The 121111-nt window shown below is 47.3% G+C and overlaps 2 protein-coding genes across 7 annotated transcripts; one reads left to right on the top strand and one right to left on the bottom strand.

The window, feature by feature from the left end:
* Positions 1–58617: 58617 nt before the first annotated feature.
* On the bottom strand, positions 58618–94209 carry LOC144114231 (palmitoyltransferase ZDHHC3). Of its 4 annotated transcripts, XR_013310986.1 has the most exons (7): positions 94036–94197; positions 87879–88191; positions 83601–83822; positions 82484–82565; positions 75540–75697; positions 70744–71008; positions 58618–60586 (listed from the first exon to the last, which is right to left on the bottom strand). XR_013310986.1 is itself a non-coding variant. In XM_077647830.1 (6 exons), the coding sequence occupies exons 1-6, from the start codon at positions 94053–94055 to the stop codon at positions 70850–70852; spliced, it is 927 nt and encodes a 308-aa protein (XP_077503956.1). In that variant the 5' UTR covers positions 94056–94209; the 3' UTR covers positions 60807–70849. The 4 variants fall into 4 exon arrangements, 3 of the variants coding, with proteins under 3 accessions (XP_077503956.1, XP_077503955.1, XP_077503957.1); XM_077647830.1 differs by lacking the exon at positions 58618–60586 and having other exon boundaries at positions 60807–71008; positions 75540–75670; positions 94036–94209; XM_077647829.1 differs by lacking the exon at positions 58618–60586 and having other exon boundaries at positions 60807–71008; positions 94036–94176.
* A 1761-nt stretch (positions 94210–95970) lies between these two features.
* LOC144114230 (snRNA-activating protein complex subunit 3-like) lies at positions 95971–113206 on the top strand. 3 transcript variants are annotated; one of them, XM_077647825.1, is made up of 10 exons: positions 95971–96101; positions 96181–96380; positions 101339–101416; positions 101587–101683; positions 102100–102252; positions 103115–103249; positions 106778–106860; positions 109229–109393; positions 111686–111796; positions 112929–113206. In XM_077647825.1, the coding sequence occupies exons 2-10, from the start codon at positions 96184–96186 to the stop codon at positions 113074–113076; spliced, it is 1167 nt and encodes a 388-aa protein (XP_077503951.1). In that variant the 5' UTR covers positions 95971–96101; positions 96181–96183; the 3' UTR covers positions 113077–113206. The 3 variants fall into 3 exon arrangements, with proteins under 3 accessions (XP_077503951.1, XP_077503953.1, XP_077503954.1); XM_077647827.1 differs by having other exon boundaries at positions 95981–96089; XM_077647828.1 differs by lacking the exon at positions 102100–102252 and having other exon boundaries at positions 95992–96101.
* The last annotated feature ends 7905 nt before the right edge of the window (positions 113207–121111 follow it).

The raw sequence follows: 121111 nt of genomic DNA, 5'->3' as shown, positions 1-121111 counted from the left end.
CCTGCATCTCACCGCAAGAATCAACGTGCTCAGATTATTTAACCCTCTCCGACACCCTTTAATTCCAGAAAAGAGTCCATGAGCCTTTTTTTTTTCTTGAGAAGATTTTATCACTTAATAAATTTTATAAACGCACATTGTTGTCTGCTAAAAAACAGCAGTTGTCGGTGCTCGCTCAAAGTGGCTTTCATTTCTTCCCTTGTAACTGCCGTCTCGTAACTGTAGTGCGGAAAATCGAAACAAAATGCATCCAGCTAGCCCAAATTGCTGCTTAAGCTTGTATTGCCATCATCATCAGCGCGCCCTGTATGAAGGTCCACTGCTAATAGTAGGTGACTTCAATGCCGTAAGCTATCTATGACTCCTATGAGATTGCGAAGGTTTAACACTTAGCAGATGCAATCACAAGTGAAGAGGTAATGATCTTAACGGACCCAAGCGAGCCTACTAGAGTGGACAATAGTGTCTGTAAGGACACTTGTCCAGATTTGACCCTAGGTTGAAATCTAAGACATGCAGCCTGAGAGAGTTCGAAGGAGAGCTTGGGAAGCAACCACTTTATCCTTCAGACCACGGTGGTGTGCAGCATGAAGAGGGGGGCAGCGAGAATTACAAATTGGGATTAAGACGGGGAACGCAAAAATGTATTTCCACTCCAGACGTCCAGATGTAGTGCTCGACCATCTGCACTTTGTTCAAAAAAATTCATGGAAACTTTTTCTAAGAAAATGTGCATAATGAAAGCCTGAAATATTTTTTCCGAAAAAAAATTATTCTTGAGGTGAGAGCAGTCCTAATATTTAGAAAAGGCGAGAAACCAGGCACTGCTCAATAAATACATTCAAATTTTGAGGAAATTTTTTTCATTCACATTAGCACAGATTACGGCTTTCGTTATATTTCGAAACATGGAGCTTTATACGGCGCAAATAATTTTTAAAAATTGAAAAAAGTATGAAAATGTACTATTTTTGTCGTTTTTTGTTTTAAATATCAAGTTTCTCCCGGAAATTCGGAAATAGCTGTCTTGTTTTTCTAGAAGTCTAGTACCTATAACATATGTTACAGGTGGTGAAACTGCGTACATCGAAGTAAAAAAAATTAACTAAAGTTGCAAAAAGTGCATATTGAAGCAAAAACACTCATTAATTTCACCCTGAGGTGGCCCAAGCAAAAATAAGCAATAGCGGGTTACCCAGAACAGTTCATTGCCTTTCCATTTCTGGAATTTTTATCGAGGTAATTTTTGTTTTAAGCAAGGAAAAGAAATTTTGAAGTTGAGCTCTTGCGCCTCAAGTTGATTAATGGCATCCTATGTCGCCAGAGGCACACACTTCCCACTAAAGTGAAAATATTAATTTACAATGCATTTATATTGCCACATATAACTTATTGTCTCGTGGTCTGGGGGAAAACCACCAAGCAAAATCAAATGAAAATTCTAATTGCTCAAAAACGAGCAATTAGATTAATAGCTAATGTACCGTGGTGTACTCATACGGGTACCTACTTTGCAAGGTTTAATATCGTGACAATCTCAGAGTTATTCCCATTCAAGTTAATCTCTATGTACAAAAACGCTGTTTCCACTAATAATGAGTTCCTTTTATCAAGTCTCAACCTGACTCGTTCGATTCTATCCTACAATACACGGAACAAAATGTCATGGTGCATACCTTTCTACCGCAGCACATACGGTAAGCAGTCAACTGATATATAGTTTATCTCAATATTCTGCAAAAGAACAACATAATACTTGAGACTTCACGGTGTAAATTAGTCACACTTATTCCCATGTTTGAATGTACTTAGCTCGTGATCAGAACATATGTATAGTTTCGTGTACCTTCATTTTACTTGCATTGTATCTCGGGTGATTGTAAATGTTCCCTGTACATAGAAATGTGTACTGTGTAGTGTTGAAATGTGTAGTGTAGTGTTGAAATGTGTAGTTTTTGTGAAATAACATCCAATGATATTAGAGGCGTAACTTCATGCAAATGTCAGATGTAGATATTTTGTGGCTGTATTTCTTTGGTGTTTGTGAGTGCGCTCTTCCACTGTTGTGGTTAGCTGCTGGGCTATACATCCCGGCAGAGGGCGCAGGGTGGCTCTCGAGCTGCAACAACGCATCTTCTTGCCTTGCGTCCTCTCTCCTTTGTTGCTGATGTAACCTTGAGAGAGTTAATAAAATATAAGTTGCGTCGTCTCTTAACATCTCTTCACCGCAGAGCGCGACGCTGCCGACACTGTGGCCAGACGAAATGTAGAGTTCTTGTTCTTAATTACACTGTAGGCAAGCATGGAAACGTTCAGTAGTCGAACAGGTATTCGTGGGAAAAAGATTTTCTTAACGCTGGCCGGGCGGCGCATGCCCAAGTGAGCTAGTTGTTCGGTGTGGTTGTGTCGCACTCGGTCATTCTTGAGCTTGTGAGACGCCGATCTGGAAATTACCAGGACGATCCGGTGTTGAAACTATCCGCGACGGAGCAGCACCACGTGGTACCTGACCCTTGTGGCCGTCAGAGGCTCATGCCCGGTTGTTTCTGATGTAATATCTTGGTTGCATTTGATTTAATCAGTGCAATTTCTGCACTAATACTCCAGCGACAACTGTAGACGAGCCACTATGCTGGCGAAGCACCCTCATGCGAGCGATGCACCTGCGCGCGAGCCGGCCGCGTTCTCCGCCAGCGCGCCTCGCGTTCGGTGTGCACTTCACACCTTCACGTGCGCTCCAAGGCGCGCACTCTCCGTGATCTTATTCGGATATAAATAAAGGACTTGTGATAGGCCTGCCAAGCCAGGTGGTTGTCTCTTCGTGGTTCATGCGAGACAGCACGCTGAAAACCCTTGTTTTTGAAGCGAAAAACTTCACCACGCTAGGTAAAGCAGTCTTCGGGTAGGCGGCACGACCCAACCAAGGATAGCCGTGTATGACCATACGTGGTACAGTTATGATGTCGAGCTAGCCCTTGACGTTTAGTTCACCTTTGACATTGGGAGACCTTCGGGTCCCCCAATGTCAAAGCGTCAGCATACCTTCAATAGCGCTTCGTGACAGAGAAATTGATTATCTGCGTGCAATGTCTTAGTATTTTACCACGTGTACATCTTACGTGTTTTTCATGCTTTCCTTTCCTTCTTGCACGAGCGAGATGTATATATTCGACGAACGTGCTATAAAAATCTGGTAGTCAGTGTCATGTCCCGTCTTTCTCTTCTTTGTTTCGTGCTGCGCTGCTCCCGCCATAAGATCATGCACCAACCAGCCCAACTTTTCACCTTGTTAAAGCACATTTCATGTAAACAGGTAAGTCCGGATGGCCGAGCCAGCATGCATTCACGCGAGTGGACAGATGTATTACACCATCTGAAACGTACGCATGTGCCTGAAATTTGGCACATATGTGCTCTTAGATGCCTGAAGTCTGCATGAAAAAGGAGAAATAATTTTATTGAGCCAAAGCCGAGAAATCGAGCATTAACCTTTTGGGGCTTTACCTGGGACGCAACTTTTTGGACACGGCTAGTTGTGGGGACGTTGTTTTGGATGTGTTCGGGAAAAATGAGCACCTCCTGGGGAGATTCCAAATGTCCTGATGGGCTATTTTATGGGAGATTTTGAGGAGGTTTTGTTCTTGTTGGGTACCCACACGACCACGAGGCTATGACGTGGTACCACATGGTTTTACGACACCCCCATCATCACGTGGCTTCGTATCACCCCATCAGATGTTCTTAAGATCAAAGGTCAACCCTAAGAGAAGTTCTTTTTGGGCTAGTTGGTAATTGATTGTACTTTAAAGGCGCCAAAACCACACACACACGAGAGAAGAGAACGGTACAGAGCTGTAGCTCTGTCCCGTTCTCTTCTCTCGTGGGTCCCCCATTTGATGATCTTGGAGTGCGCAGATGTGTAGGGGAGCAGTCCCTTCTTGCTTCGTTGTCCGTACCGCCAGCATATGTGAGCGCCTAGAAAGGTTAGCGTCAAGTCAAGAAATCGCAGAACGTTGTTTTCTGGGAGTTCACTCGTTATTTGTAGTCCTTTCCTAGTCCTAATTCTTCTAGTCCTTAGCAAAAGCAGCAATGAGAGCCGCATTGACGAGCTCCTGTCATCATGAAGTTCAAGGCAGTTTTGACGCCCAGAACAGCCGGCTGAAAGCAGCAGGTTACCCGACGAGACTGCTATCCAGTGTCGCAGAAGGGATTCTGCAAGCACTTGGAGGCAGAAAATAAGTCACAACCACATCATAAGAACGGAGGCCGTACGCGGTCATTCCTTACATTTATGGCATTTCTCACAGTCTCATAAAGGCAAGAAAAAGCACCGGACAAAACATGTGAATTGTGTGAAAAGCGTGGTTTATGAAATACCTCTGTGATGCGGACGCACCCACATTGGTCAAACAGGGCGCTGTTTGAATGAACGGCTTCAAGAGCACAAAAGATCCCTAAAGGGCGCTATCAGCAGTGAATTAGCAAAACAGAGCATGAATGTGATCCGCAGCTTAGCAACACAATGGTCATCACGTCATATTTTGATCAACGGACCAGGGAGATTGAAGAAGCCTTCAACATCCGACAAAACAGCCACGTATGCGTCAGCATACTTTCGATAGCGCTTCGTGACAGCGAAATTGATTATCTGCGTGCGATGTCTTAATCTGTTACCACGTGTACATCTTATGCGTTTTTCATGTTTTTATGTTTTTACGCGAAATTTCGTGAAAGGCAGAGGCCACGCTGCCACCATGTCTATTCTTGAGCGACAGTCCAATCTAGCACCTAGCCGCCAGGTTCAAATTACCTGGGTGCCTGCGCACTCGTCCCACCCGGGGAACGAAGCAGCCCACGATTTTGCCCGAGGATTCTTCAACCGGACTGTGGCCTGCCCAAACCTGAGGTTGGCCAGGGAGCGCATGGTCACATATAACGACACAACGATGCACTATCGTAGTAATAGACTTAAATACCCCTCCCCCCCTCATAATTCCTTGACCAAACCTCAGCAGGTGACCTGGAGACAACTACAGACAAGCACTTTCCCCATATGTGTCCGGGAGTATTTTCGCCCATGTGTATGCTATGTGTTCAAGATAGGGCCGACTAGAGTCGCTAAATAAAATTTATATATTTAGTGACTCTAGGGCCGACTTAGCTCATATACTGCATGAATGTCCACGGGACACACCACCGATGGACCTGCAGCTCTCGAACCGCGAAGAGTGGGAGGTTGCGGTGCTAAGCTCCGACCCGAGGATTCAATTCCGGACCGTGTACCGAGCTTTGGAAGTCGACGAGAGCCAAGGGCTCCTGGCCACATCACGCGACCAGCAGTGAAGCAGGGAAAGAAGAAAAGCGCAATGGAGACCCCGCTGGATCTACGAAAGAGCACCTTTGAATGAATTTTGACGAAAATAAAGCTTTTACCACCACCACCTTCATGCTTCTGTCCTTTCTTCTTGCACGAGCGAGATGTATACATTCGACGAACGTGCATTAAACGTTTGGTTGTTAGTCAGCGTCGTGTACCGCCTCTCTCTTCTTTGTTTCGTGCTGCGCTGTTCCCGCCACAAGAACATGAAATGTGCTAGAATTTTACACACAAAGAAAATATGAATTCAAGAAGTCGCCCGATCCCGCCCATGTAACATGAAACAGCAGCGCAATACCGATGTAATTTCAGTTTATTAGATGTGCTCTTTGCATTTAAATGAACACAAACAGGAGATTCATATGTATGCACTATTTAACACACAGTGTACGTAGCACTACGGCACCAGCATATAATAATGGCCAAATTTTTCTCTAGCTCAGAGAGATCTGAAAAAAATGAAGCAACAAAAACATAATACAGGCTGAAAGTTGATGCACCGTAAGCAAAACACTCTAAAGGGTACAAAAGCATATATGCACGCGCAAAAGCAAAATCATGCAAAGAGCAACCTGGGTGCCGAAAGAAAGGACGAGATGGGCGTACGATACAGGTAGGCGGTTTCAGGTCACGGATTTTCTGCAGGTTGATACCTCCTTATAGCTTTGCCTCTCGCACGAGCCTCGGAGTAAGCTTGAGCGACATGTTATAAAAACAGGAAACTTTTAGTAACATTATACTAGGCGAAAATAAAAAAATGAGCATAAACAAACATACCTTGACGACGTTGCCAACGGAAACCCGCCGGGGATGAAATAAAAGGCTGCAACAGCTGCAACTATATGTTAACTTTGTTTAGGTATACACAGACTACCAGTATTGGTTTCGGAACTATTGCGATGCAACTTCTGCCATGATGCCTATTGCGAGATTAATTTGCCTTGTTTCGATATGGTTATGATACAGTTCGTTGTATTGTTATCCTGCGTTGTTGTATTTTTGGTTGTATTTCCATAGTTAATTCCAGTGCCTTTGCTTTACCCTTACTATTAGTTGTTTATATTACGATCTTCACCAAAATGATGTATTTTTGAACTGTTATTACTAACCCTATTTTGCCCTCCTGCAACAATCCCAAATGGGATTAGCAGTATGTATAAATAAATATATGAATTCAACGCAGCCTTCTGTCCTGCGCCTTCTCACGGCACAGCGAACGCTCAGACATACGCGTTACATCCTCGTTACACCCCCGTTTTATTTTCTTGTGACTAAGTGTGGAGATAAGACTGCTTGGAGCCAGATGGGAAAGGGGGGCGTCTTGAGGTAGGAGCCCTGGCGCGCCGCACCCACTGTACAGCAGACCGCGCGTGCGGCACAGTACGGCGTGGGAGGCGAGATCAAGGTGATCAAGGCACAAGTAATCCGGTGGGGGTGGGTTGGGAGTCAGCGACGCGAACACAACACAAACTATACCGCTGCGACAAGACGGCAATGTAGGTTGAGCAGATTAATCCATGGGCACTCGCAGCAAGAGTGTGGTGGGCCTCCGAAGATCTCTCCCGCCTATGACCGCATTGGACGGCCACGCTGCCACCAACAACACACCGAAGTCGTCGGAGGCGCTGAGGGATGCAGAGTGCGTGCTAGGAGTCCCCCATTGCCTTGAAATCCGCTGCCGCGTACGACGCCTGGAAGAGCAGCCATTATGGTGTAGGGCAGTGAAGCTGCGCAAAGGAATTGCGATGCGCCGCGCGCCGCTGCATCAGTTACAAAAGGAATTATGTGGGCACGCCAAGGTGCGCGGGAAAGCTGCCACGAACCCGTAGCTACGAAGTCCACGACTGCCCAGCGATGAGAGCAAGAGCTGCCGCGCGCTGAGGCTTGCGCGCGAGCGGCTAGGGGCTGAGCGAATACGTGTGCGCAAGGTGGCTTCCGTCCAGCGAGGAAGCCGGGCGAGCGACGGGCGGCCCATTACTGCTCCTCTGCTAGGCAGCGGCGCAACGAGGACTGCTGCTAGTTGGAGATGCCTGCAGGGACCGCCGCACCGTGCTGAAGTTGGAAACACTATTGAAGACTGTCACGTTGGTGACCGCCGCTCCCGGCGGTGCGATGAAAAGGCAGACCGCCGTCGCCTGCCTGCAGCATGCAGCTGCCTGCAGCTGCATGCAGCCAACGGCCTGCAGCCAACGGCCCACGAGATAGATGCGGGGTGAACTGCGCTTCCTTCGGCTGTTCGAACAAAACTGTCTGATCTCTCAAAACGGCGAGTGCAAGCGCAAAACGTTCTCTCCCCGTAGCTTTTGGCTCGAGGGAGAGAGAAAAGGGAGCGAGGAGTCAATTTGTATTTTTTGTTGAAAAACATTGGTCCCAAAAACGTTGTACCCAGTTACCTTCCTGAGACCAAAATGCTATGATTCGCTTTTGTTTCTGCTTAACACCCTCGAAAAAACGATTCTAGACCCTTAGTGAGCGCACTGCCCTTTTGCTTGTGTTTCTGTGTCCTGCCTCTACGGTCTGGAAATGTTTGATAAATGTTGTACTGGGACTGGGACATTCCATCCTTTCTGGGCGCATATGAGAAGGTGCCTTGTTTTCTGGATATGTATAGAATGGTTGCCGCGAGCGTGTAGCGGAGCTGCCACTGACGATCCACAGACGCTCAGCAAGAGTGCTTGCTTTTCACTGAATTCCAGCGTTAGCCAAGTTAAGCCACTGCCAATTTTTTCGTCTCTTGGCTGCCCCGCACCAAAGCGCTTCTGTTCGAACCTTGAAAGCGAAAACAATCCCGTTTATTGCATACCATCCGCCGAATGTCACGCGATATCTTCTTTAGCTCCAGTCCTAAAAATGCACGACAGCGAGTGACGGCAAACTGCAGTGGTTATCTGGCCATAAGTGTCGTGCTACGCCAGGTGTCGTGTTCTGCGGTTAAGATAGAGGCGTTAAGAGACGACGCAACCTGCGGCACGAGAGCTCAACTTCAAAAATGCTTTTCTCGCTTTAAACAAAAATTACCCCAACGAAAATTCAGAAATGAAAGGAAATAAACAGTTCTACGTAACCCGCTATCGTTTGCATTTTTACTTGTAGCACCTCAGGGTGAAATTAACGAGTGTTTTTGGCTCAACGCACTTTTTTGCAACTTTAGTATTTTTTTAGTTAGATGTACGCAATTTCATCACCTGTAACATTTGTTATAGGTACATATAGAGAGAGAAAACGGCTATTTCCAAATTTCTGAGAGCAAGTTGACATTTAAAACAAAAGAACGACAGAAATGGCACATTTTCATGCTTCTTTTTAGATTTTTTAAAATATTTGTGCCGTATAAAGCAGCATGCTCCGAATTATATCGAAAGCCAGAATCTGTGTAAATGTCAATGAAAAAAATTGTGAAGTGTTTTCTAAACATTTAAATTTTTTATTAATTCTTGAGCAGTGCCTGGTTTCTCACCTTTTCTAAATATTCAAACTGCCCTCACCTCACGAATAATTTTTTTCAGCAAAAATATTTCAGGCTCTGATTACGCAAATTAGGATAAGTTTCCATGAATTTTTTTGAAGAAATTGGAGATGGTCGATCGCAACGTCTGGGTCGTTTGGCGTGGAATGTTACCAAGAACCGAAAAGAAGGAGCACAGCACTGAAGATTATGAGGCATGTGTGAAAACGATTTTAGAGGATGTGAAAACTCAAACCAAAAAGATTAAGGCATCGGAAGACATTCCAGCCATTGAACCGCATTTATTGCATCTATGTGAAGTGAGAAGAGGTCTCATAAAGAGGCGGATGAGGTAGAAGCTAAACAGGAAACTAAGGAAAAGAATAACAAAGCTTACGGAGCACACGATCTTGAACTGCTTAACGACTAATTCTCTGAATGTTGTAGGTGGTAGAAGTAATGACAGATTAACATTAATTTTTCTAAAACTGCTCCTGTGTCCATTTTAAACGCACATCTCCCTCCTTTTTCACATATACTCATTTCGCAGTTACAAAGTGTATCTGAATATTAATATTTCGGTCCTCACTTTTCTCATGATATGTCATGGTCGAGACAATCAACATGACATGTAAGGAAGTTTTCAGAGATCTCGGGTACTTGCACTGCCCATTGCTTAAGGCCCCAAAGGAAACTCAGCCGTTAACGTACAAAACGCTTGTCCGCCCTATCTTTAATTATGACTGCGTTATGTGGAACGCTCATAAGAAATCGCATATTGAAAAGTACGATCAGTTCAGAATAAATCAGAGCGCTTCATCTTCCACAACTATAATGAAGAATTTTCTCCTTACCCTAGAGGTTCATGTCTTACAACACTATCATCTCACCGTAGCATATATAGAACGCTTGAAATCACTACGCACGCTGATTCACTCTGAAACTTTGCATCACTAAAGAGACACTTGAAATTTAACGAGCGTTCCATCTCTATTACGACAAACAACGAAAAAAAAACAAGGACGGAAAGAAAGGACAACGGATTAGCGACGACTTTGTCTTATCGGAAAAATATTGCTTTTCACCTGTTCGCGCAAAGCAAATAAAAAGAGCAAAACAAATGACGAGAGCGGAAGAAGCCGCCCGCAGAGCATCCCCTGCAGCCTCCTCGACAACGGGGCGCCATCTTCACGTTCCCTTCTTCCCAGTCAACGCGTCTCCCGCCGTCGCGTTCCCGGAAAGCGAACCGCGGGGTATCCTCCGCCCATCCCCGCCCACCGCGACAGACCCTCGCTGGCTGTTTCAACGAGTTCGTGCCGAACAATGGCGTCTTTTCATGCAGAGGGGTTGCCCGTCTCGCGTAATTTTTTTTCGCACTCGTGCCGCCATTCCTTTCTTCCCTTTGTTCGTGCTCGATGAGTCAGAGCGTGCCTTGCCCGCAGCGTGCTGTCTGGCACGTGGCTACTCTGATGCAGTTCATTCGCTGTCCAACTGAAAAAAAAAAAGCTTCTTGCGGGAGGTCTGCCACACTGACACGACTGGTTCCTGAAGGACTGGACACGCGCTCCGTGGCCTGAAGGATGTCTGCTGAGGGCCTTCCTTTTTCGAGCACTCGGTGACCGATTGGCCGCAGGTTCCCGCAGTGCAGCTGACAGGCTTGGAGACAGTTATCTTCCCACATGACGGACATTTGGCGACACCGGGTCGCTGCGGTCTCCGGCAGCCTTTCTTCGATGCAGCCATGAAACTGGCTCACCGGGGGGCCTTCAGGAACTAAAGAAGATAGACTTCGCACGATGCGATTTGGACAAAACTCCTGCTGGCTGGGTGATAGGGGAACGACGTTGGATAAATGGACGGCTTCACCGACGTCAGCCCTTTAGTTTAGGTACAGAGTGGGGGCCACTTCAAGACATAGAAGGATGCGAAGGAACTCCGTACCTGACACCATGTTTGTTTCTTTTTCATCCGCTGCACCACCCACGAGAGTGAGTTATTTACCTACTGACCAATAGAAGACAACTCGTCGCTGGTCACATGGCCTAACGCTGTGCTTTTGACACGGAGGTGCAAAGGTGTTGCACTCGGTTTCAGCGCCTTCCGCTGGCTTTATGCTGCCCTGTGCAACCTCCATCCGTGCATCGGGCGTGCAGAGAGTGTCAAGACGCTTCCCCATAACAGGTCGCTGAGGGCAGCTCGGAAACGACCCCGTGACGTGCTCCTTATTTTTGTATTTTCCAGCAAGGTGAGTCCCTGTGTTGTTGACTATTCGTGGAACAGTGATGGACGTTTGTCCTGAATTTTGATCGGTTAGGATAACATGACGTTTGGATCATGTGCGTATCGTTAGATGGTGATTAGTGATCTGCTGGGCTGCAGCGCTGTTTCTAAGCTTCGGATACCTTTGTCGGCTTACTTGCGGGTAAAAAAAAAGGTGGGGTGAGGGAGGGAATTAGCGCCCGCTCGACTAGTGCGTAGCAAGGAACGTTCAGAAACGGTAGCTGTTGGATACTTGCGTGTCAGTGCGACAGAGGTTGTGAGGACTTCTGCAGGTGACCCGCTCAAATGCGCCTCGTCAGTTCACTGCACATTAAAGTTGCGCAGAGCGAGCGGAAGGCGTGCAGCAGCTTCCCCTTTCATTTCTTGGCTGAACAGAAGAGGCGAATATCTTCGAATACCTGCAACATTAGGCTGACGTTCCTCGAAGCTGTGTCGCGATTACAGTATTTTAAGCAACGTACGAATAATAGGTAGGGGAAGCAGCATTTGAAGATCGTCACATCTCTATTGGATTGCGAGAAAAATGTTTTTATTGAAACCTGACGCATGAAGATTGCAAGGTAAAAGAAGTATCTCGAATCTCGAGCTTGCTGTCTTATTGCTATATGGTTTCCAACATTCGATCTACCTGAATCTAAAATGCAGGCTCCTTCGTTTACTCTACCATAGGTGCTTTATATAAACCTACTCTTACGCCGGAAGATCTCTGGTGTGCAGATCTCCTCTGCTTACAGATCCCTAGCTGTCTAGCGGCTTCTCCACAGCCTGCGCACTACTGCCGAAATCCACCTGCACAGCTGCCGACACTGCCGCGTCATGCGTTGGACACTGGCCTGCTGTCTGCTGTGCGCCGCGCTAGCGCTTCCTGGCGCTGACGCCGGCAAGGAGACAACTTCTTCCGGCGACGTTGCTGCACAAGACGCAGTGAACGAGGTGGGTACTCGCGCGCTAAAATGGAAGGGTGGGATGTGAAGGGGCTTTTGGCGTGAAAAGGCAGAAGCAGGGCATTTCTAGTCGCATACTTGTGATGATATTGATGATGAATTTTTATGGCGCAAGGGCATCTGGGGCCAAAGAGCGCCATGGCACAAGATATTTTTGTCTACTGAATGCGGGGCCAAAGACCCATTTTCCAAGCAATTCACCCATAAAGAGGGCGAGCACCAGGCTGGGGGAGAGCTAGCTGCCCATTGGGTACCCGGCGGCACTTGAGATCAAACACCGCACCTCCCACATGCAAGGCGGATGCTGAAACCGCATATGCCACCGCTGTGGTAGTCGCATATATCCGACGACAATGACGTGTGTATAGCTGAGGTCAAACGCAACGGAGATCATTATTGTCTTGGAGTCGCTTATTGAAGAATACGGAGAGAAACGAGGCCAGACGTCTGGCCTTTGCCAATCCTGGAATCCAACTAGCTCGAACCCGTGCGCGCCAGGCAAGGCGGCACTTCGTGTTTATTTTCAACATCCTCCCGCGCCTGCAAGAAGCTAGTCGATCACTGGCGTAGAACGCTGCCTAGAGAATTTTGCTGGCATCCGTGACCTTATGCCTGCCCTGGTCACATGTCCACTATGGTTAATGGTAGATATAAAAGAACACAATGCCGGAGGGTCGTGGTCTTGCTACGCCATGACTCGGTAACGGCAGCTATTGCCGAAGCCGCGGAGCAGCTCATCAAGTTGTCCCACTGTGAGTGTTCTCTATAGGTAGGCGTATAGAAAGCTGCTAACCGCGCCTCGCCGCCAGCTGCGAACCATCCAAGGCATGTGTACTGACCGTCGTTCTGATGGTCCTTGATGCGTTTCATGCTTTTTTGGTGCTCCTCCACTTTCGGAGCATGTGCGCGATGATCTCCTTGCAGCAGGGTGGATGGTCCTGATCTGTATTCTTGCTAGATACCTTCGTCAATGTGCACCCAAATGGAACTCTAGTGCCCTCGGCCCAAGGGCTCTGGTGTGGTACCAGGAGCACATGTGTGCGAAGCTTTCCTTGTTCAGTAAATCATTCTTTATTGACAGATAGTAAATACATGCAAGTTTTTGCACAGGCGGAACACGACAACTCGAACGGTAGTTGTGGAAGGAGTCCTTTAATTAGACTTGTTATTTTATAGAGCTAGCCTTTTTGTAGAACCGCCCGGGAATTTTGTAGAGCGTACAGCTGGTCTCGTTTCTCTCCGTGTTCTTGAATATCGCTTAAATATTCCTCTACCTCTCTCAGCCGCTTTCAAACCTGTGCTCACATGCTATACCACACTCCACATGCAGCTTTCCCAGTGGCGCTCTATTGCACCAAGAATCTGTAAAGCATTCCGTTCACAACTGCGTCCTGTGGCAATGGCACAGTGACGTCTACAGCGCGAGCCTAACTTTCGCTGGAGTCGCATTCCACACCAGAATGGATTGAAGGAGAGGATTGATTACCGCTGCTGTAATAGAAAGTAGCATTGGGACCAAGCATGCTAAAGTTGAACACTTAAACACACTTCACTAAGGACCGTAAGCGACTGCACGAAAATGGACGGAGGTTGGTTAGATACATTGTGCCCATTGCGCTTTTCACCACCCAAAATATATTTCTAAAAGGGACGCAAATTTGCCGAGTTACAGAAAAGATGACAATGCAGGAAGGTCGTTACCGGTAATTTTTGCGTGTATAAGGCACGTTTGTCGCGCGTCGGTTACTCTACAACTTCGCCGCGCAGCATGCCAATTATAGGGTGCTTCGATGCCTACGGAACCACTTGAGTGCATTCAGCCTTTGTTCGATAGACGCCATTTTCGGGCACAAATGCATACTGCGCATTTCTGACACAAGGTTTATGTGCATCAACATGGAATGGGAATTAACTATCTGGCGAGGGAATATACGCAGTCCTGACCACGGTGATTGCTATGCTGCATTTCACATTGTGGTGCCTTTCAGCTGCGTCTGTCAAGCCAAATCACATCCGTGTCCTCACCCTGAACGGATCGAGGAGTCCTGAGCAAGTTCCCGTCCACGCAGGTTCGCCAGGCACTGCCGGTGTTCGGCCGCATGCTTCGGCCGGCGCTGCAGTCGGCGCTGGCTCTGCTGCGTAAGCACCTCAGCTACAACATGGTGGGCGCCCTGGCTGTGCTTTTCAGCAGCGTGGCAGCGCTCATCTTCTGGTTCCCAGGAACGCTGAGCTACGTGGGATTCACGCCAGGTTTGTGCATCGATCCCTCAACCTCCCGTGTGCGCAGCGCTCTACAATACAGTCGAGCGGCGAGGGACCTCGGCTCTGATGCGCAAATAGAGTGGCGCATAGTGCGACCAGTTCTTTATAGAAGGACTCTGGTGCGAGACTCCGCGAGAGGAGACATGACAGCGACATTTATGCATGAAACGCTTGCCTCGGGTCTCTTCTAAAACGATCTATGGGGCGCTGCGACAGGTGTGGCTATCACTGAGCAGTCGTCACTGGAAGGTGATCGGGCAGTGAGGGTGGGTAAATGAGGTAAGGCGGACGCTTTCCGACGTTCAGCGCTGCTCCGAAACAGGCGGTGCTTTAATCAATTGCGCGGAATTTTAGCTGTACGGCCTATCGATGACAGCGTGAGCGCGGACGTTTTGCCCGTTTATATGCTGTCTCTGGTCCTTTGTGCGTTGCAGTGCTGCATGAAGGATACGCCAGGCAGTCCACACCTTTGTTTAGTTCCATTGGAGGCTTGCTTTTCTTATCTTTTCTACGACCCGCGGTCGTTCCGTGCATGCTTGTGGCGTTCAGCTCTAGAACCCGAGGTCACGGGATCGAAACCAGGTCTCGGCAACCGCATTTTAGTTTAGAAGAAATGTAAAGGCATGCCCATGTGCTGTGCGATGTCGGTGCATGTTGAAGCATCCCAGGTGGTAGAAATTAGGTCTCCACTCCTGCGTCCCTTGTAGTCCGCGTGCAGCTTACAGGATGTTAAATTCCACATACCCATATCTACCTATATACCTGCTTGTTTATCCTCCTCTATTATGAGTTCTTGACTGTCAGCCGTTATGAAACCTTCCTTAATATCGCTTCCCCTTTCTCTCCAATACAACGCGGAGCGGTGGCAAACTACCTAGTATGGCTCATGCGCCACGATAGACATCCGTATCAGAAAAAAAAATCGGGTCGAGATACAAGAGTGGCTGCTTAAACAGCTTTGTGGAAGCGTTTCACGAATGTTAGTGACAGTCCGTGCTCCGTGAGCCCAGGAGTACTAGGTCACTACCAGCCGCCTTTCAGTGCTAAAAATAAAGGGTACCCTAACACGCCCTAAACTGCCCACACTGCTCGTTGGACCGTGCTGTCATCGTGCACCGTTCAGCTCAGGGCTCAAAACCGCGTTATGTCCTCAAAGGTATTAAAGCGTTGCGATGAAAACCCCTCGTTTTCTTCTGATAGTTTTTCCTCCGCGGTTACAGACAACACTGTCCAGAGCCCGTTTGGAGAAACAATTTTGCGTTGATAATGTCGGACAAGGATGATACTGAAAATATATATAATAGGGAGTGCAAGGTCGCGGCTTTGTGCAGTTCCCGAAAATCAAAACGAAAAGTTTAATTTTCTTTCCTTCTTGTTTTGCACCTCGCCCATAGAATCAACGGTTCTCGTTTGCTTTAACGATTCTTTGAACATTATGTTTTGTTTTCACTGAAAACATGCGCAAGGTGTTCGGTGCCAACGAGCCGGGCCGACTGCAGATCTGTGAACTGCTGCACTCGGCATTTGCTTGCTCTTGTAGCTATTGCTCGTGCAATGGCATGCTTTAGTCGAAGTCAAAATAACCGATGGTCGGTGGGTTCAGAGGGCTGAACGGACTGGATCGCGGACGATCAGCGCGGACCGCTACCGCGTGAAGCAATCGTCACTCCTCTGCGCGAGCGCCCTGCGCACAGCTCGATTGGGCGCAGCGCGCTCAGTGTCGCTCAGAGGATTGATGTTTGTGTCACGTGGTAGTCGCTGATCGTCCGCGATCCGGTCCGTTCGCTCCTCTGAACCCACGGGCTGGATTCCAAGAGAAGGCAAGCGTAGCAGGGGCGGCAGAGAGGCCGAATCAGAGTAGGAAGTGAGTGGGGGTATGTTGGCCGCTTCTGACGCGGGACAGGGTTACTTGGACATAGTGCGAGATGTCTGCACTGCAGTGTACGTGTTTTCGGTGATGGTGACTCGTAGAACGAAAGCGGGACAAGTCTTCGACGCGACTACGCGCGTTCTGAACGACTTGGTAGGCCTGGCTATCTACAACCTTATCCGCTGCGTCAAAGTGGCCGTAGTACAGCGTGACTGCGCAACATAGTCCGATGCATCCCGCCCCTCACAGCGGCGGCCTTCCTCCCTTGTCTCTGCCTGTGCGTAGCGGGCGTCGTGTGGCCGGCGGTGATGCTGAGTAGCTCGTTCCGGCCGCTGCCGTACGTGCGACTGGCGGTCAACGTCAGCCTCCTGACCTCGCCCCCGGCCATCGCCGCCATGGAAACCCCCGCCGAAACGGCGCTTCTTGATCCCCCGGCCGCCACGCGCCGCCACGGTCAGACACGCTCTTCAACGTTTTTGACGCAGTTCTCCTGTCACCACCGCACTGCTGTTCGCTGAGATTGAGATCAGTTCAAAAATTTGAAGGTCGCTTAATGATCACCACGTTATGACAATGCGGTAGCATTACTCGTATTTCGGCGTAATTCTGATTATATTCTACCAATCGCTATTTGGTCTTGTTCGAATTCTGGTCTAATTGTGATTGTATTGCGATTGTATTACAATTTTGCTTCTATACTAATTCTTATTATATTCCATCAGCCGCTATGCTACTCTCGCTCAGATTCTGGTGTAATTCTCACTGCATATAAATTCTTATTCCATTATAATTCTACTCCATCGGTCGCTATTCTGCTCCTATTCTGACTCTGTTTTTATAGTCAGACACTCGGCCACCCGCATGCGCCGGAAAGCGACTTTTCTTCGCGATGAGGCTTCTGTAATGGCAACGCATTAATAAAAGACCTGCTGAAAAAAGTCGTATGATGCAATAAACTCATACAGTTTGTTATACAAATGTCACAAAATTATACAAATGTCATTCATTTTGGCAAAATCATACATTTGTCATACAATGTGACAGAAACTGTATGACATTTGTATGATCGAAGCCTCTATGAGGTTATTGCATCATACAACTTTTTTCAGCATGCTTTCGTCTCTTAAGAAACGAAAGCACGCAGAAAAATTCTGAAGTGCATCACGCTGAATTAAAGACTATCTTCCTTCTTGGCAGAGGGAGAGGGTTACGAACGCAGCAGCAGTACAGTGTCCCTCGGTGGCCCCGTAAAGGTCTTGTTCCTCGAAGGTCGTGACGTGAAAGAAATCCAAAAGCAGGTTTCTGATATGAGACACCGGTTCGGCTACACTGTATACTTGAGCAACGTCGCGATAACGTGATGCTGGGATGCTCGGGGAGCTTAGCTGTTAGCCAAGGTGAGGCCAGCGGTAAAGAAGATGGCGGCCATAAGTTTGTGCATGCTGTGCAGCACCTTTTCGCCCTTCTTAATTCCTGCTACGTCCGCCTATGCCACTCAGTCAGCAAAGGTGCATATGCACCTTACGCATGTCAGTACCAGTGTAAGCGCTAAAGACGTGAACTATGGGGAAGGTGGCCCTGCCAGATTGGCGCTAAAGAAATCAAGCTCGAACGGCGGCATGTCTGACATGTCCTTTCTTTGGCAGTGCTCCGTATAACTATAGCTCCGATGTGAAGGGGAGCACACTGTCCGTATTCGACTATTATGGGGCTTTAGAAACGGGTATAAGTGCATAACAGCTGTATTTTTCCGGTCCTCACCTATAGGGGCAGAAACGTGGAGGCTAACGACAAGGGTTCAGCTCAAGTTAAAGACAACGCAGTGAGGTATGGAAAGAAAAATGATAAGTTTAACCTTAGGGAGACAGGAAGAGTGCGCCAGGGAACAAACGCGGGTTACTGACACACTAGTTGAAATCAGAAAGAAATGGGCTTGGGCCGGGCATGCAATGTGAGCATTATAGGGGAACAATGCAACACCGGCGGGACATACACAAGACAAGCACTGCTTACTTAAATTACTGAAGGACGGATAGGTAGCACGCGAGTATTCGTGGGGGGGGGGGGGGGAGGTGCACCCCTTCGAATTCATGCTCAACACCGCCCCCCCCCCCCAGTCATTTGGCAGCAGTGCTCTTGTTAGGCATGTACCCCCTCCCCTCACCCCCGGCTTCGCCCGATACACGTGCTCCCCCCCCCCCCCCCGCCTCCCCAGAGAATAATTTCTGGCTATACGTTCCTGAAAGGTAGACATATACAACGGAAGCCAACAATCAAACATGTATTAGAAATAGATTGCGCTGTTCCCTTACAATGAATGCATATCAGCTTGCCAGCTTTACTCCATATCATGAGAAGGCAAGATAACCGGCTGTCGTTAAGGCTAACGTTCTGGATCACAAGAGGCGGTAAGCATAGCAATGGGCAGTAGAATGTTAAATGGGCGGATGAGATTAAGCTTGCAGGGATAAGGTGGACGCAGCTGGCACATGAGAGGGTTAATTGGAGATATGTGGGAGAGGTCTTTTCCCTCCAGTGGGCATAGTCAGGCTGATGATGATGAAGACGATGATGATGACGCTGTCTGTTAGAGGATAGAGTAATAGCGGGGCATCAGTGCACATGCGCGGAACGCTAACGCCCCTTGGGTTAGCGTTCTGCGCGTGCGCACTGGCGCCCCGCTATTACTTTATCCTCCTAACCGATAGGGTCACACTATTCTAAAGCTCCCTAAAGTATCAGCGAAAAGCAAGCTTTCTTTGTTCCAAATATTTTTTTCCCTGGAAGGATAATGCCCATTAGGCATTTTCAACCTGTGTGCAGAAGTTACAAGATAATTCATTCGTCTCTGCATGCAAACCGGCTCTTCCCTTTCATATTGGAGTGACCTGTGCGTCGTGCTGCCCCCCCCCCCTCTCTCTCCCTCGGCAGGCTGGGCTGGCAACCACAGCGAGGACAGCGTGGCGACCCGCTTCGAGTCCGTCCTGCGGCGATACAACATCGACCCGGACGCATGCCTCAAGGTGGCCATGTGCTCGGTGGGGCGCCTGGGGGCCTCCGCAGACGCCGGACAGCAGGGCAAGCAACGCCGCCAGGCGGGGCCCGTCGAAGTCCTCGACTCCATGCTCAGGTGATTGCGCGGGACCGACAAAGCCGCACGTGCCAATATATATATATATATATATATATATATATATATATATATATATATATAATATAATATATATATATATATATATATATATATATATATATATATATATAGAGCTGATTTGGTCAATATAATCTAAAATCACCAAAAATTAAAGAAACATAACATGATTTAATTCACGACGTTTCGGCTGGAGGACCAGCCTTTTTCGAGTGTATATATATATATATATATATATATATATATATATATATATCGTCACGAAGTTCTGACTGCAGTCCGGAGAGCAGAAAGGCTGCGAAAATGGTTTCTAAACAAAACTTTATTTGGGCTGACTTGCGCCCGTAATGGACTGAATCGCTCGTCGGCGGCGTAGCAACAAGCCTGCTCGGCGGACGTCGAACAGAACGTCCGCCGCTGTCGGCTGTGCTCAATTTAAAGCTGATAGCGAAATTTCGAGATGAAGCGTGCAAAGTTACTAGAACATTCCGGAACAACGTAGAATCAGCTCTGCCTTGTTGCGATCAATCGAGGTAACTCTGGTCGCGTCTTGCATCGCAAACAAAGCGATAATAAAGCGGCGTGCAGGCAGCTTTAAAGAATGAACAAACAAACACTGCAAAGATTCGCGGCATTAGTCTCCTGTCAAAGGAGCATCGACCCTATGCATTAAAGCAAATAAGGCGACTAGCAACAAATAAAACGGATCGTGCGAAAATAAACACAGAGTGTGGAAACATAGCGTCCTTTAGCGCTCATAATATGGCTCTAAATGGAGTCCTGTCTTTCTTCTTCGTGAACATCTTTATGGTGGGCTAATTTCTACCCAAGTATCTAAAGAAGCCTCCAGGGGCTATGTTTCCTGCGTCCGACGTTGCCAAGCCACTTGTTTTCTACTCGCATAGACTCGGTGAATGGAGAGAGTTGTGTTGAGCCGTGCATTCGTCCGATCGCAGCCTGACCTTGATGGACGAAGTGCTACTGAGCCGTGGCCTGCGCAGTGCTCGCCAGGTGGGCGAGGCCGGCGGCGACTGCGACGCCTTCAACCGCGGCGGAAAGTGCCCCTTCAACACGGCCGCCTGGAAAGTGCTGCTGTCCCACCATCAACCGGTCGCTGGCGTAGCCCTTGTCCCGAGCCGGCTCTGTTCTCCTCCTCGGCACACTGACCAAGGCCCGATACCGTGCCCGATGACGTCTTCTCGTGACGCTCCTTCGCTGCAGTGCAGAGGCGTCCAGCCTCACGGAGATAACAGGGCTACGGAGTCACTGGAACATTTTCAGAGTACCGCATTCCTTTTCCTGGCGCCGGCGGACGTGGAAGAAATATGGTCGCTGTGGCCCAATCTAACCAAAACAGCGATCACAAAAATTTTGCAGGAATTACATAGAGCGCCGGCCTTCGAAAGTATCTTGGCTCTCCTCTAGGATCTTCTTATACCCCTGTCACACGGGCACTTGTAAGGCCTTAGAAATTAAGGTTCTTTGCCCAAAGGCGCGTGACGCGCATCTACACGGCAAAGCGTCGAGACCTTTGCGATAAAGTTCCGTAACAATAAAGGCGGCCGTCAGCGGCCTTAAAGTTGCTTAAAGGAGCAACCCAGACGGCAGCGCCAGCTAGCGAGCTCAAAGAATAAAAAATGACGCAATTTTTAGTTTTGAAACCGTAAAAAAATATCTAATTTATCTTATTCAATGGTTAATTTTGTGTTACAGTGCACTTAACCGTAGAGGAGGCTATGACTAAAGACATCCACACTGCTAAGAAAGGACTTGAACGCTTTTCAGCAGCCGCATCGACACACACGTGCTTGCGCATCTCGCTTTGCTGTTTTTTCTTCGTTTGCTCTTTGTTGTGTGCATGTTTTGAGTTTGCTTGTGTGCACAAAGACACAAGCAACAAAGCACGCTTCTCGAACACAACGAGGAGCCGAACGGAAAAGTGCGCCTACCGTGGTCGGACCGAGAACGATGAAAAAAAAAAAGAAACTTTGTTTCAAAATATACGTTTCTCACCGTCAGAACGCTTGTTTATTATCGTGATAGCTACTTTTTCCAACATAAACGAATGCACTCTTAGCTGCAGTGCTACCGTCTGCTTTAATTTCATAATGTTACTAGCGCCGCTTCACACACAGCGGTGACTTTTGGCATTCACGGAGGCCGCGTTCTAGCTCCTTTGGATTTGCCGTGTAGCAGCGTCGCTGCTCCTTTTCGGTTTTCCTCCTTTAGTGCAATAAGACAACTTTACGGCAAAGGCCGAGAAGAAGTCCCGTGTGACAGGGGTATTAGACGCGCAAGGTGCTAGCTGCTTAAATGAGTTACAGAAAACATTGCTTTCAATGTATTCTGGGTGTTCGTTCATGATTTCACTGAAGCTTGCTTTGCCAACTACGCGAAACTTTATTTTGTCATTCATGATAACGAACTTTCCGAAGGCAGATACACAGGACACCACAGACGTGATCATCAGGTATGAGGTGTCAGGCAGCGACAGCTTATCCTTTCTAAATCCGTTGGCGGGGAGACGTGCACTGCTGTATCATGGAAGACTTTCCAGTGACTCTAGACCACGGAAGAGTTGTGCTGAAGTTGTTGCAACTCAAGCTACAAGTGAGATTAGCCTTGCGTTTTCTGCCGGCAACTGTTCCACCGTAGCGACACACTAATACCACGCTGGTCTACATCGCTATATACACAATCGCCCATAGTAGTAAATAGTCAACTCCTGCTGTCACCATCTCCATGGAGTTCAGATACGTGTCCCGGGGGAACTTTGAAAGAAGGCGTGCAGCCTCCTTTCTACAAGACTGTTTTCCGCGCGGGTAGACAACGTCCAGAAGGGAACTGTGAGAGGGTCCTGTCCGGAGCGCTTCAAGCGGTAGTTAACCTGCGGATAGCAACGGCGGTCTCAGAGGATTGGTGGTCGATAAATGAATCATGTATTAGACGAGGGAATCGGTTATTTATCTCAGCGGCAGAGAACATAGCGAGGAAGTGATCATACAGCAACAGGGCCACACATGTCGCCACCAGGAGGAGCTTTATCCACTAAAATGTGGCCACACATTTATTCTCTGAAACGAAGATGAGACAGCAGCTGTAGCATGGATCCATGTGTGCCCTGGATGACGAAACAGGTTTCACACTTTCGCAAGTTTGCACTACCAATGTCGGCCTAATAGTGTGCTTCGGTTTTTTCGCCACAGTTTATTCATGCGTGCCTTCGTATGTGCACACCTGGTTCCTTTTCGTTGTCTGCCTCGCACTTTGTGTTCTGACAAAGAGTAACGCGATTTGCGTGCCACCGTGTGCTTACCGGCGCCTGCATTCTTCGGTCTCCCTTCCATCTCCCGTCGCGATGACAGCGCTTCGTATACCTGTGAATTGTCAGATGTGGAGGAACCCAGGTTTTTTGCGTTTCTAGACGATGTTGTGCTGGGTTTAACGGCAGATATGCAATTAAGGCCATCATGCAATGCACCAGACGCAAGGTTAATGTGTCTGCATTGTGGCAAAGAATTACAATGATTTAGCATATCACAATTTTTCAGAACCTTTAATTGCTTCTTTTGAAAACGTAACAACACATGAAATATCCACGAGTGCTTGTCTCCCAGTAGGAACACGAATATGATATCGGAGTATAAACGGAGTAAGCTGTCCTCTAGCACACCCCCTTTTATAAAGGACTACTTACCCCCTTTTTATTCCTTTCTGTTTAGAGCGTAGGGTGCAGCGAGATGTGTTCGTCATAAAACTGTGGGGTATGCTCTTTCTTAGTTTTTCGACTTTAGTGCACGAACACAAAAATTTGATTTCTGGTGATCACATCTCTGCAGAGATCACAAATGGGTTTCTCTTGAGGACGGTGTGTGTGTGTGTGTGTGTGTGTGTGTGTGTGTGTGTGTGTGTGTGTGTGTGTGTGTGTGTGTGTGTGTGTGTGTGTGTGTGTGTGCGTGTGTGTGTGTGTGTGTGTGTGTGTGTGTGTGTGCGTGTGTGTGTGTGTGTGCGCGTGCGCGTGTGTGTGTGTGTGTGTGTGTGTGTGTGTGTGTGCGCGCGCGCGTGTGCGTGTGTGTGTGTCCAATGCGAAGGCTGCATAATATTCCAAAGAAATGTTTTAGCAGGTGTAGCTTTCTTTTAATGCGAAAACATTAGACGACTCATCGAGACAAAATTGCGAATATGTGTTTGGCTGATCCTTGTAGTGCGTACCAGGTTTAATGAGCCCCTGATCAAGCTTAAATGGACGCATACCCAGCAATAATGTACAAAAGCATTTTTGAATGCGATAGTTTATGAACGCATTTTTTATATATTTTTAAGACGTCAGTATAACAATCAATATATCCGCAGATATTCCGTAGGCAGGATTGCATCTTTTTGCTTTTTGCGTGCCACGCCGCGGTGGCTCAGTGGTTAGGGCGCTCGACTACTGATCCGGAGTTCCCGGGCTCGAACCCGACCGCGGCGGCTGCGTTTTTATGGAGGAAAAACGCTAAGGCGCCCGTGTGCTGTGCGATGTCAGTGCACGTTAAAGATCCCCAGGTGGTCGAAATTATTCCGGAGCCCTCCACTACGGCACCTCTTCTTCCTTTCTTCTTTCACTCTCTCCTTTATCCCTTCCCTTACGGCGCGGTTCAGGTGTCCAACGATATATGAGACATACTGCGCCATTTCCTTTCCCCAAAAACCAATTATTATTATTATTATTATTGCTTTTTGTGCTATCTTCTAATGCATTCGCCATTGGTTTTATATGGCAGTCTTAACTGCTCGATGCGAGTGATGGAAAAACTCTTTAAAGATGTTTCTACACATCGGAAGTATGCAGCATTAACTTCAAGTAGCTTACAATTTTCCAATATTCAACATTTTTTAATACATGTGTGAATGAGTCTACTGCCAGCGACTTGTCCACCAGACTTGGAAATTGTTTGCTGTCTTCTGCTTTTTGCCCGTGCCGTGACGGCACGAGGTCGCATTTCCTTTCGTATCCTATATTCCGTCTATTCAGTGTCCGCGTCTCTTAAGCACATGTTATACATTAGCAGGCAGGGAGCTCATGGCCACAATTGACATGAAACACGAACTTGGGTGGGGGAGGGGGTTGTCTTGAAATATTTGTCACAACATCCTTCTGTGCAAGGCGTTTGGGCTCGGGCCTTTACGCGCAAGGCCTTGTCAGAACTCCCGGCGCGGCAAACCAGCTAGGCGGGGTCAGCGACTGGCTAACTTGGCGGTCATTGAATCAGAGCTGAGGCCTATACCATTCGAGGCGCATTCATTCCCGCCATCTAGAATTCTGGCCTACTCGGCGGCCACGCGGACAGCCCTACTAGAGGCGACGCAAGGACACGACGTTACGAGAGTATTATGCGCCGGCCGGAGCGGGAAGACTAATTTATACCATATAATTTTTATGCTGAAATAATGGTAGTATGCCTAGCTACCATATGCGAGCATATCTATGCCCGCGCGAAGCAAGAAAACGCACACAGCACACGCAACAGTAATCACCGCCAGAACTCACACGAAAAACGTTTACTTTAACAATATTCACTTATCATGCGACAAGCTGAATACAAGGTTTAAATCATTATTTGTCCACGTCGCCAGGCTGTAGCCGCAGCAGGTTCCGACCCACTTGTCGCTAAGAAGAATGCGTTACGCCACTCGCCACGGCTGGTGCAGGCTACTCAAGGTCGGCAAGCGACGCTCCGAGCCCGACGTGCGCAGCCTGCGGTCACGCATGCGCGTCAGCTAGGCGCCAAGGCAGGCGTTGGCGCAGTCGTCGTACGTGTCGAACCGGTTTCGGCCGGCCAGGCACAGCTGCTCGAATTTCTCGCACGCCCTGGTGAACGCGATGAAGAACCAGCGCACTGCGCGAGACAGGTTGCCGCAGGACGCCGACACCGGGGGAGGGACGCACCGGTTCTGCGCGTAGTTCACTGCGACGCGCATGCATTGCGTCAGTAGAGAGGGACGGCCGAGCACTTCTCTTAGCCTGGCAAGTTGCCGACGTGGATATAGAGGTCATTCATCAAGACCAGCAACACCAGTGCAGGCCGAATGTTAAGTGTGGTGCCTAATTAACTGAGACGCCGCCTTGGTGGCCCAGTGGTTTATGCTGCCCGGCTGCTAACCCAAAGGACGCGGGTTCGAACCCGGTCACGGCAGTCGCATTTCGATGGAGGCGAAATGCTAGAGGCCCGTGTACAGTGCGATGTCAGTGCACGTTCAAGAACCCTGAGTGGTCGGAATTTCCTGAGCCCTCGACTAGGCGTCCCTCATAGCCTGGGTAGCTTTGGGACGTTAAACCCCGTTAACGTAAACGTAATTAACTGAGCGACGAGGGCAGCTGTCATCCGTCATCCTTTTATGAGTGTTCATACGCGTACGTATGAACTCACAACTTAAACGAGAGAGTCAGTCTCCGCCCCTTGCCATATATGACCATACTGTCAGACCGCAGGTGTCAGTTGTGGAACGTGGCCAAAGTAGGATCTGGCTGACAGTTGCAGCGTCGTATATGGTACAGATATTTCCATCAAGACCCAGCTGTGTACTTTAAACACGAATACACCTATATGGCTGTAAAAAGTGGGTAAGCTGCCATCTAGCGGAATACGCACGATTGGTAACAGAAACAAATTCTATCTTCACAACATGAGAAGTTCTAGCAGTGACAAAAATGTTAACCACGTTTCAATGCCTTCTAATTGTTAACAGCCAGATCTAAGGTGACGCATTTAAAAGCCTCCTCTCTGTATCAAGTTACTAAGCCTTGCAGTGTGAACATACCTCCTTTGCCACGAGTAAGCATGCCGTAATACTTAGTGATCAAAATCTACTCCGGAACTTGGGCAGCATACCCTGTCCCTAAAAGGGAGCGCGCTAGAGTAAAGAGCGCTTACTCCCCTTTTTGCTAAAATATAGGCTGATTCGCCTTAGATTGCCATTCGTCAGCGAGAGAGCTCTGCCTTCAGCACTTCTGTCAATTGTAAACTTCCCGCAGTAGACTTCGATGGCCTTTTTTATTACTATATTGGCAACCTTCATTCTCACCCCCGTTCTTTCTGAACACACACACACACACACACACACACACACACACACACACACACACACACACACACACACACACACACACACACACACACACACACACACACACACACACACACACACACACACACACATATATATATATATATATATATATATATATATATATATATATATATATGACCTGCAACACGCTGTAGGTGGCCTTACCGCGGTTTCCGGTTGACAGCTAACGAATGTACCATGGTGCCATGGTGCACAGCATATATTGGGGGCCAGCGGAGGGCACAGGTTTTCAGTAGCCCCGGCGAACTCGTACTGCTTCATCAAATCACGATCTGGTGTTTATTGCAAATCATACAGGCACGATAGTAGATGCAAACTGCTATACAAAGGCGGTATTAAAGTTTTCCGGTCCGGACAGTGTGCGGCAATATGCAACCCACAAGTAACCTGTATGAAGAACACGAGAGGACAAAAGCCGCCTTCAAGTCATCTGCCGCATAGCACACAAAATGCAACCTCTGCAGATTTGAATGAACCCTATACAAAACGAACATACACAAAAAGCTATATGCGCAGGAACCGATATCGTATACCGATGGCTACAGCGAAACACAAAGAAAATATATCCGCATTGCATTGCTGCGACCCCAGATATACATTCGTCAATGAGTTGGAAAGCTGGCTATACACTGAATACGCAACCGCTGCAACGAAGTTCAGGAGCAGTGCTTCACTTGTGGCTTGCCAGTAATGAAGGCGTGTGCTGCAGCGTCCTTAAACCGTACGGCGGGGACATACATGTGCAGATAAGGTGAAGCGGTAATCGTGTATACGTGTACGCTCACTGCCTTCGAGACTTCGCAGAACACAGAGCTTGTGACCGAAGCAGCCGCTTGGCACGGAGGCTCCTAAACGCTTGGGCGCTGAAAAGGGCAGCCATAAAACTTGCAGTAGTTTGCAATTACTTGCAATCAAATTTACTATAGCCAAAACACACTGCTCGATGAACGCGAAAATTTGGATTGCAAAATATGTAAGGCAATTACACGCCAGCGCGGTTTGTTTTACCGCGTCTGCATTCTTCATGAATCGTAAGAAAACCGCAATACTGCAATGATTAAAAAAAATCACAGACAATCAATGCGATTCATGCGGCAACTGTATGTGTTAGCTTTAGTGACCCTGCTAGTGAGCGACCAATTTGTGCGCATGGAATGAATTCGGTCACACGAAGTTATTAAACTTTCGGTTTTCTGGTTTAAACTGGCATCGTTCAGAGGACAAGTGCAACCGTTTCAGAGCAGGGAGAACACTCGGCACGTGTTCGACCACTTCAAAGAGTGAACGATAACTGAAGGCCGCCGTGCTCCGACTGGAAGAAAACGAAACTATAGAACTTTCTACAAACGCACGGTGTCGGCTCCGTCGTTTTTCGGCTGGAGCCATGGCTAAATCTTCTTCACCCCTACAAGACCGACGCCTTTCAACGCAGCAAGCAATCTGGATTACGTGGACACCAAATCTCGCCAGGTGGGCCCAAGTTTGCTAATTCTACGGCCGATTTACACCCGGGCGACGCAGTTTGGCCTAACGGCGTCGGCGACGCCGACGCGCGGCGACGTGGAACCGGCCTCCCGAGGTAAAATGGCTGACCCTGCATCATTCGCGAGGGGTTACGATCCCGACGGCATGATCTGGACGAGAGTTTCAACATCGGAAGGGGACAACTCCGCTTCTGTTCCGAAATTTCGGCACCAATCTCTCAACGAAGCGGTCGCGCGCCGCTCGATCGTTCAAGCCAAGCTTGCGGCGTCCATCGCCGCCCCGGCCTGCTGGCAAGACGCAGCCTCCTGCCTCGCGCGCTGCAGGAAGCAAAGGCAAGGCCCGTCCTAACTGGAAGCCTCGCCAACTCCCAAGACCGGGACCAGACGACTTCGTGGTGGTGCCCAAGCCATGCAAACATATGTCGCTGCACCAAGCCTTTTCAGAGAATCGCTATGGCGCCGCCATTACGGCCTACCTCGGGCCCGAGGTAGCAACCTCTGTTACGGTTCTGCCATCCCGTGAACAAAACCTCATTGTGATTTACACCCCGAACCCGGCGGCGGCTGATCGGCTCCTCGGGGACATCTCCACTAACACCGAGCATGGGAATATTCCACTCCACGGATACCTTCGACAAAACGGGAGCGATGTCTGCCACGGCGTAATCACCGTCAGCAACTCGGACACTACTGAATCGCTTCGGAAGCAGGTGCAGTGGAGGGCAGGCACCATCGCCGAGGTTAGGAAATTCGGCTCCTCTAACAAAGCTCGCATCACCTTCGCAGGGAGGGAAAAGCCGCGTTTTGTGCACTACGAGAACATGCTCATCCTTGTGCAAAACTACTACCGTACGATCCCGGCCTGCGGCCTGTGTGGGGCCGTTGGCCACCGAGTGGATGCTTGTCCCAACACGCAGCCGAATGCGCGCGGTCTATGTGGGCAACAGGCCCCGCTTCAGGGTGGGGGGGGGGGGGGGGGAGGGGGTGCGGGCCCCTCACGAATGTGCGCCGAGGTGCTCGGTTTGTGCCGGTGCACACGCCACTAGCTCGCGAGAGTGTGCGGCGAAATTCCGCAAGCACAAGATGACCCCCACAAAGAAAATTGCTGCCAAGAAGAAGAGCCGTCATCTTGGCAGCCCCGGTGAGTTACCAAGCCGGGACAACACCGAGAAGCCGGGGACACCCACCGGAGGAGCCGGCAAGCGCCCGTCGACGCAGCCGCCACCACACGGCGACACTGGAAAGCAGTCGACAGCGCCACCACACGACAAGACCAGGGCCCGGGTCAACGCCGTGAAACATGGAACGCAGGTGAGCGGTACGGACAGGGCTGCCTCCTCCTCCCCTCCCTCCTGCCCCCTGCGGCACGCAGTGCCGAGCAAATCAAAATAGCAGCTCTTGAGGGCAAAATTGAGATGCGGCTCGAGAAAATTGCGCTCCTAGAATCGCAGTCAAAACAGCCTATATCACTCACCTCTCTCGCCCCGCTACCGAGGCAATGGAGAGTGAGCTCGCGGCACCGAACGCAGCACTGAACGCGGATGCTGCACTTGAGGCCCGTCTAGAGGCCCGCATGGACGCCCGTTTCAGTGCCCTAGAAAGTGAAATTTCCGCGGCAGTCACCTCCGCGATCGCAAAAATGACCGAAATTGTACCCACAATAGTCGCACAGCACATCGCACAATCTTCGCGTGGCGTCCGACGAGTCGGCGGTCTAATCAAAGGCGTACGTGTCTGGCCGCTATCCCAAAATGCGTCGCGCCATGGAAACTTTAGCAGAAGACGACGACAGGTGCTCGCTCTCCGGAATAGAGGATGGCACCCTCACCGCGAGTGCTGGCTCCGGAGCAGCGTCCCTACAATCGACCTCTCACCTAACTGACCATGGCGGACAGGCCTCATATTAGGCGCTCTCCTCATACCAGTTCGGCCACCCCCATCCTAATCACCCAGTGGAACTGCCGCGGATTCCGCTCCCACGCCAAGCGGGCGAACCCCCGGCTTTTCCTGTCAACATTCGATTCACTTCCTGCGGTGGTTGCCCTCCAGGAGCCAGATAGCGGCGCAACCCTTACAAATTATGTTACGTTCCAGCAGGACCCCTCTTCCTGCATCTGCGTGCACAAAAATTTTACAGCCAACTAGGTTGATTTGGACCTCAATGCTGCATATTCCTATGTGATGGTCACTCTTCTTCCGCTTAAGAAAAAAACGTACAATTACATATACTTAACATCTATGTTTTCCCAAGATGAAAAATGTAACTTTCACAGCCCTCTTCAGTCGCGCCCTGAAGGCTGCGGGCAGTGACCCCCTGATGATTGTGGGCGACTTCAACGCTCAAAGCACACTCTGGGGGGTATGTGCGTGAAGAGAAGCGCGGCCGCAAGCTAGCGGAACTCGCGTCCACGCTTGGCCTCACCCTTCACACCGACCCTGCACATCCAACGCGGGTGGGTAACTCCGTGACTCGGGACACGTGTCTGGACCTTACCTTCACCAAAAACATAAGGCACGCAGAGTGGGCCAACACCAAGGAAACCCTTGGCAGTGACCCCTGCCTACTCAACACCAGCGTCAGAACCAAACCACTGGCAAGATCCCACGCCCAAGCACGCCTACCCGACTGGACAAAGTTCCGGCAAACCTGCGCTAATTCGGCCTTTATTCACGAACAAGGCTACCACGCGTGGTCCCAATTATTGGTTACACACCTTCGTTCGGTAGAAACTCAAGTTCAACTATCGGAGGCCACGCCGGAGGTGGACAACCACCTCCTGCACATCTGGCAGGCGCGGCACAGCCTCGTCCGTAGATGGCGCCGCCAAAAACATAATCGGAAGCTCAAAATTCGCATCGCCGAGCTCACCCGGCGAGCGGCTGATTACGCGGCACAGCTCGCCGACTCGAATTGGGTGTACCGGTGCAACACGGCCGCTAGACATATGTCTAGCCGGAGCCCTTGGCGTCTCTTTCGCGCATTGATCGATCCGACTAAAACCAGAGCCGACACACAAAAGCATCTCCAACGGGCTATCCATAGCTTCGACGGAGATACCTCTAAATTAGCATGGAAACTACGCGATCAATACCTCTGCATCCAAAAGGACCCCCGAGGGCCAGCGTGCTCGTATGCAGGTTCCGACAACGCGGAGCTGGATCAACCGTTCCGGCTCCACGACCTGAAGGCGGCCTTGAGTAAAATGAAACGAGGAACGGTGCCGGGAAGAGACAAAATAACTGTGAAATTACCTGCCAACCTTCCCGACCCGGCCTACGAGACACTCCTCGCATATATAAACTCAATCTGGCAAGGTGAGGCACCCCTCCCAATCGAATGGAAGACCGCCCTGGTCACCAAAACCATAAACACGGACAACCTCCGCCCCATCTCCCTCACGTCTTGTGCGGGAAAGCTGATGGAGACTATGGTGCGAGACAGGCTGTCCGAATTTTTGGAAAACCAAAATGTATTCGCAGACACCATGTTCGGGTTCCGCCCGCACCGGTCCACGCAGGATGTCCTGCTTCAACTAGACCGCGAAATTCTGAATCTCGTCGAATACCCCCTTAATGACAAGGTAGTACTCGCCCTCGATTTGAAGTGGGCTTTCGACAATGTAACACACGACATAATTCTGACGCACCTCTCCCAAACCAACTGTGGACACAACACGTTTCAGTACATTAGGCAATTTCTCTCCGACCGGCAATCGTATATCCGGATACAAGATGAAGAACACGGCCCCTACCAATTAGGTAGGAGAGGTACCCCGCAGGGCGTGGTCCTCTCACCTCTACTATTCAATTTGGCAATGATGAAACTGCCGGCGCCGTTGGAAAGTGTCGAGGGCATACAGCACGCGCTATATGCCGACGACATCACCATCTGGGCTAAGCACAGATCGGTAGGAGACATTGAAGCCAACCTGCAGCAAGCGGCGGAGATTGTGGACGCTTACGCCCGCCGCTGCGGCCTTGAATGCTCCCCGGCCAAATCGGAATTTGTGCACATTCGACCCTCGCCGAAGTGCACTACCAAAATCGAACTGTCCCTAGCGAGCGGACCCATCCCAGAACACGCTGAGATCAGAGTACTGGGTCTCTTTATAAATAAGCACCGCCGTGTCGACACAACACTGGCCAAATTGCGCAAGGTGGGCACCAGGTGGGCCGTATGATCCGCCGGGTTTCCAATAACCGCGGGGGGTTACGGTGCAAAGATGCCTTGCGGCTGGCGCACGCATTCGTAACCAGTCGAATCTTGTACTCGACTCCTTACCTCCACCTTCGCAAATGTGACGAGAAAGCCCTTGAGGTGGTTCTCCGTAGGACTTACAAGCGGGCTCTCGACCTCCCGGTCACCACGTCCAACCAGCGCCTCCTGGGCCTGGGGATGGTCAACACCTTCGTGGAGCTCCGAGAAGCACACTTGACAAACCACTACACAAGACTCTCAAAGACGGCGTCGGGTCGCCGCCTGCTTGCCCGACTTCACATCCACCATCCAACACTAACTGAAGAGCGCGTGCGCATCCCCGAAATCTGGAGATACGCCCTGCACGTACGCCGCCCTCTTCCGGCCAACATGTCACGAGACGACCATAGTGGCCGGCGCTTCGCGCGGGCGGAAGCCTTGGCACGCTACTGTGGAAACAAACACGGAGTATTTTACGTGGACGCCACCGGCCCACATCATGGGGGTTGGTACACAGCTGCAGTCGTCCACCAAAACACCGCAGTGAACAGCCTTACGTTCAAAGCTCAAGACATTACTCATGCGGAAGAGGTGACAACTGCCCTCGCCGCCGCCGATCAGGACTCGCGGGTCATCGTTACCGACTCGCGGGGGGCCTGCAGGAACATCGAAAGGGGCTTTATTCCCTATTTGGCATACCGAACTCTTCAACATAGTAATTATCTCGGGGCTCCCGCGTTCCCGCACAATAGTATGGACTCCCACGCACACGGGTCTCGAGGGCAACGAAGCGGCCGACGCCGCTGCCCGCGCGCTCGCTCTCCGGGAGAGTGACCTCACTCTCCGACCTTAATCGGGATTTTACCTTCAAGGAAATCATCCAGTATTACCAATTCGGCCACGCAATCTTTCCTAAGCCCTGCAAGGGTCTCACGAAGGCGGAGGAACACTTACTCCTTAGCCTTTATACTAAAACACTTCTGTGCCCGGCATTCATCAAACATTTCTACCCTGCGTGCACAGGGGAGTGCCCGCACTGCAGGGAAAAGTCTTCGGACATTTACCACACGGTGTGGGCACGCCAATCAACTCCGCATCTTCCCCCTATCCCCAACCCTGCCCGGGAGGACTGGGAGGCGGCCCTGCTCGGCTGCTCTGACCTGGCGAGCCAAAAGGCCCTGGTCGGGCGCGCCCGAGCAGCAGCAGCTACCGCCAATGGGCTGCTGTAATGAGCAGCCCACCTAGCATTTATAAGGAACGGACCCTTAAGGACCGCTCCACTAGCTCCCTGTATATGTTTTGAAAATAAAATTTTTCAAGTCAGTCAGTCAGTGCTCCGACTGCGCTTTTCACCTCTCCGTCATCCCTTCCCCTCCACACCACACTCTTTTCTCCTCCTCCTCCTCCTCCTCTTGCCACCAAACTCCGACTGCGCTTTCCCCTCTCCAACATCCCTCCCATCTATACAACCTCCTCTCCCTTTCTTCGATTGGCCGCCGCGCCTAACCTCTCCCCGTGACTCATCCCACCGATTCCTCTCATCCGAAGTTTCAGGCGAATCACATCCCCGGGCGTTCTTGCTAAGACGGGGGTTCTAATGCTGTCGCATTAAAAAAATATTGATGTACTGAGGTGAAGCTTTCAAGCGCTTCCATCTCTGGTAGTCCAGAAAAGGACTATGCTGCCGTGAGAGAGAGGACGCACTCACTGACACAGGCTAGCTCGCAGTCAGCTAGCGTCTGGAAAACGTATTGGGAGCCCCAGCACTCGCGCGTCTCGCCGCACCGACTGGGATCCAGCCGCACGTACGTGGCCAGGGTGTCGTTGACGGTGCAGGGGGCCAGTCGGAGCTTGCGGCAGCCCGCCGGCAGGATCCCTGCGCCACACAGCCGCCGCTCTGTACAGTGTGAGGAGCATTTCACCTGCAGTTCGTACACAAAAGCAGCAAGAGGAGAAAGCTTTAAGGGCACCTCGCACCTGTCAACCATCGCTGTGACCTCGCACCGCGTGCGATATAACAGCCGCAAAGTATTGTTAGCCGAAACTTCTGTTGTCTTTACCTGCTGTGACCAGAGAGTTCGTGAGATAGCAGACGACTGTAATACTTTCAAGTCAAGAGCCAACTGTGCAAACCAAGCGTTCATGCTTTCGGAGAAAGACGTTCGCTTTCAGGATGGTGCCTGCTAATGCTAGGTATTTATGGCTTCCTTGTGGTACCTAAATGCATGTCAAGAAAAAAAAAGAGCATTAGGAATATTTTTTGTTTTCCACTACCGGTATTTATTCTGAGCGTTGAAACGATTTAGTTGCCAATAAGCGCGCGCATAGTTTTCTCTTCCCTCTCGTTATTTCGCACTGCTGTGCCCATAATGATCTACTCTGACTCGCGTTTATTTAAGACAGTCGCGTAACGACGTGGCTCGTTACGTAAACTCAGATTAGTAATGTTTCTACGCCAGATGAAGCGAGGCAGTGAAGCAATAATTACCCTTCACAGAAAGAAGGTGGCAGAACACGCTCTTTCCCCCACCGCCCGCGCCGTGTCTCGGCGGCTACGGTGATTTGCACATGGTCGCGGATTCGTTCCCCGGCAGCGGTGTCAACATTTGGATGGAGGCGAACCGAAAGAGCCTCTGCCCCGACGCTTTGGCGTACGCCAGGGAACCTCCTGCTGCTACCACTACGGCATATACCGCTAGCCAAGGCGTAGCTTTGGTGCGTACAAATAATCGTTATTGCCGTCAGACCTGCGTCCACTGCGTGAGAAAGTGCGCTCCCAACAATCTCCAATTAGGCGTGTACTGTGCCAGCTGCAAACACTCGATCTAAGCATTGTAATAGCAGGCACATAGCCATGATTTTTTTTTCTGGAGCGGCCGAGAAAATTACTTACCAAAAAGAACGGGGGGAGGGGGGGGGGGCGTTGAGAGAAGAAAGCCTGTGGAGGTCGCCGCCACGGCCACATTTATTGAGGGCAGCCGGACAGGATGTTGCTGTGGAGCGGCGGCGACGGCCCTGGCCAAGGTCCCGAGCTTTCTCCCCAGCGCGTGCTGGGGACACAAGCCCACCAAGAGCATTGTTAGGGGAATTGGAGAAGGAGGAGGGGGTTCAGTTTAGGGGGTTTTCCCGCCCCCCACATTCTTTGGTACTTGCTTGATGGCTATAGTTTTAAATGCTGCCAATAAATTTGTGAATAAAAATTTGGCAGAGGCACTTAAGACTGCTTACGTGTGGGAATGTGAAAGCATTACTGTCCCTGGGTGCATTGACACCCACCTACACACACGCGCGCGCGATGACACCACATGGGACACTGTAGGACGAACGGTTGCACCACAATTTTGATAAGAAAATTAGCTTTGGAGGAAAGGAAATTGCGCAGTAACTGTCTCAGATATCTCGCTGGACACATCAGCCGCGCCTTAAGGGAAGAGGTAGAGAGTCTGGGAAGGCATACACTTGAAAGTGCATATCGTCGGTTCGAATCCCTGTCTCAATCTGGCCTCCAATTTGAGCACATGTAAGCTATATGTAACGAGAAATCGTATGACACCACCCGGAACGCTGTACGACGTTGCGTCACAGTTTTGGTACCAATGTTGTCGGGAAAGCTGCCTCCACATTGAGGTCTCGCAAGAGAACAGCAGTTCACAATTGGCAGCGAGGTGCTGGAAGTGGTGAAGGAATACGTCTACTTAAGGAAGGTAATGGCCTCTGATCCGGGTCATGAGGGGGAAGTGACTAGAAGAATAAGGATGCGATGGAGCGCATATGGCAAGTTCTCTCAGGTCATGAATAGGAGTTTATCAACATCCTGCAACAGAAAAGAATACAAGAGCTGTATCTTACCGGTACTCACATACGGGGCAGAAACGTGGAGGCTAACGAAAAGGGTTCAGCTTAAGTTAAGTACAACGCAGCGAGCTATGGCAAGAAAAATGATAGGTGTAACGTTAAGAGACTGGAAGCGGGCAGAGTGGGTGAGGGAACAAACGCGGGTTAATGACATCCTAGTCGAAATCAAGAGGAAGAAATGGGCTTGGGCAGGGCATGTAATGCGAAGGCAAGATAATAACGGAGTGAATCCCAAGAGAAGGAAAGCGTAGCAGGGGGCGGCAGAAAGTTAGGCGGGCGGGTGAGATTAAGAAGTTTGCGGGGATACGGTGGCCGCAGCTGGCAAAACACAGGGTTAGTTGCAGAGACGTGGGAGAGGCCTTTGCTCTGCAGTGGGCGTAGTAAGGATGATGAAGGTTATGATGATGATGGTGATGATGAATGCTTACATACATTACATTACCGCAGTGGTGGCCCAGCGACCCAGGGCCGCTGGGTACGCGCTGGTGCCGTAGTGGGTACGAGCATTCCCCATGTCTGTGCTCGGCTTCTCTGGTTGGGAATGCTCGTAATAATGGGAAACTGGCCCCACCTTGAGTAGACCGAACATTTCAGCCATTGCGCTGTTCGGCCAAGAAAATTAAAATCAGATTGCCATGCTCATCCAATCCGCTGCCGAGTATACGCACAATGGGGATTACTCGGGAATCTGGCGCATTCGCCGAAGCAGTCCGCGTGTGTGGCGAACAAGGCGGCTGTCTGGTGCAGGCACGGAGTGGGCAGCGACTCCCGGGGTGAGCACGACTGCAGCTGCCGGTCGAAGTAGAAGGGTGTGTGCGCGACAGAGGGCGCCGCGGAGGGAAGGCATGGCGCCCACCGGGGCTGCTCCAGGCACCACAGGGACGCTGCGGCGCAGGTGGATAAACCGTCGGTGTGAATTTGGAGGTCTCACTCCAAGTCCCAGTAGACTGCCTCACAAACCGGCACATTAGAAATGCTCAAGTGGCTGCTTTGCTGTCGCCCAGGAAGACGACAAGACGATCCACACATTGCTGCCAGTAATACTTTATAAAGCACTGCCCCATCTGTATATTTATATACCTCGAGCGTATTGTGTTTTCTACATGTTTTCAATTTCTACAGGAACAGCCGTGCGTTGCGCCAGTAACAAAGATATACTCAAACGCTTTTAAGCTTGGCTGCCTCAAAATTCATTTTTATATTTTTTTCTTCGTGTGATATTGCCGCTGACGGAACGCTGATGCACGCGCCACGACTGCCGCGAAAAGCACTTATGACAGAGCCCTTGCGAGTTTGTCTCTGCTTAAGGTGCGTTTGTCTTAACGGTGGCTTTACGATTTCATTGTCGGCAGTGATGGAATATATGGCCCACTGACACGGTTTTCACGTTTTAACTGGTCGTCCAAGTACCTGCCAGTTTGCCCAAACGTAGTAGCTAACACGTAACACGAATACGCCTATATGGGAGTAAGGAGGAAGTAAGCTGTCCTCTAGCGCCCTCCTTTCTAGGGGCAGGGTATGCTGCCCAAGTTCATCACTAGATGTTTTGACCATTAAACTCATACGGAATGCTTACTCTCGGCAACGGAGGTATATTGGCACTTCAGAGCATAGTAACTTGATGGTATAATTAGCAATGGCCCATGGGAAGAGGCTTTTAAACACGGTAACATATGTTTTGAGGTTACTGAGTAGATGAGACTGAAACCTCAGTTAAAACCTCCGTAACTGATAGAACTTCACATGAATTTGACGGGAGAATTAGTTTTCGTTGCCAACCCTAAGAATTTCGTATTTCGATACGATGGAAATATATATACCAGGGCTTGGGAACCATACCCTCCCCTTAAAGGGGAGTGCTCCAGAGGGCAACTTACTCCCTGTTTACTCATTTCATGTTTAGAGTGCATAGTTGGGAACTTAATTGGTATGAAACCTAAGTTACTTTTCCCCTCAATGGAGCAGCACGAACAGAGAAAGAGTACTAGCTCCTCATTCCATTCTTAACTGGTCATCATCATCATCAGCTCGACTACGCCCACTGCAGGCCAAATGCCTCTACCGTGTCTACCCTGTCATGTGCCAGCTGCGACCACCCTATGCCTGCAAAATTCTTAATCTCATCCGCCCACGTAACTTTCTGTCACCCCCTGCTCCGCTTGCCTTCTCTTGGAATCCGCTCCGTTACCCTTAAGGAGCAGCGGTTATTTTGCCTTGGCATTATATGCCCTGCACAAGGCCATTTCTGTATCTGCACTGGCACCGACCGACAAAGACGGCGCGGCCTCCGTGGCACGTACGCCCAGTGCTTCTCGGCACACTCGCCACCATAGCCTGAGTCGAGTTTACTACAAGACAAAGGCCATAACAGGGCAGACGCGACCCAGCGATGTCACACAGGCCCGACAGCGGAGCCGAAAGAAGTCTTCGTTATGATGCTGGACACCGCCGCGACCAGTCTCCCAGCTGTTGGGTCACCAAATCTGCACACACGGTTGTCACGAACGAAAAACAACTTAGTCCCAGAATCTAGCGCTTACCTTCCGTGGCTATCTGGACTGAAAAAAAGAGAAAAAATATCTGTGATAAAAGCACGCTCACTATAGAAGTTCAACTTATCCCAGAGACTGAATATGTGCCGTGCCGAAAACGCATAAAGGGAACGGGTGTTATCTGTGGCAAAGAATGTGGCAAAACCTGAGTGCCCGCTACAACGCATTTGTTTAGTTCTGTCCTAACAGCTGGTCGACACACTTACATCCTCACTGTATTGTCTGAAGTAGTGGTTCCTTAGCCATCATCATTCGCAGTGGATGATGGCTCCTGCTGGCTACCAGCATGTACAGAAGTCAACCGGCAAAAGCGACAGCTTGAGTTAGCTATCTATGCCTCACTCATACCGATTGGTGCAGCGGGCGAGTTCGTCGAGAGAGAGAGAGGGAACAACTTTAATTTCCTCCAGAAAAGACGTTTCTCCCCGCCCCCGGCACGCAGGTCTGGGAGGCCGGGAGTTGCGTGTCCGCGGTTAGAGGCTGGCTTGCAGTCCTTGACTGGTAGGGGCCTCTTCCGCCAGGTGAATGGTGTTGCGCTGGAGCTCAGGGTCCGGGCTTCTTACCAGGGTCTCCCAGGCTTCTCTACCATCAATATTTTTGGCCGCCCCGGGAGAATTTGGGCACTCCCAAATCATGTGGTCGAGGGTCCTTCTCGCCCCAGTGTGTGCATCGATCACGCGACCTCAGCTATGGGTACACGTGGTACGCCCATACCGGGTTAATAAATGTATTGGTTTGTAGCTTCCTCCACGCGACAGCTGCTCTATTGTTTAATTTTGGGTCTGGTAGGGGTTCTGGGGTGGAGTAACAGAACTGGCGTACGTGCCCATCAAGGGGATTTTCCTAAGGCAGGTAATATTTCCAACTAGGGTACACAGCGCGTTACTTCGCAGAGCCAATATGAAAAAAAGCAATGCAAAACAAGAACTAGAAAGGGGCAGTGAGTTAGTAGTCCTTTTTTGAGGAAAGGAAATGGTGCAGCAATTCTCATTTCTTGGTGGTGGACACTTCAACAGCGCCGTGAGCGAAATGGAAGAGGGTGGGAGTGAAAGAACAGGCACCGTAGTGGAGGGCTCCGGAGTATAATTTTGGACCTACTGAGGATCTTTGAAGGGACCCTGAAATGGTTTTGAGGGGCATATTGTAGTGCAACAGATCAGTAGACGTGGTCTTTGTGGGTATTCAGGTAAAATTTGAAAGCTCTGCGTGGACTCTATATAATTTAGAATGAATTTTTTAACATCGCTGCTCGTAGTAGCTCGCTACCGATTAGGATGACACACCTTACCGCTGGTCCTCTACTCCGATGATATCAGTGAGATGAGCCAGCCTTCAAGCTCGCTCCGTCTGCCCACTGACGCCCCCCCCCCCCCCCCCAGTGAAGTGCGTCATCCTAATCTGTAGCGAGCTACTATTAGCAGCGTTTTAAAAAAATTGGCAGTGGTTTAGCTCTGGTTAAACCTAGAGTGACGCGATCCCTACAGCTCACCGAGTGGAACTTGCTCAGTTGAATTGCAAAGTCAGTCTTTCGCCGCTCCGTTTCGCAGGATGTTCCTTCATCTTCAGCCCAATTGACACGGCGCATGCACACAGCTGTGGAAGCTGGATTTCGCCGGCGCGCCGCGCCGCCGGCAGCAGCAGCTGCTCCGCTCCACGTGGCTGGTCACGTGACCAACCAGGTGACAAACCACGTGATCATCCACGGCACCGCTATAGTGTTCTAGAAGGTGGCACCGCGCCGCCGGCAGCTGCTCCGCACCACGTGACCAACCACGTGACAGCGTGGCGGCGCAGCCATGGGGTGGCGGCGCCGCCACCACGGCGCCGCCACGCTGAAGGCTGGAAATGCTACCGTAATGTCGCTACAAAATTCATTATAAATTATAGGGTACACGCAGAGCTTTCAAACTTGACTCCAGTATCCACAAAGACTACCTCTACTGACCTGATGTACTAGAATATGCCCATCGAAATCATTTCGGGGTTCCTTTAACGAGCGCTGACATCGCACATCACACGGCCGGGCGCCTTTTTGCGTTTTGTCTCAATCTAAAGGTGGCCGGTGATGAGAGGCAGACGTTGCAAACAGTAACAGGCGCTGTGAGACGAGACGAAGGCAGCAATGAGGTGACGAGTGACTTGGAAAGCAATATATACTCACCCGTTGCCGTTTTGCCTGAAACGCGCAGCGGAAAGCGGTGAACGGCTGAGAAATCCGCCCATTAGCGCGACGGACGCAAGCTGCGTGAAGAGCATGCACTTGCGGTCCTTGAAAGGCGTGAAGAGGTGCATCTCTTCTGCAACGAAGGGGAACAGCACTTAACGTTTTAATACTGGCTAGTTAAGCATGTAAATGAGAAAGACAGTAATCAAAATGCCTTCTTTTGTTTACTATTTCACACTTCGGACTTAAACAGGAAGCATCACAATTAGAATGAAAGCTGTAACTGCAAATATGCTAGTAATTCATTAGTGATGCAACGCTGCAGTTAAAGAATGAAATCGATAACAGTCCGCGAATTAAACTACTAAAATTAACCACCTCACGTGAATTATTAGTTTATGAGTTTAGTCGACGTGGTCTAATACGTGGACAAATACGTCTCATTGCGTATTACGAATTTGCAATGTGTAGGGCTAACAAGAAAACGGGGCTTTTTGGGGTATAAATATGGTAAACGTAAGTACTTGTCACCAGCCCGCAGGTATTTTTCCTCGGTGCGGATGATGTAGGAAGAGCAACTTCATCGGCAGCCTCTCCTAATAACACTGAAGCCGTGATAACACTATATGTGTGTCTTATGGTCTGGCCGTCTCAGTAAAGTTTATATATATATATACACACTTATGAAGGGAACCAACAGTCACCGAAACCAAGGTGCATAGGGGAATGTTAAATTTTTTATGTGTTGTGCTTAACAGCGGGATAATTATACTTAGATTATTCTATCGCTTAAAGAAAATTATAAAGCAGCAGAAAAAACAACCATGCTGCCGGTGGGATCCGAACCCACGACCTCCGAATATCGCGTACGGTGTTTACGGTGACGGCTGTCCAATCTGCTGCTTTCGTGGTATTTATGTTTGTTGTGTGTAAGCGAACCTTGAGAGTGTTCACCAGCGCCACCCTCGTCCATAGCGGCGGACGTAGCACGTCCTGTATTACCGCGAGTGTGCGAGGAACGTCATCTAACGGCGAGGGCGGAAACTGTGTGAGAGCCCTCTTATGCTACCTGTGCATCAAGACTGCCAGAACCGAGACCCTCGTTAAGCTATTAGCAGACAAGGTAAAGGAAATGCTCGTTTGACAAACTTATGAAGGGAGCTAACAGTCGCGATCGATATTCAGAGGTCGTGGGTTCGGGCCCCACCAGCGGCATGGTTGTTTTTTCTGCCGCTTTATAAGTAATTTTCTTTAAGCGATAAATTAATCTAAATATAATTATCCCACTGTTAAGCACAACACAGAAAAAAAATTAAACATTCCCCTATGCACCTTGGTTTCGGTGACTGTTAGCTCCCTTCGTAAGTTTGTCAAACGAGCCCCTCATTTCCTTTACCTTGTCTGCTAATATATATATATATATATATATATATATATATATATATATATATATATATATATATATATATATATATATATATATATATATATATATATATATATATATATATATATATATGACGACGTTACGCGCGGTCGGCCCAGTCTTGACGTACAGTTTTGTGACCTGACGCTTGATGTCAAGAGTTCCACCGCAAAGGAGGGCAGCACAAATTCGTTCATGCAATCGCCAGTTTTTCCGCTAAAAATGGCTCCTTCGGTTGAGCAGAGCAGTGAATAATAACCACTGGCCGCATTGTTCAGCTGCACTAAACAAGTAAAGCATTCGAAGTTGAATACCCTATAATTCCTTTAAATGGCATGAGGATTTGGGCGTCCTAGCTTATTACCGAGTGTATAGAGAGAAATCGAAGCCTTGGTTGTCTTCTTTATTCGAGTAAAGATGGCGCAGTCAAACATTTTAGATGATGGTATGCGATCAGCAGTACACGAGAATTCGGTGTTAAAAAAAATATGGCGAAGGAACAGATATATTTCGAGAAATGAAAACAAATAGCTGGAGCCACCACGTTTCGACCTCAAGCCTCAATGTCCGCACGAGCTCCGTGCGTTGGCTATAGAGAGATTTAGCATAGCGCAATTCGCTTCCCTGGGCAGCCAGTGCACATGCTCTGAGTGGTCCTGACGCGTTGGGCGCGCGCACAGTTGACCGGAACTTAGCGCCATCTGGCGCCCTAAGGAAGATCTGCGCATGAGCGGTGGCTCCGCCGCGGATCGCGCTATGCTAAATGTCCTATAATTGGGCTGCCCATTTACGGCTGCATGGCGAATGCGCGTTCTTGAAGAGCGGAGTCTTGGGCGATGAGGGCTCACCGATGAAGACGTATATGATGAGCACGGCGGCGCCCAGGGCGGCCACGGGCAGGCAGTAGGTGAAGGCGCACAGGGCCATGTACTCGCGCGTAGATGACACCCTCTGGGTTTAGCTGCGCCAGCAGGGGAGATTTCCTTAGTTGGTTTCGTACATGCAAAAGAACCTTGTCATGCGCCGCCGCGTGACAGAGATGCAAACAACTTTGTCATGTCTCACCTGATGAGGGACCACTTTATTCATTTCGAAGCTTCGAATAGTACTTGCTGAATTGGAAGAAGACAATTCGTCATTTAACTATGGTGCAGATGGACGTCATCGTCGATGAAATCGGTTTTGTCTTCGTACGTGTCACAAACTCAGTGAAAGACGGTTTATCTTAGGCGTGATTTGAAATAAGTATGTGTACGAAATTAGAACGGGAGGAGTTTGCTGTAACGGAGCGAACAGGAGACGGGACAGAGGGCGATAAAGAAGCCAAGTAAAACAGCGCTAGGTTCTTCCTTTTCCGTTTCGACTCTGTATTCGAGTTGTGCGTAAGACAGAAGCAAATAAAAAAGGCGCCTGCTTCGCGCCAATTCCAGATTGCATCAGAATTTTATGGCATCGACAGTTTATAAGTTGAAATCCTGCTTTCATTCCTTTGGCTTTAAAAGATGACACTCCTTCCACTGCACCACACCTGTGCTTACACCTAAAGGTGACATATGTGCTGCAGGGTCTCGTTTGATATGCGTCATCATCACCACCAGCCCATAATAGGTCCACTAATGAGCAAAGACATCTCCCATTATCTCTGATTAGCCGTGTCCAGCTAATCAGAGGTCACGGGAGGAGCTCTCTGTCCTAGCAAAATACCTTAACTTCATATCCTCCCTTGACGCTCTGCCACCCTCTGCAACCTCTTTTAATGCGAGAGCATTAAAATCTTCATCAGTAAAAAAAGTGTCCCGTCGGTCATAAAATTCATCCATTGGCTGGATTGGATTGGAAAACGTTTATTTCGGCTTGAGTTATAAATGGGTTTGTGATCTTGTTAGGTGGCCGTCAGTGGAGACTGGCGGCGACCTCTTCGGCTCTCGTCACCACCTGTACTTGGGTTTCCAGGTCGGAGCTGAGCAACAAGGTCTCCCACGGGCCCGGGAGCGCGAGCCTCTTGAGCGATATTGGTGGGGGATCTCTCGGAAAGTCCCAGAAGATGTGGTTACGGTGGCTTTGCCGCCGCATTTGCTGCACTCCGGCTTAAATCTATCCGGGTACACATGACTTAGGACAGCCTGATTAGAGAGAGTTTTTGTTTGAATTTGTCTCCACAGTACCTCCTGTTCTTTGTTTAGGCTTTTATGGGGAACAGGGAAGGTTAGCCTTTCTAGCCTGTAATGCTGAGTAATCTCATGGTAGGTATTAAGGCCGTCTCTCGTCATTTCGACGTCCGAGTTAGCGTCCACAGCTCGGCCGATAGATCCTCGAGCTTTATCGTGGGCTGCCTCGTTCCCCGGGTTTGACGAGTGAGCGGGTACCCAAACCAATCCACGTCTGTCCTGTCTTTCGGGTAATTCCTGAAAATTCCCAAGGAGATGGGAGATATTCTGCCCTTGGCGAAATTGCCAATGGCTGCTTTTGAATCGCTGACAATCACTTCTCCGGGTTTTTCAACGCCAAGGCGATTGCCGCTTCTTCGGCTATTTCTGAAGAGTTGGTGCGTACTGTCGCGTTCGCTATATATGAGTTGGCCTTCCTCGGGTCACCGCGGCTATCTTGAATGCTTTCTCGGGTGTTGGTAAGCTGCCGCGTCTACGTATAGACTACGTCCTGTCGGCCCTCAAATTTCTTAGCTAGGGCTTTTGCTCTGGCCTTGCGTCTTCCTTCGTGATGGACGGGGCGCATATTTTTCGGTAATGGTTTTACCCGTGATTGTCCTCGGAGGTTGGACGGGATTTTTCGAGTATCCGCGTTTATTCTGAGCCTTTCTAGGATTGCTCTACCCGCATTGGTTCTAGTGAGCCTGAGCTCTTGCATTCTACGATGGGGCCTCAGTCAATTCGTCTAGCGTGTTGTGTAGGCCGAGTTGCAGTAACTTCTCAGTGGAGGTGTTGACTGGTAGACCTAGGGCTGCCTTGTAAGCCTGCCTGATGAGTCCTTCAATTTTGAGTTTCTCAGCGTTGTATAATTGTAGATAGGGGAGGGCGTAATTCATCCTGCTGATGACAAAGGCTTGCACAACCGACATAGATCTTTTTCCTTAACTCCTGTTCGCTATGCGTCGGATCAGTCTAATGGTTTGGTGAACTGAGGCGTTTAATTTTCGATTATTTCGGTATTTTGGCGGTCCTCTTGGATTATCATCCCAAGGATTCGGATGGAACTCACTTGTCTAATTACTTTGCCTTGCACTTGTATGCTTATGTTGGCTGGCGGGAGGCTGGATTTCTGTCCTCATCGGAATGTCTCTTTTAATTAGGAGCTCCAATTTGGGATGAGAACATTCTAGTCCTGCCGTTTTAACGTAGGCTTCTATGGTATCGACGGCCCTTTGTAGGGTCTCTTCTATCTCCCCACCCATTTCCCTACGTAATCCAGATGGTAGTATCGTCGGCATAGAAAGTGTGTCTGAGATTAGGATGGCCTCGAGGTGTTTCGGTAGTTCTACGAGGGTCAGGTTAAATAAGAACGGCGAGAGTACCGAGCCCTGCGGGGTCCCCCTACAGCCCATGCGTATAGGATCCGAGATCACCCCACCGAGCGATATCTCTGCCGTCCTTTGGTCCAGAAACGATATTATATAATTGAAGGTTCTGAATCATGGATTTAGCCTCGATAGGTTAGTGAGGATGGCCTCGTGTGACACGTTGTCAAAGGCCTTGTTTAAGTCTAATCCGAGGATAGCTCTCGTGTTCTTGCTTTTGGGGATTACATCTTCACTAAGTTGAATCATGACGCCCTGCGTGGACAGTTGGGCTCTAAAGCCTAGCATGGAGGGGGGTAGGAAGTCGTTATCCTCCGCGTATCCCTGGAGTCTGTTTAGAACCACGTGTTCCATCAGTTTCCGTAAACAAGATGTAAGGGAGATGGGTCTTAGGTTTTCGGCTGTTAGCTTCTTGCCTGTTTTAGGTATAAAGATGATTCTGGCGTGTTTCCATTCTTGAGGGATTTCACCCTCCTGCCAGAGTTTGTTGATTAGGTCAGTCACTGACGTAAGGTTTAGATTTGTCAACATTTTGTTGACGCCGTCGGGTCCTGCGGCTGATGTCGTTGTTAGTTGGCTCATGGCTTGCCATACTTCCGCCGTGCTGAATATTCCTGGTCTAATTCTGGGTTCGGTTCGCTCTTATACCAGGGAAGGAGGTTGGTGGATTGCGTGGTGTTTAGGTATCTATTCTTGAGTTCTTTTATCAATTCTTCTGTGTTGCCTGCATATTTGTGTCCTACTTGAGCAAGTCTATTGCGTTGAGCCGATTTGGTCTGTGTGGGGTCGAGTAAGTGTCGCAGCAGAATTAAGCCACGTGTTTTTCTTACCCAGGTGCCCGTTCATGTTGTTGCATACCTGTCCCCACTGCTGTCTTTCCAGCTCGAACGCGTACGCTTCTATCTTCCTTTGCAGCTGTGTTATCCGCTTTCTGAGGGCGCGATTGTGTTTTTGTTTTTGCCACCTCAGCTGTAAGCTCAGGTGGGCTTCCCACATGTGTTTCAATTTGGGGTCAGTCGTGTGTTGCGAGGTTATCGCCTCTGTGGTGGCTCTTACATCTTCCTTCAAGGCGCGGGTCCACTCGTTCAGGTTGCCGATTTCTTTCGGAGCGGTTTTGTCCCTAATTTTTCGGAAGCGGTCCCAATCTGTGAGTCTTGTTTTTAACGGAGGAGGTTTGTATGGGGCCGTCTCGAAGGTTGTTTCCACTATGTAGTGGTCGCTTCCTAACGTGAGGCCTGTATTTGTCCATATGGCTGAGCTAATGTTTTTACTAAGGGCAAGATCGGGTGTTGTGCCCATGCTGACGCTATTGCCTATCCGAGTAGGAGCTTTGACGTCGTTAAGTATGGACTGCCATAGTGTGCTATCGGGTATCCCCAGGCCGGGTGTTGCGCGTTGAAATCGCCTACCACTACAAGTTGGGATTTCCCTGCTAGTTTTACGGGCCTTACGGATAATGTCGGAGGTTGCTTTAGTTCTGTCCTTGGGTGAACTATAGATGTTAAGAATGTAGACGTTTCTATCCCCTTTTCTGCGCGGCGGGATTTCCACTAGCATGTGCTGGACCTTTGTGTCTTCGATTTCGTGTTGTATGGTTGCGATGTTGCGTTGAACGAAAGTCGCGGTGACCGAGATACGTTTTTTTTTCGGATCCGCGTTTGGGGGAATGTAAGGCGTGTAACCCGTTAATTTGATCGGGTAACTGGCTTCTTGTAGCGCTATGACATCCGGTTTTTCGGATAGCTGCTGAATATGGAGCTGAAGGTTGCCGCGTTTGTTTTTGTAGCCCCTGCAGTTCCACTGCCAGATCTTAATTTTCTGAGGTCGAGGGACCATATTGAGTTGTTTGAGGGGGGCTTCGTGAGCTTCTAGAGCCGCGAGGCGGTCTAGTGCTGTTAGGCGTTGTAGGATTTGTTGGAGGGTCTGTCCGACTAGTGAGATATTGTCTTTGGTTTCCTGGTTGTCTTTTTCAAGTTTGTCTAACCTCTCGTTTATGCGCGCACTGCCTTTAGAGGTGACGGTGGCTTTTGGTTTGGGCTGCGGCTCACCCTCGGGAGATGCCTCAGCTACTCTCTTCGCGTTAGCATCTACGTCTGTCGACGCCTGTCTGTTTAGCGTTTCGCGGTTAGCGTCCGTATCCATCGCACCCTCGGTTACGATTTGGGTCGGAGTAGGTTGAGCCGGTCGCGCGGCTACCGGTTTGTTGAGGGGGATATAACTGGGACCTGTTTTGACGAGTTGAAATTTCAAGTTCATCTAGACGCCTACGGAGTGCAGCATTCTCTTCTTTTAGCTTTCTATTTTGCTCTAGAGACGCGCGCGCTCCCTAGTGTCCGCTTGGGAGACAATGTCCGCCCAGCTCACCTGTTTGTCGGCGTTATGGGTGGTGCTGCTGCTTCCTGAGAGGGGAGGTTTCTTGCGCTCGTTGCTCTTGCTTCTCGGGATGCTTGATCCGCGGTCGTCCAAGGGCGGGCAGGAGGTAGACCTGTCCCTCGACTGACTTTTGCTGCGGCGTCGGCTCGACGACCGTTGTCTGGATCTCGAGCGTCGTCCGGGGGTTGTCGTCGTCTTCCGACGAGAGCAGGGGGTACCGATTTCCGGTCGGTGGCTTCTTGGCCTGGAGTTTCTTCGGTTTCTCGACGAAACGGCGCTTGCAGTTGCGGCTTCCCGTAGCGTGCGCACCCTCGCAAATGATGCATTTGGCCTCGCAGCTGGGGGGCTCGCCTTCCTCTGGCGGCGGGTGCTCCTCCCCGCAGCGACGGCAACGTTGGCTTTTCGGTCTGTAGCACACATCGGCTCGGTGCCCGACCCTGCGACAGTTGAGACATGTTTCTGCCCATTCTTTATACGGATAGCAGATGAAAATGCCTGCTTGGGAAATCATTTCCTTCGGCGGTTTGGTGCCTTCGAAGGTGATGACGGCCGCTCTGGAGCGTCCCATGCGGCGTGCGTTGACGATGGGGAGTTGTGGGTTTTCATTAATGCAGTAATGAAGAATTTCATCCGGCGTCTCGTTGCCGAGGGCTCCGTAATCACTGCTCTTACGGATCGCTCTGTCGTGGGGAAGTACGCCATTACTGGGTAGTCTTCGTTGTTCATTGTGAATCCTGGCATGCTCCGGTAGGCATCTGCTCGTTCTTTCACGGGGGTGCTGATCGTGAAGGTGTTGTTGTATGGGTTGATCCGCGACCTGTCGCTCGTGAAGATTTCTTGATGCGGGAGGTTGAGCTGCTGGCAGATCGCTTTGAGCAACTGTCCCGGGGTAGCTGTGCGAAGGTTTAAGTTCCTAGGCCTGACTACGACCTTGCGGTCATATTCCGGTAGGCGTGGGAGTGGTGGCCTCCTACGTCGCGTTGACGATTTTTTATGATCGGTCACTACTGAGGACTTGCCTGTTTTTCGGGCGCGTCCGGCGTTGGTCGATCCGGCGTGCTGCTGCGTTAGACCAAGCTGCTCCGATCTTTCCCGGATCCTGGTTTGGCGTGCTCCTTCATATTTTCCGCTGATGGTACTCCATCCTTCCTCGGAGGGCTGCGGGGGTGATCGTCTCGCCTTCCACGGCGTATACCTCCATGGCAGCAGTTGTGGGGGCCCGCGAGCACGACGGCGGGCCTCCGGCGTCCGATGTCGGGGTTACGCCTAACCCGTTCTCGCACGCGTTGAAGTCAGAACTGCCCGAAATTCGGCCGGATGGTGGCCCACCCGGGCAAATTTCGCGTCGGTCGATGCGGCTCACCTTGTTGAATCTGGGGCAAGTGCCGTGAAGAGATCGGAAGTCAGATCCCTTCGTTACGGCCATAAACAGCTTCTAGCGCCGTCGCATTGAGAATTGGACGAGACAAAGTTCCGCCTTAGAGGACCACAGAAAGGGGCGTTCGAGCTTGGCTTTAAAATGCTTGCACTATTTAGAGTACAGGCCACCGAGCGTCCATGCCGCGTACGAGACCTCAAAAGCGAGCGGGAAATTTAATATATATATATTTTTAAATTCCCACTTTCGCACCTCGCCGTGACGCGCGGTGCCGGGCTTCCGCGCGAAAACCTGGCAGACGACGTCACGTCTTGCAAATGACGTCAGCAGCCGGGGGTTATCATTGGTTCACAGCGCCAATTTCTTTCAGACGCCACGCGTTACCGCGGTGGTGGTTGTTGCTATGAAGGGGGGCGGGGGATACTGGTCCCGACGTATGTTGGCCCTTTGGGCATTACTCTTGGGGACCACAAGAGGGGGGTAGGGGATGTAGGGGGGAGGGGGAGATCGCCGCCGTCGTATCCACTGGTTGATACTTGCCGCAGCCGGCGGAGGTAGGGGAGGGGCCGAGTGAGTGGGGCCGGCGGAGGAGCGCTGCCGTTTTGGCGTGCGAGGGGAGGGAAAGGCGCGAAGACGCGGAAGTTGAAATTTTGTCTGCGTATAATTCAGCTTCCACAAAACGCATGAAAATAATTCTTGCTGGAGGATAATTATGAACCGTCGTCTTTTAACATCCAATACATATCGCACCTTTATTGAGACCCCCTTTTCTGGGTCCCTTTAAGGGTATGACGCGATAGCGTATTGGTATAATTCCCCATATATGTTCCTCGTACCTCTCCTGGCTCAGTGGTTAAGTGATGCGCCACAGCCCTGCGACGGCAGGTGCTCAGCGGTGGCCTTGTGCGGCCGAAGTTGCTCTTCCCGGGCTGGCAATTATTAATATAACTGCCACCCGCCACGCTTGAAAGTTTTCCTCACTATCCGATGGGCAGGCTGTGATGACGCTGCAAGGCCACGGGACCTAAGTGGCCCACCTGCCTCCTAGGTCGCTCTCTGGGCACCACCTGCCACAGTCACGCTCGTGATTTTTCGTTCACAAATGGCCGATTCACACGATGGTCCGTTCGCCCGCGGCCCGCGCATCACGTGTTCATGCGTCACCAAGTCGAGAGGCGTGCTGTCGGCCCGCGGACTGGACAACCAAGGAAGTTCAAGTGCCTCTCCCCTCACGGGAATTAGCGGCGGCCCGCGAAGATGCACCCGCCAGCTCTGGCAACCACCTCTTTTGCCAGTATTTCGGCTGCCACATTTCGCTGAGTGGCTTTGAGCTGGCGCGCTGCTTTGACAAGCTGCACTGCGTACGCTACCATGACAAATTGATCGACTCGGCTAGCAAGACAGCCCAGGCCATTGAGGAATTGGACAAAGGGCCGCACCTGTGCCATTCAATCGCAGTCATGGGTCGGGAGGAAAAACCAGTTTGATCAGCGTTGCTAAACGTTTTAAAATAATCTGGCAGCAGTGGTACACCCAGCGCGTCGTCTGCTCTTTTGGTCCGTCGCATCCGCTTGACATCGGATCGCAGGCGTTTTTAGTGGCGCATGAACGCGTGATGCGCGGGCCACGGGCGAACGGACCGTCGTGTGAATCGGCCGTTATCTTCGGCGCACATTCCCGCGCAGGTTCCTGGCGTCGACCAACGGGCAGCGGCTTCCTCCCTCGCCGTTTGCTCCCTTTCCCAAACAAGCACTCTCACTTTCTCTCTCACTCATCTGCGGACAAAACCGTCGATGCCGAGATCTAAGGAAACTGGGCATAAACAACTGTCGTTATGAAAAAAAGAAATTAAATTTTTACAGCCAAAATACGGGGTGCGATTATTGCACTAATGCGCCCATTGTGCGAGGTTTCCGACAACGCGACGCTTTCACGAAGTCCCCAGAAACTCGTACAATCCAAGCTCTGTCGTTGACCATTAATCCACACTTTTATAATGAAGTAGGGTATGGCATATGGGATTTAAAGTCTCAGTGCTGCACGTGGGCTGCAAGGGACGTCGTGCTAGAGGGCTCTGGATTGGTTTCGGACACCTGGGGTTCTTTAAAGGGACACTGATAACTCCATCCAGCTCTTGTTCATAGTAAAAATAGATTCCGTGGCTCTTTATAGCTACGTTGATGCTTGTCCAGAAGCAAAAGACGCAATTTTTTTTGCGAGAAACACATTTCAAAATTTTCCCGCCACTCGACGTCACGACCGAAAGGGCTCCCGTGATCACCACGTGCAAGTGAATGGCAGTGCATCTGCGCATAAAAACACTGTCAACTGTTTTAACGCACTGCACTTGCAAAAACTGCCGGTGGTGGCAAAACCTGTATTGTTTCATTTTATAGAGCCTAGCCAGCCTTGCTTAAAGAGGCCGTTCTTGGATTGAGCGGCGTCGACATCGGCGTAAACGGCAGAGTGAACGAGCAGCACAGCTGAGGATGAAACAAAGCGAAGTAGAAGATAGTGGTTTTTGAGGAAAGTATATGGAACAGTAACTGTCCCACTTCTCGGTGAACACCTCAATCACGCCGTGAGGGGAGGAAAAGGTGCCGTAGCAGAGGTGCGCTGTCAGTGTACGTTAAATATCCCCAGGTGGCCTAACGCGGCGGATGAAAACACAGCCATATCCGAGAGCGCGTGTAGGAAAGCAGAGGAGGGTGCGGCGACCCAATGGCGCCACAGTAGCATGCGCCACCTTCTGAACCGCGCCGTGAGGGGAGGAAAAGAGGTGTCGTAGGGGAGATGGGATGTCAGTGTACGTTAAATATCCTCGGGTGGCCTAACGCGGAGGATGAAAGCACAGCCATATCCGAGAGCGCGTGTAGGAAAGCGGAGGGTGCGGCGACCCAATGGCGCCACAGTAGCATGCGCCACCTTCTGAACCGCGCCGTGAGGGGAGGGAGGAAAAGAGGTGCCGTAGGGGAGATGGGATGTCAGCGTACGTTAAATATCCTCGGGTGGTCTAACGCAGAGAATGAAAGCACAGCCATATCTGAGAGCGCGTGTAGGAAAGCGGAGGAGGGTGCGGCGACCCAATGGCGCCAGAGTAGCATGCGCCACCTTCTGAACCGCGCCGTGAGGGGAGGGAGGAAAAGAGGTGCCGTAGGGGAGATGGGATGTCAGTGTACGTTAAATATCCTCGGGTGGTCTAACGCAGAGAATGAAAGCACAGCCATATCTGAGAGCGCGTGTAGGAAAGCGGAGGAGGGTGCGGCGACCCAATGGCGCCAGAGTAGCATGCGCCACCTTCTGAACCGCGCCGTGAGGGGAGGGAGGAAAAGAGGTGCCGTAGGGGAGATGGGATGTCAGTGTACGTTAAATATCCTCGGGTGGTCTAACGCAGAGAATGAAAGCACAGCCATATCTGAGAGCGCGTGTAGGAAAGCGGAGGAGGGTGCGGCGACCCAATGGCGCCAGAGTAGCATGCGCCACCTTCTGAACCGCGCCGTGAGGGGAGGGAGGAAAAGAGGTGCCGTAGGGGAGATGGGATGTCAGCGTACGTTAAATATCCTCGGGTGGTCTAACGCAGAGAATGAAAGCACAGCCATATCTGAGAGCGCGTGTAGGAAAGCGGAGGAGGGTGCGGCGACCCAATGGCGCCAGAGTAGCATGCGCCACCTTCTGAACCGCGCCGTGAGGGGAGGGAGGAAAAGAGGTGCCGTAGGGGAGATGGGATGTCAGCGTACGTTAAATATCCTCGGGTGGTCTAACGCAGAGAATGAAAGCACAGCCATATCTGAGAGCGCGTGTAGGAAAGCGGAGGAGGGTGCGGCGACCCAATGGCGCCAGAGTAGCATGCGCCACCTTCTGAACCGCGCCGTGAGGGGAGGGAGGAAAAGAGGTGCCGTAGGGGAGATGGGATGTCAGTGTACGTTAAATATCCTCGGGTGGTCTAACGCAGAGAATGAAAGCACAGCCATATCTGAGAGCGCGTGTAGGAAAGCGGAGGAGGGTGCGGCGACCCAATGGCGCCACAGTAGCATGCGCCACCTTCTGAACCGCGCCGTGAGGGAGGAAAAGAGGTGCCGTAGGGGAGATGGGATGTCAGCGTACGTTAAATATCCTCGGGTGGTCTAACGCAGAGAATGAAAGCACAGCCATATCTGAGAGCGCGTGTAGGAAAGCGGAGGAGGGTGCGGCGACCCAATGGCGCCAGAGTAGCATGCGCCACCTTCTGAACCGCGCCGTGAGGGGAGGGAGGAAAAGAGGTGCCGTAGGGGAGATGGGATGTCAGTGTACGTTAAATATCCTCGGGTGGTCTAACGCAGAGAATGAAAGCACAGCCATATCTGAGAGCGCGTGTAGGAAAGCGGAGGAGGGTGCGGCGACCCAATGGCGCCAGAGTAGCATGCGCCACCTTCTGAACCGCGCCGTGAGGGGAGGGAGGAAAAGAGGTGCCGTAGGGGAGATGGGATGTCAGTGTACGTTAAATATCCTCGGGTGGTCTAACGCAGAGAATGAAAGCACAGCCATATCTGAGAGCGCGTGTAGGAAAGCGGAGGAGGGTGCGGCGACCCAATGGCGCCACAGTAGCATGCGCCACCTTCTGAACCGCGCCGTGAGGGAGGAAAAGAGGTGCCGTAGGGGAGATGGGATGTCAGTGTACGTTAAATATCCTCGGGTGGTCTAACGCAGAGAATGAAAGCACAGCCATATCTGAGAGCGCGTGTAGGAAAGCGGAGGAGGGTGCGGCGACCCAATGGCGCCACAGTAGCATGCGCCACCTTCTGAACCGCGCCGTGAGGGAGGAAAAGAGGTGCCGTAGGGGAGATGGGATGTCAGTGTACGTTAAATATCCTCGGGTGGTCTAACGCAGAGAATGAAAGCACAGCCATATCTGAGAGCGCGTGTAGGAAAGCGGAGGAGGGTGCGGCGACCCAATGGCGCCACAGTAGCATGCGCCACCTTCTGAACCGCGCCGTGAGGGAGGAAAAGAGGTGCCGTAGGGGAGATGGGATGTCAGTGTACGTTAAATATCCTCGGGTGGTCTAACGCGGAGGATGAAAGCACAGCCATATCTGAGAGCGCGTGTAGGAAAGCGGAGGAGGGTGCGGCGACCCAATGGCGCCAGAGTAGCATGCGCCACCTTCTGAACCGCGCCGTGAGGGGAGGGAGGAAAAGAGGTGCCGTAGGGGAGATGGGATGTCAGTGTACGTTAAATATCCTCGGGTGGTCTAACGCAGAGAATGAAAGCACAGCCATATCTGAGAGCGCGTGTAGGAAAGCGGAGGAGGGTGCGGCGACCCAATGGCGCCAGAGTAGCATGCGCCACCTTCTGAACCGCGCCGTGAGGGGAGGGAGGAAAAGAGGTGCCGTAGGGGAGATGGGATGTCAGTGTACGTTAAATATCCTCGGGTGGTCTAACGCAGAGAATGAAAGCACAGCCATATCTGAGAGCGCGTGTAGGAAAGCGGAGGAGGGTGCGGCGACCCAATGGCGCCACAGTAGCATGCGCCACCTTCTGAACCGCGCCGTGAGGGGAGGGAGGAAAAGAGGTGCCGTAGGGGAGATGGGATGTCAGTGTACGTTAAATATCCTCGGGTGGTCTAACGCAGAGAATGAAAGCACAGCCATATCTGAGAGCGCGTGTAGGAAAGCGGAGGAGGGTGCGGCGACCCAATGGCGCCACAGTAGCATGCGCCACCTTCTGAACCGCGCCGTGAGGGAGGAAAAGAGGTGCCGTAGGGGAGATGGGATGTCAGTGTACGTTAAATATCCTCGGGTGGTCTAACGCGGAGGATGAAAGCACAGCCATATCCGAGAGCGCGTGTAGGAAAGCGGGGGAGGGTGCGGCGACCCAATGGTGCCACAGTAGCATGCGCCACCTTCTGAACCGCGCCGTGAGGGGAGGGAGGAAAAGAGGTGCCGTAGGGGAGATGGGATGTCAGTGTACGTTAAATATCCTCGGGTGGTCTAATGCGGAGGATGAAAGCACAGCCATATCCGAGAGCGCGTGTAGGAAAGCAGAGGTGCGGCGACCCAATGGAACCACAGTAGCATGCGCCACCTTCTGAACCGCGCCGTGGGGGGAGGGAGGAAAATAGGTGCCGTAGGAGAGATGGGATGTCAGTGTACGTTAAATATCCTTGTGTAGTCTAATGCGGAGGATGAAAACACTGCCACATCGAAGAGAGCGCGTGTAGGAAAGCTAAGGAGGAGGGTGCGGCAGCAGACGGGCTCCGCAGCGGCGACCCAATGGCGCCACAGTAAAGGCGGAACCGCATGGCGCGATTTCAGGCGCGATTGACGCGCGGATGGTGGGACGCGCGCGTCATTTTGACGCGTGCCCAGTATGATCCGTCACGAAATCGCGCCGCCGCGTGCTCCTACTCGGAGGAGAAAAAAACGCCTCGCGGGGCGCGTCCGAGGCGCGTCCGCCAATCAGATTTCAAGTAAGTCACGTGGTATTTGGTCACGTGGCATTTTTGGTTTTGCCACTAGATGGCCCTACTCTCTGCGCATCTCGACGGAACCTCTTCGGCGCATTTTTTTTTCGCTCTGCAGAACCGGCGCGCACGTGAAAAACACGTGCTACTGTTTCGTGCGCGCATCGTGTTCATCGAAAATGGAGAAAGCAGTCTTCAACGAGGCCCTTATCACGGAAGTGGAGAGGCGCCGCGTCCTGTGGGATATACGCGACCGCCTCTTCTGCTCTGTAATAAGCGCCCGACACTCCATTTTCTATGTCGAGTTGTAAACAAGCAGCGGCCTCTTGGCATGCAGAAAGTACATAGTCGCAGTTTCGCACACACTCTTCCTGCTTGAAATTAAGCTTGATAAATATACTTCGGAAAAAAAAGGTCGTGTAATTACACTTAGATTATTTCTATTGCAGTGTTGTGTAAGTTTAAGGGCATAATACATATGCGGTAGCAGGGACAATTCATGTCGTTGGGAGTTACGTTGTCTGGCAACCCGGAAAACGCGCCGCGAAGGCGCCGCTCCCCTCGGGTGCTCGCGCGTTGACGGCAACGCGGGCGTCCACCGCGCGTTGCGTTTTTCGCTCGCGGAAAACGCGCCATGCGGTTCCGCCTTAACACGCGCCACCTTCTCAACCGCGCCGTAACAGGAGGGAGGAAAATAAAAAGGTGCCGTAGCGCAGGTGCGACGTCAGTGTACGTTTCATATCCTCGGCTGGTCTAAAGGCGGAACCGCATGGCGCGATTCAGGCGCGATTGACGCGCGGATACTGGGACGCGCGCGTCGTTTTGACGCGTGCCCAGCACGAAATCGCGCCGCCGCGTGCTGCTGCTCGGAGTAGAAAAAAAACGCCTCGCGCGGCGCGTCCGGGGCGCGTCCGCCAATCAGATTTCAAGTAAGTCACGTGGTATTTGGTCACGTGGCATTTTTGGTTTTGCCACTAGAAGGCCCTACTCTCTGCGCATCTCGACGGAGCCTCTTCGGCGCATTTTTTTTTCGCTCTGCAGAACCGGCGCGCACTAGAAAAACACGTGCTACTGTTTCGTGCGCGCATCGTGTTCATCGCAAATGGATAAAGCAGTCTTGCTTCAGAATCAGCATCCCTCTTAACAGTAGCAATCGCCTCTTCTGCTCTGTAGTAAGCGCCCGACACTCCATTTTTCATGTCGAGTTGTAAACAAGCAGCGGCCTCTTGGCATACAGAAAGTACATAGTCGCAGTTTCGCACACACTCTTCCTGCTTGAAATTAAGCTTCATAAATATACTTCGGAAAAAAATGTCGTTATGTAATTACACTAAGATTATTTCTATTGCAGTGTTGCGTAAGTTTAAGTGCATATTACATATGCGGTAGCAGGGACAATTCATGTCGTTGGGAGTTACGTTGTCTGGCAACCCGGAAAACGCGCCGCGAAGGCGCCAGGCGCCGCTTCCCTTTTTTCGTGCGGGTGCTCGCGCGTTGACGGCAACGCGGGCGTCCACCGCGCGTCACGCGCCATGCGGTTCCAGCTTAACACGGGGGACGAAAGCACAGCCATATCGGGGAGAGTGCGTGTAGGAAAGCGGAGGAGGTTGCAACGCAGGCGGGCTCCGCAGCGGCGACCCAATCCCACAGTAGCACGCGCCCTCTTCAACAGCACCGTGAGGGGAGAGGGGAAAAGAAAGAGGTGCCGTAGCGGAGGTGCGATGTCAGTGTACGTTAAATATCGCCGGTTGGTCTAACGCGGAGGATTAAAGCACAGCCATGTCGAAGAGAGCGCGTGTATGAAAGCGGAGGAGGAGGATGCGGCGGCAGACGGGCTGCGCCATTACTGTTCAGGGGGTAATGGCTGCGCAGCGGCGAACCGATGGCGCCACTGCAGCCACAGTAGCAGCAGCCGCCTTCCGTTGGCCCGAGGCAAGGCTCGATCAGCGGCAACGTATTGCTATGCGCGCTGCTTAAGCCGAAACCAGAGCCGCCTCCGCTCGGCACTGCGTGTTCCGCACGCGGCCGCCTACGGTTTGCGTACCACAGAAGCGTAACCGAGGGCTAATTTTAAATTTCCAGTGAAAGTAGCCTGTCATTAGAACGTGGTAATCTATCTGTACAGGCCAGCTTGAATTTGTCACCACTGTTCCTTTTAATGTGCATTATCATCGCACAACACACGGCCTTTTTTTAACTTTCGCCTCCACCTAAATGCGGCCGCCTTGGCCTAAACTCCATCGCGTGGCCTTGGGCTCAGCAGCCGATCGCAAGACAGCCTCCGCGGCGGTGGGTTTACATATCGGTTGTTTCAGCACTTTCAAAATATCAGTTTGTAGGCACGTGCAAAGCGGCGTCATACCAATTCTTGAAACACAGAAAAAGTCCTATATAAATATATATATATTGTTGTCGCACCAGGCACCAGGAAATCTGGTGCTTTTTTGCGCACAAAAAAAAGACCGATCGTTCGAGGTGCACAGGAAGTTGCCCAAATGCTACGTTCGCTGTCTGCTGGCGCCCAGTTCGAACTGCCTGCGCTACTGTGCCGCGGCGTGCACTTTTTTGCTTCATAGTTTTCAAAAATGACAGCGACGTAGTTGACACTCCCTTTTCCTGCACCAAGCAACGAAGAAAAGTGCATGCCTCAGTACAATAGCACAGACAGTTTGAATTGAGCACCATAAGCCGCCAGCGGGCATATTGAACTTTCTGCGCACCTCACGCACTCAGTTTTGGTTTTGTACGGGAAAAAGCACAACTTCCTCACGCTGCAGGGCTTTTGTGAATGTTTCCTTTGTTTAAAAAACTGAAATGGTACCATTTTGTTCGTGTCTGCTAGCCCACCAGACTGCGCTAACTTCAGTTAGACAATTCCAGTTAATTAGCCAACAAAATAACATTATTTTCAAAATAACTGACGTCCCCCACAGACAACTGTTTCTTCCTGAGAAGGACTGAAACGTTTATATATGTAATAAGTTCATGTGAAGGCGGCAGGGAGCAATGTTCATGCATTAACCTAGGTCCTATTTTTATCTAATAAACCAAGAAACCTGTGTGTAGAAAGCGTACGCATTTTGGACATTGGTGACCAGTTTTGGATATGATTCTGCACATTTCCCGATTTCAGCTGGCTACGCCTACCACACCTGAACTCCTGTGCAAAGCGTACAATAGTCTTATGCAGAGCTGGTGTTAGTGGATGACAGGATAACATCTGGGCAACAAGCGCACAGTTGCACATGCTTGCAGGTACAGCTGGCTGTAGCTTTCGTGCAGTGCTAAGTTGTGAGAAGATTCTGAACAAGTCCGTACACATTCCTCCTTGCAGCCAAAATACCGAGCACTGCAAAGAAAGCTCTCAGACTTACAGTGCACTTATAATGTACACAGCTTGGCAACAAAATTCCATGATCCACTATATGAGCATTAGAGGCCGAACTAGTGGCCCAACAAAAAGCTAGAAGCACACCAACTACTTTATCGACATATTTGGGCTGATCCACACTCAGAGACAAGTAAATCAAGTGGTTAAATCGACATTTTGCAGAACTGACAGGTTCTCTACATATTCGCACAATGCTTTTGTGCTCACTGTCCACTGTGAGAACAAGAGGAGCACTTTTTAGGAGTGCTCCAGCGTGCCGGTGTCTCACAAAACCAGAAAGCCTCAATGTACGCAATGGCACAGGGATGATATGACGAAAGATGATAGCAACCATGCACACATGCTGTAACGTCTAACTGTAAAAACTTCCCCATAAAAAAAAAATCACTGAATGTTATAAACATAGGAAAAAAAGACTAAACAGCCCAGTTGGTTTAAATTTAAAGGTATGTTCTGAATAACACATGCTAGAGACTACACAAGGTAACAGGGGTAAAGAAAAATTCACAACCTTACAACAAACACACACTAACAACAAAGATAATGTTTTTTTCAATGATGTGCATAATATTAAAGAGAAAGCAGGTGTTCTTTATGCACTTAAATTCCTCTTTAGCTGCTTTCTATAAGATATGCTAAGTAGAGCACATCAGAATGAATCTGTTAATCACAGCCTGTCAATTTCCGTCAAACCAGTACGAGGACTTGGTGATGACAGAGATGCAGCGCATGTTGATTGCCACAGAAGTTATCAGCATGAACAAAAATCATGAACTCAAAGTGCCAGTGGTAAAGTGTACTCGTACCTTACACAGATGACAAAGGCAACAGTACTGCTGTAGCTACCCTAAGAAACATATCTGGAAGGAAAAACACATCCAATAAACACTGTTCTTGAACCAATGTACAGGTGAGGCCAAAATAATATGGAGCACGCTTAGGCGTCTGAACTTCTCTTGTGCATTCCGTGGAGAAAACATTAAAGTTTTTTCGGGTTATGTGTCAGTGCACCAGCAGCATTTGTTTGCACATGCATTAAATGGGCCCTAAAAGGGGCTCTCAATAAAGGTATGGTGTGCTAGAGACATTAAAGGTCGCCGCTTCATGAATATCCTCCAGCAAGAATTTTTTTAATGCGTTTGTTAGAAAGCGAGTTATCTGTAGTCAAAATTTGATTTTCAGTGTCTTCGCGCCTTTCCCTTTCCTCTCGTCACTTTCTGCGCGCTCAAAGGTTGGCGTTCCTCCGCTGGCCCCACTGCCGGCTGCTGATGCACGTGGTAAGTCCCCAGGGGGCGGAGCTCCCTGACCTGTTGGAGCGATGTGGCTGACTGGCCGTCTGAAAGAATATAATCAACAGCTATCTCTTAACATATGCAGACGCGCGAGACGGAGGAGGACGAGAGTACGAAAAAGTGGCTGGAAAGGGCTTGCCAACTTTCGCGCATGACTGTGGGTTTTCTAAAACGTGTAGAAGTGTGTTATTTGGCTCAGGTGTTCATGACAACACAATGTAGTGGTGCTTGAGCAAGCTTACAGTGACATTAATGACACACACATGGACTGTGCCATCCTGCCCACGTGCAGCATCTTTTTATATTACTGCTTTTTTTCTAGGCTGCAGTGACTGAACACATTCACTCATTGAATTACCTCATGTCCCTTGGGGGATTCCCCTAAACATTTGACCAACTTTTGTGACACCTCATGGGAACACACATATGTGAAAGCAATTCTCCACTTGCCGAGAAGTAATGCAAACAATTAAAAAAATAAGCATCAAGACCAACACATCTTCAAAAATACCCTTCACCAGAATGAGATTTTTGCCCTCAGAGGAAAGTCAACATAAAATATTGCCAGCTACTATGTGTTGTAAATGTGTGGCACACTTCTTGTTGCTTCATCTTTTTGTTCAGTGGGACACTGTCCATGATACACAATGAAATGATCATCCATTGCACAGACTGTGACAAGAGAACCAAAAGCAAAGCTAGTTGATTATGTGGAGTTTCAAGACTAACAGCTGTGTAAAGAACCAGGAGTCAACAGGAAAGACACAAAGACAAGTGCTTGTCTTTGAATTTTTCTCCCTGTTCTTACCCCTTCATGCTGCAGCTGCAGTTAGCAAGTTGCGACAAGCTGTTCAAGAGAAACACAATAACAAGTTCTCATTTATCATCATGTTTTTCTTCAACCTAGGGTCACTCTATTTTCCTCGCCACATATTTCAGACAACTCAAAGGGGACCTTCAACACTGGAACAAGTATAAATGCCACAATGCTGACCCACAACCACCAACTAAATCACAGTGTCTTACGTCGAGAATGGCCATTTCTGCCTTAGGTCACCACAGGTGCCGAAAATATACCTGGAACTTAATGTAACATGTCACACACATCAACAGCAGCTCTAACATAAAGAGAGCAGGGCTCCACAGCACACACATGAAGATCGCCATTGTGACAAATGCTATGGAGCCAATGATTTTTACAATGTCACAAAAAAAGTAGCCACATCACTAGCACAAGGAACTTTACGCTTGTAAAACATGTTTGACGTGGTATGGCTTGTTGTAAAATTGATTCTACTGCTGAATGGGATAAAAGCTCCATGATCGATGTAACTAGCAACACCAAAGATATAGAACAACTCTAGTAGGGACGCACCAAACAGCAGCACATTATTAGTCTTTTGTCACATTAACCTTGGTTATGCAGCATTGTAAAAAGCTGTAAGTACAACTGGTAGCATAAGTCTTGCACTGCATGATGACATCAACACTCCAGCTACCAGCAACTGGATCATGCTACTCAAAATATCAGCGGAAAGATGTTTTCATTAAATTTAGGTGCCCTAATATACACTGAGAATGAAGTGGCACCCATTATAACATCTACAGGGTTATGTCTACAAAACAAATGAGAAAAGAAATGATGCTACTATATTTACTCACGTAATTTACGCTCTTGTCTTTTCTAAAATTAAAGCTTCAAAAACGGGGTGCGCAAATTATGCGAAGATTTCGCAAAAACGTCCTAAAAACTTAGCAAGGCATAATTGCAGGCCAATTCACGAGACATTATAAAAAAAATGCAAAAAGACGAGACAAAGGCAGGCGACAACACAGGGCAGTCCAGTCTCTTTTTGCGGTTTTTGTGTTTTATAACGTCCTACAACAAAAACCTCTGCAAAGGTCATAACGCAATGTATACGGTATGCTGCCGCAACTCCGGTTGACTCCATAAATCGCTCCCCTCGCTGGCCAAAAAAATTTGACTCCAAATCTACCCCCTTCCCCCCACAACCCACGTTATGTAGTTCCGCAAGTGATGGCATGATGGCACGTGCACAACTTAAAGCAATAAAAGCAGAATACAATAGCAAAGCTAGCAGTCAGAAGCAAATGGAGATACAAGACGATAAAACGGCGCCCTCACATGTGGCCTGGCTTAGTAGCGGCAAGCAGAATAGCCAACGGTTTAGAAGTTTGCTCTCGCAGTTGTTGGTACAGCAAAACGACCACCGGCGTGACCGAGCCGGGTAATCAGCGTGCAATTAACTTTTTCTTGCTGGACACAATTTACAAATTACAGACTTTTTTTGACACCACTTGTTCACCTTTCGCAGCCACATGCGGCGACGCAGGCGCGCCCATCTTCCCAAGCCTGCCCTGCATGCACCTGTGTGCATGCTGGTGTGCTTGCATAGCAGGGAACGCAAAATAAGAGTTTTTAAAAAAAAGTCCGGGTAAAATGTTGGGGGTGCGCAAATTATGTGCGGGTGCAAATTACGTGAGTAAATACGAAATTTATACTAACATAGCAGCCATACCACTAATGTTCCAATACTGGCAAGCAAATATGAGGAAACTTTTTTTTCAAGAACTATAAGACAAAAAAAAAACATTATCTCTGCACGGAACATGTTATCACTGTTTCCTATCCACAAAACAAGCATAACTTATTTTAAATTTGCTTGCAGCATGCAAACATATTGCAACTAAGTGCTGAAGCATTTGCTATAGGACAACGTTTATAATGCTACCTGATCTATGCCTCCACTTTTTGGTTGAGCACGAACAGGAGCATTATAGCCACTTAGGCTAGCTTTATAATGGCTTTTCAAGAGGAATCCTCTGGCTGCTACCATGTTCAGCGCTTCCTTGCTGAAAATATGAGCCGCTATAATATGTGAAAGGACTAATGCTGCCTATCTTCTCACACCTATAGCCGGATACAACTCAAGAACGAAGTGGAAAATGCTCAAGGCAGGCCAATGGTGTCCACCAATTTTCATGTCGTCATCATCATCAGCTTGACTACACCCACTGCACGGCAAAGGCCTCTCCCATATCTCTCCAATTAACCGTCTTTTGCTCGCTGCGCCCACCGTATGCCCGCAAACTTCTTAATCTCATCCACCCACCTAACTTTCTGCTGCCCCCTGCTACGCTTGCCTTCTCTTAGAATCCACTCAATTGTCCTTAAGGACCAGCGGTTATCTTGCCTTCGCATTATATGCCCTGCCCAAGCCCATTTCTTCCTCTTGATTTTGACTAGGATGTCATTAACCCACGTTTGTTCCCTTACCACTCTGCCCGCTTATGGCCTCTTAACGTCACACCTATCATTGTTCTTTCCATGGCTCGCTGCGTTGAGCTGAATCCTTTTCGTTAGCTTCCACGTTTCTGTACCATACATGAGTACCGGTAAGATACAGCTGTTGTATACTTTTCTCTTGAGGGATATTGGTAAACTACCATTCACAATCTGAGAGAACCTGCCATATGCATTCCACCTCATTCTTACTAGAAAGCATTTGACTTAGTGGAAACCTCAGCAGTCATGCAGGCATTGCAGAATCAGGGTGTAGAACAGCCTTATGTCAAAATACTGGAAGATGTCTATAGCAACTGCACAGCTACCATAGTCCTCCATAAAGTCGGCAATAAAATTCCAATAAGGAAGGGCGTCAGGCATGGAGACATGATCTCGCCAATGCTATTCCCCGCCTGTTTACAAGAAGTATTTCGAGGCCTGAATTGAGAACAGTTGGGTACAAGAGTTAATGGAGAAAACCCAAATAATCTGCGATCCGCTGATGACATTGCCTTGCTCGGTCACTCAGGAGATGACTTGCAAAGCATGATCAATGAGAGTTAGGCAGAGCAGAAGAGTGGGTCTAAAAATTAACATACAGAAAACCGAAGTAATGTTCAACAGTCTAGAAAGGGAACAGCAGTTCACAACTGGTAGCGAGGTGCTGGAAGTGGAAGGGCAGGTAGTGACTGCCGATCCGGATGTGATCATGGATACAGTTAATGTGTAGCTGCCGCTGTGGCTTGGTGGTTACGGTGCTCGGCTCCGACACGAAAGCCGCAGGTTCGATCCTGGCTTCGGGGGTCAAATTTCGATGGAGGCGAAATTCTAGAGGCCCGTGTACTGTGTGATGTCAGTGTATGTTAAAGAACCCCAGGTGGTCGAAATTTTCAGAGCCCTTCACTACAGTGTCCTCATAGCCTGAGTCGCTTTGGGACGTTAAACCTCCATAAACCAAACCAGTTCATGCGTGGTTAATCCTCTTGTGATGTCATTCTAGCAGGTGCAAGGAGATCAACCATGATATCATGACAATCAGTCAACGCCATTGGCTGCAGGGCTTTCTTTGAGGGGAATATGTCGTTTCGTTCTTGAGTTGTATTTGACTATAGAACAGGCCGAGACCCCCTTTCCAGCTTCTTGTGTGACAATAAACAATATACACAATGACAGTGCACATAGCAGATAAGAAAGCAATCAACTTTTGCAATTCAGCACATCCACATAACACATGGATCAACATACATACTACCTAAAAATTCTGAATCTTTCAAAAAATAAAGAAAAGTGAGCCTTCGATGTGAACTGCAGAACACAGTAACACAAAACTGCAGCAACAAAATATTATACAACAATGCATGCATCGTAAAATGAAAATAAAAAGTTAACAAAGTTTCTGTACAAAAAAAAATCCACGTCATGCGAGTCAACACAAAACTTCAACTGATAAATTTACAGCCATTCCCAAAAGTACACAGCCCATGGGGCCTGTGGCAGCAGAAGCTGCACGGTAATAGCACAATGCTGCGATCTCCAGTATGCACTCACTACGAGGATATGCTGAGCCACAACAAATTTTATGTATTCCTTGCACAGCAATCGGCCGCTCTGCTGCTGAAACTCATGACGAGGTAGGGAGCTTCAAGTTGAAAATATTGCAGGGCAAGGCACTATTGTGCTCCAACGCTGTAGCAGCAAGCAGAGGATTACATGGAGTCAAGTTGCTGCAATGTGGAGTGCCCATGTTCAGTTCGATTTCCTTCCAGCTTTCTATTTTCTTCTCATTAAAATAATGTGTACTTTGTTTTTACCTCGACTCTGCAGATGAGAACTAGTCACCTTATACGTCGACAGCATCACACTACCCAGTGCTGTGCACTAATGTGTGTTTCTCCTTTGCAACAGTGCCTAAACAATGACCTCACACATAATTGAATGCACAGTATTATATATTTGTCAGATCACTTAAGCTTGTGCATAAGAGATGCTGCTTTTCAACCACCTAGGGTTGTTTTGTGATGTCAATTTCACGGTGAAGAACCCCAGGTAGAAATGATTCTGCTCTCCGCTTGATGTTGCGGCCCTTATTCCTCTTTTCCTTCTTTCATTCACTCCTTCAACCCGTCCCTCATGGTGCTGTTTAGGTGTCCACAGAGAAGTGAGACAGTTACTGTACCTTTCATTTCATCAAAAATAAATTTTCTATTAGTAAATATGCCCATTAAGCTTTTTTTCTGCTAACGAATTGGTCTTAATAGCAATGTGTAATTTAAATGCCCTCACCACCTAAGCGCAGGTTGTCCGCGAGCAGTGTAATGAAACTAATGCCTTGATTGCTTTTGAGTCCTAGTCAAAATATTTTAACTTCAGTCTTTGTTTTTCACGTAACGTGAAACAATCCACTCTCTGGTTGTTAGGCTCAACCAGCACTTAGAGTAAATAAGATACATGGCAAACAGTGAAATAAACAGGCACGACTTCAGGGCTCATGATACACCTAGGTTCTTGTGGTCATGACTGCATTTGCATATGAACCAAGGTCTGTTCTACTCTCCGCGACTGGGCGTGAGATATGTTCCACACTGTTTTTGCAGTTCTACAATATTTGGCGCAAGACAATACAAATTGTTTTTATAATTTGTTGCGCTGTGTGCACAAAATGTGGTCACACTGCAGAAAAGCTACAAAGAAAGCTGGAGCGCCGGCAGAACCTCGCAGGACACCGAATTGAGTACAGCCACGGCGCTTATGATTAAAGCCCCTAGCTTCTCATGATTTTACGGTTTCGTGAAAAATCACGGATACGAAGATTATTCATGAAATTGTGTATTAGCAGCCACATCCTCGTTTATGCTATTGTTATGGAAATCAGTATAGAGGATGCAGTCTGATGGAAAAATTACTATTTTACTTCATATGCATGAATATAATGCAAGGAGGGAGTTTGGGAACTCAGGAGAATTTTGGAAGGAATATTAAGACTACAATGTAATTGCAAACTGTTCAGGCCAACCATAGCTGAGCTCGACTGTATATAGTGAGCTCGACTGTATATTCATACCCCAATTCCCAATATGATGCGAGGTGCATTCTGAAGAACTATTTGATGGCTCCCGCAGAATTTCGCGGATTCCTTGTTCTCCATTCACGAAATTTAAAATTTTCTGTCACAGAAAGTTAAGAGGCTTATTTATGGTAAGCAGGCTACGGAATGGCTACCAGTTGTTCTCATGCTATGCCTACTCATAGAACAAAAATGTTTTGTACGTAAATTACATTACGACTGAGAGGAGAAGCCCCAGATTGTTGTTTAGATGCTACCAACCAACATTTGATGGTGAAAACACTATGAAGACAAACTTGCATTTATGACTCGATAAAAAAAGCAAACATTTAGAGCGTCAAGCTCTACTTCTCGCATTTCGCGTCTCAGCATTATGCGTTATAGAGTTGGCTTCATATGCATGAAAAAAGAGAGCGATGCGATGAGGCGGCGCAGCGATGACCGCCATCATTCGCCCCATCGCTTAGTGGACAACCCCCAAACAAGAGAAGGTGGCAGAGGCAACGCATGCACCAGCGACATGCAACGGTCTCCGTGCTTCCACACTCGAGCTTAGTAAACACGCCCGTAACCTCTTCTGTCTCAAGATTTTGTGGGTGTGCCTCCTAGCCAGGGCAAATGAAGCATTTTCTCTACGGCAGCGGTGTAACGGCAGCGGCGATGACCAAGGCGGCGTGCTTGCAGAGACGAATTCATTCGATCAAGATATTCGAGAAGCGTTGCCTCATTTTTTTTTTTTTGAGAAGAAAACAGAAAGCTGTATAGACAAAGGGAGGCTTTCCTGCGCAACACAGACACGGTTTGAAGCTGCGTGGCTCTCAGCTTGCTGCTACAGCGTGACAGTGTCATGCCCCAGAATATTTTCAGCATGTAGCATGTTCCCTCAGCGTGGGCATGAGAAGCAAAGCACCCAAACGCTGCATAGGAAATACACCAGGTGTGAGAAACACCTGTGCGAGAGTGAGGACAAAGTTTGTTGTCACCCAGGTTATCCTCGCAGTGATACGCACTGGAGATAGTAGCGCCAAGGTGCAGCCCTGCAGTCGCTCCTGCCAAGAGCGCAATGGGCAGCATTTGAAAAATGACTGTACATAACACATCAGAAATTTGTTTCAAGGTATGTACAAAACACTGCTGATTCACAGGCAGTCACCTTGAGTAAAATTTACTTTATACATCAAAGCGCTGATTTGTCCCTTACTCTTGATGCCTAACTGTAGAAAAAAATTTTTTTTACATAAGGTTGCAAAGCATCAGACAAAAGATCACATGCAGCATAATTTAAAACAATGCTGTTCCCTGAAACTTTTGCCTTTTTTCTCTGCTCCACACAAAAGTGCTCAGCACACATACCAAGAGCAACTTCAACATTGGGAATTGGGCGTATATACCACTTGTTCGTGTGCATTTACCATGGCTTAGGGAACCATTGGTTATCTGTTTTCTGTTGCCCTACCCACGTGTATTTCCTCTTTTCGATTTCAGCCAGAATATAATTATTAGTTTATTTCGTAACCCACTCTGCTCTCTTCCTCTTTCTTAACCTTGCCCCTACCATTTTCCTTTGCATAGGTTGTGGCACTGTCTGCAATTTACTTGCGAGCAGTTTCATTAGCCTCCAAGTTGCTGCCCCACAGGTGAGTACTCGCAAGGTGCAACTATTATATACCTTCCCCACGAGGGATATGCTTGGCTTAGATTGCAGAAAGCTGAACACCTCAGATTACTTAACACAACTAGCCCCCTTTGGTGCCCCTCAACTAAAAGAAGTCGGCACCTACTCATACTACCAGCACAATTAATAATTAATTGATCAACGGGTCATTACTCAAGGATTACTCAAAAGGGCTGCCCGCAACACATGCATGGTTTTATCCAATAACAATGTCCCAATCCTAGAACACCTCACAATGACACCACAATAAATAACATAGCTTCCGAACAACATTTACAGCACTGTGTTGTTAAATGACCATGCTGGAAAATGTTTGCAGCAAAAGTGATGTATACACATGTATTGAACAACAACATTCAAATCTTAAGCCTTAATTAGGTGACAAATTATCAATCGTAATGTGCAACCAATGTGCAAAGTACACTACCTTAAAGGGACACTGAGGAGAACTCTATCATTTTTTTTTTGTTAGCAAAATCTGATAGTTCGGCATTTCATGGCTTTGTTGCCGCTTGTCCGGGCGCGAAAGATGCATTTATTTCAAAGAAATTTGGATTTGAAGATGGAAAATTTTTTCCCGCCGCTCTGATTCAAACTCAAGGAACTCTTATGACGCCACGGCAACTCTTATGACGTCTCAGAACGGAGTGACGTGATACGTGACGTAAACGCAGACTCCGTGATTTCTGACCGCTAGCGGTGCGGTGCGCAACCTTCCTTTGCCAGCCTCAGAGATTCGCGGTTTCCATGAAGTAAGGAAAATTCCTTCAAGGTGGCGCCTCTTGTCCTAGGAAGTCATCACGCTTGTACTTGCGAGATTGGCCTGTGGCGGCGACACCTGTATTTTGGTTCTTGCTATTTTCTACATTACAAGAGCTTTGTTTTCAGTAAGAGTGGCGCTTTTGTGATCAGGAGCTGCTATTCTATCGATACAAGCCAACTTCAATTTCTCCTCAGTGTCCCTTTAAAGCTTTTGCATGCATTAGGATACAGTGCCAATATCCAGGGGAACCATCAGTAAATGTGTAGCTTCATTCAATGAAGGCTCTTGAGGTCTAGAAATCTGTTACTTTTTAGTGTTAAAAATATGTTAATGCTAAAAACTTGAGGCTTCTATGTGAAATTAAAAACACATCCACCGACATTTGTGTGTTCTGCTGTCACTACCATGATACAATGACAAGGTGCTCAAATGCTGGGAAACTTTAAGCAAATAGTATCATACAAGCTTTCAACAGAGCGTAAAGTACCACAAATAAGCAGACAAATATCACTGCTCCGCTATAAACCCGTTTGAACAGCAGACTTTCTTAACAAGCCAGCAATGCCCCCTTGCACACTTCATTTTTACACCTCAGATACCTACAAAATAGTAGTTAATGTGATAAAAATTGAGGGTCAAAATTTCTGCTATTAAAGAAAGCAATTGGACACATGTTGTTCACCGGGGTTTACCAATAATTTTCGTTTCATAAAAATGTCAGAATCCATCAACAATATAACAAGGATTCTTTTGTTTAGGATATAATCGTAATTTCAAAAAGGAATGCACTTTTTGAATACAGATGGCTACTGCAATCAAGCAGCAACAAAAGCTGTTCATAATCTCTTAAATTAGTACAGCACAATTAGTAGATAAGGCCCGATGCTCATTCCTGCATGTATTAAGTTTAAATCATGACATGAATGTCTGGACCCAGCATTAAATCTTAACACAATCATGAACCATAAGAAATTATCGATACTACTGCATAAGGCCATGCAAATGTGTGTTACTGCTCCACAGGCTTTTAAAGCATATCCCCTACAATAGACTGTATCACCAGCATATCACACGCTGATATACAGATACAATTCCAAAAGGATGACATAAGAATAATCAATAAAAATCATCTTCACCATCTCGTACACACTTTGAAATGCGCATTAGCATTCCAACTACGTTCATGTTTTTCACCACTAGTGATATTTCAAGCCTACAAAAGGCAAGCCCATCAAAGTATGCCAACAATGATGCCGCTTGTGAGTACACCTAGCACACTGTCCCATTCACTCACAAAGGCATTACTTTTCAGCGTCAGTGGTTTTCAACACCTTTAGCATAAACGACTGGTTGTTTTGTATCCAGTTCACTCCATAATAAGGTTACACACACCTCATGAGATGGTAGGTATGGCCTATGCTGAAACAACAGCATTGGGGTCAGGAGGGAGGGGCAATCCATTGTGTTCGCATTCACAGAACTTGCACTTGAAGATGGGCTAAACAGCATAGAGGTATCCTGGAAGTGGTGGTGAATCCCCAGCAGACGTGAAGGGCGAAAACCAGGAGAGAGAGAAGCGTCCAAAGACAGCCCGCATGCTCCGCCAAGGAGAGCGTTTCTGCCATCTGGCCACTTCCTTCTTCAGCTGCTCTATACCCTATCAAGAGAGACGTACATGACTTTACATGCAGCACTTGGTGTACGTACACACAATCTGTGCCACACAGCACTGGCACCAGAAGCATTATTTTGTTGTTTGAGAGATGAATGAACCTCAGCAGCACTGTAACCAATTAATCAGTAATTTAACAACGGAAAGCATGTTCTTGCATGCTAACACACCCACAAAGTCTTCTTGCATGCTGTCTAGCTGCAAACACGGCTTTAAAGGGCCCCTGGTCAGGTTTGGACATTTGAAACAAGCAAGCTCAGTGCATAGATAGGACCACTGCTATCATCTCTGCAAATTATTAGAGCCATGTATGCCTCGGCAAGCGGTGTAAATTCAAACCAAAGAACCTCACACTCTCTCTCTCGATAAAGTCAATCTCCTCATTCACTCCACTGGTACCAAGGCACACCTGTCGCAGCAAAACCATTAAACATGTCATTCGTATCTTGTTCTAACTCATGAGCGATTTGCAGATGATGTCTCGTCGTCTGCTAGTTGCTACCGCTCTTTTTCATTGCCTGGTTGTTTGCCCTAGGCAATTTGTCTCTCTGCATGATGAGGGTACTGTGCCGTTCATTCATCGCTTACCTCATTCATTTCTTCTCATTTTACCATGCCAGTGGACACACCATCTCTGTGGAAAGCTGCTTACATGTTTCTGAGCCCTAGCCTTCTAGTTTTGATAATCGTGTTTCATGCATAGCATGATTCAGATAGCAAAAAGCAAGAAAAAGTACCCGGCATGGCAGGCTGTGGCGCTGGCATCTGACATACTCATGCTTTCCACTAAAAGCACAAAAGCAAGGGAAATTTCATTTGCGAAGGCTTGCTGCCCAGTCAGGAGAGTGAAATCAACTCGGAGAGGGCACGGCAAAGAGAAATATGGCGAAATGGCTTGATCGCAATGGTTATAACTCCATTATTAACCAGCGTTTAAAAACATTTCTTTGCAGCCATGCGAACGAGGATCACCAGACCACAGAAATTTTTCAGTCAGAGGGTGGCAGGGGCCTTGAACGGTGGCCATTAGTGTTTGTTGAGCAACCAACGTCCATTGCTCAAATTTCCCGCCATTAGTGCTTGTTGAGCAACCAACATCCATTGCTCAAATTTCCCCCAAACTGCCCACAATAACAGCCAGACCTTTAACTCATTTGCTACCCAGGAAAAATGAAAAATTTTGAGTGTTTTAAATTAAAAATTATTTCTTCAAGAAGAGCCAAATGCACTACGCATTGTAATGCATCAAACTGTAGGATATCGACTATACTTATGAACAACAAAAACGCCAGAGTTGTGCCTGTAAAAACTTTTCGAAAAATTATTTGCTAAATATACTGGTAACATACCAAAAAAAAGGCAAAACAAAAATAAACTGCTGCACTGATCCAGAAGTTGATTAGCAAAAAAATTTAAATGTAAAATATGTTGCACATGTGCTTAGCTTCCATTCTTGTCATTTTCAGTTGTGTACATAATAGGCCGCACTTTCGGTGGCCTTTCAAGCTAAGGAATATGACTGGTGTGCCAATAGAAAAACAGTCGCGTGAGAACATGAAGTGGGGATAGATGTGGAATATGCTGCACATTACACTTGTTCAGAGTTCTGTTCATGTTTTTCATAGCAGAGCATGCAGTTCCTCCTTTTCTCCATTTTTTTTTTCCGTTGGTAGCAAATGCGTTGTGGGTGAAAAGGGGGCGTGGCCTTCCTTGACATTCTCATAATCACAATTCTGCTGGCGCATTTGGTGAAATATCTTGGCAGTATGTTGAGAAGACACTAAAACACACACAAAAAAAACTACTCTCATCAATTGCAAATCAAGCGCAGTACATAAAATACAATGTGAAAGGTAAAACGAAACATGTGCAAGAACGCACACTATCGGAACTGAAATCCAATCATTCGATATTGTTGTCTAACTCGCCACAGCTGCTCTAAAAAAAAAAAAAAAGACTGCATCAGAACCAACTAATGTACCCAGTGTAGCCTTCCGCCTTCGAGGAGCGCGTGATGAAACGGATGCCATGACCACTGGCTGGCTGACTAGGTCAGTTTCACATTTCACATCGCCTCCTCACTTTATAAAAAAAAACAAAAAAACTGAAACCTAATAGTTGGTGTTATAGAAGCAAACTAGATAATGCAGCTTGTCTAGGAGCGCCGACTTGAATTTTTGGCGGCAGGTTCAAAACGTTTGTCACATATGACCAATGGCCTACGGCGCGGTACCAAAAAGTTGCCGTATTTGCTCAAATCTAGGCCGGCCCCCCATTATAAGCCGACACCAAAAAGTTGAAGGTCCAATTTTAAAAAATCTTTCCTCGAATGTAAGTCAGCCAAACAGACAACAGAGAATGACCTCGGGGACAGCACGGAAACAGCATTTATTTTCACGAACCTGCTCCCACTCACTACTCCTCGTCATTGCTGACTTCCTTATCACTGTCCTCTTCGTACAGTGCACAATATTCTGTGCCATCAAGTGCATTGGAAATGCCTCAGCTTCAGAACAAGGGCACAACCAAGCTTTCCGGGATATCATCACAGGCTGCAGTGATCCTGCTAGCTACAACTCCCACCGGCGTGCACTTGGTGCGGCCTGTTGGAGTTAGCTTGCGCGTTTTAGTACTGGCCCCGTGTAATGCCTCGCTCTCTTGTCAGCTCTCTCGCTTTGGCCTGTAGCACTTCTGTGGTTAGTGGGGGTGCCTCTGACCTCCACAATTTCATTATCTCTGCCAGTGCTGATTCCACTTCGCATAGCCTTTTTTTGGGCCTGTGAGGGCCCTCCTCGTTGCAGCGCAAGCAAAAGTTCATCACGAATACAACAAAATCCACAAATCTAAGCCAACCTAAGAGTTTCATATTTTTAACAAAAAAGCTATTGGCCTAGATTTGAATAAATATGGTAATAGAGAGCTTCTACTTCACAATATTTGTAATGCAACACAATCACCCTTGAGTCTCACTCTCATTATGAATGCTCCCTATGAATGCTCAGTATGAATGCTCCCTAACGTTATCACGTTAGGGAGCATTCATACCGGCAAACCTTCTGTTTCCTTGTCACATCATGGACTGGCCTATACTAATTTATAAGCAGCAAGCCTTGGTGGTGTTCTCTTTTTGCTCGCGCGCCTGCCTGTTCACATGTATCTGATGCCCTCAAGCAACAACGCGCATCCAGTTGCTAGTCAGTGCTCATGTACATATTTTCTTTCCTGTGTCCCATTTTTTGTGCTGTTTCCTCTCACACTGCTCAGTCACCGACTCACCCAGCAACAAACTAATCAAGATGACAGTAAGAGTGCACCATGGTAGCATTTGTCAAACAAACATAACATTATGCCAAGGCCTAACAGTTGGTGCCACTTACGGCAACTTGCACAAAACTGACATTTTTCTCCTGTCAAGGATTTCTATTTAGAACCAAAATAGCGTAATCTACGGTTTATCTTTTGGGGCATAACAGGGCATCTTAATACCTGTCTACATGCCAAGAAAAACTTTCACGGCAAGCAATGATGCCTGAACAATAACTTTTTTAAAATACCCAGATTAAGGCAATTTCTTTCACTTTGGAGCAAGATATTTGGAGAAAAAGTTTTCCTTTCTTCAAAACAAAGCGAGGCATCACATAGCCTGCAAGTTGATGGCAGCAATACAATAGCTGCTCATTTGTCGCGCTGAACAAGCTACTTTTTCGCGACGCCCATGCACAAAGCGGGTGACCATAGTGAACAAACAGTGCTTAGCTGGCAGAGTAGTGCTCCTCCTGGCCTCCGGAACAATACCTCAAATTTCACAACTGCGCTGCTTATGCAACAATGCCACCGTCGCATCCTGCCTCTGGCTTCCCTGCTTAATTAATTTTAGACTCTGACCAAGTGTAACCCATACTCAACATACGTCATGAGTGCTAAGAACACCGACCTTCTTCAGTTAAAGCCAAATTTCGAAAAATGAACTCGGCATACTTTTATCGTTTTTTTTTTCTGCTTAAACCAAGAAGTTCAATCCCTTTATATATTATAAAGACACAGTTTTGACACTATCACACAACCCCCCAAGAAAGAATGTCATTCCTCCTCCTTTCTCTTGCAAAACTCGCTATGACACAGTGTTTCAATAATGAGGTCCCAATGAATGCATTCTGGGTGTGCAACATATAACAGAGAAATAGCACAATAATCAAGCAGACTTTTTGTTTTTTTGGAGTCAGCTGCTCTTTCAGCCCCCTCTACCCTTTCTATAGGACCACCACTACAGCCACATAAAAAACAAAGCTCTAATTACTGCTTGCAAGCTATAAAATTAAAACCTTGGCTATGTTCTTGTAAAGACTGTAAGGAACTTGCTCATTTTTTCCAACACAGTGGTGGCATACTAATTAGCAACAATCAAAGGATATTGCAGTAACTTTAAACAGGCTTTGTCTTAGCCTTTTCGTATGCATTTGTCTCATAAAAAATACCACAATATCACTCCAGAAGTGCTACTATATCATCTCCATACCGTCTCATCATTCCAGATGGCTTGCAGCTGGGAGGCAAACATGACCAGGGTGAAAATGGCAAACAGCAGCGCCTCGAAAATGAGCAAGATGAGCAGGATGACCGTGACTGCTGGGGAACCCGTCGAGCATCCTGTGGAAGCATGAGAAACCCCACGGGCTTCCGACACCGGTCCCCCACAATGTTAGACAAGTGCCAGGGCAAACAAAAACCTGACACTACAGCTTACCAACACCGTTTGCCCATGATATCAGCTCAACCACATTTAATAAATCCCCACATTCCCCTACAGGAAGAGACTAACTGCCTATCAAGTGCTAATTTTAAATTCAAAAGCACAACTTAGCATGATTAAAAAAAGCAGGGGCTGCCATTGTAAGAGCAGGGACTAAGTTTTATAAACACAAAGCAATAAACAAACATTCGCCTCAAACACGCTACCATCATGATATTATGGCAAACTGATACAAATGTGAGCACAACGGACATAAGCAGAACCATATGACCACCAACTGTTGGCAATAAGCCATGTTGTTACAGTCAAAGCTTGTTATAATGAACAGATAAAGAATCTTAAAACAGTTCCAGATAGCTGAAATTTGTAGTATATCCTCGTCAGACCCCGCATACGTTATAATGCACGTTTATGTTTGACGGAATTGTTAAATGACACATCACTCGTGCAGACTAAGTGCCACTGAAAGTCAGAAAGCACTACCTGAACTCTCATGCAGTCAGCTTTCCAAAAAGTGTGAAATGATAGGGGCACTCTGGGCAGCCTCCCAAGTTGGTGGAAATGTCTAAATCAGATTTCTTCTACCAGAGGGCAAACAGCTCCCATGTCGCTTGCACTTTTCCATGAGATTTTTTAAAATTTTGATTTAAATGCAAAATCTGGCTTGCATGTATTTAACTAAATATACACCATAAAACATTGTTGCATGTTTATGTAGGCTCAGAGGCCCGCAGCAGAGATCATGGAGAAAACTATCAAGGGAAGATATGTCAGACCTACGGCTGCCAGATTTTATGCGTACATTCATGGGACCACCGAGACTTGATACATGTATATGGGTTAACGCTGACAGGCCGAAGTTTTGCTTGGGTCTGACGAGGATATAATTCCATCAAAAATACACACAAGTAAAATGCAAGTTAGACAGCTCGGGTGATCCTTACTAGAGAAACAGGAAAACCTTTTCCAAAGTTTTAGCACAGTTTTGAAGTTGCTCACGGCGATCCCCGAGGCTGTAAGAAACTGAGTGCCAGTTAGGCTGGCTTACCCACACAGCACTGACAGCACTCAACAGCAGAAAGCCAAGCAACAGCTAGGGTGGCTTCCCCACGTTACAGACATCTCGCATGAAAAATGGTACATCAGAGCAAAAGCTATTGCCATTTTCACCACCCCATGAGAGCAGACATGGGCGCAGGATGGTTACTGCAAGGCTACAATCGTCTATGCTGCTGTTCCCGGCCCCTGTTGATGGGTGTGGGAGGTGTGAAACGTGTGCTGACTGCCTGGCTATCAACCCTCCAACCCACTCTATCTTCCACGGTGTTGTTGGCGAGTGCGATATAAAAGCGCAAGCCTTGGCACAAACGCTTGCCGCACCACCACCAGTTACTTGTGTAGTGCGGCAAAGCCTGCCACCTGCCATTCGAGTGGGCACTGCTTGACCCTATGGGGTTTGGTATATCCATTTTATAGCCAAACACACTTGATATATCAAGTAAAAACTGCATGTGTAGTTAAAATTATTGAGGAAGTGTTTGACATACCAATCATTGGTAATATCCATGTCCATTGTATCGAGGTTAGGCTTAATTTCATTAAAAAATTAAGCTTTTTTTTGTTTACTTTAGACAGTATACTGAATTAGTCTGAAACCTAAAATGAAAAAAGTGTCAGAAAAAATGAAATACACACAAGGCGTCAAGAGTTCAGACACTACACAAGACTACTGGGAGTGTTAAAGGAGTAAAGAAACCAAATTTTAGTTGTGTGTTGTGTCCTTGGGATTGTGTGCAGCACGTCAGAAAACATGGACAGCTATGTGGATTGCACCAACAAGAGGTAATTTATAATTTTAATTTTTTTTTCTCTTATGCTGTTTCGGTTTCAACAGTCGAACAATGGCTGTGATGTAACAGACTACTTGAGTTCATGCGAGGCATATAAGAACTGCAGTATCACCGCTGCTTTCTTCGTTTTAATTCACACCAACTCTTTGCAAGCCTGCCCAAGAGTTGGAACTGCAAAAAATGAACAAGTAGTGATTATACTGCAGTTTTTGCATCCCTGAGAGGACTTCACATCGTCTGTTACGTCACAGCCATCATTCAGTCATTGAAATCGAAACATAATGAGAACAAAATTTAATTCTAAATTATTCAGCTGACGCTGGTGAATTCCGCGTCGAGACTCGTGTACACTGTCTTGCACACCATTCAAAAGACAATAAATTTATAGAGCTAGGCCTACCAGCTTAGTGCAATGATTCAGCGAAAACTGTTATAGCTTTAGTTTAGCCATATAACCCTGCACTCTGCAGTGGAACCACCCTCATCACAACCTCCTCCTCCTTCCACGGTAAACACCCTCTGGGTTCTTCCTGTGGCTGCCATATTCCGGCTGCGCATTCCTCCGCTTTAGCCGTAACCTCCCAAGCCATTGGGCCTCTCACCCTCTCTCTTCTACCTCCTGCACTTTATCTCCCCCTCAAAAGTGGAGGGAGACTTCCTTCTCTCCACTTTTCCAAGTGCCCACTGTGGCAAACAGCCACCACCTGCCACGGTTGGCAGCCATTGAATTCAGTTTATTTTAACTTAATTTCAATTAATGAAATTAAATTAATCCAATCAGTTGTTCAGCAATTAACGCCTTACGGCTGACACTGTAGATTTCACAGTAGAAGGCAGGGCCTATATGGCTAAACCTAAGCTATAACAGCTTTCGCCATAAAAAGCACGCATCCAAAAATTTTGTGTTGCTACTCCTTTAACGCCTGCCGCAGTGTGGGTCCAAAGGGAGGCTGCAGCAGTGCAGCGCCGAGACCGGGCGACCGGTTCTAATGACCCCGCGTATCATCGATTGCTTACAGCAGGTATTATAAAAAGCACTGTGCCCATATTCTGATTAACCACAGTCGCCATGGTGGCTCAGTGGTTACGGTGCTCGGCTGCTGACCCGAACAGCATGGGTTCGATCCCAGCCTCGGTGGTCGCATTTTGATTGAGGCAAAATGCTAGCGGCCCGTGTACTGTGCGATGTCGGTTCACGTTAAAGAACCCCACGAGGTTTAAATTATCCGGAGCCCTCCCCTATAAGGCATCCCTCATAGTGAGAGTCACTTTGAGACATTAAACCCCATAAAAGCAAAGTAAAAGCAAACCCCTTTAACCTGTGTTGTACATCTGGTGCAAAAAATTATAACAATGCCACAAATAAAGTATCATCTGGAGTTTAGGCTCATGCAGAATAAAATAACTTAATTGCCACAAGGATTCTAAAACAAAGAGCATTTGTTGCAGGTCTCATTTCACAATACCAACTCAATCTCGATATAATGAGCAACTGTTTTAAGTGGGCTGGGTAAGCCTGTACCTTTTGTGTACAGGGCTTGATGACAAATTGTGTCTTGATGACACATTTTCTCAAAAACGCTAAAGCTGAAGAAACTGCACACATATCCTTTTTGTCACAGTTTTGTAGTCTCTGCATTTTAACAGCTTTTGTGACAGTTTCTTTTAAGCCCTTTTTTCTTCAGTAAATTATTTTTGTTTTGTGATTTTCGTTTGATATACTACGAACGGTCAAGGCTTAGTGACCGAAAACTTTTTCTACTTCGATGTTTTCAATTTCCCATGCCTGAAAACACTTCTGGTGACCCTCATGAGAGTTTCACATGCTTAGTACATCCCCATTCGCTAGACAAACCACTAGAGGCTTGCTAAATTTATTGCAACAAGCGCTGCATGCATTCCAGGCAAAATGAAGACTGCCAATGCAAGCAATTTCAGAAAGCGACGAGGCCACCCACTATGTCCATTTGCAAACAGCGAAATTTACACTTTCCTGTGCTGCAGAAACACAGGCAACTTGCAACAGTTTGTTGAAAATACAACGAAAAAGTGATTGCAAGAAAAAAAGAAACCTAAATTTTTTTTTTCTTAATTTCTTACCAAGTTCTCTCTAAAAAATATGAACCTTTCGTTCGTTCATTCCAAACCATGAATTTTTTTTCAGCGTTTAGTACGCCAACTTTGTAGTGCAATATCAATTAATTAGAGCCATTGTTTCACATGCACACAAGCAGACTCTTCAAAAAAAAGAACAACAACTGGGACAAGTACCTGGCTAAGTGTCTAACCCATGAGTAAATGTCACTGTTTGCTCAGATATAGACACAGACTATAACTAGTGGAGAATAAAAGTAGCAGGTGCAATGCATCACTGCATAATATACGCAGCCCTTCATTTTCTAATTTTATACTTAGCAAAATTCAGGAGGTAAAGATCGAGCCACAGTTTGTGTTTGAAAATCGTGTACTACAGAAAAGGCTTGTCTTGAAACTGTTCCGCAATTGATGTCTCTCAGGGTATTTTTACAGCTAGAATTAACCAAAAGCACTCATTTTATTGAGGGACACACAATACTTCTATTCCTCAAAGGAGACATAAAAGCAGGTTTGTAAAAAAAAAGCGTTAAAAAAACAAACTTGCATGTTGTATTTATTCCCTTTTTTTTATTTCATTATCAACTACATTTGTCACCTATTAGTGTCTATTCTAGCTCTGTAAGGCCTCTGAATACACTGTAATTGCAAATATAATTTTTCAGTGTCGCAGCTCCCAAGTGGGAAATGCACGACAGCTTTAGAGCAGCATAGGCAATTGAGGGATAGCATACAGTATGATCAAAACTCATGTTCTCAGTCTAGCTTTTACCAAATACTGTTTGGCCTCTTTCAGAAGTGATGCTTTACCTTGAGTGTCAAGAGTAAAAAGGGGGTGAGAGGTGGGTAACAAGAAGTCGATCACCAGTAATTAATTTCAGGTGCCTTTGCAAAACTTCATAAGGGTTGCTGCAACTAGTTTTTGCATGGTAGATCAGATATTTCCAGAGATAAAAAAAAAATTTTGAAAAGGAAGTTTTGGAGAAGAAGCCAGGTTTATCCTGATCTTTAGAACACTCTTGATGCGGAGAAATTGGAAACAATCAGAATTTACCTGAAAGCAAAGAGTTAATATATGTCGTGGTTGAAGTTTCAGGTTTTTATTTTTTTGAAAATTCCAGAATTTACCTGAAAGCAGTGTTAATTATATTATGTAGGGGTTCGAGTATTAGGCTTTTTTTTTTAACATTCTCCGCACTTTCTTCCATCTTTATTCAGGTCAGTTTTTTTTTTGGCAAGTATATATTTTTTTTTACAGGTGAATTGCTCACTTTTTCTGGTGATATAACATTTTCCTGTGTTGTCAAAGGTTGCTTAAATTTTGTCTAGTCCATGTGCAGTTGATTTACCAGTAAATAAAGCATAAATGGTAATATCAGAGCTGTACTTGTAGAAGGAAGTGCGATTGCTAATAAAAAGAAATAATCGAGGTTAAATAATGGAACCGCCAGACAAAAACCCAAGTGAAAGTTTACTTCTAAACACCGGGCCATCACGTTATCGTCGGGTTGGTGCGCTGGGTTGAGCGACGGGCCGAGGCATCACGTGAGTGGCGCGTTGACGGCAGCGATGACACTGCCCCTGAGTCGTCGTGATAGTCAGAACATCACACCTTTTCGCGATGCTTATGCTTGTTCATGCCTAAGTGTACTTACATGCAGTACAGAAACCTATTTCGACAAGTAACTGCCTTAAATGGGTAATGAGATCAAAAAACGGCGCTTCACTAGCAGACGGCCAGGAAGTTGCAGCCTCCTGGTCTGCAGAGCCATTTAAGGACTGGACTATTCCGAAGGTACCCCCGGCTTCCGCACTATGTTAATGTTCTCCTTTGACTGAGAGGAACTGTTACTTCACAATCGGACAGCTCTGGCGTGCATGTCAAGGATACTGACCTTTTTCTGAATTTCAAAAATTTAACTCTGCGTATTTTTACTGTTTCTTTGGGGGGGGGGGGCTTTAACTAAAAAGTCCAATCCCTAATTATATAGTACCACCCCAATTCGTCAAAGTGAGCACTGGATATATTTCATTCGTGCTCATGGAATGCTCAGGAACATGTTAACAGGAAACGGCCTAAGCTTCGATGGGCTGATAAAAGCCATGCCTAACTGTGTTTCAGTGGCTTTTATGGTTGGTACAACGACGTTCATGTTCTGAAATAGTATAGCAAGAAAGACAAAACGAACATATCAGCTGCTCTATAATGTCCCAGACAAGTACTTAATGGAGCTTACAACAGCCTCCAAGACTAACAGTTTTTGCCGCTTGCGTGAACCCTGGAGGCTATCAACTCTTGCAGTGTCAGTGCCACTGTCTTTCTCCACTACTGTGACTACCTACGCATGAGTGCTCCTTAGAATCCTGGCAATACTTATGTTTGCCCTGAAATTTTATTTAGACATGCCCATTTGCAAGGTGCTGCTGAAAAGCAAAGCTTTGCAAACATAAGATTATATGCACTAGTTAACAAACATTGAACCCTTGCAATAACAAGATTTGCAATTCTCTGCAAGATCTGAAGTTTACGTCTGAATGTATGGCTTCATTATATCGAGGTACAACTGCAGCAGAAATTTTCAATTTATTCAAGGACTAATAGCAGGCAAATAGTAAACATATGTGACATACTATCACAGAAGTTACATATTAATAAGAACCCCGAAACTAAACACAGGATGAACTGTTGAGAAAGTTCAGTCCCACCCAATGACTTGCAATCTTAAATGAAGGCTTGAGATACGAAACAAAAATCTCGAGACTTACTGCTCCATTCACTGTTTATGCATCCAACAAAATGGTTGACCGCCAGGAAAAATGCATGGCAGGAGATGACTGCTATGTACAACTGAAACACAAGAACAAAAATTATCTCAACATAAGAGGAAGAAAGAACATCACAAAATTAACTTAGAGATAACAGAACTGCATTTCTGATGACATTGCCCTGCTGAGTCACTCAGGAGGTGAACTGCAAATCATGATCAATGAGTTAGACAGGCAGAGCAGATCGATGGGTCTAAAAATTAACATGCAGAAAACCAAGGTAATGTTCAACAGCCTAGCAAGGGAACACCAGTTCACAATTGGCAGCGAGAGCCTAGAAATTGTGACGGAATACGTCTACTTAGGGCAGGTAGTGACAGCTGATCCGGATCATGAGAGGGAGATAACTAGAAGGATAAGAATGGGGTGGAGCGCATATGGCAAATTCTCGCAGATCATGAGTGGCAGTTTACCAATTTCCCTCAAGAGGAAAGTGTACAACAGCATAATCTTACCGGTACTCACCTACGGGGCAGAAACGTGGAGGCTAACGAAAAGAATTCAGCTTAAGTTAAGGACAACGCAGCGAGCCATGGAAAGAAAAATGATAGGTGTAACGTTAAGAGATCGGAAGCGGGCAGAGTGGGTGAGAGAACAAACACGGGTTAATGACATCCTAGTTGAAATTAAGAGAAAGAAATGGGCTTGGGCAGGGCATGTAATGCGAAGGCAAGATAACCGCTGGTCCTTAAGGGTAACGGAGTGGATTCCAAGAGAAAGTAAGCGGAGCAGGGGGCGGCAGAAGGTTAGGTGGGCGGATGAGATTAAGAAGTTTGCAGGCAAAGGGTGGATGCAGCTGGCAAAGGATAGGGTTAATTGGAGAGACATGGGAGAGGCCTTTGCCCTGCAGTGGGTGTAGTAGGGCTGATGATGATGATGATGATTAACAGTTCTCATGAAATATTATGAAACACATTTTCTGGTTCTATGGGCTGCCCCAACAGCTAAATGCAAAATTAGCTCCCTTCTGCAAGCAGTTGAATATTTTTGAAATAGGTTTGAATGCCTCCAACCAGGACACTGGGTGCCTGCCTGCTAGCAAAGAAAAGATGCTCACAGTGAAGAGGACGAAGAACTTCTGGTTGTTCTCGCCAATGCAGTTGTTAACCCAGGGACAATGGTGGTCCATCTTGCGAATGCACCGCTGGCACACACTGCAGTGGTGAGCCCGCTCAGGCTTGAGGCAGCTGCACTTGGGACACTTGTAGACTAATCGGCCCTCTCGTAGACCCAGCTGCTCCACAGCCTCACGTGTGGCTGTGCCCCGGGGCACTGCACCCTGCATGGCCACAAGCCCCATAAGGCTGGTGGATTTACAAAGCACATCACCACAGGCTAAATGAATCTCTCGGGAAGTTGATGTGAAGCATGGGGGCTGGTGTTAAAACCACACAAGCATTTAAACCGTAGGAAAAAAAATATACTACTGTGGCTACAGATCCCACTGAGCAGAAAAGCACAGAAATTATGCAAACCAGTAGGCGCAGCAAGAGTAACAAAGAAATTTCTAATTCCTGCCTCAAAGATGAGAATACATTCTTTTACCCAGTATCTTAAAGGGAAGCTGAAATGGTTTTCAAATCGCATGAAACGCTGTAGTTGGGAAGAAAGGACCTTGAAAATCATGTGTGTAAATTTTTTCCCGATTCTATCTGCAAACAGAGCTGCAATCGCTTCTTAAAAGCCCGCCGCCGGCACGCCCTCGTCGCTTCCGGAAGCGCCGGGCGGGGGGACGGCAGAGAGGGAGAACTGGCGGAAGTGACGCCATTCACGGAGGGTCGGCCGGCCGTCCGGCTGCGCTTGCTTCGCTGCGGCCCGCGCTTTGGCGAACGACAGATCAATGTAATTTTCTGCCATCACCGTTTACTTTCTCTAGTTCCGGCGTTCCCTGTAATGCTTGAAGCCTGTATATTAACCAGTTTTGGCATGGTACTTCTTTCGAACAGTGCTCAGCACACAGCGTGGTAGAATCCGTCGGTTGTTCTCCCCTAGCCTCTTACACGTTAACCAGACAACCTGGTGGTACGCAGCATGCCGAAACTGCCTGCACAAAATATGTGCAGCAATATTTCTCTTTTCGTTATATTACTTTCTTACCTGTTTGTAAACTCTTTGCCTTTTCCAGCTGGTTCACATCCATGCTGAGCTAAAGCCACTTCCAGCAATGCTTTACTGAGGCACACAGTCTTGAACTTTTTTGAGCTCGTTACGCACTGTGTGCCTTTTTGCTTTTTCCTGATTGCTTGCACCTCATGGCAGCACAAGCAATTCTCTTAATTTAGCATTATCGCGTAGCACATGCAGCCGCACCTAGCTAACGGAACAAAAAAGCGATTATATAAGCCTAGTACACTTGAGCAAAGCAAACATTTGCATTCATGAGCGCTTGGTCATGGCTGCCGATCGACAATGGCGCCCGAATTCATACAAGTTTGTCCTTGATTCAGAACGGCAAAGTGGTCAAGCAGCGGTACGCATACATCTGCCACAAGTGATTCTGCTCGTTATCTCGATACGCAACAGCAGCAACTATATCTCGCAGCACACTAGTTTTTATGAGCAGCACTGCGAGCTCCGAAGCGCAGCCATAATTATTTTCAAAAGCGTGTTCAGCATGAAAAAAAAAAAAAAAACCACGGGGGCAAGTGCAAAAGTTTCATGGTTGAACAGTAGCCCGAACATGCGACAGAAGGAAAGCGCACACGGGAGCTTCCTCCCGGCCGCCTCGTCTCTTCGCGCTGTAGTACAGCAGTGCACCCACTCCAACTCATGCAGTTTTGCATTCATTTGTAGTTCTAAAATGCCTTCGGGGGTAATTAAGCAAGTAACTATAAATAAATGAACAAACAAATGCTTTACCTCGCACGACTCGTGTAAGCGTGCCGGTGATCTGATTTAGATCATGTTTACAGGCGTTACAAGAATTTGGTGGCCAGGCTTTTATGCAGCAGCGGTACACAACAACGTTTCGGCGCCATTTTTTCTTCTTTTTTTGCCACTTGCACATGTACCTACACAAAAGATATGCACGCGCATGCACCTACGCAAAACATACGTATCAGTCGAGATTTGGTTTTCGTGTTACCCTGGTAGGACGTGAAAGGCCCATACTGGGTTAATGAAATTTCCAGCTTGCAGGCGCCGCCATGCGGTCGCTTCTCTATTAGCTCCTTATTACCTAGGTGGTGGCGCCAGTTTTCTGTTTAGTCTGTAGTTCTCAACGATTTCGGAATAGGTTTGCGCGCGCTAGTCCATATTCCGACAGTCCAGCGGTTCCATGGTTACCCGGAATAAAAATATGGGAATGCGCCGACTACCCCAGAGTAGACGCAGATATTGATAGCAGAGAAAGCTGGGAAGCCCTGCCGTGCAGCAAAGAACCCACTCGGCAGAAACAAGCCAATCCGCCTGGCGGTTGATGCCGCGAAGAGATAAAGTCTCTTTGTTAGCCTTTAGTCACGGAGGCTTCGGCCCCCGCCCTCCAGGCCTGCGTACCGGGAGCGGTGAGTAGTAAGGTGTCTCCATTTCCGGTGGAAATAAAAGCTGTCATCGACCCACCCATCCAGTCGAGATTTCCAACACGTGAAAATGTCGCGACTTGACTTTCGCTGCCAGCGCACTCCGCGGCGTCGTTGGTTCCGCCGTTTTCTGAAGCTGCTGATGGCTGGAACATGCATGGTGAAAGTCCAAACTGTTCAACACTGCTTGAATTATCCATAATTTCCAAAACGTAGTCCTTAAAAGCCCGCTGAAGCAACGCGCTACGCAGCAACGCCGTCGGTGCCGGCCGGAGATCCCCGTGGATGACGTCACGACGGTCCCGACCAATCGCGGGCAAGAGCGGCGTTCGCTCGGCACCCTGAGGCGAGGGGGCGCGTTTTCTTCTAAAAAACAGCTTTTTGCGTTTATTTCCGCTCTTTTTGAATGAAATATTCTGTTTCAGTGGACTAAAAACTATAAAATGACGTAGAGAGCTCATTTTTTTCGAAAAGTGCTTCAGCTTCCCTTTAAGTACTGATGAAACGATCGCAGAAGTAAGCTCTGCCTGTTTGATGCACCACACTAATCACATCTACCTAATGATACTGAAAGTGATCACAACTGTTCTGTAATAACTTTCAGGAAACCTATAATACCCAGGTGACACTGAGATTGTTGCGCTGTGCTACTAAATACTGTTGCCATCAGCCATTTGGGTCTCTACAAACACAAGGCCATATTCTAAAACAGAAGTGGCTGACTGCGTTCCTCAACTAAGTGCTCTCGACATGGCCCAACTAGCTGACACACGCTTCATGTGGCTTTGACAGAATGTGGACAGAAGAGCTAACTGATGGGTTTGTTGGTTTTCAGCCTTATATTCATCTCATTCAGTGCAATTAAGACTCTTGTTCCTAAGCATAAATCCTGGCAGGTGATGTCATGAAAGCTCCAAGGGTGCTACTGAAACTGCTTCTTCCTTTCGCTAAGCTATGAGTTGCACCACTGTGACTGACATGAGAAAGTTCACTACAGGTTGGCTATACCACACCATAGCTGAAATTTCTGCTGTTATGCAGGTCTTTAGGCATGGTTTTGTTACATTTTCAATTCCTTTGCGCGACATTTCATAAGGGCAATATTTTACTACACTCCACCATTACAATTCCCTTCTTATGCTGCATGTAGCACTCATTTAATCCCAATAAAGACCCTGCACCGCTAATTATACGACTGCAAATTAAATCATGAACATCTTCTTTCCTTTTTTCTTTCCTCTGAGAACATACTTGGATAAATGTCAACATAATGTTGTTCCTAGTGTGCCAAAAGCCAACAGCAACATTCGAACACATACCTGGAACACTTTCTTTTAAGCAGGAGTTTTTCATTTATTTCCTCACTGTACCTAGACCTGGAAATGCTGGCATGCTCATGGCAGTCATGAAGATGAATCAGTGCAGTATTTAATTCTGTTGTCTTCCCTCAGTTACTAAGAGAGCAAATCTGATTTATACTGTTATGAACCAAACATATCAAGACATGCCAGAATATTTGAACAAAACCCTTCTGTGGGCACTCCAGCCCCCCTAAACATAAGAAATGCATAACAATGCAAAGTATGCTCGGCAAACGGCTACATTCTGGCTTTAACAATATAATTGATGCAGTACATATGAAGATCCTACAGGTGAACAAGAAATAACTACTTGTTAAGCACAAGAGTGCAAGCAAAGCATGCAGTTTCTTATGAAAGCCATGCCTTACCTCAAGTAAACTGTAGAGAGAACACAAAAGATAAACATAGTAAACGTAGAACAATTCACAACAGACTTGAAAAAAATGAAAGGCTTACCGGGTCCGTCACCATGGTACGAACGTGTGAGAAGACGGCCAAAAAAGCCAGCAGCTCAAAGAGCAGCAAGTGGAAGGCGCCATAGTAGGTATGCAGCGATGGTAGCAAAATAACGCCCACCACCACGTACTGGGCATACAGCACCAACAGCCATGTCATGACGGCACAAATGACGCCACAGATGTCCCGCACAAACCAAAATCGTCGGCCACAGCACTTCAATCGGTCATCCGTTGCAGGTGAAACGCGGCCTTGCACGGCCATCGGCAGCACAGGCCCTGCCTGCACCACACGATGGCTACGTCGCAATGGACTGCAGGTGAGAGAAGATTAAGAGACCATTATTACCCCCCCAACCGATATAAACTGTGACAGACACTTGGCAACCAACTAATGGCTTGCTCAGAGTATTTTTTTTTCTTCAATATAGCATCACAGTTTCTTGGGTAAACAGAATTAGCACAGCAAAGCAACTTTCCTCTTAACCAAAGCAAACCTTAAATTAATGCCTTGACCTATAGACCATTACCAAGTATGGAAAAGTCTAGTGACTATGCAGTAAAGGTCGTACTGTACACTGTCAGATCTTCATTGCTGCATTCTGGATAAAACCTTCTTAAAATGTATTCTTCAAATAAAAGACATTTATTGATACTACAGTTAAATGCCTCTTTGTCAAACATAAGAAGTGCCTTAAGTCATTTTTTTTTTTTTGAGACTTGCCATATAACACATTTCCTTATGTTGCAACACGAAACAGCCACTGTCAAAAATGGAGGTGAGATTAATTTACACTCTGCGCATATGCACTATGTCCCATAGAAAACTTGGGCTGAGATGTAAGCAGGTTACTTACTGCCAGTTCAGGTGCATGACTCTTAGCATCAGCTCAACCTACTTTTATTTTTAACTACTCCCACTGGCAACTGCCATTCACAATGTTGAAGAAATTTTGCTAATAGCTGCAAATGTGTCTCCAGTGAAGTGACTGATGTAGAAATAATGTAACAGAAGTACAAATTGAGGATGGTGATTTTGAAACAAGCACAGACAAAGAAAAGCTATTTTTTTGGAACAATTTTCTCCTCTATGTGAAAAGCTGACAACATTAGCTGACATGTTCATTAAGCGAAATTTAACAGTGGGTGGATTCATTTATCATATGCTGAAAAAGCCTTTTTAAGGCCCCTTCAAAGGGGCCACAAAACACATAATCGGTGCATTGTTTTGCCTTTTGGTTGCATAGAATGAGTTACAGTGATGCTATTAGGATCGGTTGTACCGTATATACTCCGGTTTTTAGTATTTTAATTAGCTCGCAAAAACAAATTCATAGCGCTGATGGTATCACCATACAGTGGCGGTTTTTAGCAGTGAATATGACATCACTTGGCGGGAGCTTGCTGATTGGACAAACAGTAAATATATTGCACATTGTGTTAATAACTAGAGGTACGTTTTGTCAAGTTTTTGTTTTACATTACATCAACAAAACCAACTTGTTTGCCTTAGATAAAAGCACTGTAAAGCAAGTAAAACAAAAACACACCACCAGAAGCTCTGGCTACTCTTTGCATCGAAGGACTTTGCGCCTCTCTGTAAACATCCTACGACCTAGGACACTTATGGCTACTCTACATGTATCTGAGAACGGCTTTGCGGAATCTATCCGATCGAGCCATTGCCCTCTGTAAGCTTTCGTTTCGGTCCCAAGGAAGGATACAAAGGAAAAAGCCGTTCTTTTCACATTTAGCAGTGCGCATTGTAAGCTTGTGGAGGATCACCAGATGGCGCCACATTCTCGTCAAGAGCGCGCGCTCCTTGCTCGCCGCGACCAACCAGAGCGCTAGGACCAACGGGCCATGGTAGGCGGTAAGCAGTAGCGGTACGCGCTATGCTAAATGTGTCTGATATCTTGCACAGGCTGTCACACCGTCGCAGTATCTCGCGCTCGAGTTCGGATCCATAAGTCAGTAATGTCACTGATCAGTGCTTCCTTCTGCGTCGTCGAGGTGACGATGAAGCATCGCTGGGTCAGCTGGGTGTTCACACGGTTGTTGTAGCCATGCAAACGGCGCTGCCAGCCTTTGCAAGAACGAGTTAGAGAACAGGCAACCATGGAGTGCAAACTTCCGCGACGTACTCAGATAGGCTGTTTTAATTAGTCCCCCCAAGTGATGTCATTGGGAGAGTGAAATGGGAATGGGAAGCTGCGCGAAAATCGAGTTGAGGGTAGCATTTTGTTTGCTTGTATTTTAAAATTTCTTCTTTGAATAACTCCCGTTCCTATGCATCGATTCATGTATTCTTTTTGAGTCAGCATCTGTGTGACATAAAGAATCCATCTGAAGTGTAACCGGCATCCGTTCAAGCAGTGTTTCGCAGCCCCTTTAAGTTACTAATATTCATACAGCTTACGATACCATGTCTCATGAATAGCCTGGCATTAATCTAAAGCCTTCCCATTGCAGCAAGCATCATGCAGTTAACTTGCCCATTCTGAGCATGAGAAAGCTATGCATACCATGTAATGTGACCCAACATTCAAGCTTCCCTCGCACACCGAGAATAGTATGGATCGAGACATCAACAATATCGGTAGACTACTAACGTCAATTAACTTCGTACTAGCTTGATTTTGATAGAAGCTTAAATGAAATAACGGAACAAATTGCCGGTTACACACTAGCTGTAACAACCATCTGCAGATGTAGATGTACTGAGTCTGAGAGCAGTTGATGAGCAATGAAAATAACTAGCACTATATCATACATTTTGTTCTTTGAACAAGGTTACTTGACATGCTGAAATTTAGGCATTAAATGGAACTAGGTAGGAGAAAGCTGTTTGCTAAATACCCCTCAATTAAAAAAGAAGCAAACAAAGTACCGGCATTATCACTGCAGTACTCAGTCCGACCTTCACCAATACTATTCTCCTGTTCAAAACATGCAAATACAGGTACACCTGCTGCATCTTCAAACTTCTGCATGACTAGCAAAAGGCTGTACATAGCATTTTTTTTTACTTATTCTGCATTAGCAGCAAAATTTTTACGCTGATATGTCGGACAGAGATCTTGTGATCTTAAGGTGAGTAGTACTTTGTTTATGAATTTCTTCACGGTTCCTTCGCTCAGCTATTTCCAGATTCCAATAAAAATTCCCCAACCAGTCTTAGCATGCGTTGTTCTTGTGATCCACTTTACCTAATTCCCTGTTTAGCGACAACAGTTTCCCACCTAGTTCAAACAACAGTTATCCACTTGCTATTATGAGAAGTGAGCTACCCCAGGACACTTGAATGGCACGTGGTCTGTCCACAAAGTGCTTTTTTTTTTCTAGCAGCTAATTTCTCTAAATCCAGACATAAAAATAATGCAAATATTTTTTAAGGTCTGGTAGAAGTCATTAAAGGAAAATAGTACATTCTGAATGCCATTTCAGCCCTAAAAATGCATTTCAGTCGGGACAACCTGCTCTATAACGCTATCGTTTAAAGCTCTAAACTCAATTTACCCTATGAGTAAGATTCACCCTATCTTAATAATGATTATAATAATTATAATAATGTGCTTATTACTATAAGCACATTACTTTACTCCTCTAAAAGTTCATGCGCCACTGTTTTGTTAGTCCTCACATTTTGCACAAGTTTGCGTACTCAGGTCTGCTGCACAAAGTAATGCATTTGACATCAGTACTTGCAAAATCAATAACTGCCATCACCTGCAAGACTGACCCTTAAAGAGGCTCTAAAAGGAGCTCTCAATAAAGGTGTGGTATGCCTGAGATGTTAAACGACACCACTTCATGAAAATCCTCCAGCAATAATTTTTTTTTAATGGGTTTTGCAGAAGTTGAGTTATCTACAGTCAATTTGAATTTCAGCCTCTTCGCGCCTTTCCCTCTCTTCTCGTATTTTTTTGCACATTCAAAGGTCGGCGCGCCTCCACCGACTGCCGGTGCACATGAGAAATCCCTGGAGGGCGGAGGTTCCTGAACCTCCAGAGCAATGTGGCTGGCTGGTCGAGGCCACAGCAATCATGTGAACTCTGAAAGAATCTAACTAATAGCCATTTCTTCACGGTGATATGCAGGAGCGTGAAGCAGAGGAGAGGACAAGTATGAAAAAGTGACCGGAAAGGGCTCGCCAACTTTCGCACACGCAATTGTGGGTTCTCTGCTGCGTGTATAAGTGTATTATTTGGCTCAGATGCTCATGACAACACAGTGTAGGGATTGAGCGAGTTTATGTACTCGCCTCAGAAAGTGTTTCAGAGCCCCTTTAAAGAGTGACCTTAGACATTCAAGTGAACTGGTGTTGCCGTGAGCCGGCAAAAGACAGCACCCACAAGGCCCAGCGGTGATTTCACCCTTTAGGTTTTCTCAGGAGATGGCAACAATGGTTCACTCTGCTGTCACTCTGCTCCGGGAAGACTGAAATTAAGCAGGAGCAACTCCGTGGGAAGCTCACCACTTCTCGAAGCCTGCGCGGGGGTGCTACAGACAAAGCTTTAATGGGTAAACTGCAGCGGGCGAAAGGCAGATGAAACAGGCGTGACGTGCACTTTGTGCCATCATGAAGAAGAACTGTAGAACCTGTTCTGACATGTCCAGCACTCCAGCCCCAACATCCGGCTGAAATGTCCTTTCAACAGGCCCTTGGTTTCCCACTGAGACAGCCATTAGATGGCGATTTGGCTGGCAGTAATGCAGCGGATATCGGAGGGGCAGCTGGCATGGGAGGTGCAGTGGAGACAATGAAGCGTCGACTGACATTGTGGAAAGAAATCTCCATGACAACGACGAGGTGGATTGTAGGATCTCCTACACCATAGGCTAGGGCACTACAGAGGAATTTTTGTAAGAACCACCCGTTACAAAGGGAAAGCCACATATCTAAATCCAAAATGTACTCATTGTTCTGAGGGCAGTCTCACAGGTGACAGTAGTTTTACACTTCTACTCTCCAAACTAAGCCAGTGCTCAGGCTGAGTAAACTACTGTACGAATCTGGCAACAAAACACCATCGGTGTGTGAAATCTGAGTTGAAATAAAACAATCACATTGGAGAGGGAACTTCATTGAAAGGTGCCAAAAAATCAACAAAACTGCGCAGCCAGTAAAGAATCTGAGTAAAGGAGTCAGCAGTTCAGGCCATTAAATTGATTTACCTTCCAGAAAAATACGTAACGCTAGATGTACCACCATGCTCGAGCCAATGATTGGTCAAGACAAGATGAGAAAAAGATGCCTAGTCTGCCTCAAACGTGTAGCATGGTCCAGTGGCAGGAAGTAGTACACTCAACCTTATTTGCCAGCTTAGCAAGATGGCACACTACGAACATTGGTGACAAGTGCGTTTACTTGAGCAACCGAAATGCTGGCACTACCCTAGTTGCGTCGTGAAAAATTCATGCTTAGATGCTATTTAGACTGCTCATGAAACCACAAGAACGCATGTTGCCGATGCACGAAACACATTCGATGAACGAAACCCATTGGGCCGAGCACTGGAATATAAATTCTTACATATAAACGTAATTTTTGAGCAAGCTGACAATGTGCACATTTCAAGCCTCGGGAATGGGAAGTCACACACAGAACTTGATTGTACAAACTCTCTCTCAGAGCACAAGGAGGCGGCAAATAAACAAGAGCCCCTGAACTGCTCTTGATAGGACGTTGTGAGCAGCGGACAAGTGGTCGTACTCTGCTCTTACGACTTTAGATGAACTTATTGCACCAAAAGTTTGCGCAAAAACAAGGCTGCTTTGCGAAGCTAGGCAGTAATTTTTTTTTTTTTTGTCAGCTACCAAACAGCAACAAAATAAGCACGGGAAAAAAGTACATTTCTGCAACTGATGGCTATCAGCCACACACGGCGCTCACAATAATTAGCAACTCTGCGCTCACAGCTGTTACAAATTACATGCAGTACAGTACATGCACTACTATTTTAACTACGGCTAAATGAATATACGTATTTCTCCAAATGTTGCAAGACTTCTGCTATAGATAAATGTAGCACCAGCATGAAAGTAGCCTACGGCCATGGAAACTACAGCTTTGGGTTTAGCTTTTGCTTTACAGCTAAAAAGTAAAGACATTTTTCGACATGCGGCCGAAGACAGGTAAGTTTCCCCATACGTACCAATCTAGTCGCATTGCCATACCATTATTTAGAGCCCTCGAATCAGAGATCGTCGAGGAAAATTGTCAGAATCAGATCAACAAACAAGTATTTACTAGCCGCCTCCATACGTTTCAGCCGAGCCTCCCATTAACGTCACCCCATAAAAAGCATTCGCACATAAGAATGTAAAGAATCAAGCGCCTTTGTTTTCTAACTCGCTTGAACAGCGCTTTTAGCGCAAGTTTAGTGCAGAATATAGCTCGTGAGTTTTTCTAGTTATCTTCGTTGTCATCACGGTACATAGATATAGTCCATCGGTCCAAATCACTGATCTCCACTAGGGGGCTGGATGCCGCATCGGGCGCCCGTAATGTAGCCACCGGAAGTCGGGCAGCACGTCCCGGAAGTCAGCCTTTGGCAGTGCATGAAATCGGACCTCAACACGGTTTTTCTGTTTCAGTTTTCCACTTAGCACCTTGTCTTTTCGACGTTCTCGTCTTTTTTCATGACAATGCCTACCTGTTGCGCCGTCAACTGCATGAGGAGAGCAGCAAAGTCCTCGGGAAAGACGTTCCAAAAATAAGGCTCCATTGCATTGCTATGGGACGACACTAGCAGACGACAGAAAGTCGCTACACACACTACGTACGGAGCCTCGTCTGCTCAGCTCTGTGTCGTCCCGTTGCGCTAGCGTCGTCAACTCTACTCTTTGTTGTAGTGAACGTCGTCGCACTCTAAGCCCAAGTTATACCACCAATGAGGGATAAATTTAAGAAAGAATAGATGGAAATCTTCATTAGGCAGCCGACTTTGCAGTGACCATTTTTTACGTTTAGACCGAACCAGAGCGAGGGCGAGGCCACAATCTGGTGAGGTGCCGTCGGTGTTCTGGTGGTTCACATTAGCGTGTCCAAAAGGTATATCGGTACCGCTTTTTCGACGGAGTGTATCAAGTACTGTTTCGTACTGTAGCAAATTATGCCTGAATGGGCTTTTATTCGGGATGCTTGGTGCAGTTGACTTCTAACAGCGCTTGTCACATGCGCTGCTGCATTTGTCTTTCTCGTCAGTCGTTTCTCTCGTGCTGTGTAGATGAAACGTGGCTGTGCTATAAAGTTAGATTGAAAGCGCGTCTGGAAGGTAAATGACACACCAAAGCGATAAACATCACCTGCCATTTATGAGAAGCGACATCGTCCGCCAGAAAACCGAAACTGAAACAACGGTAGCTGTATAACGAGTCAAGTATCAGGATTTCCGCGCCATTGTTTTTTTTTTTTAAGATGACCTAGACTCATTGTAATTCCACTACTTGACCTAATTATGCTCGTAAGTCAAGAACCAGATCAGAAAATAGTGTTCAATGCACGTATCCCTTTGCCGCGGCATGGTGAGACCTGCATGCCTGTTTTCTTCGGTTTCTCTGAAATTACAGGCCGGGTTCGAACCCGACCGCGGCGGCTGCGTTTTTATGGAGGAAAAACGCTAAGGCGCCCGTGTGCTGTGCGATGTCAGTGCACGTTAAAGATCCCCAGGTGGTCGAAATTATTCCGGAGCCCTCCACTACGGCACCTAATTCTTCCTTTCTTCTTTCACTCCCTCTCTTATCCCTCCCCTTACGGCGCGGTTCAGGTGTCCAACGATATATGAGACAGATACTGCGCCATTTCCTTTCCTAAAAAAAACAATTATAATTATATATAAATTACAGGGTTCCCCAAACGATGCTCACATTTCTCGCATTCAGGTTGCTTGTTTCCTTCATATAACAGCAGATATTACAAGAGAACAACGCAAATAACTGAGAACGAAGGCGCGAAAGACGCGAATTTTTACATTGAAATGTACAGCAGACCCAGTACTTCCGGCACATGCCGCCCAACTGTCGATGGCTTCACTTGCGCCCACTTCGGAAAGCGGTAATGGCTAGAGATAAGCCCCAAGATCCAATCCAATCCATGTTCCTCAGGACGCTTTGAGCTGAGGTAGTAGAGTGTAGAGTGAACTCTAGCTGAGGGACGCAGAAATAGACTCACTCCCCAACTACATCGAAGCGAGTGTTGGTGCGAGAGGTAACGGGAGTGGTGTGTGTTCAAAGCAAGGCGCCAAGAACTGGCTGCAAGTATCTTTTAACGCTGACAACAGTTAATTTTTTTTTTTCAGCTCATGGATGCAGTTCACGAGCCCAACTGTCGTGAATTTATCAGCGAGCCCGTGAAAGTGGCAGAGTTCAAGAAACAATGGACAAACCCCTTGGAAGCATCGCGATATTACGAATTCGATGGCATGAATATCGGGGAAGCTATCAGGAAAGCTATGAATATCTCGGAATCTGAGCTAAAACGTTTGGAGGACGAGTTTCGGTGAGTATAGCGTTCATTTTTTTCTGCAAGTTTTGCATCGTAGTCTTAGCGTTTCGCGTCCAGCAGTGCGGTCATCCCTTGTGTCATAGCCTGTGAATGCATAAATGACATGAAAAGTTTAGTTAAGCTGCAGTTGCTACTGAAGCAAACGGGCAGCACACTGCTAAGTGTTCGACGCAGTCCCTATGTTGGTCAAATGTGCCAGAGCTAGACAAGCTTGTTTTAAGGCCTGTAGTTGACATTAGCTTCCGAGCTGTTTTCAGATGGAGCCTAGTGGTTGTGATGGCCCGAGCGCTGCGCGTTTCATTGGAATGTGTTCTTGAAGATCGAACGCTGTTCAGACGCGCCGCGTTCTTCGTCGTGATTTATGTAAACTTCGTGGAGGTGCCCTGTGCAAATCTAATGTGCTTTTCGCTCCCGGTCACCGTATTGTGTATGTCATGAGGGCGTCTACAGATGTATTGGTCTGGTCACTGTGCTTTTCGCTGCGATGCGTATCTGTTAGACGCGGTTCGTGAAGTGATCAATATCACTAAGCGCACGCGTCTCTAAGTATTGACTGGGCTCATAGAAAGGAACCAGAACATTTGTTGTACAGCGAATAAAATTGCTGCTGTTATGACGAACCTTTGCATGCATGACAAAGGCCGCTGTTGGTTCTCTGTATGTGTGACCTATTAAACACAGTCACCATTTTAACCAACCATATCAACAGCAGGAGTATAATAAACGGTATTGGTATATGGGGTTTAATAGGGCAAGCATTCACCCCACTGTAGTAGAATGGAGAGTTGAGTTAGTTGGTAAATGATTCTTAGCCATGATTCTGTGCTGTTCTTGGTGAAAAACAGAGCACACTGCCTCTGGTAACTAAGCTCGGGAACACATTGCACATCTGGTGAAAGACATCACAAAGGGCGACTTGCAGGTTGACTTCCTTTGTGAACACATTGAAGCGTTACATATATCTGGCAGTGACGTCGCAGCAGTTGCCATTCTCGTGAGACAGAAGATATCTGAAAAGGACCACTTTTCGGCAGTCTGCTTATTGAAACCTGTTCTGGCCTGCACTGCCGAAGCTATGCGTAGTTCACCATCATGGCGCCTGTGACGTCAGATGCGAGCTATCTTGATATAGCTGATGGTGCAGCTCACATATTTACAGTGTTTTCTAAAACCAGCCCTATTCAAACTAGTTTTGTTTTAAAAGTTATCTGAGAAGGGTTGTTGCAACTGCATTATAACTGTGGATTATGTAAAAACAGCGCTATACCTCTGTGAAATTTAGCACCAGGCAGACATAATTGTCAGATTATTATGAAGCATCTATGTGACCAAACAGTGTGGTGTAATCTTAATATCTCTAAGAAAATCTTTCCCACTGGGTATATAGCTTTTCATTTTTTAGGACAGAGCCAGTAAAAAAATCTGTCTGTTTTCAATTTGGCAGGAACTTCAAAGGACATGTTTAAAACCTTGTCTTTTGAAAAAGTTGTCGTTTGCTTACATAAACAAAGGAGGGAGCTGAGAAATATCAAGTCAGGTCTGTGTAGTTCATCTGCAGTTCAAGGTGCACTAAAGAGGAATCTGAACTCATCTTTTTGCCGTGGGAACTCTATCCACACGTTCCGGGCATTCCTAGAAACTTCACATTATTGTCCAGTGCGGCCAATTGCCCTAATTAAATCGGATTAAACGTCCCGGCTACCGCCCTTTTTTTTTAACTCAACACGATAGGTAGGAGGAGTTAACCAATGCGTCAGCCAGTCCCGTGGCGGCTCACCGCTCTGCCATAAGCGTAGTGATATGTAAATCAAAGAGTCCACTTGTATGTTTTTTTCGTGAACCTGATTTGCAGCTATATTGTCTGTGACTGAAGCTATTTATTCACAGAAACCTAAAAACACGATAAAAGCGAAAGTGAAGCCGCCACTAGACTGGTTGAAAGGCAATCCACACGTTGGTTGACTCCGCCTACCTACCGCGTTGAGTTAAAAAAGAAGGTGGGAGCCGGGACGTTTAATCCGATTTAATTAGGACAATCGGCCGCATATGACAATAATTCAGAGTTTCTAAGAATGCCCGGAACGTGTAGGCAGTGTTCCTGCGGTAAAAATACGAGTTCAGATTCCTCTTTAGAGCACCTTTTAGACCGCAGGCATAAGAGGCGATAGGAAATTTTGTAGTAGCTTCATGCTGGCAGCGAATAAGACATACCTGCATCTTTCGTGGTCAAATCGAGTCAACCTGCTATTTGTGGCAGGTGCAGCAAAAGACTTGCAGCACTCGATGTCCCCACAGAATGTCAAAGCAAAGAAATCAGTAGGGAGCAACCTTTTAAGCTAGCATGCACAATCTACACCTCACTTTATCATGTTGACATGTTACTCACAAAAGGATCATCTTTTAGTCCTTAGTCACCTGCAATATTCTTGAAACGAGCCATTACACTAAAAACATGTCTTACATCTAAATCAAGCCAGGGCCTTTTTATAGGGCTTGGTATAATTCTGCATTTGTTTCCTGCTTGCTAACCCTCAATGAACAGGTTCGAGTGCACCCAGGACTTGCGTTCACCGTGTGAAAGCATTTTAGAACTATGCTTATGTCTCGTATTTTTCCAAAGCTTGAACTACATTAATGGTGGTCATGTGTTATGATGCGTCAGGATGCTTAGTTTGCATTGCATCAAGATTTGAACAGCCACCGTGGTGTTTCAGTGGTTATGACGTTCTGCTGCCGACCCGAAAGACGTCGGTTCGATCACAGCCCCATCTGTTGAATTCGATGGCGGCGAAATTCTAGAGGCCCGTGTACTGTGCGGTGTCAGTGCACGTTAAAGAACTGCAGGCAGTCGAAATTTCTGGAGACCGTCACTACGGCGTCACTCATAGCCTGATTCACTTTGGGAACAGTAAAGTTGTAAGGTCTCTCTTGCAAGCCTTACTAGTCTCGTTATCTTCTTCGCACCAGAGGTGCCCTACCGCCAGAGACGGTTGCTTGATTTGTTTTATATACAGATATTTACATTATAAACATGTTGATACTCGAGAGACAATTAAAGTGGCAAAAAAGTTAAACAACAAAAAGGTAGAACTCGCTAACACTAGGGGAGGCCCCTACTCGGCATAGCTGAAGATGCATTACATCTGACCTTAGCCGAGAACGATTTTCCAGGGCTCCGGGCCCTGGTTTTAAAGACCTAAAGGCCCGGGCCATATTCAGTAGCGTCCAAACACGTCAAACTATAAACGTGATTGGTTAAACAGGTGTATGGCCGGCCCTCCAATGTCCGTAAGGCATATAACCCTTTCCCTAAAGTAAACAACACCAAAAATGGTACATTGCTCGGTCCCGACTTTCCCAGGGGGATTAGCAATCGGTTTTGTCGTAGCTCGTCAACCCGGGTGTCGTTCCGCAATTAGAGCTGTCATCAGTCTCCGGCGGGGTGCTTTCGCTGTGTGCGACTGCCCTCTCAGTCCCGACTTTCCCAGAGGGATTAGCGTTCTAGAGGAACATGCGTGGCTTAAATTCCACGCTGATACCCGTTCGATGGGGTTCTCAAATCTGGCCGCTGCAGTCCATCCGTCATTCCCATTGCTCCCCTCATTGACAAGACTACTATTTTTCAAGATTTTCCCACGAGTTGTTTGTCGCAAGGTCGCATCGCGTCCGGTGTTTGTCAAGACGAGGGGGCTTCCAGCGTGCGAAAATTAAGTGTGCGGCCATCATTGTCAGGGGTGCTTGACCCCAAGATGGGTGCTTCTCTTCAGCGCGCTCCACCGCCGCCCGGGACCAAGGAGGGGGGTGTTCGAGGGGAGCCTGCAGCTGTCCTAATGACCCCGCGGATCATCGATCCCTTACAGGGATGTTAAACCCCCATAAACCATAATCATCTGATTTTTGGTTTGCTCGGTGCAATATTCCACTAACAGTATTCTATCTGACCTGAAATTCAAGTAGCAGTACTTAATTTTGAGCAATACGGTACTGGCAGTTATACAATTCACCTAGAAAAAAATACCATTGGGTCCAATAGGGCATGCGTACCAATTGTATCCACTTGGAAACAAATGGACTCAATGGGTCAGGCAATTGAACTCACGACTCCAACTGAGCAGCTCAATTGGATCATCCAGTTGGGGGGTGCAATTGGAGTGCATATTTGGAGCTTCCAATTGAAAACCTGATTTCATGACTGAGTTCTCTATATTGCTCTGTACAGGCACAGAAGAGCGAAAAAATGAGTTTCCTGAAAAAAAAATATCTGCTTAATTTACTAAATTGTTTTCATCATTTCCACTATCTCTCTGGTCGTGCTGAACTTTACTGAATGAACCAGCGCCACTGGTTCCAGGAGGAGGATCCACTGAATGGTAAATAACACTGACAAAAATTCATTTTAGTGGACATAGATTGAGCACTCTTGTTTTTTGTCGCCTCTTCTGGGTTTTAGTGTTCCAATGGCTTATGTGTCATGCATGCTCGCCTGTGCCCACTTCGAGCTTCCGCTTCAGTTGGGAGCCAACAGATGTTCAGCTGTTCTTACAGGCTCCAACTGGAACCAACTGTGTTTTGCGACCAATTGTATGGTCCAATTGGGAGAGTTCCAATTGGTTCCAGAAGCACAATTGGGAATTTCTCAATTAGACCCTGTTGTATTTTCGGCTGGGTAGTCATCAAATTTCATTTAGGATTTCCTTGTGTTTTACAACGATAGCTGTTCGGTGCCCGTCCCTGGCTTTCGTCACCGATGGCGTAATTGGCGGATGTCATTAACGTAGCCACCGGTCATTAATGCACTCACCTTATATCACGGTCAACCTTGTTCGCATAACCCTATGGGTGGCTCTGTTTGGGAGAGCCGCCTGCCAAAACTAAATGCCTACACAGCTATCGCTGTATCTCGCGTTACATAAGTCATAACCGTCCTGCGAGTTTTTTTCCTTTCTTTTCAGCCCAGACAAGCTTTGCTGTGGACTAGAAAAGCTGGACAGTACAGAAGTTCCAGAAGTCACTGACCTGAACACCATAAAGTGAGTTCTTCGGTGGATTCGTTCGATTTTAGCCTATATTTTTCAGTTCACTGCAGTCTACTGATGTAATGTTGGACATATCTGTGTACCTCTGCTGAAATCATCATTAAAGAAAGACGTGACTGATTACGAGTGATAAGTAACACAAGCTTATGAATACTTATGTGCAGGGAACTGGAAAAAAAGTTGCAGAAGCAGCAACAAGATATGACATATCGCTACAAGGAAGCTTCTCTCGTGCGCAGGTCTTGTCCGCTCACAAGTGTGGTACGTAAATAAATACTCTGTAGGTTTGATTAGCCTTCAAGTGAAGCTAGTATAAGGTACTTTTCTAATGAGAGGCTTTTGTATGTACTTTTCCTGCATTTAAGATTGCCGCTTCCGTGCTGAATTAATGTTCAATGCCAGTGTCATTACTATTAGCAATGGTTCTCAAACTGAGTTGAACAGAGTTATTGGGTTCCTTGGAGTTTTTTGGTGTTCCTGGGGCTCTTAGAATCCATTCATGCCTCACCCTCCAACTTTCCTTCGCCCGCCTTATTCAGGGGTTAACAGTACTGTGATTGCTTATTGTAGAGTGGTTCATTGTGCAGGCAGTAAGCATTAATGCAGAAAACATGAGTTAACTTTATCTTGTCTGTTCACATGTTTCCTTTTGTTTTATTTCGTTCCCTTGCTCCAAGAACCTGGTGAACGAACACTCTCATGTCGAGCCCCCAGATACCGAGAGGGTTCCCAGTGGGGAAGTTATACTGACAGTACAGGTCTTCAAGCCCATCAAAGCACCAGTTTGTTTTACTAAAGTGCACAGGGGTTGTAATGACTTTCCTTTCACGGTGAGCAGTTTTGTTACATTCTTGGCATGTTGCTTTTGAAACTTTCTGCACAAAAAGCAAGAGAAAGGCCACGCCATTTTCATTCAGAACTAGAACCTGCCTTGTGTCTGCTATGGGAGAAGCAGCCCGCGTTGAAACAATGTGGAGAGCATTTTTTTTGTTGAATTTAGGGCTTACCCAGTGCTGTGGTGCAGTGGTTATGGTGTTAGGCTGCTGAGCCCAAAGTTGGGACTGATAAAACGAACATATTTTCTGATTACTTCAAGTTTGTCTTAAAGTCTCTGCTCCCTGTGCATACAGCCAGCACAACCAGTGATCATGAAATTGGTGACGTGCAGACTGCGCCACTTCTCACTGCTCGCGGTATGTACCGCATGACTAGTTGTGCGGCTCCCGCATTCACATATGTGCATCGATTATGTTAAAAGTATAAGATTAAAAATATGGGTTAGTGAAATCACAAGTTGAACAAGGTGGCTTTTAAATGCATTGAAAATAGAGCAAGCCAGCCAGTATTTTGTAATTGGAATTAACAGAAAGTGAAAATGCTCTTATTTTTTTTTAATTGCCCTTCTCTGTAATGGCATTATGGCAGTGGTAAAGCAGTAACAGTGCACTGTAAAACATGGAGGTAGTTTGTACCCTGCGAGTTTTGTGCACCCCATGGCAGATATTTTCATAGGGGCATATTCTGCTGGCTCAATATTCTCAAGGGCTTACTGTAGAGTTCTTCCAACCATTTTGTTTTGATGGTTATGGTATTTGATGCTCGTTAAAAGCATTTTGGTGTTTGTTCATGTTTAGGATGATGGGGCATTATCCTGGTCGTTGTGCAACTGCAGCTGCCTCCTTTATTTTTCAGATCCTGTCAGAAGTAGCAGTGCTTGGCAGCCAAACATTGCTTGAATTGCGTGCAAAGATACAGTGTATATCCGATGATGTTCCCATTGGAGATTTCAGTGAAAACCCCGACAAGCCTCGAGAACCAACAGCTGGCGTAAGGCTATTTATCTTTCTTAACTTCTCTTGGCATTCATATCAAATTTGAGGAGGGAACCCATTTTTCAAGTTGTTTGTTGATGGACCCATGTGGTGCGCAGCTCGCAGCTAACGTCACATTTGTGTGGAGTGCTCAAGCAGCAATCTTCCCTGTAAAAAGAAAGTTCTACCTTGCCACATCTGCTAGGTAGTAGAGGCAGCACTTGCACTGATGTATAGTCGCATAGACTTAGAAGCCAGGTGGGCACATGCACCTTGCTTGAGAGCCGTTAGTTAGTCTTAGTTTTTCTTTTTGTAGCCCACTGCACATTGCTGGTGCACTGTGCTATTGCGGAGAGAAGTGCCCAGGACGTGGCTCCGCCAACCGGAGCAAGTCAGACGGCATTACTGCGCCATCTAGTGATGTTTGGCCTGGTTCGAGATAAAGCTTGCGCCCTAGCTTGGGTGCAGGCCTGTACTTGCTGGCTCGTTCGCGTGAGTTGCTATTCGCCCCGGAACCTTCCATGAGATGCCACTATGTAATGCCTCTGTGATGCGCTATCAAATTCAGATAACGCTTCCCAGGGCACGGGGCACAAATTTCCCTTTCCACATAGTCTATGTTCGACTGTCTGGGAAAAGACTGCAAAAAGAGACGCAGTCAGAAAAAAACGGGGAAAAAAATGTTGCCATTCAATGCACGCTTGATTAAGAGTATACCGCTCTGGCTCGGCGAAAGCCATGACAACTGCCTTGCGACCACCGCAGCAGACGCTTTCAACCAATGCCTTCCTGGTGGTATCTCGTGGAAGATTCATGGGCAAAAAGCAACTCGTGTCAAGGCGTTCAGCCAGTACACACTTGTAGGCAAGCTAGGATGCGCATGCGCTTATTTTTGATCTTGAACCAGGTGAATCATCACTAGATAGCGCTGCGATGCAGTTTTCCCTGCTCCGGCCATTGGAGCCGCGTCCTGGGCAGTTCTGTCCCCAATAGTTCATTATTGGGATGCAGCCTGTACAGTGCTCCACACACTTGTTGAGAGTTCTAGAATAATGCGCTCTGGTAGACCATTTTTTGCGTGATTATAAGTCGACCTATTTTTGAAATTGGAAAATCCAAAGTGGGGCTCAAGTTACAATCAAATCAAAGCATGGCTCCATAAATAAAGGCAAGACAAACAAGATACCTGGGATGCTACAGGGTGTTTGCTATTTTATGTTTGCTCTACGGCTTTACCTAGTAGCATTCGGCTATTCTGCGCGCTTGTTTGGTAGGGTTTTTCATTTCTTTTTAACCTTTAACTGCGCATTTGGCGCTCATGGGAGTGTCGATAGTTGATGGAAGGGCTGCGGCTCCAGCCGTGGGAGCACCACCACTCGGAATGGCAGCACTTGGAAGAGCCAGTGCCGCTCATGCCTAGTTTCTCTTTGGCTCTGTTTGACATATTTGACTGCCCACGTTTTACCAGTTTTTAGTGTAGTGCTTCGTCAGTCATCATTTGTACTCCAGGGCTGGTAAGTGTTCGGCACTCATTCATGGCGACATTCAAGATGGCTGCCGTCCTTTATGCCGAAGAAACGAACAACTGCGTGACTGGCCGCAAGTTAGACTTTTCGGCACGGGTGATGCACGTGTGGCGGCTGCAGCGAGGCAAAATTTTCAGCTGTTTTACGCGATGCCGTGGTGCGGATGTTTGCAAAGTTGGGGATTTCACTGGGTCAATGATGTTAGAACGACGTGCTGTGGGACCGCAGCAGTGATGATGACGGCAGCACTAGCGAGGTGATGGTGCAAGCGTGGACACGTAGTCTAGTGCCTAATACATTTTCATTTTGGAACGTGCTTGCGGGCACGCGTTTCTTGTTATTTTTCCTGACATGCGATATGGGGGTTGACTTGCAATCTTGTAACTACGGTACGTTGGCAACACTTGCAAGACATATGTGACTGGACTAATCGGTTTATTCTGTATTTAGAAACAGATGCAGCATTAAAGTGACAACACTTTTCCAATCTTGTTTGTCATGTTGTCATTGCTGCACTACATCTGTGTTTAATTTGCTGACCAAACACTGCACTGTTGACTTTTGAAACTTTCTCACGTTTAAATCTTGCTGAATGCTTCTGAATGTAGCATGTCCCCGTACTGGACCACTCGTGTTGCACTGACGCTGCCGTGCTCTTCAGTGGAGCTGTAGTCGCTGTATACTCGGCTGACAGGGATTGCACCATGAAACAATAACCAGTGTGGAAACTAATTCTGCTTCTGGTGCTGTGAAACCTCATTAATTTGAAGCCGCCGCGGTGGCTCGGTGGTTATGGTGCTCGGCTGCTGCCTTGAAAGACTCGGGTTCGATCCGGGCTGCGGGGGTCGAATTTCGAGGGAGGCGAAATTCTAGAGGCCTATGTACTGTGCGATGTCAGTGCACATTAGAAAACCCCAGGTGGTCCAAATTTCCGGATTTCCTCACTGCGGCATCCCTCATAGCCGGAGTCACTTTGGGACGTTAAACCTCCATAAACCAAATCCAGATCCCAAGAGAGGGGTTCGCAAACCAAAGGACCATACCGACATAGGTTACGAAAAGGTCCAAAAATACAAAGTGTTTTCAATCAGGCAGCTTTTTGTACATTAGGAGCGCAGGTGAAGATATTCTACTCAACTGGAAAGCATCCACCGTTAAATGTGCCGCATTTAACTGTGCGCGCGGGGCACTATGCAGGGTTTGTAGCTGGACGGTGAAGGCCTTTTGCTAGGGTATGTTTTCAAGCCTTCTCTTGTCAACTGTTCACTTTGCTCTTCTGTATCGCCCCCGGTCAGCCAGGCTTTTCCTGATGGCAGCGGCTTTGTCGGTACTTCTGGCTATACCCGCATCTGGGACTTGTTAGTTTGGGGCCGGGGGGATCTGTAGAGCCAAGTAACCGCCTGAAATTTGCGTGGATTCGCGCCACTGTTGGCCTGCCAGCTGAATACAGTTTTGCACAGTTTCAATTGTGTCGCTGATTGGTGTGTCACTTGTCTTTCTATTTTCTCTCCAGAGGGCGTCTCTGAGGTGTTTCCCTTGGTTCTGGTCGCGTGATCCTCCCATTTTTTTTATTGGAGTGGAACTGTGCACTCGTCTTGCACTGTTTGCAGTTTTTGCTCTGGTACCTCTTCACACGCGACAATGTCACTTGTGAGGGAGCTCCACTGCTGCCGTGTTGCACTGCGAAGGAGGCCATGGAGGCCTTCATCATTCTGGATCAGATCCGCATTAACAGTCCAGAGAGTGTGCACGTGGTACTGCATCTGACATTAAGAAAAATCATTGTTGCTGTGCAGTTTTCCTCTCGATAGCAGATGACTGCCACCTTGGTTTTCGCCAAATAAATTTACTGTGATGCAAACAGTTTCTGCAATTTACAGGAGGGCATTCATTAATTCACAGTTCTCCCGATGTCTTGAACTCTGAAATGACGAGGTTTTACTGTAGCGTTGTTTTGCAGTGTTGTGAGCACTTCTTGGCAGATTTAAACTTTGCCATGCCTCTCCTTTGCATTGCAGGAAGTCTACAAATCAGGGTTCTTTTTCATTGGAGACACATTCTACAATGACATGTCTGATCCGTCATGTAGGGACTACAGCGAGTAAGTACATGATATATTTTTGGAGGTTCGCAAATTTCTTCCTTGTTTTGCGCAGGTATTTTTTTGTGCACTTGTAAAGCAGAAAATTTTCTTGTGTGTTTCTTTGTTTACTATGCCTTGTATGGCGAATTAATCAATCTGTGGCACTGAAAGAAAGCACCACGAATGAGTAAATTCTCTCAAATGGATGTCCTTGTAATTATATAGAGCACAATTAGGGGCGTGAGACTCTGATGTCAGTAGTAACAACACCTGTTCATAGGGAACAGTAATAGTGGTACTATATTGGGCACTTAGTTCATATCCTGTGTTTGTGCCTCCTCATATGGCTGTGTTTCAAAAAAACTGACGTGGCTGCAGAATTTGAACCGTCTAGCCTTTCTGGGGATAGTTCTGGTGGGCTGCACACTGTCTTGATCCTGGCACCAGTGCAGTTGTCTTGCATTTTGCTCCAGTGGCTGCAAAATTGGTTTCCAGCCTGCTGCAAATATTCTCCAGTTCAAGAGCGCGCTGCTTGGATGTTCAGGATAATGGTTGTGTGTTGCTGTGGTTGCAAGGCAAGCGACACTTTGGACCTGTGACATTTGGCACCATCACCAAGTTGCTGTAACCGTGTGGCGCAGGGGCTGTAGCTTACCCTTTAATGCCTAAATTGTAAAGTTACGAACAATATAAATCATAATTCTTCATCGAGCAATGTGCTGCACCCGTTATAATAACTAACTTAATTTATGTTTCTGTACCTCGGGAAGTAGGTAAATCCAAAATTCAAGACACTCAGCACGGACTTCTGTATGAAACTAGCACGAGTTCAGAAAACCAGTTAATGGTACCTGTTTTTAGCGGAGTTAGCCGCCGCGGTGGCTCAGTGGTCATGGCGCTCAACTGCTGATCTGAAAAATGCGACTTCGATTCCAGCCGCGGCAGGCGAATTTTAATGGAGGCGAAATTCTAGAGGCTCGTGTACTGTGCGATATCAGTGCACGCTAAAGAACCTCAGGTGGTCGAAAATTCCGGAGCCCTTTACTACGGCGTCCTGCGTAGCCTGAGTCGCTTCGGGACGCTAAACTCCTGTAAACCGTAAACCTGTTTTGGCAGTCCGCCTTTTTCACAAGGCCGCTCTGCGCATGCATACATACCTCTTCTCCTTCAGCTCCACTGGTTGAGAAAAAATTGCCAGCTCCTATTGTGCATGTGCCTGTCACTAATGAACTGCACATGCTTTATTTATTTATTACAACCTCAAAGGCCCCATTAAAGGGGTATTACATGAGGGATGGTAGCAGCTGTCAAGCACATACTTGCCACTTCGCAGGTGCAGCTGGCTCCTCATGGAAGCAGATCACACCTGCTTCTCTTATGTACATTTGTTTTCAACCAGTTGCAAATGAATTTCCCCCACTTTTCAGAGGGTGCCAGAACTTGTGAAAAAGGCAGGTTGTAAGAAGGGGTGTTCGTGCCCAGACAGAAGTGCACGTTTCATTTGGAATAGAAGAAAACTATTTGTCCATAGCAGCTAATTGTTTGTGCACTGCCTCAGGGGGCACGCGACATCCTTTATCAGTCCATTCCCGTCCACTTTATACACTCTTTCATTGATGCTTAATAACCAAACTTGAGAGTGGCAATGGCTTGTCACTGGCACATTTTTTATAGCTACTGCCTGTTTTCAACAGTTTCCTCCTTCGATGAGCATGCACACAGCTTAGGCAGCTGTTGTCACATTGTCTTGTGGAATAACGCGCATCATGGGGCAGTAAGACCTGTAGAAGCTTATACTAGTACGCACTATTTGTTGGGTCAGATGCAAAAATTTCCATGGGAATGAGTTCCAGTATGTCGTTTCAAATAGCAGCTTAGTGGCACAAGTGCCCACTATTGGTAATTAATGAAAACTCCAAGTTCATAATTTATTTTCCAGAAAGGGGGCTTTTCCAGCATCTGGTAAAAAATGAAGTCTTCGGAAACAGTGTATGCAGAGGTAATTTTTCATGTCGTTTATGTCAGTATATTCTTTATTTAGGCTAGAGTTACCACAATACGATGAGTTCACATCAGGTGTCGTATGTGTGCTTCTTTGCTGGCTTTCATGATGGACTTGGTGTTTTTGTTTGTAAGTGCTGCCTTCTGGGAATGTTTTGCCAAAGGAATCTGCTCTGAAGTGCTGTATGAAAATGAGGGCGTGGTACATTGGGACACTGCGTTGAAGGACTAAGAAGTGCTGCTTGGCTTGTGCTTGGCCTTGCAGTCAGGCATTGCTCGGGTGTGAAAATCCAAGAGACGGATGAGTACATTGGCCAGCCAGCTTCATTTATCATGGTGTGTGTGTGCCTGGCAGAGATGCAAACAGTGAAAATCTTCATCCCAGGGTGATCATAGAGTGGGCGAAGAAACCTCGGCGTGGGTTGGGACCATTCAAAAAGGCCATCATGGAGGACGTTACGTTTGAACAGCTGGAGATTCGCTTGGGCTATCCGTACGTCTACGTGCACCAGGGCAGCTGTGAACACTTGCTGGTATTCAGTGACATAAGGTAAGGCCTATGCTAGTAATTTTAAATGAAGTTGTTGCCAGGTGATGTAGTGTAAGCTGAAAGGAGAATCATACACAGCATACCATTATGTAACACCTGAGCCCAGACATATTTCTCCAGCCTCGGTTGCCTTGGGAAAGCAAGATGTGTGCAATGAGACTGTTTGGAAAAACAACCTGGCAGCATCTTTATTTATTAACGCTCATCTTCCATTGATTTATAACAGTGATTTTCCTTTTAACGCTTTAAGGTGCATGGCACTCTTTAAACTCCAAAAACATTGCATAAATACAGGCGAACCCACTTATAACGATCCTGTCTTTAACAATATATCGGTTACAACAATGAAATGCTGCTGCACCGTCCACTTCTGTACGTTTTCTATGGTAAAATAACCCGCTTACTGCAATGCCCCCATACTGCATTATAGGTTATGACAATAAAGTCTGGCTCCTGAGTGCTCGCGCCAAACTGTAGTGGAATGCGAAATCCTTGAAAGAAAAAAAAATTAAAGAAATTCCAGCCTCTGCACCCTCCCCGCCGTGCGCTCATACAATAGAACCTGTTTTCCGGCCTTCTCCGCATCGCCAGCCTCGCGCGCCTCACTCCCGCTGCCTTTCCACCCCTCCGAACGCCCATTTGTGTGCCACCCTCTGAAACACGAATGGACTGCGCCAACGCGCCGACAGCGCTGATCTGCTCGCTTGCCCCTCATTCTGCGCAGTTCTGCCAACGGATTTGGTTGTTTGTGTTAGTCGATTGCGTCGAAGTCGTTCCTGGCCACGTGGTTTCTCCGTCTCGTTTGAATCGCCGCCGAAACGGAAGATGGCTGATCCGCCCGCTGATTACCGGACGACATTGCCGGCGAAAGAAAGCGCACGGCTATCGATTTGGAGACAGTGCAGTATCGTGAAGGGCTACAAAGACGGTAAGAAAGTGTGTGACTTGGTTAAGAAGTACGCACTATCGCAACCGACGGTGTCGACGATCATCCGCTCCGCTGAGAAGTTCGACAAAGAAAAGTGCTGGCTTGACAGTGGGCGCAAGCGCATTCGACAAGGTGCCTATTAGGAGGAGGAGGAGGCCTTCTACGACTGGTTTCTTGGTGCCCGTGCCCAGAACTTGCCTATCACGGAGCCGATTCTGGCCACAAAGGCGAAGCAGTTTGCCCTGCTTATTAACAGTGTGGACTTCCAGCCCGGTAGTGGCGGGTTACAGCGCTTCAAAGAGAGGCCATGGAGAAGGATGTCGGCAAGCTTCGCGTGAGGCAAGCAAGGCTGACGGACATGGGGTTTTCTCGTGCAAGCCAGTGAGAAATACATTGCGAGATGCTTGTGGTGATTTCACCCCAGCGTTTCTTCGGGATTTCTCAAGCTGAGAGGCAGCCGCGGCAACCTTCTCGTATTTTTTTACAAGGCTCCTTTCGGGGCCACCAAAATGATGCCTCGGCGGAGCTTGCATGTCACTTGCCGTCCGTGACCCCTCTGTGCAGTTGTTGTGCTTTTTTTCGTGCAACCCATTTATAACAATTATCAGTTATAACAATGGAATTTTCGTGGCACTTGAATATTGTTATAAGTGGACTCGACTGCAGTATCCAACAATCTCAGTAGAGAACTCTACAGGGCAACACGTCTGTAGAAGTGTACAGTGACATGAGTAAAATGATGCTCCACATTATCTAAAGTCTTTATTCATTCTAGTTCATTCTGGTCTGGCACTGCGTCCAATGATTTCGTAGGGCATGAGTGAGGAGGCATGGTGTGTCTTCCACCATGCATCGTGCTAGGAAGTGTGGCTGGCATAGGCAGTATGCTGTAGCACAAGAGGGTGGACATTTTTATTGGCAGCATTAGCCCTACACACCTCTGCAGGAAATTATAAGCTTGGTTGAATAATGGAAATATTATTTGTTCTTAGCCAGTATCTGTGTGCGTGCCATATTTTATGCTGAGCATGGCATGCTTTTAGGTCTCATTACTGGCAGCATATTAATGAAAGTGCCTGAAAGTGTGGAACACTAAAGGGGCCCATGCACTGTGTGATGTCAGTGCATGTTAAAGAACTGTAGGTAGCCAAAACTAGTCTGGGAGCCCTCCACCGCAAGGCCTCTTGCTCTTTTCCTTTCACTTACTTTTTGATTCCTTCCCTCAATGTGTAATTGAGGTGTTAACTGACAATGAGACAGTTGCTGTGTCTTTCTGGCTATCGTAATTAGTTATTATATATATTATCATTATCTGGTGGTTAATGCTCGGAGATTAAAATTGGGTGACTTGCATTTCTTGGCAGGATGCACCATGCCCATGATAGCCAGCATTTGCTGGACTACCCCTTTGTGGTGAAGAACTTTCCTGTAGGTAAACGGGTACTCTGTAACCTCTGCCGCAAGAGCACAGCCAAGTGAGTATTTCAGATGGCTAAGTTTTGCTGGTTTGCAACAGTGAAGACCTACAAACACAAGGTGGAAGCACGTTGGCACGGGTATTGCCAGACATTGTGACAGCCTGAATCAAATCTTCAGTGAGGGGCTGTAGTAGCCTTTGTATTGGAGTTGTCCTCATTATTTTCTAATAATGTTTCCTCCAAGGTATTTTGTGAGCGATGTAAGTGCGACTTACATTGCTGTTTACGTTAGGATGACAAGGAGAAGACATGAAGCTCCCATTTGCTGTTCTCCATTGCTTAGAAGTGCCTTGTTTTTAGCCTTATCACCCTGCTGACACACGAAAGAAAATGTGCAGATGAACTGCCCAGGTGCCGATGGAAAGTGGCCCCTTTTTCAGTCAGTCTCTATGAATGGCCAAGATGGCCAAACAAGCTGGCAAGTTGCATCAATCACCTCTTACTATCTTTATTTTCCAGCTACAACAAATATTCTGTTCCAAGCTTTGCTGCCCCATCCAAGTGAAAGGCACACTGCCACTTGCCATTGTTTGCTGGCTTCGTTTGAGCAACTGGCAGAATTTTTATTGCAGGTTTCACTAAGCACCTTACACAAGATACCACATTTACTTGCATAACGAGTATACCCACTATAAACGCACCCTTTATATAAGTCATTGAAATGTGGAAAATATTAAATTGAGTGCAATATGAACTTTACCCTGTCTAATGAATACCTAAATTTTTTTTTACAAAAAGTGCATTCATTATGCAAACAAATATGGTAATGCAGGGTAACTATAAAAAAGGATGTCATGTTTGATGAAAAAGATGTTGGGCTGCACAGTGCTGCTTGATATTCATTTTGAATTTTAATTGCATGTTGGCAAAGGTCATAGAATCTATTAAGAATGCAAGACTGGATGTCTAGCTGGATTGCAAGCTACGTTGTTGCTGTGAAGGGGTCGTGAAAAAGTTTAAATCGTAGCAACTCGGTATATTGTACCTGTCGGGTGCCAGTTTACATTTCAATAAAACTTGCATTTGGTTTAGCATTAATACGCGAGGCCATCTTTGACCAGCCAGAGCTTGTGGCATTGAGACACCTGCAGTATGCGACGTTTACAGAATTTTCTGTTCTTTTTTTTAGGTGGGTGACAATTGGGAATCGCCGTGTCCCTGACGACCCCTTTTTCTTCTGTGCTGTCTGTTTTCGGAAATTCAACTACACTGCAGACAATAAGAAGATTGGGAGCTTCCAGGCGTTTCCTTACAAGGATTGGAATGCAGCTGTGTGATCGTCGCTAGTCTGATAATGCATGCCAGGCAAAAAAGGTCATTTTATACAGCTACATGCCAAGGGTGTGTATGTGTTGTTGGAGCTCAAAACAGTTCTTGGTAATTAAATTTTGTTTTGCAGTCAAGTCATACTGTATGGTACGCTTGAATTCTTCGGAGCAGTAAGGTGCAGTTTTCAGTGCTTCCACTCCTGCACCAAAATGACTGTTTGGGGCAGTGACTGAAGCATTTCGGTTAGGGCGATTTCAACGCCTGCAGAACATGTTCGCGCATTGACTCTTTCCTTGCCGCCACGCAAAAATGAACGAATTCGGATTTTTTGAGAGAAAATTTTTTATGACACTCTTCAGATGCATCGCACATTGCAGTGCGTGGTACTGTAGCCTTTTAGTTGCACTTTTTAAAGGAAAAAACGAAACAGTTTTGTGTGCGAATCTTTCCGAAAATTTATTGGTTAAATATGTTGTTATAAAAAATACAAGCAAAACAAAAATAAGCAGCTGCATTGAGCCAGAAATTAGAAAAAATTTAAATATACAAATAGTTGCACATGTTCTTAACTACCATTCTTGTGATTTTCAGCTGCGTACATAATACACTGCACCTTCCGTGGCCTTTCAAGTTAGGCAATATGACTGCTACTAGAGGAAGCAGTCGCGTGAGGACATGAAGTGGAGGTAGATTTGGAATGTGCTGCACATTACAGGTGTTCCGACTTCTATTGGTTTTTTTTTTATAGGGTTTCTTGCAGTTCCGACTTCGCTGAAAAAAATTAGCTGCAGTTCAACCCGGCTGAACCTAGCATGATGAGCGAAAGCTCTGTTAAGGTAAGCACACGCTTTCTTATAGCAAACGGTGCGTCACACAACTTCCGGCAGTTGCGAGAGTGCTGTCGACTCCGCATACACTACTGTGGTGAGGCGCAGCGAGTCGCGTGGCATGACGTCGGAGCCAAGCCTCCTGTTCTCCTGGTTTGAAGGTCAAATTTCATAGCCACATAACCTTCAGCTTTGCACGGGCGGGAGAAGTAGAACTTTCGCTCTAAAAGCCCTAAAAAAGGGTGCGGCCTGCCTTGACATCATCATAATAGAAAATTTGCTGGCGCATTTGGTAAAATAGTGTTGCGTCGTCCAAGACGGAAACGACGTAAGAACGCCCCGGGCACAGCAGAAGGGTCAAGAGCACAGGGCCCGAACAGAGCACAGCACAGGGCACCCAAGCCCGGAGCACGCGCACCTCTGAGACAAGAGACACTTCGTTCACCTCGTCTTCACCAGAATATCCGTTGCACGGCCCCGGTCGCAAAAACACCATCTCGGTGTAGATTAGGGCGTGGCAAGGGATGGCGAGAGTCCGTTGCAATAGCACGGCAGTGTGTTTTCAAATACTCTAAAGCTCCAAAAACGCTGTCATCATTTGCAAATCAAGCTCTCTGCATAAAGTACGACGGAATGCACGCGAGCGCGTGCTGATGTCAAGGGCCTCTGAGTCTTTAATGGGAACTGAAATCCAACAATTCACATGGTTGTCTAACCCACGACTGCTGATCTAAAGAAAAAAAAGGCTGTGGGTCAACTCATCTGAGCCAGGATATGCAAAGTGAAAGGTCTGTTCAGCATGGTTAGACACGGTTTAGCTTTGGTTCATATTTATTTTTCAAGACGAGCGAGAGCAAATCACGTGACACAACTGTTGAGGAGGAGCGGCCGAGCAGCAGCCAGCGCAGGGGTGGACGTGACTGGCAAGCGCACAGCTATGGCCACTACGGCGTCGATGAAGATCAAGGCACCTGCATGCCACGCGAGATTTTGCACATGCGGCGCGCCTCCCGTTAGAGGTCAAATCCAAGTGCCAGTTGACCTTCAGGCTCAGCATGGTAGGAGTAGAACTTTTCGCTCTAAAAGTGCTCACTGCAGTTTTTCGCCTTCCAGGAGCGCGCTGCACAAAAGACATGATCGCCGACCGGCGGACTAGGTGGGTAGGTAGAAAAAACTAAACTGAAAACCGAAGAGATGATGTTGCAGATGCAAACCAGACAGCGCAGCTTGTCCAGGAGCGCTAGCATGAGTGCTAGTTTTTGGTGACAGGTTCAAAATGTCAGTCCGATGGCCTATGGTGCGGAAAAAGGGCCGTGGTCTTCCTTGACAAAATCCTAAAAATCTGCTGGCGCATTTGGTGTAATATTCTGGCAGTATGTTCGAAAGACCCGAAGCGCCAACTAAAACACTCTCATCATTTAAAATTAAGCATACTACATGAAATACATAAATACAAATACATGAGCACGCGCTCATATGTCCCGGGCCTATGATACGAAGTCTCGCAATCAAAATTGAAGTTCGACCATTCCACGTGGTAGACTGACAAACCACTACTGCTCCAAAAAAAAAAACGGCTTAAGAACCGAGAAAAGTGTTTAGTGCAGCCTTCGCATTTGAGGAGCGCCGGCGAAAAGTACGCCATGATCCGCAACCGGCGGATTTTATCCGGTAATATAATAATTGGTTTTTGGGGTAAGGAAGTGGCGCAGTATCTGTCTCTTATATCGTTGGACACCTGAACCGCGCCGTAAGGGATGGGATAAAGAAGGAGGCGTATTCTTCACAGCCTCTCATCACCGCCGCATGACGTTATTGCCGCGCTGTGACATCACGCGACGCAGAATCTGTACTGCCATGAAGTATTCCCTGCACATCTTCAACAGGCGCCTGCCAGGCACTGATACGGTTCCCGAAGGACCCTCGATGGCGTCACGTATGCACAACAGGTTAATTGTGTCTTAGCAGCAAACACATCCTTCTCTCACTTTCGCATTTGTACAATCCCAACCTATATAAAGGGCAGCCACTAAGAACGCTTTTCTTACTGACCTCACTGCCCTTCTGCCTTTAGCAGGTGAAAGCAAAGCTGCGTCGGCAGCGGGCTTATATGCTGGCTCGGCCTCAAGATCGAACCGGCAGCGTGCTTTGGGATTAAAAGAAGTGTTTATTTTGTGACAAGAACTGAGGGAGGAGGAGTAGCAATTGACTTTATTTTAAGAAAAACAAAAGGCCCTCAAGGGTGGGCTCCCACTGGTACAAGAGCCCACGGGCCTAGGCTTCACAGCGAGAGCTCTGTCCACTAGCCATGTTTGACCAGCTGGTTCAGCGGGGGGGGGGGGGGGGGGGGGGGGGGGGGTACGGGTTGGGTATGGGGGAATGTGCCTTAGATATACAAGGATGCTCACGCATGTGGCAGCTCGCGCTGCACCGACTACTACGGCTCAAAGTAAACAAAGCGTTCGTCATGTAATACGTAAATCGGCTGCTAGGTAGTGCTGTAGACAAACAAATGAAAACCATGGTTTTCATTTGTTTGTCTACAGCACTCTGCAGTGACTGTAATAAAAACGTTGGCACGAATAATCAAACTCGAACACAAAATTACAAGCCGAAGCGTATATTGGTTGCAAATAGTTTCCCCATTAGGACCTCAATGCGAAGCTGAGCTATGTCGCCGTCAATGTGCATGCAGGAGGGAGCTGCATGGAGCAGCATGAGTGATTGGTTGATTCCGCCGTCATTAAAGTCTCCTTGCTCTCCCTATAACGGAGGCAATTCAGCTCACCTCTGTAAGTGAAAAAAAAATGAAGTGCGTAGTTAAATCCCTTTCGCTCCGAGCAATTTTTTTTTTCTTGGCTTGCGTTATAGCGTTCCCTCATTCGTGCAGCGTACTTGAAAATATGAGCGTATTAGATGTGCATCCCATAGTGCGTAGGTGCTTTTTTTATGAAGATAAGGAGAGGGTGTGAGGCTGATCAGTGGTGCTTCTTGCAGCTCTCGTCATAGATCTGCACCTTCTTGGATCCGCATAGCATCCGGTAGATGAAGTGGCAGGTGCTGTGTGGTTGGCGACGTGCTGCTCCGGGACCATCAGGCTGCATGCTGACCCTGCGTTGAGGTCAATGCGATGACGAAGCAAAAGGCAGCGATGATTACAATTTTGTTGTCGGTACGATGGCGCCCTTATCAGTTCATAAATCCTCATCAATTTCCCCCCCCCCGCCTTCGCTTTTTTTGCGTTATATGTATAGAGGCTGTTCAAAATTATGCTTTCAGGATATTTTTGGGACTTACAAAATGAAAGGTAATTGTTCTCGTGAACCTCATAATTGACTAAAATCAAATGATAAAATTTTAGTCGCGTCAATTATAGTGCACATTTGCATTAGAGTGTTAGAGGCAGTCGTTATCTTGGACTGCTCCATCTGGCACGATTCTAGTAGCATTTCTGTCTTCCGAGATATTCGCTTCCAAATTATCAATAGTCAGCGTGATAGCCGTGCAAGGCAATGACAATCGGCACAATACGCCTGCCGCCGGGAAAGAGCAGTTTTGTCACCCCCCGCCTCTCTCTCTCTCTCTCTCTCTATATATATATATATAGCAGACGAGACAAATGAAGTGAGGGGCTCGTTTGACAAACATATCAAGGAAGCCAACAGTCACCGAAACCAAGGTGCATAGTGGAATGTTTCTATTTTTTTTAATATCTAGTGCCAATCAATTCGGTATATATATATATATATATATATATATATATATATATATATATATATATATATATATATATATATATATATATATATATGTATATTGTAACTGTATGGTTAGAGACAAAACTAGAGAGGAGCGGACTAGGCTTCCACCCTTCTTTTTTCAAGCAAGGAGAATGGATTAAACAGTCATTACCGAGTCTAATGTACGCGGATGACGTAGAGCTAATGGCTGACAATAAGGAATATTTGCAGAGGTTGATTACCATCTGTGGTACAGAGGGAGATTAGGTTTGAAGTTTAGTAAGGAAAAATCTGCTGTCAAGATATTTAATGATGAGGGCGGCCAGCATAGAATACAAGAGTTCATACTAGAAGTCGTGGATGAGTACAAGTATCTTGGGATGTGAATAAATAACGGTGAATAAAGGGGTGCAGCTAGATGTCAAGAATAAAGCGGATGGCAGAAACAAAATTGTCGGAGCCAACCCACGCAACAGCATTTCGTACAGTGTTGCTTGTGCCGTCTAGCTGCCGCGGCATAGTTTCGTTTTTGTGCTCTTGGTCGTTCACGCTAGTGCCGCAGCGGCGATGTAACTGTGCCAACAGACGCACAAAAATCACATAGTCTGTAAGTGTGTTGGCGTTGGCCTGGGTGCTTCCTTCCAGAAGTCGCCGAACGCAGCGGCGAACAAGCACCTATATAGAGTATACGTACGTGTGTAGTCTCGCTTTTTCAGGCCGCCGTCGCCATTACGCGCGCATTGCACGAATTCCGGGACGGTATAAACTACCATCGTGAGATGACCTTCTCGGCATACGACAAGGGAATTATGCAACAATTGCATTATCTAACAGATATAGGCGATCGAATTTCAGTTGCAGGGGTTTCTGTGGCAGCTGGACTACCTGGCTCATATGAAGAAAAAAAAACGTGCCGGGGAAAACGCTGCAACTGCGAACGTAACAGCGGTTTCTCCTGGATGTTTGTTTTGCAAAGAGAAAAATTAATCCTGCCTCTTTTCATTGCGAGGGCTAGAAGCGCCAGATGCGGAATTCCATCTCATATCGATATCACCGTTTCGGTGTGCTGCATGCAAGCACCATGATCAGTGCGTTTTGTGGTAAAACCTTTTATGCGCGATCCTTCCTCAATCACACGCTCACACAGTGAACTCTCGTTGTTTCGTGCTCGCTTTTATAGCTCAAACTTTCGGTCAATCTATTGGAACTGAATTAAGAGCGCCAAGATAGTGGACGCGTGTGTGCGGCGGTGGTTTTGTAGCTCTGCTCCCTTTGAGGAGTCATATATAAATTTGTCGCTATAATAAACTTGAGATTTGCGACAAGCCTTTCGAAGATGAAGACAATATATCCAAGGGCCATTGCGTTTAGGGACAAATTATGCGCGCGCCATGGATGGGAAATATACAGTATTGTGCGTTTTTATCGTGTAGACTTTCAAAAGTTTCCCCGCCTCAACCGCTGGCTCATTTGCGATGAAACTGCACACAGAGCTTGCGTATTATGGTAACTTTTGTATCGTAGGAAGTTTGACAACGGTGCTTTCTTAGTTGAGCCGTGCATGATGCGAAAACATAATCGTCTACGTAGAGATCGGCAACCAAAACCCGCAGACGACGCTTTTTCGCTGAAGGGCGGCAGTGGCGCCATCTGTTGGCTATAGCGCAAAGCGTCACGACAAGGCCGTCGAGGAGAGCGTTGCAAGGAGCGCGGGCCGTTTGAATATGCCGTTTCGTCTGCTTCTACTGAAGCGCTTACAACATTTTCGACTAATTAAGCGGAAAATATCAAAACAAGTGATTTAACGAGGCTTTACCTTTTAACGAATATTGTTTGCAATGCTCGCCTCGGTGGCCTTGTCGTCAGGGTTTCCACTGCCCAAAACAGATGACGCCACTGCCGCCCTTCAGCGAAAAAGCGTCGTCTGCGGGTTTTGGTTACCGATCTCTACGTAGACGATTACGTTTTCGCATCATGCACGGCTCAACTAAGTAAGCACCGTTGTGAAACTTGCTACGATACAAAAGTTACCATAATACGCATGCTCTGTGTGCAGTTTCACGGCAAATGAGCCAGCGGGTAGAGGCGGGGAAATTTTTTAAAGTGTTCACGATAAAAACGCGCAGCACTGTATATATGGCCACGTACCAATGGTCAGGCGTTCGATGTCTCGATATACTTCAAACTATTAAGCTACCGAAAATTTGTTCAAACTATGCTGATTAGAAACGAAGGTTAAGGGGACCGAAAAATGGTTCTTTCACGCTGAGTTCAGAATAGAGAGAGCCCGACCAGAGGGGTTGGTACGGGTCTATTCATTCTTAAGCGACCGCTCATCAGCACTGACAGCATTAATAGCGGCGCCTCATAGATTCCACACTCTATCGGCCCCGCATGTGCTAAAATAAACTGGTCCCACGTCGTGACAGGAACAGGAGTGCAGCTGGGGAGAGAAACTCCACTTCGAAAGCACCGTGTGACTGGGGTAGTAGACGAGTGGTCCTCCATGATGGCCGCATGCAGCACTCTGCATTGCCAGGCTTCATCAGTCAGGACAGGTAAGCTGTACGGCCGTTGCGTACGCTTATATTACCGGCAGCTTTGTCGCACTGAAATACGCGCTTTTGACGGGAGCGAAGTGCCAGTTTATAAATACCGCAGGTTTGAATTAAGCAATTTCCCTGTCAGTGTACAGTACGCACCTTACACACCTCTCTGGCAATAATGGCCCTCAGCAGCTGAGAAAGAACAAGAAAAAAATTAATCTGGCTTTAACAGGTTGCAAATTCACTCAGCGACCTAGCTCAGGCCACTGTTCTGCTTGACGAAAGATAGGTCACAACAGTAAGAGAAGACTATAAATCAAATTTAGCAAATATTTAGGGCCTTTCATTAGCAGTTAAAGCCCGATATTACCCAGTTTGTGCACCCGAAGCAGCAACCATGAAAACCAGGATAAACCCAATTCCTGCTCAAAAAGTGCCTTCAAGAGAAATGCAGTTTTCCAGTGCAACAGGCTGAATTAAGCTACTGTATAGAAACAGGCAGATGTCTTGCACCTCGAGGCAATGGATAAGCTGGCCAGGTGATGGTTTCCATGTCATGTTGCATGGCATGAATTACTGTGGAAGACACCGTTTTCTTTCTCCTCCTTTACAGAGCAGTTGCGGCTAATACCAGTTTCACAAACTGCCAGCAAGAGCCCAGTGCTACAGAATCCGCCTCGTTTGCAGAGAGTTGCAATCCCAGTAGCACTGCTAGGACTGTTATCTTGCCTTTGTAAAATACCTACAAAGAACATTCAATTCAAAGGGCCTCAACAATGTTCAGCAAGAGCTTCTCTAGCACTGTCAATGCTCAAGTGCTGAATGAGGCGGTACGGGTACAAGCATCCCACTCAGTGATGCAATTCGAAAAGGCACTACCCTCCTATAAGAAAGTTGAAACTCTCCCCTCCTATGCATTAAATGTAGGCA

The sequence above is a fragment of the Amblyomma americanum genome, chromosome 1 (assembly GCF_052857255.1).
Source record: "Amblyomma americanum isolate KBUSLIRL-KWMA chromosome 1, ASM5285725v1, whole genome shotgun sequence".
Classification (NCBI taxonomy): Eukaryota; Metazoa; Arthropoda; class Arachnida; order Ixodida; family Ixodidae; genus Amblyomma; species Amblyomma americanum.
This window is presented reverse-complemented; position numbering and strand designations above follow the sequence as displayed.

Bases quoted from the DNA above. Each gene is read 5' to 3' on its own strand.
- LOC144114231 (XM_077647829.1), bottom strand. From the start codon at position 94,055: ATGGCAATGCGACTAGATTG. The intron at 83,823-87,878 runs GTAAGCCTTTCA...GTGGCCATGCAG, and splicing joins GTACCATGGTGACGGACCCG to GGTGCAGTGCCCCGGGGCAC. The intron at 75,698-82,483 runs GTAAGTCTCGAG...CGGTGTCGGAAG, and splicing joins CATAAACAGTGAATGGAGCA to CCCGTGGGGTTTCTCATGCT.
- LOC144114230 (XM_077647825.1), top strand. From the start codon at position 96,184: ATGGATGCAGTTCACGAGCCCAACTGTCGTGAATTTATCAGCGAGCCC. The intron at 96,381-101,338 runs GTGAGTATAGCG...CTTTCTTTTCAG, and splicing joins CGTTTGGAGGACGAGTTTCG to CCCAGACAAGCTTTGCTGTG. The intron at 103,250-106,777 runs GTAAGGCTATTT...TTTGCATTGCAG, and splicing joins CTCGAGAACCAACAGCTGGC to GAAGTCTACAAATCAGGGTT.